General features: G+C 40.8%; 10 protein-coding genes and 1 long non-coding RNA gene across 32 annotated transcripts; 5 read left to right on the top strand and 6 right to left on the bottom strand.

The window, feature by feature from the left end:
- Positions 1 to 936: 936 nt before the first annotated feature.
- Mys (position-specific antigen beta subunit myospheroid) lies at positions 937 to 7,674 on the bottom strand. Its single transcript, XM_077423373.1, has 10 exons — positions 7,524 to 7,674; positions 7,101 to 7,281; positions 6,677 to 6,989; positions 6,369 to 6,597; positions 6,207 to 6,291; positions 5,352 to 5,999; positions 4,876 to 5,184; positions 4,350 to 4,550; positions 3,644 to 4,147; positions 937 to 3,436 (listed from the first exon to the last, which is right to left on the bottom strand). The coding sequence occupies exons 1-10, from the start codon at positions 7,535 to 7,537 to the stop codon at positions 3,371 to 3,373; spliced, it is 2,550 nt and encodes an 849-aa protein (XP_077279499.1). The 5' UTR covers positions 7,538 to 7,674; the 3' UTR covers positions 937 to 3,370.
- On the top strand, positions 7,278 to 40,367 carry Dnalig3 (DNA ligase 3). 7 transcript variants are annotated; one of them, XM_077423364.1, is made up of 20 exons: positions 7,278 to 7,295; positions 9,171 to 9,207; positions 22,905 to 23,309; positions 24,673 to 24,957; positions 32,760 to 32,998; positions 33,466 to 33,545; positions 33,974 to 34,051; positions 34,183 to 34,354; positions 34,655 to 34,810; positions 35,473 to 35,604; positions 35,828 to 35,907; positions 36,016 to 36,103; positions 36,189 to 36,266; positions 36,551 to 36,674; positions 36,848 to 36,918; positions 36,992 to 37,138; positions 37,594 to 38,232; positions 38,732 to 38,823; positions 39,460 to 39,559; positions 39,776 to 40,367. In XM_077423364.1, the coding sequence occupies exons 3-20, from the start codon at positions 22,970 to 22,972 to the stop codon at positions 39,920 to 39,922; spliced, it is 3,048 nt and encodes a 1,015-aa protein (XP_077279490.1). In that variant the 5' UTR covers positions 7,278 to 7,295; positions 9,171 to 9,207; positions 22,905 to 22,969; the 3' UTR covers positions 39,923 to 40,367. The 7 variants fall into 7 exon arrangements, with proteins under 7 accessions (XP_077279490.1, XP_077279486.1, XP_077279487.1 ...); XM_077423360.1 differs by lacking the exon at positions 7,278 to 7,295 and adding an exon at positions 8,710 to 8,946; XM_077423361.1 differs by lacking the exon at positions 7,278 to 7,295 and adding an exon at positions 8,710 to 9,034.
- On the bottom strand, positions 11,346 to 29,551 carry LOC143906989 (uncharacterized). Of its 2 annotated transcripts, none has more exons than XM_077423434.1 (4): positions 29,028 to 29,551; positions 17,481 to 17,692; positions 16,715 to 16,976; positions 11,346 to 14,532 (listed from the first exon to the last, which is right to left on the bottom strand). In XM_077423434.1, exons 2-4 carry the CDS (start codon positions 17,670 to 17,672, stop codon positions 14,474 to 14,476), a joined length of 513 nt encoding a protein of 170 aa, XP_077279560.1. In that variant the 5' UTR covers positions 17,673 to 17,692; positions 29,028 to 29,551; the 3' UTR covers positions 11,346 to 14,473. The 2 variants fall into 2 exon arrangements, with proteins under 2 accessions (XP_077279560.1, XP_077279561.1); XM_077423435.1 differs by lacking the exon at positions 29,028 to 29,551 and adding an exon at positions 19,662 to 19,736.
- Positions 40,368 to 40,455: 88 nt separating the features above from the next.
- On the bottom strand, positions 40,456 to 48,072 carry LOC143906952 (ubiquitin-protein ligase E3C). Of its 2 annotated transcripts, XM_077423355.1 has the most exons (7): positions 47,685 to 48,072; positions 47,285 to 47,434; positions 46,506 to 46,961; positions 45,826 to 46,364; positions 44,772 to 45,580; positions 43,210 to 44,478; positions 40,456 to 43,056 (listed from the first exon to the last, which is right to left on the bottom strand). In XM_077423355.1, exons 3-7 carry the CDS (start codon positions 46,919 to 46,921, stop codon positions 42,889 to 42,891), a joined length of 3,201 nt encoding a protein of 1,066 aa, XP_077279481.1. In that variant the 5' UTR covers positions 46,922 to 46,961; positions 47,285 to 47,434; positions 47,685 to 48,072; the 3' UTR covers positions 40,456 to 42,888. The 2 variants fall into 2 exon arrangements, with proteins under 2 accessions (XP_077279481.1, XP_077279482.1); XM_077423356.1 differs by having other exon boundaries at positions 47,224 to 48,072.
- Positions 48,073 to 48,165: 93 nt separating this feature from the next.
- LOC143906951 (uncharacterized) lies at positions 48,166 to 55,670 on the top strand. 8 transcript variants are annotated; one of them, XM_077423351.1, is made up of 6 exons: positions 48,166 to 48,682; positions 49,546 to 49,696; positions 49,820 to 50,016; positions 52,679 to 52,888; positions 52,979 to 53,961; positions 54,096 to 55,670. In XM_077423351.1, exons 1-6 carry the CDS (start codon positions 48,397 to 48,399, stop codon positions 55,371 to 55,373), a joined length of 3,105 nt encoding a protein of 1,034 aa, XP_077279477.1. In that variant the 5' UTR covers positions 48,166 to 48,396; the 3' UTR covers positions 55,374 to 55,670. The 8 variants fall into 8 exon arrangements, with proteins under 8 accessions (XP_077279477.1, XP_077279476.1, XP_077279475.1 ...); XM_077423350.1 differs by having other exon boundaries at positions 49,513 to 49,696; positions 52,979 to 53,937; positions 54,099 to 55,670; XM_077423349.1 differs by having other exon boundaries at positions 48,167 to 48,682; positions 49,513 to 49,696; positions 52,979 to 53,937.
- On the bottom strand, positions 50,083 to 52,376 carry LOC143906972 (carbohydrate sulfotransferase 11). The gene is made up of 4 exons (XM_077423401.1): positions 51,793 to 52,376; positions 51,335 to 51,663; positions 50,984 to 51,170; positions 50,083 to 50,874 (listed from the first exon to the last, which is right to left on the bottom strand). Exons 1-4 carry the CDS (start codon positions 51,922 to 51,924, stop codon positions 50,365 to 50,367), a joined length of 1,158 nt encoding a protein of 385 aa, XP_077279527.1. The 5' UTR covers positions 51,925 to 52,376; the 3' UTR covers positions 50,083 to 50,364.
- Positions 55,671 to 56,320: 650 nt separating the features above from the next.
- Med1 (Mediator complex subunit 1) lies at positions 56,321 to 66,503 on the top strand. The gene is made up of 8 exons (XM_077423330.1): positions 56,321 to 57,298; positions 57,656 to 57,801; positions 57,874 to 58,007; positions 58,111 to 58,249; positions 58,333 to 58,552; positions 58,868 to 59,093; positions 59,398 to 59,629; positions 59,727 to 66,503. The coding sequence occupies exons 1-8, from the start codon at positions 57,268 to 57,270 to the stop codon at positions 64,614 to 64,616; spliced, it is 6,018 nt and encodes a 2,005-aa protein (XP_077279456.1). The 5' UTR covers positions 56,321 to 57,267; the 3' UTR covers positions 64,617 to 66,503.
- Positions 66,504 to 70,400: 3,897 nt separating this feature from the next.
- LOC143906967 (sterol O-acyltransferase 1) lies at positions 70,401 to 86,394 on the bottom strand. Of its 2 annotated transcripts, none has more exons than XM_077423393.1 (9): positions 86,082 to 86,394; positions 75,381 to 75,451; positions 75,017 to 75,153; positions 74,120 to 74,290; positions 73,490 to 73,638; positions 73,005 to 73,144; positions 72,413 to 72,576; positions 71,868 to 72,141; positions 70,401 to 71,478 (listed from the first exon to the last, which is right to left on the bottom strand). In XM_077423393.1, exons 3-9 carry the CDS (start codon positions 75,103 to 75,105, stop codon positions 71,047 to 71,049), a joined length of 1,419 nt encoding a protein of 472 aa, XP_077279519.1. In that variant the 5' UTR covers positions 75,106 to 75,153; positions 75,381 to 75,451; positions 86,082 to 86,394; the 3' UTR covers positions 70,401 to 71,046. The 2 variants fall into 2 exon arrangements, with proteins under 2 accessions (XP_077279519.1, XP_077279518.1); XM_077423392.1 differs by lacking the exon at positions 86,082 to 86,394 and adding an exon at positions 76,771 to 77,226.
- On the top strand, positions 85,109 to 102,664 carry Kkv (hyaluronan synthase-like protein kkv). Of its 4 annotated transcripts, none has more exons than XM_077423331.1 (20): positions 85,109 to 85,524; positions 88,857 to 88,976; positions 89,393 to 89,643; positions 89,895 to 90,188; positions 90,649 to 90,858; positions 91,150 to 91,494; positions 91,719 to 92,110; positions 92,283 to 92,550; positions 92,668 to 92,930; positions 93,063 to 93,273; positions 93,441 to 93,688; positions 93,866 to 94,058; positions 94,262 to 94,416; positions 94,696 to 95,001; positions 96,513 to 96,760; positions 97,087 to 97,396; positions 98,193 to 98,369; positions 100,527 to 100,688; positions 100,853 to 101,081; positions 101,203 to 102,664. In XM_077423331.1, exons 2-20 carry the CDS (start codon positions 88,858 to 88,860, stop codon positions 101,547 to 101,549), a joined length of 4,728 nt encoding a protein of 1,575 aa, XP_077279457.1. In that variant the 5' UTR covers positions 85,109 to 85,524; position 88,857; the 3' UTR covers positions 101,550 to 102,664. The 4 variants fall into 4 exon arrangements, with proteins under 4 accessions (XP_077279457.1, XP_077279459.1, XP_077279460.1 ...); XM_077423333.1 differs by lacking the exon at positions 98,193 to 98,369 and adding an exon at positions 98,633 to 98,809 and having other exon boundaries at positions 101,203 to 102,663; XM_077423334.1 differs by lacking the exon at positions 94,696 to 95,001.
- On the bottom strand, positions 96,236 to 102,985 carry LOC143906995 (uncharacterized). The gene is made up of 5 exons (XR_013259695.1): positions 102,698 to 102,985; positions 98,569 to 98,917; positions 98,143 to 98,285; positions 97,085 to 97,440; positions 96,236 to 96,584 (listed from the first exon to the last, which is right to left on the bottom strand). It is a non-coding gene; the product is annotated as an uncharacterized LOC143906995 (long non-coding RNA).
- A 3-nt stretch (positions 102,986 to 102,988) lies between these two features.
- Positions 102,989 to 104,767, top strand: LOC143906981 (mitochondrial coenzyme A diphosphatase NUDT8). 3 transcript variants are annotated; one of them, XM_077423412.1, is made up of 3 exons: positions 102,989 to 103,156; positions 103,524 to 103,754; positions 103,873 to 104,767. In XM_077423412.1, the coding sequence occupies exons 1-3, from the start codon at positions 103,109 to 103,111 to the stop codon at positions 104,359 to 104,361; spliced, it is 768 nt and encodes a 255-aa protein (XP_077279538.1). In that variant the 5' UTR covers positions 102,989 to 103,108; the 3' UTR covers positions 104,362 to 104,767. The 3 variants fall into 3 exon arrangements, with proteins under 3 accessions (XP_077279538.1, XP_077279539.1, XP_077279540.1); XM_077423413.1 differs by lacking the exon at positions 102,989 to 103,156 and adding an exon at positions 103,204 to 103,378; XM_077423414.1 differs by lacking the exon at positions 102,989 to 103,156 and adding an exon at positions 103,221 to 103,362.
- The last annotated feature ends 230 nt before the right edge of the window (positions 104,768 to 104,997 follow it).

Genomic DNA, 104,997 nt, shown 5'->3' with positions numbered 1-104,997 from the left:
ATTTCTGCTCGATGTAAATAATTAATTAATTTTCCTAGCTGCGAAGAAAACCGGTCGTCCAACCGTGACATTAATTTACCGCACCGGCGCGGCGGCGTTTATGAAACTGACGTTGACTCTAATTACGTGTACCAAAAGAGATAAAGCGTACAACTTTCGCGCGTCACGCCGAAACACATCGTCCCTGGCTTGTCACTCGCACTCGCGCATTAACGGAGAACGTAGCACGGCTATGGAAGCAAATGTTAAGATGAATCGTCGAATACGCATTAAGCATATCTCTCCGTCAGATAAATAGATTGGATGAGATAACGAGAAAAAACACGTGACGCGGTTCAGCAGCGTGTCTTTCGTCGACGAACACCTATCGTCGGTTTCCGAATTTAAACCTTTCCGAGATTCGTAAACGATTCAAAACGATGTCACGCGCGATTCGAGCGCAATCGTCCCGTTTCGTCGGGACGCTCGCGTGATTCCCCCGGGAAGAAAAACGCTAACGACTCTGATAACGCCCCGGAAGTGATCGTTTCAAAGGGAAGATATCGCGTTCCGTATTACGTCCGTGATATCTTCCCCTGCGCACGGAATTGAGAGATTCTCGCGAGAAGGCTCGGCTGAATAGCCGATCGATGTGAAAGAAAAGAGAGAGAGAGCGCGTACGAGCAGATAATCCAACATGTTTTCTCTCTCTTTCTCTCCTTTCTTCTTCCTCGTTCCCCACGCTCGTGTTTACGCTCGCGTTGCGATACGCACGAATACGCGCGCGGCCGCCGCGGCGCCGGCCGTGATGGAGACATCGGTATTTTTATTAATCTTGCCGTAAATCGATGTTTCACCCTTAGTCCGTGCCTACTATTCTGACCAATTCTGACCCGCAAACATTGTTGGCGGTTCCCCACGGCTCCCGAGCAACTCCCTGCGAATGAGGAAACTTGCTAACTTACTGACGCATCGTCTTTATTAGTCCTCGCACAAGGTTTACATATAGTCTATCGAGTCTGCGAACTACGTCGCACGTGGAGTAACATCGATTATAATTAATTCTCGTTATTGAAGTTATATAATAAGAAAAACGGCGATTAATAATGTCGTGAGGACGCGGTTAGCTGTGCCGTAAAATTAGCCGTTAAAAAATCATAAAAAAGAGAGTGAAACGGTTTAGAGACGAACGACGCGATACGTGGGTACAACGATCGCGCGAGCTCGCAATTTCACGTTCTACCGCGCTATTATTAGTCTCTTTTTCCTCGTGGCACAATGGAGAGAAGGCCACGCTGCACCCCCAAGTCCTTCCGGATCGATCTGGCTCCTCGTGAGATTCGCGAATAGAGAGAAGACTGAAATAAATAATTCAGCTGTCGTGCGCGCAACCGTTTACCTTTGGAATTATTTATACTTGATGTATTCCGGAATCCTCGTTACTTCCACTCCTCCTACGTTAGAAATATCGTAACCGATTGACTACGTGACGTACGGGTCAGCCCTTGGTTGTATGTCAATTTACTTACGGGGGAATTTGCAGCTCGAGACGAGACGAACGTTTCGCGTATAGGTCGTTCAGGCTTTTATTGGCAAATCGAACGAGTCCGCCTTCCGCCGCAATTGTTTCTCTTTCGAAAACAAGAAAGAAAAATGAGATATATTTCGTCGACTTTTCGAGAGAGAGAGAGTGTGGGAAAACTCCAATTCTGCAAAATACTTTCCAACTTCGTTTCTTATTTGTCTTCGAAAAATTGCAGCGAAAATAGGACGCGCGTTTAGAAATTTTTTTTACTTTGTTACGATTCGAAAATTAAAGTTTCATCCGACATCTTTCCTTGCATTGATTCTGAATTCACCCCATAATTGACATTTAATTAAGGAGCATCCTATATATATATATATATATATATATATATATATATTTTAACGAAATATATATAATACGCGAGTCATACGCGTGCAGTTATCATCGTCGAGCTAACGTTATAACACGGAGAGTAAACTTACTTCTACTCGGGTCTCGGACAGTACTTTGTACATTTATACAATTTCCTACATAAACACTTTCGCGTCCTTCTTGGTTGCGTAAAAATACACTTTAACGATTAAAACAATTACGTTACGGGATAAAAAATTCGCAGGTAAATGCAAATTTTCGTCAAATTTCGCTGTGTAAAGTGTAGCTTATAGATTGCACTGGTAAATAGTGCGTAAATAGTAAAATCTTCGATAGTTATTCGTTTCTGAATGAAAAAATTAGAACAATGCTTTTTTTTCATGTATAGCAAATATAACATAGTATGTACGAGATGTGATTTAATGTGTGCGATACACTTCGGATTGAATTCCCCACCCTCCCCTAGCTCTGGAGAATAAATAAAAGATTGACACACACACACACACACACACACACACGCACACGCACACGCACACGCACACGCACACGCACACGCACACGCACGCACACACACACACACACACACACACACACACACACACACACAGTCTATTTCGCTTCGTCCTGGAATTACAGTCGCTTTCGCATTTCAATAAATCTCGAGCTATTATAACTGTGATTGCCTCGAGACGTATATGCTCATATATGCTCAAGTTTCATATGAAAAAACAATACGTAGAATTTGAAATTCCGGTATAACTTGTAATTTTCTAATATTTGTTGAATGATTTTCTTTTATCTTCAAAGTGATAACGTAAACTTATTCTAATACAGAAATAGTAATACTCAGCATATAATGCGTATAGAAAATAGCTGACGTGACAAAGCGAAATAAATCGTATCGACTTGTTTTTCTCCAGATTCTGAATTATCATCTCTGAATTACATATCTCACACATCGAGTAACATCTGGTACGTCATTACGTGTATCGTAAGAAACGTAAAAAAAAAAAAAAAATCAAGAGTTAATGCACGCTTGGTAGTGATATTACCATGATAATGACATTAAAGGCACTTGATTCTCAGAATTAGTCCAACTAGCGTGGTTCTTAAAACGTGATCGCAATAAAATGTAACATTACGACTTCGTAAACAAATAGCGCGTTTTACGCGTGCGCGCGCGCGCGCGCATTCGAAATGCAGTCTATGTTATATGGCAGTATTAAGTCATTCTTTACAAATATTTCAACAAAAAATAGAGTATACGTATATATATATTTAAATATTAGTTCCTTTAAATAATTATATACGCTAAAACGTTAGCTTTATACCTCGTTATGCCGTTGAGGTTTCGAGTAATTCAAACTCTTGCTAAATTCGAGACAAGATACCAAATCGCGCGTGATCGGCACTCGCAATTGTTTGCGAATTATTCGAAAATCTCTTTCTTGAAAATCTCACGCGTTATCTTCTCCTCCGTTTCGAGACACGTTATTTTCCGGCGTAGGTCGGATTTTTAAAGGTGGAAGTCGCCTGTTTATAGATCGGATTTTCTCCCTGTAAAGTGAGCGAAAGGAAAATGTCATTAAAATAATTAGCATATAAATAATAAATTCTACTCAAGATTTCTCAAGGTACTTCTACTTAAGGTACTCAAGATTTCTTTCCGTTTGCAGTAAAAATTCAGAGTAAAGTTTTATTGAAATCAAATTCTTAAAATCTCGATCTGATCACGGTTTGCGATACGAGAAATACAAATCGTACCGTGTCCCACTTCGCCATCATCCTTTCCTTTTCAAATCGGGCGAACTCTCGTCTATCGTGTATAGTCGTCAGTAGTTTCCACAGCAGTAGTAATGCGAGACCGATCAGGACCACCGCCGCGATCACGCCCAACACGATGCCGAGCATGTAGACTTGCGGCGGGCACTCGCGCTCGTTCTGAGCGCGCACCTGCAGGCAGTTTGTCTCGTTGTAGTAGTAGACGAAGTTGTACTTGCAGTCATCTTCGTCCGTGCCAAAGCATGGCACCTCGTCGTTGTCCACATCGACGATCACCGTTTCCACGCCCTCGGGCACGAATTCTTTGCAGTTCCTCGCGCATTCCTCCGGCTCGCTGTAGTTACCAGTGCCGTACATCTGACACTGCACGCAGGGCTTCAGCTCTTCGCAGCGACTCGGGCAGGTCGGGCACTTATTGCAGTGTTTGCCAGAATATCGAATGTTGCCCTCCTCGTGACAGATGCACTCTCCGCAAATACAGTCGCCCTATATATAGCGAAAAATGAGAGACGTCTTGCGTAAAATCTCCTAGCTTTTCTAAATTTGTAACTATACACAATTCTCTTTTTTAATCATTGAAACGTGTGAGCGTGTGTATAACAAATATTATATTTAACGGTACCGTACTAAAATTCTGAATATCAGAAAAGAAAGATTAAATGGTAAGCGTAGTTTTGCTGTTACTTACATGGCCCGAGCAGAGCACACCATTCGTCGTTCCCGGCGCGATGCAGGAATCATTGGAAGACCTACAGTTGCAGGATGGTCCGGTCCAGCCAGAATTACAGACGCATTGACCACACTCGCAAGTGCCATGATCAGAGCAGAGCTTACCCTGATCACGATCGCAAGAGAAATTGTCGCACTCGCAAAAATGTCCCGATATTATCTGCAAGAGTCTAAATTCGTGATGCCGCAAATATTCCTCGCGTAAATATTATTACGACGCAACAATTACATTTATTTATATATCTGTTCCGTTTTTTATTTTCATTTTGTTTCATTCATTTCTAATTTTACCCATCTTCCCCTTTCGTTATATTTTCTTAGGCATTTTTTATATACCTTTCATCAAGTGTAAGTATTGTTGAGATATTGATTAATAAAAAAAAAAAATAAAAAAATTGGATTTGATAATAGATGCGCAGGTTAAACGGAAGATAAATATCCGTCATACGAGAACTTATCGATCTGCTAGAGAATTTAGGAAATACCTCCGGATTCTCTCGCTCCTCGCACTCGCATTGGCCACAGGCGCACGTGCCGCGACCGGAACAGTCCACGAGGGTCGTGTTGTCGGGACGGCACGACTGGAAGTGTTTGTCGAAGCCAGTTAGCTCCTGGTGTGAGCTACATTCGCAGTGTTTGCCGAAGAATCCGTCGTAACACTCGCAGACGCCACACTTGAGCGTACCCATGCCGTTGCACTCGGATGAGTATTCCTCGTACATATGACCTTTACGCTCGCACTCGCAGTCACACAGCATCTCCAGATTCACCGTGAGAGTCTCGTTGATACCGACCTGGAAAACAGTAGCTCGACTGACGTAATGCATTACGCAATCAAAAAATAAAAAAAATATATATATAAATATTGAAGATAAAAAATAAAAATAAAAAAAAATAAAAAAACTAACTGGGGTATATATTTCCGATTGACCGATCATGTTTGCATAATGACGCGATTTACCGGGTAAATGTCAAACTTTTGCTTCCATTCCGATCTGTTGGCCGGACAACTGGTGACCTCGATCTCCGCGATAAATTCCACCTTCGTGCCGACTTTTAGTCCCTCACATTTCGACGTCTCGACAGCCGGTCCGGTACCCAAGCAACTCGAGAAGTACTTGACCTTGACCGCGCTGCTGGCAGTGTCTTTCATCTCCACCGAACTGGAGATAGCGTCGTACTGCTCGCGGATCAGTTCCACGACATTGCTGGAATCGTCCGAGAGTTTGCCGGCGAAGGAACCTTCCACATGCTTCGTCAGTCTCTTGTAAACGTTGATCTGTTCCTCGGTGACCGCCCATATGACGTTTATCGCGTTCTGCTTCACCTTCAGGTTGATCTGCGAGATGCTCGGATAATCTTGCAGAGACGAGTGAGTGTACGTACCACCGATATCCAAGTGGCAGAGGCCGTCGTTCGGTTTGACGATACCACCCAGCTTGCCGTCGCCCGCGTAGTGGAAACCAGCGTCCGTTGAGAATACTAACAGTCGGCGCGCCTTCTCGCGCCAACCGATCTGATTCCGACAAACTATCGCCTGCATGATCGCATCGAAACCACCTTCTGGCGCGTCTAGATTGCCGGACACCGACGCGTTGCGTACTAATCCCTGTAAACAAGATTGTTTCTCTAGAAAAATCAATAGAAGAAGATTTTCGATTACGTTGAATCGAAAATTAATTTAGAAGCTCTTCTGAATTTAGAGAACTAAAATGTAGAATTAATCTCGATTTATATAGAGATCTTGGTTTCAAAATTACGTAGATTTATACTTCATCTGAGCGTTGTTTATATTTATCTATGGATATTTCGGTACCGCAAACTTGCTCGTGTCCTGAGAAAGCCTCATGATGTTCCTGTACCCATAAGGCGCCGCACAACCATCGCACGGCTCGATAAGACTGAGATTAAAGATAAAAAAAATGAGTACCGGTGACAGCGCGATATACTTTGCACGACGAGAAATCTCGAGACTCACGATTTTGGCACTGTATTGACATAGGGCATCACGACTTTGTCGACGAAGCTACCGAAACCCAAACGGAAATTGCTGGTAATCTTACTCATACTCTCGACCAATAATTGGCCCAAATCAGACAGTTTCTTCTTATCGTCCTCCATGGATTTACTCAAGTCCATAAGGTAATAGAGATCGACGGGATAATCTTCCGCTTGGGAATAAGCGAAGGACATTCTGTAAGCTTCGTCTGAAAAAAATTACGTATCAATAAAATAAAACACATTCGCACGTTTAACTTTTTCTTCGAACAAGCAACGATAACTTACTTATTCTGAGCTTCAGATCAACTTCTTGCGGCCACATTTGTACGGCTTCTTGCCTTCTACCTCCACTACCGCCCCAACTCTCCTTGCGAGAATGCGAAGACGACGAGCCGGAAGACGAAAAGTTGGAGTACGAAGTATCGACGGTACCGTGTCCTCCTCCTGCCGCGCCGCCAGCTGCGTAACCACCCTTCGTTAAGTTCCGGTGCCGCAGCATACCGAAGACATTGTCTGGGTTCCACGTGTATTCGGGAGGACACGTCGCAAATATTTTGGTATTGATATTCGGGAGGAAGCACCTCTTCTCTGGAAATTTCTGCAAAAAAGCAAAACCACTTAAAAATTCGTATCGCTCAAACCTCAAATTAAATATATCAAATATCATTATCCGTAAAGGGAAAAAACAAGAACTTTTGATCAAACTTACCGGTGCTGCGCACCAAGCGCAATGCGGAGTCTGTATGCATTCGTGGCACGTCTGTTTACCGATACAAGGATTCATGCCGGTCAGCCTCTCTGGAGGAGGTGGATAGATTTGCGCGAACGAGACCGACAGGCTCGCCGCTACCACCCCCAACACAAGGATCCATTTTGAGCTGCCGAACATTCTGCAAAAACGCGGGTAAGCCTATAAATATCTTTTGACCTAGCAAAAAACATTCGCATAGATAAAAATAATTGAAAAATAATTAAAAAATAGAAGGAGATAAGAAACTTAAACCAAGAACAGTCGATGCAGCGTTAGAATAGGGAAAAGTAGCTGGGGGGACAGACGAAAGAGTTAGGAGAAAAGTCTGCGCGATGAGTTTTCAACGGGCCGATGGAGCGGGACGCGACTCGGATTACGTACGATTTCGTTCCCATTTTCCCTCGGGGAACCGTTTCGCAACGCGAATCGCGATCGGGTCGAACGATCGACCGGGGACTGCCCAGTCGCGCGACGCGCACCCTTCGTGCGAACACCGCCGCTTATTCATACGACGGCGATGCCGTCATCTTTATATTTGCGGAGCATCATCACTCCGATGCCCGTGCGTGCGGACGATAAGCGCGGCGGAGGTTCGTGCCGAGAGAGAGAGATATATAAATAGGGAAAAGCGTGCGACGAACGCTTACTTATTTGCGCAAGACGAAGCGTCTTTCCTCCTTCGTTTTTTTCCTCCCCCCGTGTTATTCTACAGCATCCCAGGCGTGATGTTTGGTTGATGTTTCCCCGTCGTCACTCGGGATCACCATAAATGGCAATCCATCAAACGAACGCACCGACACCGACGCGCACGCACCACTCCGTCCGTACTACAGTTACAGTCCGTATACTCCAGTATACTCCGTAGGGAGTGTCGGAGTGTTCGCACCGTTCGCACTCCCGTCTGTCTCGTTTCTCGCGTCGCGCGTCGCGCGTCGCGCGTCGCGCCGCATTCGTCGGATTCGTCCGCCGCGAGTGCGGCTAAGTTCACGCGCGACGCGGATTGGTCGGCCGTTCGTTATGCGATCAGCGCCGTCGGCTTCGTTGCAAACGCGCCCCGAAGAAAATAAAATCGGATTCTCTCTCTTCGTTCTGACCGTTCTCACGTTGGCAATTATCAATGCGATTAAAGATAAGAGAATCAACGTCACGCTCTTTGTAAAGACGACCTGATTAAGCTCCGATTAATTTAATTAGCGATCAACTATAATGTCGTTTCGTTAACAAATAGAATTGATTATTTAATAATTTAAGTGTTTAACAATATATAATTTATCGCGTCAGCGTTTAATACATATTATATAATTCTGATTTTGCATTTTCGGATCGTCGCGTTTGAATTGGACTCGTCTTTAGTCATGTCGCTCGTGTCGCGCGGCGGCATCGGAGTGAAGTTGTCCGCGCCTCTTTCGAATCGGTCGATCGGTAAAGAAAAAAGAAACGTCGCGAGTACGGAACAGATCGAGCGTCGAGCATCGAGCGGCGCGGGCCGCGGGCCGCGTCACGAGTCACGATACATTTAATCGGTAAATACAGCTATAATTACAGAGCCGGGATTTGTCAATCGCGTGACACAAATTCAGTTTGCGCACATTGACGATCTATCGAGACGATATACGTATCTCGCGACTCCATTGCGCGAGTGACGAGCGAGGGAAAGGGAAAAACGGCCGGCATATTTCGCAGTGCTGCTACGTGCGATCGTAGTTTCGATGACGCCGCGTAAAGTGCCGAATCGAGTCTGACCAGATTTTCGAATACGTGCTCCGTGTGCTGATCGTGCCGTGAAGAAGCGGAGCCAGTGGAGGTGAGAAACAGCCCCGGGGAGGTGTCGTGCAACAACGAAAACAATTTTATTTGTAAAATTTTTACTCATTACTTCTGCACGTATATACGTAAGAATCTGATCTTTATTTATCTTAAAACTTAAACATATAAAAAAAAACCGAGCAGAAATTCAATAAATCGCGCTTTTTGAAAGATATATCATCTTGGGAACTTCACTGTAATCTGAATGTATTTCTGTTTTAGATTGACACAATTTCGCATTTCGCCGCTGCACATATCGGTATGTACGAAATTCTCTTGCGTTTTAATCGATTCTCTACGTAGGATTTTCATTAGAAAGCGTACGGAGCGCGCCGCAGGCCGCAGGGCGACCACTACAAAACGTCTTACGTCTTACGTCGGTAAATTCGTTGTGTAAACAGCACGACCACGACCGTATTATATTCGTTATCATAATCATATCGTATATCGTGGTGTGCGCAGTGAGCGCGGTCACGTCATCCCGATCTTGTCGAAGGACGGCGGAGCGGAGAAACCGTGTTTCATTTCGGTGAGCGTTCGTCGCACGTCATTTACGGATTATTACGGGCAGTACCGCGAAACGGCGAGCATTCGAGAGAAGAGGCGCGACCCGCGGACACGTCGCTCGAAGAGGTTATCTTTCCTGACTAGGGAACAACGTTACCCTCAGGTTTCCCGCGTTTAGTACTCCAGTTTTTTTCTTTTTTTTCCCCAATATTTTTATAACGCGTTGGCAGACAGCAAGCGTTACTGCGAATTTATGTTGCTTTGTGTCGTTCTAGAGATTGTTTTAAATTATTTTATATATATTATTCTACACATTTTTTAGCCCGTGTGTTACATTATTTTATACTCCAAATTACTCCAAAACTCGTCATTTAAGTCCAATGAAAACTTTTAGTAAAGATAGTGATAATTAATATTATTATACTTATTTTATATGTGTATATTTTTCTCTAATATTTCTTATATAATAATGTATAATATTTTTCGCGGATTTCGGAGCAGCGAGCGAAGACCGCAAATACCTCCATCGATGAAGTAGCTACGTATACTTATCATCCGCTTACCTCTTCCGCTCTTCGTTTTGCTTCCAATCGCTATCGTGGCGATGGCGCGACGATGCACTTTCCGATTTATTTTTGCGCGCTTATTCAATTCTCCCGAGTTTAGATGCCCGTTTTCCAAACTACGTTTTCGCCGCGAAACGTCGCGAGTTTGCTGCTACATTTATAATTCCCGAGCTCGCGTTTCCCGCAAAACCGCGGCGTCCAGAGCGAGCGAACTCCCGTTTCGCTGAAATCATTTTTCACGTTTGAATAATGAATATACCGTGAAAAAAGATATTTTGAACGGGTTCCCTAGGGGGGCATGCAAATAAATAGGATAAATAAACGAAGGAGAATTCTGATGATACAGTTTATTATCGTTAGCATTGTTTGCGCGAAGTACATGCGCCGATCCGCGCTATTCGTTAACGGGACGTTTCCTTTCTCTCCTTTTTCCCTTTTTTTGTTTGAGCCCGCAAAAGTGTGCTCAATGGACACGCGCGAAGGCGGGAGGAAAGGAAGCGTCGCGCGGTCGGTCGGCGCGGCGGATTACGAATTAAGCGCAAGAGGGCCGATTAATTCACAGGTGGGAGAAGAGGAGGAGGGAGATAATACCGCAAAGCTCCTACGAGATATTCGTTAGTTAAATAAATAAGAAGCGGCACGTCTCTCTCGAAGAAACGGCCCGGCTCGGCGATTCATAAATTACGAAGGAACGCGGGGTGCCCTCCTTCGTCATCTCCATCGATTTTCGCTTTCGAATTACGCTCGAAATATATTCCACGTTGTATGTACGTCGCTAAGGGGGCAAATTTAAATAACATCGAGTTGTGTGTGTGTGGCAAACTATATTATAACTATATTAAAACTACGTCGCATAAAACGTGGCGCGATAGTCTCGAGGAAGGAGGAGGATTCGGCACGCGCGTCCCTTCGGCTTAGCTCAACTAAGGAATAAGTAACGATAATGGCGATAATGGTAATAACAATAATAATAATAATGATATTAATGATGATGATGATGATGATGATAATAATAATAATAATAATAATAATAAATATAGACGAGGCGCCGTGTCGATATTTCGTATTCTATAACTTGGATCGCGCGCGATCGAGATCGCCTTTCGGTCGCCTGATTCGTGTCGACAATTTCCCATTTCAGATTCCCGCGTGTTACGTTACGAAACGTAAGTCGTATGTCGCGATATTTCGTCCCTTTGTTGTTCAATTTTCTTACGAAATCTTCGCGCGTAGTCCGTTATAGTGCTAGATAAAACTTTTACATACGTCGCAAGAGCGTTCGCGCGACGCAAGCGAGGAGGAGAGGCTTTTTCTCGTAATTAGGTTTCTTCTTCTTTTTTTTTCTTTCTACTCTTGACAGTCCATCTTCCGTTGCTGCTTATCATTTGAATATTATAGGCGCGACCGAGAAAGTGGTGTCGATTAAATAATTGGCGCTTCCTCCTCTTTTCTTTCTTTTCTTTCATTAATTGGTGTATATGTATATATATATATCATCCAGTATAGTAGAAATCTTGTTATTTTCTCTCAACGGTTTTCCAATGGCGCGATTAATGTTCGAAGAACCGAAGGAATTTTGTAGACAATTTTTCCTTCAAAATTTATTTAATTATAAGTTAATTATGAAAATAATTTCTCGCGAAATAACGCCTACCTTTCTGCGCAAAGTAAGATTTGAAAATTCAAGATATTTTTGTTAGGGATTTTGGGACTCGCCACGATTCTAAATCCATTTCCGTTCTCTTCGGATATTATCTCTATTTATTTTCAAATATTACGTGATATATGGCTTGCTATGCTGAACAATTTCTACTAATGATAGAGTTTGAGACAGGGAGCCAGATAGCAGAGTGATGTCAATATTAATAATGTCTTAATGACGTCTCCAACGTCAATAATACGTCGGGGGAAGAGAGTTCGGGACCAACGGCTAATGTATCTATCACATTATCGGGAATATTTCAATATTTGATAAACACACAAACCATTTACTTTCGGCATAAATTGTATTTATTTTCGTACCTCATAAAATTTCTCAAATCTTTCTATTACAACAATATATACTATATCTTTCGCCGAAAAATAATAACTGCTTACTTAATCGCCCAATTATTGAATCAACACCATTTTTTCAAACGGTCGATATAATTTTGAAAAAAAAAAAGATGAAACTCTGATTACTCGCGTTTTGCCATGGACGAGGTAATATTAAGTAGATTATGATTTTAGTGTATCGATCGGTTTGTTTAAACGGTTATTCGTACAAAACCGATGCTCCTTTTTGTATTTTTCCTCTTTTTCCTTCCGTTTTTTAAACAGAAATAACGGAAGTTTCTCTCTCGAAAACCTTCTATTTATATGCTTTTCTCGACCCTCCGTTTTCGCCAGGCATTTCACGTATCCGGTCACGTAATCGAAATATAACGAAGATTAATAAATTATTAGCTCATGTTTGGGTGCTTTTTTCTCGTCTATTTCTCGCAATCCCGTTTAGATTGAAATCAGCGCAATCGAAATCTTCGGAAGACCTCTCACTCTACTTTCTCTACCTTTCTTCCTTTAGAAATGCGAAATTATATTCGATACGCAAGGAATTGAAGACGATATGGAATCCCGTTACATTTTTTATACCCATCAAGCTAACGTATTTAAGAATTGAAAATGCTAGAAAAAATATTATACCGCTTACGTACCGTATTTTTCGGTTTTATACGATAAACGAAATAAAAACCGATTGGTATACCGAACGTATTATATTATTACGTCAATCAGATGTAGCGTATTCTCGATGTACGTCTCACAAAAAGCTAACGAGTATAAGTTCTTTAATTAATTACAATTTTGTGTGTGTCATCATGCACGTTAACTTACATACGTCATTCCTTTCTTGTAATTTCTCTTGTAAAAACGAACATCGAGAAGTACTCTGCACACTCGATCAATTTATATGATGCTATTGACTATTGGAATGCATGCAGGAGAGTCGTGTGAGTTGAATCGTTCAATCGTGATGAAGGTTATTTCCAAAACGGGACGGCATCGTAGTGAATCTTGAAATAAATTATAATAAAGCATACAAGACTGGATGTTATATTAATTTACGGCGTAGTAATTATGTAAATTTTGAATACCTAAAAATATTTAAATATAAATGGATAAAACGTGTTATATATTCTATGTTGCTATAACGTAACTGTTTTAATTAACACTTTTTATCTTGCTTGTTTTATTTATCATCTGGGATTTTGCTTTATCTTTATCTTTATCTCCCTCCATGTGTATATATGTATATACGTATAAATTTATTCTACGATGTTCCGTTCACGTATGTCATCCACGTGGTCGATTTACGTGCCATGGTCGAGCAAACCTGCTTCTTCCGCCTTTCGTTCGCCGAAAATATTTGACTATCAGATTTATATCTTTGTGCGGACTGCTTCGTGTTAATTTGTTTACTGGAATATGCAAATTGTAATCTTGGATTGAAAAATTGAGATGACGCTAAAAATATTTTATAAGAAAATAGAGATACAACCGCGACGGTATACAATCAAAATTATTTTCGGATCGTGCATTTCTCGCGCGTATAATTTTTTCGGAATCGCGCGGTCCTTACTTAACAGTACCTCGTCTCGTTGGGCTTTCAATATCTCTATAGTAGTTTCAGACAACCGTAGTTCGGGCAGCTCGCGCAGCTCTCGTCCGAACCAGTCGGACGTTGTGCCTTCGTCCGGCGGCCGAGGATGGTTTCGACATTTCGAACGAAACGTATTTTATTTATCTCCTTTTTTTTGGTCGAATTTTTTTTTTGCACAACCGCGGCTGTTAATAGAAGCGCTCGTCGAGCGGTCACATTGGCGTATCTCGCGATTCGCGTGATTCACTTTTCGCGCTGTAACTTGTCGCACATAGATTCAACGGCGTGTGTGTGTGTGTGTGTGTGCGTGCGCGCGCGTGTGTAATACTGGTGATAATCATAGTCCCGAAGGGATAGCAAGGAGGAGCGATAACTCTTTTTTTTTACTGCAGACGGATCTCTCAAATTCCACATCTCTTTTTCACCTTTTCTCTACTTTTATATTTTATCGTGCTGTAGAAAAGAATTATTGAATATTTTACTTTATATTTATTGCTATTGAGTTCATACAGGAACGTGTCCAGGACAGCTATTATAGATTTTAGACACGACAAACTTTTGACTTTTTTCATTTCTTTTTTTTTTAATAAAGAGGTATTTCGAAAGAAAGAGTAAGTGTTAAAACAATCAAAAATCGACCGTTCGTCGTTGCTATCTTCCTTACTTCAATTCTCAATCGACCGTGACAAGCTGTGTTTTATTGATCTTCTACTTAATGTTTTCTTAAAGCTCAATGAGGTCTCCTCCTAGCTCCTCAGATCCTCGCCGCGTCCGCCGTCCGTTTCGAACTTCTCGCGACTGCCTTTTACGGAGATTTATTTCGATTGCCTCTTACGTCCCATGTTGCAGATCTTGAAGTGGCACAGGGACATGTCTGAAACATGAATCGCGTCCGTTACTCGCCGCTGCCGCAGCCGCATCGCGGTGAACGTTGCATCGTGACTTTTACGAATTCTTTACATATTAATTATAAATCGATAGCTATTAAAATTATTTCAAGTAAATCACTATCGCCCCGTACGAAATATATTAACGTATTTGTGAAAAAATTGTCGTCGCGTGTTTAAGCAAAGAAACTTAATTTTATTGAACATTACGAGTCTAAATGAGAAGATCGTTCAAAATAATACGAATTATTACCACCCGTTTTAAACACGTTATTTGTGGAAGAGAGCACTCGTGCTTAAAGCAACCAAATTTAATTACCAATCTTCACAAGTTAGTTCATCGCTACTCTTCTTCTGAATTTTTTTATTTGATGCAATTTAACAGAAATAATTTGTCGGGTGACTTGAAGTTGTGTGTTTATTATGGGGAATTTTGATCTAGCAGCTGTTCTAATTTTCAAATTTCTGAGGTTAATCGGGACATGGTCGGTCACTCGAATCAAAATCTCCTTTACGAAATCTTTCGCTTTTTACGTCGTAACTCGTATGAGTAATTTTGCCTTCATTAAAAAAAAATACTTAGATTCAAGGAAATATTTTTTCACATAATACCAATGGCCTTATTTACTTAATATAATCACGATCCTTTTTTTTTATATATTAAGTAAATAAGGCCATTGGTGCTATGTGAAAAAATATTTTCTTGGATCTGGTTTTTTTTTTTTTTTTTTAGTGTAGAACAGAACGCGGATAGTCTCGGCTTTAGCCGCATTTTTTAAATTAAAACGCGAACAGAATCATTATCTAATATGTATTTTATCGGCAGCCAACATGTTTACTACTGTCTTTTGAGATGATATTGCTCTACCATGCCACATGGCATATCGTAGGCGAACTGGCACTTCGAGGTCACAGTGAAGAAAATATTTGAACTTTAAATGTTCTCTAAGATTAAAACTAAAATTAGCGAATTGCGCACCTACTCACTTCAAATAAAAGGACTACTCGGAGCAATACGAATTTTCATCATGCCTATTAATATTTTTAGAGTTGCGTTTATATTTAAACAAACATACTTGATGTTTAGACGCCACGAAGTATCTCCGCGGTAAATGAAAAGACAAGAAAAAATTGCATTTGTATCTAACGAACAAACGTATAATTTTCAAATACCACTTGTTACCTAATAAATTACCTTGTAATCTAAATGAAAAGTCTACGATTGACGATCTCCCTTTCGAGCTCGAGTCGAGGAATCAGTTTCGAAGAATCAATCAAGAAAGATACGCGCGAGAAAGAGAGAAAGAGAAGCGAAAGACACGTAATGCGTCACGCGCCAATTGCTCCAATCAATTGTCATCGATGATCGTCTTCGATCGATCGAACGCGGCGCAGATTGCCATATATACATGTATGCAACACGCACGTTTGTTTCGCCGAGAAGAGTTTATTCGTAAGATTAGTGGTAGCCGAGAAACGCTCTCTCTCTCTCCCTCTCTCTTTCTCTGATTTCTTCGGGGTCTTTCCCCGAACACCCATCTCGAAATAAAGAGAAATTCGACCGCCTTTCCCAAAAATGAAAAAGAATTCTCCGCGAGATTTCCCGAAACGTGCGCGGCATAATCTCCCGATCCTCGGGATCTATTTGTCTAATCCTGGGAGAAGCGATAACGGCCGGGTTTTGTTTAGCGGCTCCGAATTCAAGTCATCCCACGTGACGACGGAAATCCGCGGGAAATACGTTGAAATGATTCCGCGAATGTCCCCTCTGATGCTTTCGCGTAAAATTCTTCTCGGGTCCTACTTTTATTTCTTATATCTTTGCTCAACCATTTCGCGGTACATTACTCTTGATTTTTTGCCTCATTATTATAAAGCTCCATAAAACTTCTTGCAAAGTGTTAATTTAAGCTTAGCTATTTATCATCTCAATCAATTTTAATTTGTACCGAGGCGTCCGTGTGATTTATCATTTCTCTCCTTTTGAAAGAGAGATCGTTATCACAAATATCTCGCTCTACGCTTTAATCTCTTTCACGCGAGGCGCGCTATATCTGAGGGACGTCCCAGCGAGATTCCGCGGGATTTTCTCTCGGGGCTCGCGACTCTCGAGCCTGCATCTGCGCCCTTTGCAGTGACGAAGAACAAAAAGAGGCGGGAAATACTCACAGTTCACGCCGTGTCGTTTGCCCGGGTGTTGTTGATCGTGGATCATGGCCGCGGGTACCGGCAGCGCTTCCGGTTCCGGTTCCCCGGCAGAGTAGTCCGGCGGTTGTTCCATCGACGCGGCGCGGTCCCGCTCCCGCTCCCGTTCCCGCGCCTTCGCCTCCAGGATCGCCTGGATCTCGATCTGCTCGTCGGTGATCTCGTGCTCCTGCTCGACCACCCGGTGCTTCTGCTCCATCAGTTGCTTCAGGCGGTTTACCAGCATCTGCGCACGATCGAGTAGAATAAGAATCGATGAGAGATGCGATTTAAAGAAAATTAAAATAATATGATTTTTATATGTAATTCATTTCATACACCGTAATATTTTTCTCCATCTAATTTCCTGTGTGCCGATTTAATTTAATGTCCAATGTCCGCGAGTCCAATGCTATATGAATAATGTGCAAGAACCGCGATTTTACGTCAAGCGCATTTTGCTTGCTCGCGAATAAGACTCCTTATCGCACGCGTTTAGTATCGGGAAATACTTTCTAGCGGAAAATGTCCACGTGGACACACAGTGTCACGCGATTGGTTATCGAGTAAAAAAGCTTTCGAGATTTCAGGAATTCTCTATTCGATTAGGCAATTCTGTTGAACACAAGTGTTTATCTAAGATTCTGAATCATTTTCTTCGCTCGAAAGCATCCCGAGTATATGAACTCAGCGGAATTGTGCCGGTTGTTGACGAAGAAACGTCGCCGCGCGCAGATTACGCTATGCTTACGATATTTTCTGCCTCGTCCGCGGAATCGCCGTAGAAGAAGCCCGGCGGCAGCGGTTCCGGTTGCGGTTGCGGTTGCGGTTGCGGAAACGCGTGGGCCCTGTTGATGCCACTCGTGGCACAGGACAGCACGAGTGCCGCCAGCAGACACAAGCTTGTCCTAGCGGCGGCTCGTCGACTACCTCTTGTCGTCATTCCCTCGTATCTCGTGCTCTCTGCGAAAACGAGAAGAAAAGCGCGCTCGTACAGAAGATAAGAATAATACAGAGAACCAATATATGGATATCGTAAGACGGGATTATTGTTATAAGAATTACGATCGCGTAATGAGGATTGTTAGAGAAATTATATGAATGAGAACGATGATTTACCTATACATATAAGCATTACGGAAGCATTATAGAATGTTCATTACGAGAAATGTTTGTTACAGGTTGGGAGCGTTTTAATTGAATCACCCGAAAAATATAGGGGAGTATGTTTCAGGAACGAATCTTTGTCCTTTCCAAAATCTCTTTTGTATTTTTAATGACGAAAATATTTCGCGTTTGTAACGTGTTTTTGCAGGAAGATGAACAAGTTTTCTCCCTTTATGGATACACCTGCCAGGTTTTTACTCTACTTTCCCTTTTTCGATATTCTTTCTCGCTTTCCGCGGACACGTGAACTTTGGAAGTTACGACACTTCGTGTCCGAAATATCGGAATCCTCGTGAATTAACGGAATTTATTGCGAAACGGTCATAATACTCGAAAGGAAAGTGAGAAAATATTTTGCCGAGATTCGAGATCGGAAAAGAAATTTTCCCTTTTCGAATAAATTTCATAATGATAATGATAACAACAGCCTTTATGAAAAGCAAATTTCTTAAAACCGTAAAAAAAACTGTAAAAAGAAAAATGGGGAGGCACAAAACGGCACAAGTAAGCGCGGAACAAGCGAATGCAAGGAACCGGAAGGAATAAGTGCGCTTTCTCGCACGCGTAGGCATATGTCGCAGTCGCGTTGGCGTTGGTATATCGCGAACGGCGAAGCTTGAGAAAACGGAGAGAAAGCACACAGTCGTGGTGATCGTATTATATGTATATCGTAACGTTCCTCTCGTCACCGCGAGACCGAGAGATAAAAAAAGGTTCTCGCGGGTTATCCCCGCGTTCGCGCGCGGAGGGCCCAAGATGCGGGGGGCAAAAGATGCTCGTCGGCGATGGTTTTGCGCCGATATAATTGACTTTTCTGCCTCCTCGCGAAGGACGGGGCACCGAATCTCGAAGACGGAGGTGGGAACGGGCGGGCGATTTGTGTGTACGATCCGCGCGATCGAGGGTCTCCCGGGGTCATCGCGGATTATCCTTTTGACCGATACGGCGTTATCGCGTGACGGGCCGAGTGTCACGTGGTAACGAAGAAGGGTAAAATTGAGCGCGAGGGAGCGGAGACTCGCGGCTAAGTTATCGCGAAACTGCGCGATATTACGCGTCACATATACAATAACTATAATGGGAAACGATAGCGACAGATGCGCGGACACGTCTCCGTCGCGCGTCACGGCGCGGCGATAATAAACACTAACGAGGAAAATAATAATAAATATCCAGAAATCGGTATGCGGGCGGCGGACCTGGCGGACGGAGCGATCGCTGTTCGATGACGCGCTGCGTTTAACGATTATTTATAGATTCTAAATCGATTTCGCCGTTATTCTCGCTGCGGCCGCGAGAACAAGCGCACCGCGACGAAGCTTGTCTCTGTCGCAAACAAAACGATTAGAAACCAATTCTCTCGCACGCAGATTTACTCGCGTTCGACGCAGAAGCTCGCCGCTGGGGATCCGATGATTTACTATATAGGAATTGGTGCGGCGATCGATGAATTTTTTAGCTCGGCCGAACAAAGGACGACGGTGAAGGGAGTATTTCGTTCGTCACGTCGGAATTTAATCTATTCGATTGAACTTGATGAAATTGATTAGCAAGAAAAATAAAGAGTAATAGAATTGAATGACCGATACAAACGGATTCACCCGCGATAACTCTTACAACTCTTTAAAAATATTCGATAAGTCGAGGGTTAACTAAATTAAACCCGTTTGATTTAAACGAGCCAAAGAATCGCCGTTGTTACAATGAAATGGCACGCGTAGAAATTCTGTCGGGACGATCGGGGGATCGCGCGAGCGTAACTTACTTTGGTCGAATCTCGCTGAGAACTCGCGATCTATTTCGTCGACGGTACGACACGCGGTGGTAGAATGAGCGACGAAGGGCTCTGTTGCACCCTCTATTATACCCGCGCGCAGGTATCCTCCTCCGCACCCGTGTCATCCCCGCCCTCCCCGATATGTTTCTCGTAACCGCCCTGTTGTAGTAGGTGTCCGACGCGACGCGGGAAAATAAGAAGGGTTGCCCGAACCCCTGCCTCTCGTCATCGTTTCTTCGCCGAAATGCGCGACGTCTACCTTCGCGCGACTCCCACCCCCGCACGTTTGTCGTTGATACGCACGGTTCTCCTTGACCGCGCCGTTTAAGCCATCGTCATTCTTGGATTCTGATTTGGAATCCAAGGAAAACCTGTTATCGGCGCGCGAACGGAACTGTAAGATGACGTTCTTGCGAACCGACAGATTTTCGATTTTCTTTTCGTTGTTGATCGGGGTGAGACTCTCTTGCAGCGAATCACGTAACTTATATGTATACGTAATTCTACTTGTAGCGTAAACAATTTTAAAACACGTGCCGCGTGTTAAAAAAAATGTCTAATAAATATATAAATAAAAAATGAAGAAGGTATAATTAAAGAGAATCTTAGAAATATAAAAGCAATTTTCGGTATAATAATTTGCCTGCTAAAATCGATTTCTCTCGATTATTTCACGTATGACGGAAAGTATTCGGATAAGGTTGTCGAAAAGTAAATATTTTATGAGTGAATAAGACTTTATATTTCATATTTTTTGTTTGAACATATCGAGATAATATATTTATATCGCGGATGTTTATATGACATGTTTCATATACAAAGTATCCATTTTTTTAGAAATGTAGATGATCTTTCTTTAACAGTTTTGTATGCAGAATGAACGTAAGAATTTACGTAAAAAAATCACTTAAGAGTGCAAGAGCGCAAGCAAATCATCTGTATTGTCAAAATCGAAAATTGTTTTTATCTTTGATAACGTTGATAACATTTATTTTCCATTTTATGTTAATTGAGTGTTTCTTATTCCTCTTTTAGTGAGTACACTGACCGGCAGGAATGTCTGGACGTTTCGATATATATATATATATATATATATATATATATATATATATGACATGTATACGTATATGTCGAGGCATTTCTGCCGGCTCACTGCACGTATATTATTAAAGTTTCCAATTCTTTTTTTAAAAGTCTGTGCAAGAATTTTGATATAAAAAATTTTATCATTAAAAGAATCGATCGTCGACTCGAATCGAAGCTTCATAATTTCTTGTTTATGAAAATCAAATTTATTGATATAATACAATTGACTCATCGTCCGCGGAATCCGCGGAAAGTCTACGATACGCGTATCATATTTCTTTATTATTTTGTCGAAGATTGCTCGAGAAGCCGATTCGAATACTCCCGCCTGGTGTCCCGCGATTTAATTGCGACGCGATAATTATTACGACAATGACGAGGAAAATGACGCGCATTATAAAGTTGCCGATAATATCGACGCGTAATGAAAACAAACCAACGTCAGGCAGGCGGGCGGATAGCTCGTCTTCGATGCGCACATTCTCCTCTGAATTCTGTCGAGAAATTTAGACATCTAGGCATTGAGAGGCATTGAGAAATCTACGCGCGGGAAGAGGAGGGTGCGTTTTTGGACCACGCGCGGATCGCGCTCTTGCGGCGTCGGTCGCTAGAACACGCGCGCGTCTCCGGTCATAAATTGTGCGTTGATGAGCGAATATTTATAATTAGACATTTAGCAATGTCCGGTCTTACGTCGCGGGCGGGTGGTCGCGGGTGGTGACACTCGAGATCGCTTCTTATCGCGACACAGAGGGGAAGAGGGTGGGGACACACGCGCGTATACGATACGGAGAGGGAGACCGTTATCGAGATTCGATGTCAAGATTCCTCCCTTCAGCCTCTCTCCTCTTTCTTCTCCTTTTTCTTCCCTCTCTTCCTCTTCGCGCGAGATCCCGCGCGAAATGACGAAATTGTTAGTTCTGTGAGTAAATAAATCCGAGCATCCTCTCGATCTCGATCGACCTCGATGGGTGATCGGGACCGCTCGATATCCGTCGGCATGCAGATAAGACGCAGCGGGATCATCCCACTCGATCTTCGCTTATCGCCAACGAAAGGCAGAGAGAGAGAGAGGAATGCTATTTCGAGGATTATTGTATTCGAATCTCTCACTAATAAGAGCTTAAATAACAGATTATTGATACACGAACGCAAACTACGACGTTGCGAATTGCGTACAGCAACTTTTGTCTATGCAATTCGATATATTTCGCCTACGTCTCGACATTAACGCATTTCAACGAATTTAAATTGTTCGACGGGAGACAAGATAAAGAACGCGGAAGAATCTCATCCTTTCAATTGTGGAGTCCCAAGTGAATCCTAGCTATTTTGAGGGAGATAAATTGTTCCTGGCGTTACATCGATTTCTTTACACGTCGCCAGTTTTGGATAAAAACTGGCGTCTCTTAATTGTAAGTGCAAACTCGATCGTCGTGTACATCCACGCGTATCAACGGGGAATCCCGCGTCGTGCGCCTGTTTGGGGTTAATTATACCTAATACCCATTACACACGTGCACGTCATTTACGAGCGTGTGGCGTAGCGGCTTGCGCAACTGCACGCTCGCTTTGTTCGCTCTACCTTTACGAAAGAGCCGCGCTTAACTTGCACGCGAAATTAATGCAAAGCTAGCTAGGGCGTAATGCGTATAGCATATCCGCGATAGATCCGCAATTGATCCCTGGTTCCTCAGTTAAGCGCGTTCGAACGTGTAACGCTCAAAACAGAGGGAGAGAGGAAGGAAGAGAGAGAGAAAGCCACGCGCGGAAACCTTACGAGAATGCTCGCGAGGTATTTGGTAACGACATGCATATGTATATGGTAATTTACACGAAGGGCGTTCTGTAATTGGCGGTGTGGGGAAAGCAACGATTTTGTGTGAAGAAACAAGAATATATACGTACGACTTTGTTTTCGAAAAGATTAATTTGAAAATTAACAGTTAGTAAAATATCTTATCCCAATTTGGTGTATTTTTCTTTGTATATTGTAAAATAAATTCTTCGCGCCATTAATGAATTCATTGTACGAATTGTATCGACTGAATCAACAATGCTCGAGCCGACTAACGTTATACCATTTGTCGAGTTGAATTCAATTCTATTCGAATGAATGAATTTTCTTCTTTTGTTCGGGAATAGAGTTTTCTCCGTCCGTTATTCGTTATCCCTAAATTCGTTCGAACGCGATAGACGCTTCGAACGTCATGTCCAGCGATGAGGAGGATCAACGGCAGCAACAGCAGGAGGAAGAGAAACCGTTCGCCGTGGAACGCGCGAAAACCGGCCGCGCAAAATGTAAGAAGTGCAAATGTCCGATCGAGAAGGGCGAGATACGGATCGCCAAGTACGTGACGAGCTTCTTCTCGGACGGCAAACTGATGCCGGCCTGGCACCACGTCACCTGTCTGTTCGACGTGTTCGCGAAACAACGTGCCACCACCAAGAAGATCGACGATCCCGCGGAGGACGCGAAGGGTTGGGAGCAATTGTCCGACGACGACAGAAAGGTCATTTTGGACAAGCTGGAGGCATTCGAAAAATCATGTAATTATTTTAAATTTAGACAAATCACTTCCTTCGTGCGATTTATTTGCGCACTATTGTTGCGTCTATATACATATAATGACGGATCTCTTTACATTTTTCCGAAAAGTCTCGTCGAATAGAAAACTTTCTGGAATCATTTTTGTCATTTATTTTTTAGCGACAAATCTTTAGAATTTCAAGTCGATTTTTTGTTAGGAGAAGTCGAAAATGTGGACTATCGTTCATCATAATTTTCCAATTGTTACATCACATCGTTTTTTATTCTTATAACTTTCTATGATCTCAGATTAGTCAGATTATAAGATTCCGTTATAGTAAACCGCAGATAAAATTAGCTGGAGAACATTATCCGTTTGATTCCTTAAAGTTATAGTTTGTGAAAAGTCCTTTCTTGCCAATCGCATGTGACTCGTAAATTATCATTGCATGGCACAGCTTTGTTAAGCTACGTTGAAAAATTAATTTCGAATTGTCCAAGGAATGTACCCCATTAAAAAAACATCTGGTCTCTTTGGGACATGTCTCTTTCTGCATGTTTAAGTTCTGAAACTCGAGTTTCATTAGTCTGTAGATCTGTAAATCCGCCACTGCGTCTTTCCGATTTCTCGAAATGAATTAACGTTCGCACCTAGCCGAGTGTATTATCCGTCGCATGATCTCGAAGCGAAGTTGCGATATCGCCGATGTTACCGAGAGAATCATTGAAAGGCTTTTCAGCTTTTCTCTTTGAAACTTCCGCGATTTCTAATATAGAGTTTCTCCCTTACGACTGGAGCTTTGCAGAAAGTTTCAAAGATGCTCGATGCTTATGAGAGAGATTGCTGTTCTCTCGCATAAGGGGGTGGAAAAGTTCATCGATATTGAGATATAAGATCACAATGTGTTATATTACGTTATTTCTACTACGTAATTTCATCCTGTAATTAGAAATCGTTATGTGGAGGTGGATACTATATTCTCGATGTATACGAACATGAGAAATTTCGTCACTCTGACCCACCAACGGTTATCTCCGAGATAAAAATTTCACTAGCATCTCTTATTAATTTTATTACGATTGATACGATCTTATTTGTTAGAAATAAATAATGCGTGAACTTTTTCAATATTTAAGTTTTAAAATTACATGTCAAAATTTTATTAGAAATATTATAAAACGTGCAGATTATAATATCGTGCTCGTAATGAAAGCTGTTATATGGGGCTTAATCCAAACTTCTTCATATTAAAATTATTAATTATTTCACGTTTTATATAATAAATAAATACTTTATAATAATTAATGTAATAATTACTTCATGTTATAACAAATTAATAACTTTTAATGCTCCGCGTACTAGCTCTTAATTCTCGTTTCTAGTTCCGGCAAAGGGTGCGAAGAAGACCACATCGCCACGTAAAGCGGCCTCCTCTTCTAGTAATCCTTCGGGGAAAACAGTGAAGAAGAATTTAGATCGGAAGAAGGTTGCAACGGATGATAAAGAAAAAGATAAAGAGAAAGACAAGGAGAGAAAGAGCAAAATCCCGTCGAAGGATGATTCCTTTCGCGAATTTCGACGTATATGCAGCAACGTCGCCGACGTCGACGCTTACACCGACAAGACTGCGATTATTAAGAGGATGTTCACAAAAGGATCACTCGGAGGTAAGTATCTGTATCTGTTTTTCTATAAGTATATATGCGATATCTCGCGTAATCGCTCAAGCGATCGATCAAACGACTGCTAGCCAAATTAAGGGAACCTTAATAAAAGGGTCGAATATTTTCGGCGAGGGAGAAATATATATTATTATATTATTAATATACTGACGTCATCTGTTTGTATGCAATGAATATTATGTTCTCCGATATGAAAAGGGATCCGGTAATCTCTCCGCTATTGAAAGTTGAACTGATGTGAGGATTAAATTGGATTAAATTCTAGATTGATGTGAGGATTAATTTTGGATTAAATTTTTTTTGGTCGAGTTGCAGTTTTGTCAGACGGCTTTTTTAAAGACTGAACATTTTAGAAGGTTTTCTGAATATTCTAGATTGAAAATTTTGAATTCTAAGTTTTATTTTAATTTTCGATTTATCATTGCGCGCGAGGAATAATTCTTCCCCCTTCTTTCGGTTATGCCACGGGCCACGTTACTTATGTATATGAACGCTCGATACATATCAACGTTTGTTCGAGAATTGATAGGTAAATAATATATTGCCCCGAGATTGATGGCGCGTGGTAAGAGTAATCGAGGGTGGCGAGGTTATACAATTTAATCGAGTTCATCTGCATGCATTATTCGGCATGCACATGCGGTAATGTGAGAGAGAGAGAGAGAGAGAGAGAGAGAGAGAGAGAGAGAGATAGAGAGAGAGAGAGAAAAGAGAGAGGTTGCGAGATAATTTTCGAGATTAGAGATGTTTCGGTGACCTCGACAAGTCGACAGTACTTAGATTGCAAATAATTGGCAAATCTCGTCTCGTTCTCATAACGTTTCTCTCGAAACTTAATTGCTCTCGCCTTTTACAAAATCGCGGCGCAATCGGTCCATCTCTTTTTCTGTCTCTACATTAATTATGAAAAGAGACACGCTCACTGTGTTGCCTATTTTGCTCTTTTCTTAACATATAGAGAAGAAAATGAATACATCCGAGTCCGAAAGGATGAGTGCCCTATTATATATAATCAGAATCTTTATAATATTTTCACAAGGGTGCCGCGGAGGTGTTTATTAACGATTTCTCTTACCGTTCTCACGTTAAAGACGGATCTTCCGGCAGAGAGTGATGCGATGGATGGATTGTAGTTAGATAAATAAAGTTGTAGCGGGTAAACGAAGTTTGTTTCTCCTGAACTGATTTGAAACACATAAATAAAGAATTGTTGCAAAATTATCGTTGCGAAATGATTTTACACGCATAAAGAATGTATCGTTGCAAAATATGTTTGCGCATCAATACATTGTTTTTATCTGCATTGATATACAGGGGAGTTCAATCTGAATAAAACACTATTCTCAGACACTATTATAGGAATAACTGAAATTCTTTTTAGTCTTTTAAAATCCGTTCGGGTCCTTGTTAGAATACCGCTCACGGTCTCTCTAACCCCCTTGTTCCTTTAAATGAAACTATATGTTTCTTTACGTAAGCAGTCGATTTCTTTCACTAATTCTACACGCATGCAAAAGTATTAAGATGAAGTTAAAAATCATAAAGTTATTTTGATATTTCATGAGACGTTTGATATCTTGGTGATTGTAACATATTTTTATTTAAAAAAAACCTAAAATATTTCGTCTTAAACGAGAAGGATAAATAGGACTCCAAAGAGAATTCCGGTGATTAAATATAAAAAACAAGAATTCCAGGAAAACGAAATGTTCAGCTTTACGTTTTTATTGCACGAAAATTGATAATAATTTCTTCTTAACTAAACTTGAATTGTAATAGTAATAGATGCAAATTTTTCAAGTTCCCGTAAATTAAAAATTCTCCCATGTCCGCAGTACGGGGTTAAATGGGGGCAGTTAACTCTGTTGGCTCGTGTTACTTATCGCGACTTATCGTGAGATATGTAATTTGTGATTTCGACCGGAAATGCGAGTTTACAGTTAGAGTTCGATAGCAGTATCGGATTTATTTTTGGACAAAGAAATCCGGATCTCTTTCAAAACCAGTCACGCGACACGAAATATACGATAGCGCCTTTTCCTCAATCAGGTTACTCGTTACGAAACAAAAGCAACTTGCCGTTTGCTCGTCTCGCGGTCTGTCGAAAATTGTTCCATCGTTTAGTAGAGATCTGAGGAGGTTTCGACATTTTTATAGATTTTTTTTCTTTTGCAACACTGAACTATCTCTTGAGGGGAAAAAATGGAGAAAATATAGTAGGACTTGATATGAATTCTTTCTATTTTACATTGCAATTTAGTTAATTAAAAGTATATTACAAAATCATCTGCCGTGGTTAGTAAAAGTTTTGATCAATTTATCACCAATAAGTCTGCACCGATGAATGTATTATACTGAAAATGTATCTAAAAAAAATGCAATCTTAACTCACACTATAGGATTTGTACCAAATAAAGCTCTTTGTGGCAAAATTTTGTGCAAAATACTTTTGCACGAATACTTTTCCATTCACGTTTATAACTTATTTTCATCTTTTCTTTCCCTCTACCGTGTTTACATCTTCATCGTGCCAAGGGGTTGTTCTCCTCTTTAATGAGAAGATTAAAGATCAAAGCTTAAAAAGAAAGAAACGTTTCGTCAGGACTCGAATCCGATCCGTTACGGCCGTTACGCGATACGTTCTTTCTCCGTTTCCTCTGCTTCCACCTTCAAACCAATGCAACGAGTTGCGCTTCTGCTGCTCCTGCATTAATTAGGTTTGTCTAGGCTGCGCTGCGGTCCGATTCACGCTCACAGCGTTGCAAGCGTCGCTCTATCTTCGTTCGATATTGATTATTGATGTGCAACGAAGACAGAAAGATGCTTACAACGCTGCGAGCGTGAATCGGACCGCAGCCTTAGACAAACGGAAAGAGGCAGTAGAGGCACGGCGGAGGCAGGACGCGACTCGCAAGTCGCGCACGAGACGGAGGAATAAACCGGAATGAATCACGAGGCCTCGTATACGCATAGGTCGCGCGTTACGCGACGCGGCGAAGTTGAAGAAGTAGCAAAACGAGGCCGAAGCGAGCGAGCGAGCGAACCGATGCGGAATTTAACCGATCTCATCAATGGGGATATCGACGAGCGCGGCGCGGCGCGCTTTTCTCTCCTCCTATCCGCGTAAACACCATCGCTTCGAGGTCTATCTCGACTTCCCCCGCTACGCTGCTTTCGGAGCCGCGCGAAGCTCCCCCGCTTTTTGCGCTGCTTTATTTCTCATTCCATTGTGATTCTCTTCCCGCGCTATCGCTCTTCCTCCCGAGAGATCGCCTTCGAGCTTCGTTTCGCGCGGTTTCTCTTTCTCTCTCTTTCCCGCGCACGCTTTTCTCAGAGGCGAAGGGGCGAGACCCGGAGCGGCGCGGCGGTTAATAAAGATGATACCGGAATCGGATACAAGGAAACCATTAATCATCCAAGCGGGCGCGAATGAGACTTGGGCACCGCGAGGGCCGCTAAGTGGAAAATTTTGACGGGGTTATCTGTGGCCGGACGAAAAGAAAGAGAGGTCGCGAAACTTCCCAAAGATCGTCCAAGTTTCGCGAAAAGCTTCATACGAGCCTGTCATCCGCAATAGCTTACGCAGAAGCGGTCTTCTCCCTTTTTTCTCCCTTTTCGAGACACCGTTGTCGCTCGCCGCTCGCGGAGTCGGTGTCCTTCGCGACACGTGCGATTAAATAAATCTATGAGTAACGAATGACGAGAGGCGAGACGGACAAAGTTTTAAACGTGAATAAAAATCACTTTTATTTTAAATAAATACTTGGATTATACAAATATATAATATTAGATATATTGATATAAATATATATGATATTATATTTTTTAAGTAAAAAATCTTATTAAAAGATACGTCACACACACATATTTGCGAAAACTTATTCAATTACCTTGAGTGTTACGAATCTTGGTCCAATAATTAAATTAAATAATCATTGATTTATTCGGCTTGAACACTGTTTGTTTAAGCCGTGTGTTAACGCCGAACGGTGATTAATAATATAGGAAAATAGGAAATATATCTCGTCGATGCAATTTTCAAAGGATATACTCACTGTCGCTGTCGCAAGGGTCGAGCAGATTCTTGAGGTAGCCAATAACGCCTCGCCAAAATTCCTGCTTCCCTCGAACTCTTCCCTGCTCGATGATTCGCTCGAGCTTACCGCAGCCACGCACAGTGGAAAGAAAGATCGGTTTCCTTATATAAATCAATTTTTTTCCTTTTTTTTTTTAATTTATACGTCCGATTCGCAGGTGAGATCGTGATTACTTAAAGTCAACGTCGAGTCCACCGTTCGTTTAAATACTTTCCCGTATATCTCTATCTGTCTATCTCTTTCTCTCTCTCTCTCTCTCCCTCTTTTTCTCTTCGCGTTTCGCCTTTTCGCGCTTCTCGAATGATCTTACTTGCCCCGCGGTTTTGCGAACTATCGATTCTCGGTCTCTTGCGGCGGGACCCTCGTGTCTTATAAGCACTCGGACGCCCCCACCTCTAATCGCGCGGGGAGCCTCTTCCTCTCCGCGAACGCGATCGGTCGCGCTGCGACGGCGACGACGGCGAGCCCCTTCTCGCGTTAGCCAGCTTGGCTCCAGACTATCGTCTCCTCTCTCACCCTCGTGCTCTCTTTTATCTCCTTCTCCTCCTTTTTCTTCCTCCGCCTTACTTTCCGCGAGTTTGTCTCGGGAGCGTGAGCCCGCGGGCTCTTTATCTCGATTCCGCCCCGTCGTTCTTCGCCGCCGCGCACCGTTGCCCGCCGAAGCTGAATGGTCGCGTTTTTCACGCATTCGGCATTCACGATATCCATTCCCTATAGATATTACGACGTTACAGTATCGTGACATGATATTACGACATTTCCTGACACTGATGTGGCTAGACAAGGAGAGAGAGAGAGAGAGAGGGAGGGAGGGAGAACGAGAGGGGGGGCAAGTTTTCGCTATTACACGCATTGGTCAAATTCTTTTATCGAAGGATTTTGATTTACTTCATAACTTTGGAATTGTACACACTCTGCTCGTTACTCTGTCCGTTATATTTTCCTTTGTATATATAATTCTCAGAACTTGAGTATATTTTAAGATGTTGAAGCGAAGAAGTTACGTGTTCTAAGAAATTATAAAAGAATTTATTTACAAATACCTATAAATGATGTCCGGCAAAATCTCGTGCAACTCGCGATGTCGAGGTAATTACCTCGTAAAAGAGGTCAAGAATGCGCGGTAATTTTTTTCGATAGTACGCGAGAAAAAGTAATGTGAGGAAAATCTACGCGTTAAAAAGAAAAGATATTAAACTACGTATATAGAATACTGTCATTACGTAAAAATTTGGGTATTCTTTCTTTTTTGCATATAATATTTTGTCATGAAATAATTACAAACTATAATACTATACGTTTACGCGAGCGTTACTTCTGTAGTAACTTACGATAATTTACCCGTTTACGCGGAGTAAATTATCGTAAGTTACTATATACAGAAGTAACGCTCGCGTAAACGTAGTATAAGATACTTAATTTACGAAATAGAGAAAAATTTTGTAAACGTAGTATAATATTTCTCAAAAGCAAATTATAAAAATTATTTCAGAAACGGTATAACGTGCAATATACAACAATCTTACAGAGAAATAAGCTATGTGATACTCTCGAAGATTTTTTCGACGAACGAAAGTGTCATTTCGCTCTTCACGACACAAGGCATGCGGTTCAGGGTTAATTAAGTACTCGACGGTCGAAACGACGCTGACCAATTTATTCTTCCGCTCTCTTCGGCGTATTCGAGCAACGTCATACGCTGACCTGACGCAATCGTGGAGACAAAAAAATCATCGCGTGACTGCCTGAAAGAGAAAGAAGAGAGAAAAAAGAGAGGGGCTTCCGTATCCCGTATCATGTGAAACGATACGCACGATAATGCGCGCGTTTCGGAGCCGATGATTGCGACAAGCAATAATGACGGGTGTCGGATCGCGGGTGCGGATCGACCGACCCGGCGGCGGGCGGCGCGGCGCCTACGCGATCGTGATTGTCGCGCTTTCTGATTGCGACCTGTCGCGTCGGCGGATATATTTCACGCGAGGATCAAAGGAGATCTGAGGCCGTGGCGAGCGGGATGAAACACGGTCTAGCGGAATTGCCGCGCGTCCGCGAGACCCGAGACGCGGAATTCGACGCTCGGACGCTCTACTGCACCCCCCGGATGGGTCGGCCCCTCTATTCTTAGGTACCATTATTTACGAATTGCATGCCGCTCGATCATCTCGTCCCGATCGGGACCCCTATGTGCGAGAGCGCACGAGGAATTCGCAATCCGCGTCTCAAAGGCGCGAAGCGCGCGGAGGATCCGTGTCGGATCAACATCGATAGGCGCGCGGTAATGGATCTCGGAACCGCGCCGCGTCGTGCTGTGTGACGGCTTAAAAGCCGCCGTTTTACTTTGTGCTCAAATCTCGCTAGCCGACACCGACGGCGGCCGCTCTATTTTCGCCGATGATGAGGAATTCCGCGGACGAGCGCGAATTCTAAACGCGCGCGCGTCACGCGTCACGCGGCGTACTTCTCGCTTTCGCGCTTCGATTTCGCTCGATTTGTCCTCATCGAGGGGAAGGTGGCTACCTGGTGCGAGTTTCACGCGCATTTCAATGGTATCGATTGAGAGTACCGTAGTACAATTGTTACAATCGTACTCGGCACTTGTTGCACTTGTTGCGCGACACAAATGTTGCATCTTTGCTTCGGCGGCAGTCTTACGTCGATGAAACTGACCGAGTTATACACACGAGTGTTGTTTGAAAGAAAAACCAGGGAAAATTTCATATTCTTACATTTCGATAGGAGATTGTTATGCAACCATTATTTTTGTTGAAAAGTTATATTTTCGTTTCATCTCTTATTGATATTAAACGTAAAACATAAGTACGATAAAAGAAAAAAGAAAGAAAAACGTAATCAAATTTTTATTATTATTAAGTATTATTTATAAATCGTTACTGTTACATTATCTTTTATCGAAGATAAGAGAATAATAATAGACGGAATAATTAATAATGTACGATGGATGAGGCGCAAAATTATAAAATGACAAACGGCTAGTCATCTTTATTTCGAAATAATTCTTATCGTCCGCAAATGCGCTTCTTAAAAAAATATTTGAGATAAAGTAGACGTCGATGGAGCGAAACTAATCAAATTCACAATTTTTTACGTCGAATCTTTAATCTTTTTCCATTAAGCAACTTTTATCTTTTTCCTGAATCGTGCAATGTGCATGCGCATTGGAGTAATTGAGCTGTTTTTATTATAGCTTTATCGGATATTTAATAAGTTTGTATTTTTTAATTTATTTTATTCGCATTTTATATATCACTCTTTAAACAAAATTTTTATACGCGCAGATAGAAGTATCGAGTGTACACGAGCGAGACCGTCTTAATCGTGTGATTAATCGTTGAAGACCAATTTCAAATTGGTCGCGATAAAAGGTTCCTGGTGCCTTGATTATGCCTTAAGATTAAAACATTTTTTATCTTAGAAAGATTGCTTCGTATTTTTCTGCTCTTTATTGGAAAATTTTTTCGGGATGTTGAAGAAGAGACTGTCCTTGAAATGTGGAAAATTTTTTTATTCGAGAACTGAACCGTCAGACGTTCCCAATTTTATGGGGGAAAAAAAAAATAAGATAAAAGTATCGACCAGTCGTGGATACTAATTTTGAGGAAAGATGATATTACAACAATAATATTTATGCGCAGATTATTTTCTTTTTTTATTTCGTTCACTCCGTAGACGGTTTTAAGGGCGACATCGTGCTCTGGTGCAAACTGTTGCTGCCCGGCGCGGTGAAGAGAATTTACAATCTGCAGAGCAAGCAGCTGATAAAATTGTTCGCGCGATTGCTGCTCCAGGACGAGGACGCGATGCTGGAACATCTGGAGCAAGGCGACGTGGCCGAGACGATCGGCGTGTTCTTTGAAAATAGCGCTGCCGTGTCGCCTTGCGCCGCGAGCGTGTTGACAATTCAAGACGTAAGTCGGCGTAATTTCGCGAATTTCGAGAACGAAGAGAAATCATGGTGAGAGAAGCCGGAGAACTAAATGAAAAAGTTATTGGTCCAAATTGTTGGACTATAATTATAATCAATTAGTCCGACAATTTATTTAATTCTTTTGATTTGCTTCTTCGATTTTTCTCCGTAATTAATTTTAATTGGTCCAACAATTATCCATGGCGAAATTAATGATCAAGTTAGCTATAGGGTTCAGAAAAATTTGAATTAGGAACGTGAACATAAAGTATTGAAATTTTAATTAAATGGTTTTTTTTTAATTTGTCTATTTAACTATAATTTGTCTGTAATAAAAAATAATTGGATAATTTTGAGGTAAAACATGCAATTTATCCGGAAAAAAAAAACACGCAAATATGCACATCGGAATGACCCATCGAAGTCTCATGCCTTTATTAATAAGATTTATTGGATATATATATGTAGGTCGATCTCTTTTTGGAAAACTTGTCGCGTTTGACCAAGGAAGAGGAGCAGATCCAGCATTTTCGATCTATCCTTGATAAGTAAGTTCGTTGATCGGCCGTTCTTCTCGTTAACCTTTCAGCTGTGGCATGTGAAGAGGTCTTCTCGGAATATTTATCAATGAAAGAAATATCAAACGCACCGCGATTACCGAGGCGATTACGTTGCGTAGCCCCGACTTATCATTTTCATATCCAATTGACATATATAAAATAACGATAAAGCTATATTTTGGCAATTAAAATTGGAGTCTCAATCTCTTGCAGTTTATCACGTATTTATTCCACTTATAATATTGCTCCTTATTTCTCTTTCCAAATTTTATTTGCTTCAATTATGCTCGATATAAAAGACGATACGCGTAAACAACAATTGCAGCTGAATGGTTGAATGCCATCTTTCTTTTGATTTTTTTTATTTTCACGTTTAAGTATTCAAAATCGTTATGAATGCACGATAAAAATTTTAGATGTACCGCCAACGATCTGAAGATGATCGTGCGTCTGATCAAACACGATCTGAGAATCAACGCCGGACCGAAACATATGTGAGTGCGCGCAAGTGTTTCTTTTTCTGTTAGTTTCAAAATCGATTCGAAGACGGTAATTAAAAAAAAAAATATATATATATATATATATATATATGTATATATATATTTGCGCTGTCGTGTGTATCCAGTCTCGAGGGGCTCCATGCGGATGCGTACAAGGCCTTCCAGATGTCCCGAGATCTGGAAGCGGTAGTGCGACGTTTCCTGCCGAATCTGGAGGATAAACCGCATGCCTCGAGCTCGCCCTTAAGCCGGAAAAAAGTGGCCATTTCGCTGATGACGCCCGTTTTACCGATGCTGGTATATATCGACATAAATCCGCGAAAATTATCTAGTCTTTTAATATAATATATATGTCTATAATACACAAAATATATTCTATGTATGATATCAATAATTATTTACGTTGAATTATTTATGTTATTTAGTAGTTAGTAATTGCATTGTTTATTAATTCACTTGTTATTATTATATTATGATACACGCGTTAATAAGTTTGTTATACACTATATTTGGAGAGCTAAATAATCGTGCATTGTATAATTTACTAATCAGCCGGATAGTTAATTAATTAATTGATTGATTGATTGATTGATTAAGGCAGAGGCGTGCACGTCCGTGGAAATGGCGATGCGAAAGTGCCCGAACGGAATGTTGTCGGAGGTCAAGTACGACGGCGAGCGCGTGCAGGTGCACAAATGCGGAAACGACTTTCGATACTTCAGCAGATCCCTCAAGCCGGTCCTGCCGCACAAGGTATAGATGATAATTCCCAGAAATGCGTAAACAATTTGCGAAATGAATTAAATTAATGTTGCTTAATGATTCAGAAGGTTTACGCGACGTTATAGATACCACGTGCGCGCGCAGAAACAGAAAAGATTAAATTAACATAATAAAAATGTGATTATTAATAGTACGCAAAATTTAACGGAATCGGATATGAAGCCAAAAACGTTTTTTTTTTATTTTTTTGTATTTGAATGTTTTACAGTGACATTGCGAAAATAGCGCCACCAAGAAGCGCGAAGAATGTTGTTAAATTTTGTAAATCACACATACGTAACGCTTTCCCAAGATAATCAATTTAAAGAAATTTTTAGGTTTTTAATCAGAAGTTCCGGCAACTGTATCTATAAAATATTTGTTTTTAATTTAAGGTAAAATTGAGCCAAAAACTGTTACGTGAAATACCGTAACTATTTATAAACGATTATTACGTTTTAAGCCGGATTTCTTGAGAAAGGATTTAAATACTTTATTTTCTGATAAATTATTCGAGAGTTGTTGATATTTTTTACGTGACGATCTAATAGAATTGAAAAAATAATGAAATCCGAAACGCACGATAACAAAGTGCGACCGCGCGATTTCCCAGGCTTAAAGAGCCGATGCGATCGAATAATCTATTTTTCCAGGTGAATCTCTTCAAGGATTATATAGTGCAGGCGTTTCCTGATGGCGACGATCTAATCCTCGATTCTGAGGTTCTCATGGTTGACAATGAGACCGGGCAACCTTTGCCTTTCGGCACCTTAGGAATTCATAAAGTAAGAGCGACGAGTTTTTTTCCTTGCTTTAAAAAAAAATATTTTTTACACAATCATCTTTTTTTTGACGATTTTTGGATGGAACATATCTTTGCATCTGTTTCCGTGTCATTTAATTCGTTATTTTTAATTTTGCAATCGACGAGTTTATAATAATGCAGTGATACTTTAAATAATAATACGATAAGGACATTTTAATATACGTGATCGAGTTTGTTTTCAGAAAGCCGAATTCAAAAACGCCAATGTATGTCTTTTTGTCTTCGACTGCTTATATTACAACAGCGAGATACTTATAGACAAGTAAATATCGAGTTTTCGTAAAAATGTACAATAATACACTTTATAATAATTATTCTGATGACGGTACGTTAAATCTCTTTCTCTTCTCTTTCTCTCTCGTTGCGTTAGATCTATGTTGGAGCGCAGGAACATCTTGAAGGACAGGATGACCGAGATACCGAACAGAATAATGTTGTCGGAGGTTCACGAAGTGCATGTAACGAAATAAAATTTAAAAAAGCGCTAATTACTATTTATTTACGGCGGTATCGTGAATTACGAGATTCGCGTCTGATTTCCAGGATCCACGGGATTTAGCGGAGAAGATTGTTCAAGTGTTGAAACTGGGTCTCGAGGGTTTGGTTCTGAAGGACATCGATGTACGTATCTACTCTTGTAGGCACGTGGAGACTTTCCCGTTACGGGAATTCTTACATTATTATTATATTCCTTCGATAACACGATCGATGAATGATTAAATAATCGTAGACATTATTTATTTACATATTATTAATTATTTATTTACTTCATTATCTTTATATTACAAATGTTTCTCTCGTTTTATCTATCCATAATTTCCAGCGATAAAGTTGATAATATTTGAAGATCTACTTCGTAACACTCTTTGGGTTTTATTCTGTTTCGAAATCTTTGGCATTTTCAGAGCAAATACGAGCCGGGCAAGAGGCACTGGTTGAAGGTAAAAAAGGACTATCTGTGTGGTGGTGCGATGGCTGATAGCGCAGATCTCGTCGTACTTGGTGCATGGTACGGCACGGGCAACAAAGGTCCGTATGAACCGCGACGCTTTATCGCGGCGCGGTGCGAAAGATTCGTAAAATTTAACTGTAAACCAGAAATTATCGTAGGAATATAATAGTCAGCGTTGTAATTCAAATGCACCACGTGTGTTCAACGTTTCTAAGTGTTTTTCCTTATTTTTTTTTAATTTGTTTTACAGGCGGCATTCTGTCGGTCTTTTTAATGGGCTGCTACGACGAGAGGCGCGGCAAGTGGTTAACCGTTACCAAAGTAAATAAAATGTTTAATGAGTTTTTCAAATGTCAACTCGAATCAGAATGGGAGATTACGCCTGTCATCGTAGGTACACACTGGACACGACGATGCCACCCTGGCGTTATTACAAGACCAGCTGGACATGGTGAAGATCGGCAAAGACGCGGAGAAGCTACCGAGCTGGTTACTTGCCAAAAAACCCATGATACCGGATTTCGTGGCGAGAGATCCCAAGGTAATTCAGCGAGTCGACCCACCGACCAACAAAACCAGCCTGTTGCTGGGACGGAATTTTTATTATGTCAACAACAAGCAATTTTATATTGAACTTTTTGGTATCTAATTTCTAAATTTCTCTTTATAAATTATTTTATGACACAAAATTGGTGTTGCATATGAGATTTCCTTATAGGATAAAACAGGAGTTAATTTTTTCTTTATCTTTATATTATAATAATTACCGATCTTCAAGGACTTAAAATATCTCATTTTTATGTTTCTTTCTAAATATACTAATCTACTTCTTCCTAATTCCATATTTAGTCGATTAATTAATATTGATAATCTTCCGTTGTTCTCTTTTTATTCGGATCATGCGATTTTCATTTTTAAAACGCAAACTATACGGACCCCCATATAATACCGTAACCGTTAATCGTTATTTTGACGACGGGTGGAAACTCGACGCAGAAACAGCCAGTATGGGAGATAACGGGAGCCGAGTTTACGAATCAAGGAGTGCATACTGCAGACGGGATCAGCATCCGGTTTCCGCGTGTCACGCGGATCCGCCACGACAAGGACTGGTCGACGGCCACCACCCTGAACGAGTTGCGTCGCCTTTTCCAGAAGAAGCCCGAATCCGCCGATTTCGATCGCTTGTTCGGTACGTTAGCGGATGTCAAGGACGTCTCAAGGAGGAAGAAGCTGCCTGATTCTGCGAACACGTCGCCGAGGAAGAACGAGAGCGTGAAAACAGCCTCGTGGGATGTGCCATCAACGAGTTCCAAGGTCAAGGAGGAGCCGATGGATGTCAAGAAGGAAGTTAAGAGGATACCACTTCCGGAAGAAACCCGAAAAAGACAAAAGGGAGATGAATGCGACGATGGATCATCCGACAAAGTCCGGTCAGAGAAGAAGAAAGCGAAAGTGAAACGCGATATTAAGGACGAAATGGAGGATTTCCCGTCAACAAGGTTCAAGAAAGAGGGGAGATTGGAGATAAAACGGCAAAGGGAGGATTGCATTGATCATTTCGCTAGCGGAACAGAAGGATCTTTCGAGTCTTCGTTCGATGCGAGTGTCTTTGATTCGGACACCGAGGATATCGTAAGTAATGACTAACAATAAGTGACCGTTTTTTCTTCGATGTAGCCAAAGAAATTATCTTAATTGATTTCTGTGACCGCAAAATTTTCTATATTTTTACGTTTTTTTTTCATACGATATCGCGAATCTTTTAATAAATGCTTCCGTCTTTTTGTCCCCTTTCGATTTATATGTATTTACTCAATAATTAATTTCATTATTAATCCTGCTGCGCCCGAATGACATTAGCCGCATATTGCTCCGATAATGTAATATGTATAATTATATATTGCAATATTATAAAGAATTTTTTATTTTATACTTACCATAGACACATCTACATTGATTTATATTATTATATGTTATTTTTGTTTTTTTATATAAATTTTTATGTTGCTTTTTACTTTACCTTTTTTCTTCTTTATGTCACACTGCTTTATGTGTTTGTATCATTACTATTTCTCTTGGTTACGTTATCTCACTCTCTTTCTCTTTTGTCTATCGCAAAACTTTTTTTCAGAAATTCAATAATGTACTGCAAGACACGCGAGTGAGTCTCGCGCCTGATTTCGATACAAGCAGGAGGAAGGACGCACGAAGGATGCTTAAAACGTATCCTTTCTTTCATCATATTATTTTGATAATTCGCGCACCACTATATTTACTGTAATTGCGTTATCTTTACACTTACATTCACAATTTCATAAAAGCTCGATGATTTTATGATAATCGCGCTCGCCCTCGGTAATTTCATAAATTTTTACTGCCTCCCATTCTCCAACGGGAAATTATCCCAATATAGGTCTCGTATCGACCACCACGTACTAATTTAATTCAATTACATAATAGTGCAATTCAATTATACAATAATTATGATATAATTAGTTGTATATGTATAGATTTAAAATTACTTTAAAGGATATAGTTTACCGCCGAGACATAAAACACTTGACGGTATACAACGTGGTGCAGTGCGTGTATTTAAATTTTAAATCAGATTCTCGATGCGGGTTACAATGGCCAGAAACCTCGCGCTGGCTCGCGTAGGATCCTTATCCCTGGAGGGACTATCCGATCGCTGTTTACCCCGTCGCCGTCGCTGGAATCGTCCATGCGATGTTTCCGCGTCGTGAACCCAGGTTCACTTTTCTCGTTCTTTACGAAACATATCTTCTTCTGGGGGCGAGTTTAAAACCGAGCCTGCTGATGCCCTCGAACTATGATCTTTCCTTGACAATAAAACGTTAGACTCGGTGCCACCATAGTTATGCCGGCGAACGGACACGATTTGACGGCGACTCATGTCATTCATACACGCGCAGAAATTCCGTCCTCGGCCGTCCTCGGGGTAAGTTTGAATGAACTTGAACTAGGTAAACGATATAATATCGGGGACGAGTGTCCCCGTACTCTCTGTGAGATTGTAATACACGATTACAATTATCATCTCTTGGGTGTGCGTGAAAATCTAAAAATATTTGAGTTGAATAGCATGAAAATCATATTCTATCCGATAATACCCGCGTGAAAAAAGATCGTGAAACATTGCTTTTTCATTCGCAAGGACTTTACGGACTTTCCGCGGACCGCCAAGCACGTGAACGTGTCTTGGGTGGAGGAAACTGCGGCGCGGTCGAGGAGGCAGGATGAGGTCCGGCACGCGGTCCAGCTGACTGGAGATTATTGCGATTGTCCGTGCACGCATCGATAACGCGGCAAATATACTCCCGCACATGCGATTTATGTATATAATGCAACACAACGCACTTTTACTTCGCAAACGTTTTTGATAAGATTTGTAAATGTTAGGAAAATGTGTAAATTTATATATCAAAACCAAGTATTATCGTCTTCTGATGGAAGCAAAAAAGAATACTTTTGCTTGATATACATATAATGAAATTACTTTCTTATAGTTTACTTCTAATTCTTTCTTCCTTATTTCAAGTAAATCCTGTACCCACACGTATAAAGATTAGGCATATACAAATTACACACACAATTGGCTTCGCAATTATATTTATAATAAAAAGAAATATATATGTAAATGTTAATGAAATATGTAAATGTGTAAAACGAAGCAAAATATAGATGTCTTTTCATGAAGTAAAAAACAAAGGCAAAGGAAAAAATAAAGGATACTGTTGACGATAAAATTACCTTCTCAGTTCATCTTTAATTCTTTCCTCCCTGTTATTGAGGATTAACGCACAAGGAAATTGTAAATAACTACCGAGCGCGGAGAACATCCGTACGCTCTTTGTACGGATTAATAAGCGAATTACAAGCAGAAGCAATTAGCTAATTGTAAGTGGCATCTCGACAATTAAATCCGCAAGGTCGCAAACAAGTAACGTCACGATGAATTAAATTCACGTATTGCCATACGCGCGTTTTCGTGTTTTCGACAATCGCGAGATTAATTGGCGGATAATTATGTGGCCAACGGCGTTAGTTGATGGCCGGTTTTAAGATGAAAGAAGAAAATTTTATTCGTGTAGATTGTCTCATATACGCGAGGTTAATCAGTTTTCCCTCAGATGTCTGACCATAAAAGTATTTTTCTACTGACGCCACGCGCGCGTGTCTGCATTGCGATTTCTAAATTTATTTTTCTTTTACGCACTTTCTCTGCAATTCTTTTTTGTCCAATTTACATCAACATAATTCGAGATTTGTATCCGTAAAATCCGATACAATTATTTTTCCTCGTGAAAAAGTCTCGTCGCACGGCATAGAAAGTCGAGGGTCTGAAAGTTGCGCAAAAATTGGAAATCGCGAATTTATACCTCGTATAAACTGGTATTATTACATTCAAGGGAACTTTCTCTGTAAATCCTGCCAAGTTTTATCGAACTTGGTGGAGTTTAGTTCTGACTTTTGTAAGATAAAAAAAAGTCATTGAATTTTTCTACTTCTGTTCAGATAGAAATAGAAAAATTGCATAGTCTGATAGACGAAATGTATAAACTCTGATTGTATAATCTCTGTTCGTATATATAAGAAAAATAATAATTATAAAAATAACTTTTGCGTCTTTTTTTACAAAAAGTAAATTTGCGATTAGATTATACAATATTTTATTTTTATGTGCAACTAAAAATCGTTAAGATCATTGTCGATTTGAAAAGCAAGTTTATATATAAGTTCAGAAGATAAGGAAATTGACTTTTTTAAAAATAATATCTACATATTTTTTTCAACGCTTTAAGGTATTATATTTACATAACTTAGCAATACTTCATAAATACATACATCTATTCTCTCACGTACATTTGAAGTAAAGTAACAGTCGTTGTGACAAAATCACATCACATGGCGAATATAAAACAATAAAAATATACATAATTTATACAATTGTAGGCCAAAGGTGGTGGAGAGTAGAGGAAAAATCGAAAGCGAAAAAATATCCGTATGCGCTTTGACATACGTTGTACATACACAAACGTCTCATGTCTTCCTTTTTTCTTTACAAACGGCGCGTCGAAGTAACATCGATAATAATCTCCACTGGTAGGTACTATTGTTTAGGTATATGTAGTTGGCCCCTCCTGTTAATATTAATATCTTCGCCGCGTTTCCCCCGTGAAAATCCTTGTACAGTTCTAACACTAATTCGCGGAAAATAAGGTAAATGTACCAATGCCGGGATACTTAAGACCTATGTTTGGACACCTTTATGACCTTTATCATTTTAAATCATTCTCTTTACAAATATAATAGTTAAAATATACATCCAAAATCAAAATTAAGAAAGATTGATTCTTGTCAGAAGCAGTTGATCAGCGCATCTAGACTTGTCTATTGTGCCTCTTTATATTCCACCTTTCTCACAGAAGAGAAGCAGGGTCCTCGCGCTCTTCTCGAAATCTCTGAAGTATTTTAGGAACATATTACAATTTGAAAGCAAATCTATCGATTGGTCTCACATTGCGGTCTGCCAAAATTTTGTGAATAAGACACTTAGGTAAAACAAATAGAAGCTTGAAAAGGTGCAAAAAGAGGGGAGTTAGCTAATACCTTGTAAGAGACTGCTTGTACATAGTAAAAAAAGTATTCTTCGAGTTGCGTGTTGCCAACATACGATCCTTTTTCTCTTTATTTGACACAAATCATTACTACTGTGGCGGCCGCGCGCGCGCGTGCGCGCGCCCCTACCAAACAAGCAACACGTTCAGCCACGTTTTCTCGCGAGCGCTCGAACGCGCCGACCAAATATGTAAACAAATTCGACGGCAACATTCATTGCCCCCGACCGACACTCTCGCCGACGTCTCACCCGACGACAAGAGTTAGACGGGCATATAGTGGAGATTAAAGTGCAATAAGCTTATGGTTTACGACGTATCGACGCAAAAACTAGACCAGATTCCATCTCTTCATGGAAGACAGCTCAGTCCGGGTGGTAACGTTATGCCCGATATAATAAAAATATTTTTATCTTCGATTCTTTGATTTTAATTCGCGTTATAACTTATTTAAGGACTAAAATGATAAAATGATAAAAAGTGTCCAGACATAGATACCGTGTCCAGGCATTGGTACACTTACCTTACACTTTACAGCACAAACAAAGTCTCCATGGTATTTTTTCCTCATTACGCCTTACGCAATATACTCGCCAAGTTTTACATTATATTTACACGTTTGGGTCAGTAAAAGTGAAATTAAAAGTTTCTAACTAAGCTCAAAGCCCGCGCCGGCCTGTATCGCGTATAGGAGCTTCTCGCGCAGAGTTTTCTCATCCGGAAACTCGGGAAGTTTCAGTAAGTTCATACAGGTACTCGAGGTCGGCAAACGATCCACAGTACCGGCATGCTGGATACAGAATGGTGGATCGAGTTCCTGTAAACGTGCCAAGTGTTGATAAAATGACGATGAAACAAATATCATAAGCGACATTATTAGGATACTGATTGCTGTTAATTAGATTCTAAGCTGAGTTTGTAATAGCCATTTCATATTACTGTGTACGGTATAAACATATTTACGACGTACCTTGAATCCTAGGAGAGGAGGGCGGCTGCAGCTGGTGACGAATTTCAGTAATTGACCTTTCTGCTGATCGTCGAACTCGTTGACGACCTTCCAGAAGGCAGTGATAGTCGGATGATCGGGCGCGTATCCGCCGGTGTAGTTCGTGTGTAGCATCAAGTCTGTCACGTCAACAGGGATCTGCGCGCCCGATATGAGGACTTGCAGCTCTTTGTTGTTGAACATTTGCAGCCAGTCAAGTGGCACAACACTGCCGATTCCTTGTTTGAACGCGAAACACTGCGCGCGTATCTGTTTGTTCAGTTTATAATCGGCCATCAGATGAATGTACTCAATGCGATTGTGATTTGTTACAGGGATATTGGCGCCGCTCGGTTTCAATTCGTCGACCCGTCTCTCGCCAAGCTCGTCGCTGAGCACGGTGAAGTCCAACCCGAGATCCGCCACGTCGCCCTTATAACTCTTCAGATACAGCAGATTGCGATACATGATGGGATCGAGGGAAGCCAGGTGGTGCACGTCCACATCTGACTGGCGTCCAACGATCTTTGATAAGAAGAACTCGGCGAACGGCAACTCCACTAGCAGATTCTCATACAACGCTTTCCCCAAGATCCTGCCAATGAAGTAATAATGTTTCGGGAAATCGTCAACTAGCAATTGCACCGTGGGATTCGGGTACAGCATGTTGTCTTTGGTGAGTTTGAAGAAGCCGCGGTTAGGGTCGAAGCTGGTCTTCAGCAGCTCGGACAAAAATTCCCTGAATAGACCGCCGCCGTCGACACCGGCTTCCTCCAAACCCGCGGTATTGACCAGCTGTACTCGCATTTTCAATCGCAGTTCCGGTTCGTTTTCCGGCGACAACTTTTCGAAAGCGTCCTCGTAGAGGTAGTTTCGTCTCACAGAGATTTGTATCGACGGACCCTGCATAAAGTGTGCGAGTTCGCCCTGCTGTTCCGCTTTGTCCTTGTAGAGCAATGACTGGAACACTACTACGCGATTGTTGAACGGCACAACGAACGGTATTTCGCGCAGCAACGTCAACGTCCGCACTTCCGTCGCCGACAGTGGTGGCCCCTCCTCAAACTCCTCCCTCGTGAAGGCCCTCAGATTCTGAAAGGGAACGTATCCACGTAGCCGGCGCCTGCGGAACGCGAAATCCTGCGGTTTATCGATGGGTATGACGACGTTGGACGCAATCCAATGATCTTCCGGACAGAATTGCCGTCTGAGATCGCGCGTGTGTAATTGTCGTAGAAGACCCACCGTAACCTGTGATAAATTTATAATATACTTAAGTACGCAGAAGCAAATTTATAATAAACATGATTTTTTATAACAATGTATACTATTACCTAACAGTCTTAACATAACAATAACACTCTTGATGATTAATTGAAATGAAAATAATAAGAACTTGGATGTTGAGAAAAAAATCTGTCATTAAAAATTAATAGGATGTAGAAAGAATGAAACTCCGTATGTAAAAACTTTAGCTAAATCGCACAATCATCGATTAGATTTTAAAGATTTCAAAGTAACATCAAAATAATTAGGTGGGGAACCTTGAACAAGTGCGTCCAGATCTGCGTATCGCGTCGGCCTTGAACGGCGGACGTAGGGCCCAGTACGGCATTTTTATAGTCGTCGCGCACCGTGGGCCGAGTGTCAGGAAACGCGAGCTCCACCAAACCAAGGCAGACACCCTTCAAGTGACCAGATAGTACCGCAAGTTCCGCGATGGTAAACGGCATCGCGTGCCGTTGCCGGTTGTTGGACGTATGTTCCGCGGAGGTCTGATCGAGAAAGAACTCGGTGTCGTGTAACGTCGCGATCAACAGGCTGAATAACGAGCAGAACACCGCCAGTAACGGAACTATCCTGTCGGTGTCCTCGCTCGAGAGAGCGATTCCGCGCGATATAATCTGCAAAAGAGACGTCGCAGTACCACCACCGAACAACGATGTCTGACGAATCGACGCTAAACTGGTCCACAGGTGTTTAAGAAACACTGGCTTGAACGCGAGCATGTAGAGCAGTTTGTATTTTTGAACGGCCAGCTTATTGGTAATGAGTAGATGGTGACACAACCGGCACAGTGGTCGTAACAGCGCGGGGGAGTCTGATCGGCTCTGTTCAATCGCGGACAATATGCCGTTTACGCGCTGCTGCTCGTTTAACATCTCAACGCACTGTCGCAGGATGTCGGCCTGCTCCCGATCGGTTACGCTTCCATTCGATTCGTCGTCCGAATCGTCGTCAGCCTGCTGTCGCTCCGAAACGCTTTGCTCCGCCATCAACGGCACAATGGTCGAGCTTAAGGACGCGAGCACTTGCAGATAGTTCGTCAATGCATCCTCGGATTTACACCACGCTACGAAAAGAAGTGAACGTGCAACGTTACTTCGCCGAAGAATAGAAATTGCAAATCTTTTTGTCATTATAGAATATAAAAAAAGATTACATATATAATTAAAATGAGAGAATAGAGTTAATATGCATTAAGAATATAAAAAAAAATATGTCGCGCTCAATTTAATATTATCAAGAAGATTGAACGACATATTTTGTCTGTCTGCTTCAAGATTAAAACTGATAGAGCTTTTTGTTTATACTTACCCAACTGATTAGATGAATCTAACGACAGTACACAATAGAGCAAGTTTATCGTAGGTTCCAATTGGAGTCGATTGATACAGACAATTAACTCGACGTATGGAAAGTCTTTGAATTCTGCCAATGCTGGCACAACAAACATGCGAATCGGATCGGACAGTCTAGGCGAGAATATGCTTCCGCACAATTCCCGCAGCACAAGCGTGGAGAAGCTCTCCTTGTGATTTACGTAAGAAATCAAGTCCACGGGTCGTTTGATCATGTCCAGTAAACACTTGGAGATCGGTGTAGGCGCAACCGACGTCACTTCCGCCATCGGCGGCACTTTCTCGTCCAGCAGCTTTCTCAGCTGCTCGAAGTAGTTGCGTTGAATCAGGTAGACAAATATACTCTCTAGATGCCGGTAACTGTGCTCACGTAGCACCTTCTCCGTGTCCTCCCGCGTTGCGAATACCTCCAAGACTCGCAACGGTATCGCCAAAGAATATGCTCCATCCGGCAGCATTTCCGCGTTGTATCGCATACACATACGAAGAATCCACCTGTACCAAATAATGCGCCATTTATTACTTAAAATACGATATGTACGAGAAATGATATCGCACAGCGGCCGAGAGAGATACCCTCAGAGATACATATCACAACTATGGTTCTCATAGAAACATTCTTTAAACAATGTTTACCGCAGTCTCCACAGCCATTGCGACGAACTTATCGACTTCAATTTGATCTCTCTCTGGTGCTTCAAGAAATGCTGAAGGACCCATATCAGTCTGTCAGCATCCAAGGCACGGTCGTAAAAGAATAATAGTTTTCGTAGGTACGGCACTAGTTCCTCCAGGCTCAAATTCCTGCGTCCAGCTGCCCGTTGCGCTTCGTCAAACTCTTTCCTCTTTTGCGCGTACACCAGCCTCCTGGCGACAAAGCTGCGTATGCGCGCCTGTATCTTCAACGCTGCGTCGTGCTTCTTGCGCTGCTGTTCTCTTTTCAGCCTCTCCAACTGCACGTGATGCAGAAGATCGGCTCTCTCGTCTCGCCTGCTGGCACCCGACAGATTCTGTTGCGGCTTACGCCTGTACTCTCCCTCAAAGCTATACATGCCGAGTCATGATCGGTTGCCCAATACCTTAAGTTTGTCTCTGAAAAATTTGACAACGATGTCTCATGTACATAAAACAAGTGAAATATGACGTAAATTGAATCTAATAGCAATATTAGCGATACAAATGTTTTTTCACATAAAACAATCATTTACATTTTAAACGGTGTATTTTTTCTAAACGATAATTTTGTCTCCGATACGTAAACGACTCTTTCTGCGTAAATAAATTGTATATCGCTATTATGTTGAACATTTTGCTCGTTACATTAATATCACATCAGAAATATATTTAGCATTACGTTTGAAAGACTCGACAATCCTGCCTAATCACGCTTCCCACTTTACAGCCTTAGAATTTACCTTCGGCGCAAATCCGAGACAATACTCGTATAACGACTATAGAGACGATCGAACAATCTTCATTTCCTCGGGGACATTTTCCGTAATTAATGTTCCCCTAATTAATGTTCATATTCCCCTCTCCTCCGCAAAGTTTCTCCCGGAGCACGTCTGAAAGTTTCGTTAATTTTCAAACTTCGGCTTCGGCTACTCCTCGAAGGTTAAACGCGATCGAAGGTTCTCGACGCAACGTCGGTCGGTCTTAATGAACTCCACGACGGCGAATAGACGATACCACGCGACACTCGGTGGACCGACCACAGTTCATCGCCGGGTCAGCCGGGTGGAGACAATGACTCGCGACAGTCACGGAGGGACAGGATCTCGCCCGACCATACACCACGGACACCACCGTACGTACGCGTCTAGTCATCGAGACTCGCCATGTTTCAGCTTTCAGCTCCTCGGCGAGGCCCAATACCGTCCGCTCGACTGTGGTCGACCACGACCCGCTCGACCGCCTCGATTCCGATGCGCTCGTCTCGTTAACGTGGCGTGTCCGCTCGTAATGCACGTGCGTAACCACAGCTTGAGCCTCGCTTGATCGGTATCCGTATAGTCTGATCCTTATATTTATAAATAAAGGAGTGCAACTCTCTCTCTATGCATTAGTATTTATTTTAATATTTGGTCTCTATTGTAGTCCAGATAAACATGAAACTTTGAGGAAGAAAAGATTACGAGAGAAAATCTCTCTTCCGACTTCTCTTCTGCTTCAACAACGACTCCCCCCTTCGCGGGCATCGCGATTCGCGATGGATGCAGGATGCAGCTACCAGCACCAGCTATACGCTCCTGCGATCCAGTCCTACCAATATAAGAATGGGCCTGGTGCTGGCGAGTCGTTGGACGCGCGGAGGCTAGAGCAGGCTAGAGGAATTGGAGAGCGAGCTGCGAGGGTGTTGCGCGTTGCGCATGTGCGAGGGAGAGGGAGAAGCCGGAAGCCGGTCCGCGGATCACGATTCACGAAACCGCGGCGCGCGCCCGCCGCCCGGCGCGCCGGGCGCGGAGCGGACGGATTCGAGTCATTCGAGGTTCGACTGGTTCGAGTTCGAGGGTGTCAAGGATCGCGAATGGCCGGCGCGACGCCGACGCGCCTTGACTGCCGGGGTGCCGGGACTGCCGGGCGAGGGCGAGGATGCGGGAAGATGGCGGCGGCGGCGACGGCGACGGCGACGGCGACGGCGACGGCGACGGCTGACGTTCCGCGCGACGTCGAGCCCGTTGAGGTTGAGCTTGAGAACGCGACGGCGCGGGCGGACGCGTCGCGCCGGCAGCCCGAGCTTTATCAATTTCGCGCCACCGACCTGCTGTACTACGCGTCCTCGGTCGGTTTCTTTTTCGCGGACGTAGCAACAGGTGAACAAAGAGTGCCACACATACGCACGCGCATACACGCGCGTCAACGCGCGTCTGCGTGCGATACGCGATACACGGGGTGTCCCGCGATGCCCGCGATTCCCGATTGACAGCGACAGGTCCGTTTGCGATACGGTCGAATGGAACGGAGCGGACTTGATTGTTCGATTGCAAAATTCATACTCGATTACTTTCGATTACGAACGTGATGACAATTGCAAAAAATCGCGACGAACGAGATTTCGCAAGTTCGCGAAATCTGACACTAAAATTTGAGATCGCGGAACACCCCGTATATACCTGCGTCAGCTTTGTTTATGTCAATGGTGGTGATAAAAAAAAGTATCGCGATTGCGAATTTGTAGCTTTTTGAACTGAACGTGACTAATTTTTTTTTCTTATTTGGATTGGATTACAATGGAAATAAAATAATAAAATAAATACTAATGTATATATGTAGAGTTATATTTTTTTATTATATTTATATATATAATTTATTTTTTTTATTTTATCATTAATATTTTATTTTTACTATTCCATACTTGCATATTCTTTACCATGTTTAATAGAATAACGTAATTAATAAAATGGCGATAGAAAATTGTGTGTTGAATTGTATTTTATAATTATGATGAAATTTTATAAATAATCATAACGAAAATCGTGATACTTTTCGTTAACACCCTCAATATGCCTTTTGCACTGAAACGTTGTCACATATGACGTATGTGATAAAATTTGTTTTCGCACACTTGCTCAAAGCACGCGCTGGAAAGCTTCTGTCTTCGTAAACCTTCAAACACCTTGTAAGATATTTTTCGCACACACAGACAGCATTGTATGTGTGGAATACCTTTTGCAAGGCCACTCAGCGTGGGGATGCTTTGCAATGGGTTTCACCGTCTTACCCGCTTGTGTTACCCAACTATTTAGTTTGAGATGGCATCGCAGCGACGGTTCCCTGCGGACTGTTCACTGGTTGTTGCACTTCCTGCTACTCGGCTTCTTGCACAGGTACTTTATGTTTATTTTTGCGCAATCTCTTCCGCTAGATTGCGTCGGCGACTCACTAAATTAATATGTACGCTCATAATATATTTTCTATTAATAATGAATCGTTTACTTTTTTTTTTCCAGGTACTTGACTTTGCTTTACACTGCGGCGTACTCTTTGAGAAATAAGTCCAGCTTCGGCAGGGACAAAAACTGGGTATATCGACAAGAAAGCGATATATATATGTTGCACTTGTTTGAGTCGTTCATGGGGGCTGCTCCGCAGTTGATATTGCAGCTGTATATCATTGCGAGATTAAGCCATGCGCCACTTTGGACGAGTAAGTGTTCTCTTCACCATTCGTAAAAATGTCATCTTAATTTATACTTTATATATTACGATGTGTATTTGAATGTAAATATCTAAGTATAATGCGATTACACGGGATTTAAAATCTAAGAAAACGAATATACGTATTTTTTAATTACATATATTTAACGTATATTTTATCAAGCAAAACGTTTTTTCTGAAAAGAATCTGAAAAAATGAAAAGGATTCAAAAAGTTCTTACGTTACGTCACGAAACTTTCATCAAGTTTTAACGTTTTTTCATCTGTCTGTACGTCGTATAAAAATTGAGAGAGCTGCCCGCATATATAAGTATAATCGACAAATACGCCAATAGCATTAGACAACGGACGAATAATTGAACAATTTATAATCGTTCTCGTAAATCTTGTAAACTTGATCGAGAAGCGACTGCGATATTCCTCGGGTGTACTCGGCGAGTATTTTCCTGGTGGTCACTCCCAGGGGATTAATGTTTCGCGGGTAATCTCTCTCGTACAGGTATCCGCTCAGATTGGCATCCTGGATGAGAAAGTTCTGATCCCTGTCCAGAGTCTCAAACTTGAGAATGTAGTCGTAGCGGATCGCGCAGGGTTCGCAGGTACGATAATACGGCGTCCAGTGCTCGTCGAAGTACTTCTCGCTGACTATAAATCGCAGAAATTCGGCAAACGTCGGTTCCAATCTCGTCGTGTTACCGGATCGACGATATTTGAGCACGATGCGCCGACCGAAACGTTTGTAGTAATACTCGCGATTCCGCATGTGCTCCAACTTATCCCTGTACGCGGACAAGAGACGCTCCAGCGGATGTCGCACAACTAGGAACTTCTTCGTTCTGCTCATCTTCTAAAAATTAAATGCAAATTCGTGATTTATCTTGTCTCTTTGCTCATATAAATTCTCCAGAAAATTTAGAGTTATTTGATTTTATTTATAAAACATTGTACAACCATACCTTATAGGTTTTATTAAAATCCGCATCCCGTTGAAATTTTTGTCTCACGATATCGCTGACCTGGGTAAGATTGCGACGCACCAAGTCTATAGTAGCATCTGTCAAAGTGCCCTTTAAAACGGCAAAGTAATTCATCCACGTGGAACTCGCCGCCTTGTATATAGGGCACCATGACACGTTGTGCTCCCTTCGAATTAAAATTATTTATTAAAAATTGTTAAATTTTTTGTACTATTCAGCTTTAAAAATACTTTAATCCTTTTGATTTAAATTTCTGTTTCATATACGATGAGACGTATCATGAATGTATACATAATTTTAAGAGAACTTTTTAGCATCTCCATCGCTTACGTGTCGACGATCATGTTTGTCAGCGAAGCGTTCCGATGCCATCTTTTCGTGTCGATTGTCTCACACACGTGTGCCACCCACCGACTCCTCCTGTCCAATTCACGTCTAACATCCTCCATCTGGTCCCGCGACAGCGGAACTCGCGGCGTTATTCCAGACGTGACGGCACGTGCAACAGACACATATTTTGACGATGCATACCTCAGCGACGCGGCCGGCTCTATGTTTGTCTCCGTGTGTGAGGTTTGCGCTAAATTTGCCAGTATCAGCAACGTAACAATGCAAATCGTCGCTAACGCCGCGATCGATTCTATCACCGTGACCTGTTTCTACAAATTAATCAAATAATTTTTTTTCCTCCGTGTGAACAATTGCAAAGAAAGAAACACGGAAAAATCATTTGATGCTTGATCGAAGGAGGAGAATGCGATTGATACACGCTTGGGATATGTTCCTACCTGCATTAGTAGAAAGAGCTTTTTTGGGAAATAACAAAAGCCGGCTTTCAATAATCCCGGGTAAACCGTTGAATTTTTATTATCACTCGACGTTAACATGTCGATCGTTAATATTTTGTACGACGTATGCATCGTGCCTCCTATCTTGTCACTTGTACAAGTCACTTCGGGTAAAACGCCACTCGATTATGGTTGTATGTTACGGCCGATGTTGAACTCAGGAATATGAATATCTACGAATCTGCGACGAAACGATACAACGAAGTCGGCAAGTCGCATATTGTTATTCTTCCGTTTCCTCTCTCGTGTCCCGCCTCCACAGATAACAGGAAGGAGGAAGGAATATCGCTGACAGTTTATCTGTTTCTCCCGAACAATATGTGGACGCAACGACACAAGTTCCACGAAGCGAGGGACTCTCGTCCTCCTCCACGGTTTTAAATATAAAAGCGACGAAGCGCGAAGCATAGCGAAGCGAAGTCGAAGCGTATTCAAAAATAGCCGAAAAGAAGGCACGGTAGCTCGTCGCGGACAATAGCCACCAATAACCACGGATAAATATATTGGTGCTTTGGTGCCTTTTATTTTTTTACGTTTATTTTAATTTATGTACGTCCTAACTTTATTTAATGAATAATAACGATGATCTATATATCCTCGATACTGTCCAAGAAATACCTATATCCTATATATATTCTCGACATTCCTTTAGCATAGAGAACGTACATTCTAATAATTAAGATAATAATACGTATATACATCCTCGATATTCCAAAATTAATCCAAATGTATCCAAATTTAAAAAATATATTTTTATAATAATTTATATTTACAGGCTTAATATTGTTACTCTAATCGAATTAATGTGTATGAAATTTTTGTACAGGCGCCTCCGCGGTAGCTTCCTTCTGCTCCCTGACGTGGGCCGTGAGTACATACGTGAGGGCCATGCACAATATCAATCGCGAACGCAGCAACGCGACTTGGGTTGCTCTTGTTCTTCAGGCTCTCTGGCGCAGCGGTATGCTGCTGTCCAGAATCGGAGTTTTGGTACTAGCGGCTGTCTTTCTGAAAACGTGGTTCTTCTTGTTTCTGGGTGAGTTTTACCGAGAAATACTTTTGTAACTAGAACACGGAAGTATTATATTCATATGAAATAATTGATAAAAAAATAATTATTTTCCAGGGCTGCATTGGTTATTTATGACGATCTGGGTGATCCTGCAAAAGACAGAGTTCTGTCCTACCATTTGGGAGGAGCGCATCTACAATTGCATCATCGGACTAATCTATTGCTTCGACTTTTTCAACCTGCGCGATGGCAGATCGCGTTATCGCGCGCTCGTCTTTTATTCGGTGATCACGGTGCAGAATCTGGTTTTCCTGATCGTGTACACATTGCGTTTCAAGGACACGAGCGATACGATGATCGCGATCGCGACTCTGATAATCGGCTGTATGCTCGTTGGTCTGGCGAGCATGTCACTGTATTATGGCAAGTTTCATCCATCAAGAACGGTGACGACGGAGCATTGTACAACTACAAAGGTTGACACACCCAGGTCCCTCAAGTTGTTCCATCGCGGCTCCTTGGTGTCGTTGCATCACTCCATTGATATCTCGCCGAGGACCGAGGAGGTACCCACCGACAAGCAATCTTTGCTTACGAATATCGCACAAATTTCCGATTGCGCGGAGGAGGGCATTGTCAACCGCAACTACAGCTCGGAGAACGAATCCAACGCGAGCGCCGTGCGCGTCTCCACCGAGTGCGAGAGGCCGCACAGCCGCGTCGGTGCCAAGCACAAGGAAGAGGTCGCGTTGTCCAACGACAATTCGGACAACGCGCTTACCAGCAGCGCGCCATTGAATTCTCTGTATCCGGGTTTGCCCGACATCGACTCGTCTCGAAAACGCCGCGGCATTTACGAACACGACATCACGCCGCAATTGGACTGGCACGCGCCGGATATATTGAACATCGATTTGGAGCAGTTCGGCAGTATCGACAACTCCGAACGGAGCAATTCTCTCGCGCTAGATTCCTGCAGTAAAGTGATCGGCGCATTGGACGTTATCAAGAACAGAGAAAAGCTGACGACTCCGACGCCATTGGAGAGCAGCAGGATATTCGATATAGAGAAGGTGTCGAAGGACCTGCAGCAGCAGGTCTAAAAATATGTTATTTAAAATCTATAACTTCTCGCTTTATTTGTTACTTTAAACTCATTGCTTTTCGTTATTATTCTTTATGCGATATTACTTACGCTACTTTTCCTTCACGTATATTGTTTTTGTTATAGCAGCGGGACGAGACGATGAGCTGCGTGACGTCGATCCACGACTACGAGAACGTATGCCCGCTGGGAATTGCTCGGCCGCCTTGGTGTATCCGCAGTTGGAAAGGCTACACGGACATCGAGACGTACATCCACGACGATAGCGTGGTGCGCGATCGGCGGCGGGACACTCTGACGAGCACGACCGGCACGACGTACAGCTCGGAATACTCCGACGGCATGATCTCACGAGGGATATTAAAGCAGGACGATTACGCGGATGCTCTGACTTACGATCTGGTGGAATCTAAAGGTGGAATCAATAAATCGTCTTACAGCGATAGCACGTTTTCCGCGTCCACCGTGGACGATCAGAACGCCAGTCTGTACGTAGCCAAGCCGGTGGTGTTCGACGACCGGGGTGGTATGCTCGCGTTGGACACAATATTGGAAGAGCGCGATGATTCTTCATTGTCGGACGAAAAGTTTCAGCACGGGACAGAACCGTCGCGCGACTCCGCGAGTACCCTAGTGAGCACGATAGATCAGATCAGGCGGTACACAGCGGAGAATTCGCCGCGACATATCTACCACACCACCGGGACTCAGTGGGAAGATCTGAATCCCAAGAACTTGATGGCGCGAGCGCACTTTGCCAAAGTGTTGTTCGACAACGATCTCAGAACCGCGCCGGCGACGACTGGTCCAATCGGTCTGACCACACGGGACGTTGAAAAACGCGAGATAGACGCGATCAGGGAGTTCGTCCGGTGTTGTGCGATAGAATCCATCAAGAAAACGCCCCTGATAGATGCTATTTTGTCGGACTCACCGATTCTGGGCAGCAGGGCGAGCAAAGTCGTGCGACAGGTCACGTTTACGGATCGTAAGAGCGACTTCGACGCAAACGAGAGCGACTTGTATGTCGAGATGAGTCCCTTGGTGTCCGGCGAGAACTCGTGCCAGACCAGGCTCGCCGACGCGAAGACCGCCGAGGCGGAGAGCGCCGCCAAGAGCAGTCTTCCCACAATATCGAAAAAATCGCCGGATAAAGAAAATCTGTCGCCGATCTTGTCGAACAATAACAGGCGGATTAATATTAATAATATACATGATAACAGGGACAATAACGATAGGCACGCTTGGACCATAGAAAGAGACGATAAAAATGACAAGTCGTTGTGCAACATGCGTTTCAATCTGAAGGAGAAGCGACATTTATTTCTCGAGCAGGTTCTCTCGCCGGTTCCAAAACTCTGGAACAAACGTATCTCCTTTCATCCGAGCACCAAAAATTTGTAGCGAACGGGCTCTTCAGTTTTCACACTTGTGTTTCGTAGCTAAAAATCGATTCAAAACTCATTTTTTATCGAATATTTTCTAGTATTTATATACAGCGAATTTTGTTACGTATTACAGCGTATTTGATTCACGTTTTACAACTGAACGTGGAACAATTCACTTTTATCGAACCAAAAATTTGTAGCGAAGGACTTTTCGATCTCTTTATACTCGGCACTGTTGTCTTTCACAGATGATAATTGAGTGATAGCTCAGTTTTATCTTGCTCAAGTGTATTTTTCATTTATGTTTTATGTAGGAACTCTTTACAAGTTTTTTTAAGGAATTTTCTTTCGCGTAATAAGTCCGAAAAAAAGTAACCTTAACCCGTCGTGGTATTGGAAGGTAACAATTTTGCTGCGATCGTTATTCGGTTACAAACAAATGAAGAAGATTATTACGGAAAGGGTTAAGAAAAATACACCACAGTACAAATATCGCAATATATATAACATCACTCGTTAATTAGGCACACATCTTAACTTTTATCCATGACTAAGCTGCGCCGCGTTTACCTTGCTATATAAAGGTAAACGCGATGTAAGCGTGTGATACGCGCCGTCCGATTGTTATGAGATAAAACTATAACGACTTAAGTTTAGTGTTTTGCGCTTTTGCGATTTGTGTATATAAAATGACTTATTTTACATCTCTCGTACCGAGATTATTTTTGTACGCAATTTTTATATACAATAAAGATGAGACTCTGTGTAATGAAAAATCCGCAATCAATCATTGGTAATAAATATCATTATGCATTCGTAACTCCATTTTGTAATTTGTAAACACGAAATTTGGAATTGTAAAAGAAAAAGTCGACGGGGGAGGAGCGTTTTCGTAGTTTCGTGTTTGAATAGAATTAAGTATTTCGGAATCGAAGATATCGCGTATAGATATACTCGTTAATAAGGAGCAACATTGTTTTAGAATTGTATCTCGTTCAGTTTAAAAGTTTCAAATGTGAAAGATGAGTCCAAAGAACTTAAAAGTTTCTCGATCTCTCTTTCTCTCTGCGACATGCACACACACAATGTACAATACATAATATATAAATATATATAAAAGAAAAAGCGCCGCCAAACAAAAATTGGGAAAAAAGAATCGTGTGGAAAGAAAGCAGCAAATGGTTGCGCTATAATAAATTTAATGCTAATTGCGCATTTATATCCAAGAGATATTGATTTTTATTATTGATTGAATAAAGTATCCTATAAAAAGTGTAGAGCTTTGACTATAGAAGTAACGGAAATGTAGAGTATTGTAGAATGTAGCATAGCGAATGGGGTGGTGAATGATGCGCGCACGCGCTCACACACACACACATGCAAAACGGAGCAAGTGTCGTGTCGCCAGTGTCGCCGTCTGACGACACCCGAGACTACTGTGCAGCGAGACGCAAGATGAGGCTAGGTTAGGTTAGGTTAGACTGGGTGGAGGAATTTGGCGATCAGTCGCGAGACGCGAGACTCGCGAGTCGCGAGTCGCGAGAGAAGCGGTGGTAGAATATCACGCAGAACGTAGGGGCTAGGAGCGACCGGGCGAGTACGAGCCTACGAGCCTGGCGTCCTGACACGACACACGACCCGGGAGACCGCATTCGCAATTCGCGTTGTTCCCCGTCTACCCTGTACTCATCTGACACCTCTCAAGTCTCAGTTCTCACTTCTCACTTCTCACCAGTCGCCTGTACCGCCTAAACCGTGCTCAACCCGCCTGTATGTACGTCGCCGCTCTGTACTCCGTCATGGTCGATCAAGCTGCCGCGCGTAGCATCGCGACGTCGCGATAGCGGATAGCGCGCTACATATAAGGAGCGCAAACGCCCCGAACGCATCTGTGCCAACCACCGGAGCACATGGACGCGACCAACGGACAGAAGCCCCACGGTGAGCAAGATTTTTTCATTTCCGGCATAATCCCGATTTATTAGTTTTCTAAATCTTGAAAATCATTTTGTAACGCGTGAAATTACGAATCGCTGGTGGATTAATTAATTGACGGAATTTGATATGCCTTATCAATGACGCATCATTAAAGAGGTTTACAGCGTACAGCCGTGCAATTATATGTATTTTACACACCTAATTTCAATCTCTTCTATTTCTGAATAAATTCTTTAAAATTCTTAATTATTATGATTAAGTTATCATTTATTTGTTGTATATCTGTATAAGAGGAATTGATCTGTAGCAAGGTAATTAGTATTGGCACAGCGCCTTCTATATTGGAAACTTTTTTTACAGTGGGGCAACCTTTGACCGGAGGAGGATCTGTCTCCGACAAGGGTAAGGAGTGGCAAATGGAGTTATTGATGGAAAAATTACGCTCCAAGGCTTCTACGTTTAAACCTTTAGTGGAGACCGCGAAAAACATGCGTATGGCCATGTTGGTGAGTGATTTCTACTTATTTTGTCATTTTGACACTTATACCAAGGTATAAATACAGCTTCTTGCTACGTAGGACAAGCGATTTGCAATTGACAGCATAGAGAAGAATCAATTGCAGAAGTGTTTGGACACCCTGCAGCATTCCATCAAGGTTACTTCTTTCCAGTCTATGGTAGAACGTTTGGAAAGTTTAGCAAGGCAGTTAGGGTGAGTAAATGTATAATATTTATTTATTTATTTATTACTTGGTAACTTATATATCATATAAAATAAATTGAGCTTAAATATAAACCATTGTCCCATTACACAGATTAAAGTTCATGATGTCTGGTCCTCCAGGCACGGAAATATTCATATCTTCCGACATGTTCTTCTTGGAAGTTCTACTAGAGCCGTCAGGGCTTGTTAGGGATGTTAAAATTCATCACGAAGGAAAAAGTGAGCAGCAGGTAAGATCCACGGACATGATTGTTGTGATTATGTTTTTCTTGTTACGTGTTCTCATCGTTAATCCTGAAAATCGCTGTTGCAGAGTTGCGAAGCACTCGCATCGGCTTTGTCGCGCGGTGACTTCATCGATTTTACCACGCAGCTGGAAGGATTGGCATCGATATATCAGCTGAACGCTGACAAGAAAGTAAAGTGCAAGGCGTTCAGCGCTCTACAATCCCTCGAGGCTGACCTGGGTGTTCTGGCACAGCTGCAAACGTTCATGAAAGAACCGTTCAATCTGGTTCATAAGAGTCCCGTCGGTTAGTGATTTAACATATATCAGTTTTTACATAATTTGTATTATATTTTAAATTGGATGCACAATGAAAAACATAGGCACCAAAAATAGGAAATAACACGGGCAATAGATTTTCAAAATATTGCCTGTATTATTTCCTATTCCTGTTGCCTGTGTTTTTCGTTGTGCATCCAGTTTTACGCATAAGAGTGCTGTTATATCTATTTTCCACATTATTTATTTATTTATTTACGCACAAGTAGATTTGCATATACATATATGCACTGCTGTTATATATAATAGATATGCGACTCAACTATACGTTATCGTTATGTAGGAATTCTGGAAAGAAGAAGAGGTGGCCACCCGATGAAATTGACGTATTTCGTCTCACCATACGATTTAATCGACGAAGAGAATCGAACCTATGACACTCTTAATCCTGATACAATCGTTAAAAGAAAGATTGGACACTCGGTGACTGTTTGTATGGAAGGTTCGACGGGTCACAAGCTGCCTACTTCTAGTATTATAACTGTAAACCGAAGTCCTACAGGCAAGAGGTGTGTAACGTCAAATTTTAGCTTTTTATTATTTCTTTATACGTTTCTCATATGTAATTGTTAAAAATCAAACAATTACAAATATATTTCTAATCATATTTTCGCTAATTGCGCGTATTTTCTATTGCTTGGTTTTATATATATCTAATCTATAGTTGACCGTTGCTTCCTTTGTCCCCCTTGTACAAAGTTAGCAAAATACATTTTATAGATATAAGAAAGACAGAAAGAGAAAGTTGGTTGATCAAAACAGTTGCGATAAAAAGAGTTTGTGCTTCTTTACTCCATTGCCTCTCTCTTTCAGCACCCCTTCATATGCTCCATTGACCAGTACAAATTCCTCCATGTTGCCTGCCTGCTTCGTGTTGAAGCTCGGCAAGAAGATGCCCATCTGCATGGAGTTGGTGAAGAGGATACAGAAAGTCACGGAGCTCGAGTGTGGCGATATCTCGGCGCCACATCCGCTTCTCAGTCTGATAATACAGCACGCGAGCGATGGACAGCTGGATTGTCGAAACAATAGAGGCTTATATGTGGTAAGTGACAAGATGTTTTTTTTCATGTCTTTTATACTCTGAGACACATCGTGCAACTCTCTCTCTTTCTCTCTCTCTCTCTCTCTCTCTTTTGTAGACCTTGCCGGATCAGCAGCACTGCTACTTTATGACGGAAAACAAGAACATGGAGGGCGTACTGGTGTGCAGTATCCCTTTCACGCATCCCGCGCACGTGCCGCAAATTCTGGTGTACTTGCGGCAGCAAGCGCTGTTCAATTGTCTGATCGCGAGCTGCGTGCGGCCCATGGCACGCCAAGATCCGGAACATACGACCATACTCGAGGTAAGCGCCCTTTCGTGGCAGCACATCAGCGTGAGCGTGGAGCATCCGTACGAAGAGACAATGGCTACCGCGGAACTGGATCTGACAGACATATCGACGCTTAAATGCCGGTTGTACGGCGTGAGTATGACGACGAACGCGGAACAGACGTCGGATCTCAGCGGTAGGGTGCTGCAACGTTGCCTCAGCATCCCGTTGACCATGCGAATGTTACTGAAAATCTGGGAGGGTCGCTCTTTACCCGCAGTGATGAACAATCTGACCAGCGGCAGCGGCAGTAGTAACGGTAGCTACAATCTCAATTTGGGATCCGGCGGTAAGGATCAGACTGGACAAAACGCATCTGGCACCGCGTCCGGTATGCCGGACTTTACGAATGGCGAGACAAAAGTGAAGCAAGAACCCGGTTTGAATAACGGCAGTAACGGGTGTATGGGAGGCAGACAAACGCAGCAATCGGCATCGAATCAATTGCAGCAACAACAGCAACAGCAGTCTTTTTTAGATGCCGGAACGGAAAATAGTATCGGTTTTCCGTCGTATTCCGGCCAATCCGATACGACGACGATGACGATGAGCACTGTTGGGACGAACAACGCCTCTGCCTCTATGCTAAACCCCTTGCAGCTAGGTGCACTGCTAGGACAGGCAAAAAACTCTCTGACGGGCAACTCAAACACAAATGAGCGCGGCAAAAAAACGCGGAAAAGAAAGACTGGCACAGACGGTCTTTGGCGTAGTCCAAAGCGAAAGAGTGACGGCGGAGACAGTAGCACGGCAACAGAGATCTTGCTGGAGAGCTCGAGCTCGGAGAACTCGACACCACTGGGAACGCCCACGGGCGGCCGCGAGAATCTCACATCGGAGACTAGAACATCTACACCGACTTCGGCCACTAGTTTGACAAGCGGCATAGATTTTTCGAATTTGGACGCTACCGATATACTCGATAAGAGCGCCTCGGATTATGATCTCGACAATTCTGAGAGGGACAGCGAGATCATGGAGGTGCAACACAGCGGCGGGGAACAACAGCAACAACAACAGCAGCAAGATGTGGAGGAGTTGATAAAGATACGCGAGTCCTCGTCAACGCGCAAGTCGAAGAAAAATCGAGGTGGCAGTGGTAGCGAAGAGAAAAAGTCGAGCCCAACAAATATATTCGTCGATGAGACGTCGACAACAAGTAGCGGTAACAAAAGTGGTCTACCGGTGCCACCATCGGTAAGCATTACTCCGATTTCATGCGGTAACTTGGATCAAGCGAGCACCACCAACTATAATTCCGTACTAACGGGCATGGGTTTGGAAAGGAGACCTGGCATCGAGATTATACCCATCGCCTCTTCACCATCGCAGACTAATCTACCGAGCTCGATCACCATCACACCGATTGCCGGTCCGGCACCATCGCCAAAGACCAGCGGCTTGACGAGCGCAACGGACGATCGGCAGCGAAGCGAACGGAAGAGTGGCGGTGGAAAGAGCAGTGGTAGCAGTGCTAAAAGCAGCTCCGACGATAATAAGAGCGGCGGGAATAAGCTAGAGAAACGGCGCAAACGTAAACGAGAGGATGGTCCGATGGGTCCACCGGACAAAGTCCCATCAGGCGGTAAGCAACAGCAAGACCCACTCTCGAAGCCGGTATCGGTGAGCATCAAGCCGAGCACCGAGCAATCACCGCCGAGCGGTGGTGGTACTGGCGTCAGTCTGAGTTGCTCATCTTCACGGCCTACTTCCCCTGCGGCTGTGAGGAAGTTCAGTCCGTCGCCCACTCATTCGAGTTCGCTCGCCACACTTGTAGGTAAATCCAGTCCCACCTTGAAGGCCAGTCAAACGGCAGCAGCAACCTGCAAACCAGTGCAAAGCCCGAAGCACTCACCCGTCTACGGCAGCAGCCCGAAGCACAACGCGCCGAACGTTCCGGTCGTTCCTATGTCGGTCCCGATGTCATTATCCGTGTCCACGGTGCCCAACACGGTAGGCAACGTGCCGTCCGTGGCAGTGTCCGTACCGGTCCCAGTACCTGCTAGTGCGAGTCCGAAACATGGCAATACCTCATCTCCGAAACACGGTAGTTCGGCTGCGAGCAGCGGCAAACCCAGTATGTCAGCCCTGAAATCGGCGGCAAACTCGCCGTCTGGTAAGAGCAGCGGCGGCAGCTCTTCCGACACGACAACGACCCCATCCAAAGTTAAGTCCTTCTCTTCGTCCTCCGGGAAGGATTCTTCCGGTCGTGGAGATAAAGAGAGACGAACGTCATCCGTCGGGTCATCCGGCGGTTCGGGCAGCGGCCATCAGAGTCCCAAAACTAAGTCCTCCAGTGGTAAGGTGAAGCAGCTGGAGATGATTTCTCCCGGCGGTGGCGAAGCTTCACAGGTCTCCTCTCTACAGGCTTCTGGTGGAAGCACTCCACCATCTGGCCAGGTTGACGCAGCGAGCAAATCTGCGATTGCGGCGCAACAGGCACGGAATCGTAAGAGTTCTCTCAATGCTGTGATCGATAAATTGAAGAACGCGCAGCACTGTACCGAAACCGATGCCTGCGGGAACGGTAGCGGTTCCGTGAAAGGCAGCGGATCCTCAGCAGGTCTCAGCAGTGGCAACACTGGCGGAATGAGCAGCACTGGACAGAAGGAGAAGAGTATCGGCAGCGGTGGCTCATCGTCGTCGAGCGGAGGGAAGACTATCGTCGAAGGTGGGAAGTCCTCTTGCGTCACTAAAAATGCGTCCGTGGAGACGAAGAATCCCGCCGAATACATGGTGAAGCACAGCTCAGACGGGATCAAGATCACTATCAACAAAACTCGTACCAAGGATTCCAAGCAGTCGGCTGCCAACCTGAAGTTATCGTCGGGAACGATAGCAGCTGCGAGTTCATCTTCGAGCTCCTTGTCGTCCGTCGCTTCTTCGTCATCGTCGTCATCATCCAGCATTGTAATTGCCGGCAGCAATGGCTCGCCAAGGACAAATACGGGTCTCAAACCTGGCGTAAATTCTGGACCGGCATCGAAGAAACCGCAAACGTCGCAGACCGCACAGAAATTGCTTCCCGCGAAGATGGTGTTAGCCACTGCCGGTATAAAGTCCGCCATCTCTTCCTCGGGTGCGACGAATACCGGTGGTGGTGCGAGCATCACTGGCGCGACCGCAACAGGGGGCATCCCCCTATCAAAGGGTGGCTCATCCTCCAAAGCTTCCGGTTCACCCAAGACGAGCTCCGGGGCGACTGATCTTAGTCGAGGCCGAGACAAGCCTAGACTTCCGAAATCTGGTGACAAGGGAATATTCGCGTCGAAGGGTCTCGGCGATGCCAGGAAGTCGAGCCCGTCCGCTCTGCGCGAAGAGAGCGAGAGCGAGCGCGCATTCAAGCTGTTAGCCGCACACGCGTCTATTTCCAGCCTTCCGCCAAGCCTGCCACCTCAATTAGTGATGGAGGGCTTGAGGAAGCAGCTAGACACTAAATTTCAGATACCGAAGCTGTCGGCGCGCGCGAACGTCGCGGACACCGGCGATAAGAACAAATCATCGGATAAGCTGTCGATCCTGTCCGATTCCGCCAAGCAGACTCTCGACGGTTTGAAACAGGAACAGGGTAAGATCACCGGTCTGCCCAACGTCACTGTGTCGGTGTCCAAGTCGTCGCTACCAGACGACCAATCGAGACGGGACCATTCGCAGAATAAACTGGACAATCTGTCAATCGCCACGTCCGCCGCCGGTGCGATATCCTTGAATCTCGTCGGGGAGAACGCTGGGTTGATGCTGCCTCCGCAATCGGCTGCCGATCCAGATGTACCTACGAATCTGTGCATTCAACCGATGGTGGACGAGCCTTCTCGCGAGTCTTGCAAGGATTTAGGAATGAGACAAACGTCGACAGGTCAGCAGTTCCTCGGCAAGATCGACGACACAACCGCCGGCGGGATCCTCCCCAAGGGCAACGTTCCCGATCAGTTGGCGTCGTCAGGTGCCAAGTCCTACGCAACGATGACGGGTTCCAGCGCTTCGACCGCGCCGAGCGGCGCCGCCATCGTTGCCGAGAGCCTGAATCTGAGTACGAAGCCCGCCGATCAGGCAGCTTTGCAAACCAAATACAATAAGATCACCGTCGAGGAGAAGAAACAGCAGCAGACGTCTTCGTCATCGTCGTCGTCGTCGTCTTCCTCCACATCGTCATCTTCCTCGTCATCATCGTCGTCGATTTTCTCGTCGTTGGGCGGCGTCGCGACTACGTCTGATGGTAATCCGAGCGTCATGACATCCGACAGCGTCGGCGGTGGCGGCAGTGGCAATAGTGGTAGCGGAGAACAGGAGGTAGCGGCAGTCGCGGCGGCGGCAGAGATGCTGCTGGACTTCTCCGCGGCGAATAAAGATCCAATGACGAAGGGAAGTCACGGTCTGCCGGCCTCCTTGACGCAGCATCACTTGACAACGATCCCGGAGCGGGCGATGACCCAGGCCGCGTCAACGGTGCGTCGCAATACCCCACCTCCACCCCCGCCCCCGCCGCCGCTTCCGGCTCCATTCCCGCCTGCCGCGAGTCCGTCCGTCAGCGTGCACATCGTCAAGAGCCCGGCACCGAGCCCCCGGGTGATTCCACCTTCCCCCCATTCATCCGCGTCACCCTGTATCACCGACGACGAGCTCATGGACGAGGCGCTGGTCGGTATGGGCAAATGAAGATTACTCAAACTGTAAAACAAAGAGAGAATACTCGTTCTAGACCGGGGAAGAGGTTCCACTGGAAACGGAAACACTCCGAACTTTTCTCTTAAAATTGTACAAATTGTACCCATCTTTTTCTCTTTCTCATTCTCTCCTTCTCTCTACTCTGATGGACCACTCTATATGTGTTATTGGCTAGATTTTTTATTGTAGTCTCCGTATTGATCTCATCAATGATCGTATTTCGATAAATCCATTATGTTCGTTATGACCGACTCAGAAAGACTAAAATACCAAGATGTATTTCGTATTCCTGGGACGGTCAAGTCGATGTACTTGAAGCTTAAATGCGAGAAGAATGCTAGAGTGTATTTTGGTTCTGCTTTCCGTTCGAAGAGATGAATGAAAATGCGTAAATATGTGTGCGTGTTACAGAAAAAAAAGCGAGAGAGAAACTGCGAAATTGGCGAGCGTGGAAATCAATTTCTATCAAGCAGAACCATAGAACTTCAACCGTGTGACGATGATCGATGCAAAATGGATCGATGCAGACTAAACTAAAGGACAAACGAACAAACATGAACGACTGCAGTGAAAGCTTTCTTTTTGAAAAGATCTAGATCTATCTTAAAGTATCGTACGTCCTTTCTCGGTCTTTCTGGCGTCGTATTACGAGTTGATTCACGTTAAAGATCACAGTGGGGCGGTCCCGTTGCTCTTTGATATTCTTTAATAGAATTTGAATAGGTGTGCTCACATTGTTGTTCATGCTTAGCACGAAAAGAATATTACAGCGAAACTGGACCTTTCTTCATCGATGATGTGAATACTCACTGCTAAAAGCAGATAGTTGGTTTGGATATTTTAAAGATACGTTGGTACGCGTATTTACTTTAACTCGAGTTTATTACGAGGACTGCATTTTCCAATTTTAAAATAAACAGCGCATTTCTCAAGAATTGGACATCTATTAGGATGTTTTAAAAGATGGATATATAACAACTAACGATTTTGCAACTTTCTTAAAAAATAACAGCTTAAGGATACGTCAGGCAAAATGTGTATATATTTCTTAATTGAATTAATGTATTTTGAGAAAGCTGAGACAAGCGTAATTGGAGTAAAGTCTAAGTGAATCAGGGTCGGTTGCGCCGAGGCGTTCTAGATTTTCAGTCTACGTCTACAAAGATTGTCCATCGTCGTCGTAAATCTTCCTTTCCTTTACCGGCAACAGTATCCTTCCATCGTTTCGGTATCCTGTTTCCTGTTCCGTCTTCAGGGGAGATATCGCGCTTCCGGGATACTCGAACGATCACATTCGAAGTCAGCCGGTTTCTTGACTCGGCGATGATGCGACAGCTCGTGTCAAGCCGTATTAACTATTCTCCAACACTGCCAAGTGTATATCGATCGTTTTTTTTTTTTTTTTTTTTTTTAATTCTCCCAAGAAAGATTTCCATTTTCCTTCTTGCGTGATCACTTCACGAGAGATGTTACGTTCTGCCAGCGTCTTTCGCGACGGCCCTTTCCTCGGACAATTCTTTAGGAAGGAATTTCGTTTCGTTGTCAATGATCCGAGTGAGAATACTGGTTGCGCGATATGCGCTTCTGATGTCAGTGCGAGCGAGAGTTTTAAAAAAGGCTGTGTATAAAAACAAAGAAAGAATGCGGAGGAGCGTATTGCGACATCTTTTCCTCCTCGTGCCTTCTACGTCTGTTTTTCCCTGAAATTCGGGTGTAAGCGTGGAGTGATTTGTAGGAGCAGCGCGTTTCTCGATTCAATCGAATCTACAGAGTGTATGACAAAAAGTTGTATAGTATAAACTAATAAAATATTCCCCTGCGACAGAAATAAAAACAAATTCCAAGGTATTAGGATAAAGTACTGCATCCTTTGAAAAACCAGAACAAAAAAAATATACATTGTGACCCAGACGATCGGAAATTCAATGATAAAAAAAAAGAAGAAACGTACTATGTCCTTATGGCAAGGTGAATGTCTAAGAAGAGGAAAAGATCGTCAGAATGGCTGATGGAAAATGAAATAAATTGCTAATTCAAACGAGAGTGAGGAAGGATACCAAGTCTAGTATACATTTAATAAGTGTACAAAGACGTGAATTAATTTCGCTATTTTCCTGGATTTAGAAGTAATATTATGGAAAGCGGTTGAAAGATCAGCGATCTCGTTGATCTCGAAGAAAAAAACTGAGAGAAAATGAAGAGATAATTCTCTATTTATTATTAGGTGCTCTTGAATAAGTGCTGCGAGAGAAAGAGAGAGAAATAAGCGTTTTTCTATATATTTTGGGTACAAAATTAATTCTTCCAGACAATCGTTCGCACGCTCGCATCGACGTGGTATCTCGTACGTTGCGAACGACATCGTCCAGCAAATGGATTCTTTCTATATAGCTGCTTACCTTATCCTAAGGTAAAACGTCGGAAACCAGGAGCTCATTGTTCCAGTTAGTCGTTAATGAATTTTAGAGCAGTGCTGTTGATAAACGTTGCGCTTCCGCGTTTGTTTTCGTCGCACATCTACATATTTCCCGTAATAAACGAAGGTCACGTTAATCGTACGTACGTACACGTATGTATATGTGCGATTTCTTTTACTTTAACATCAGTGAGAAGAACATTTCTTCTATTTCAATATTTCCCTTGAGTCCTCATCCTTGTTCTAATAGTAGGGGAAGGGAGGTAGCCCCGGACATTATTAAAATTCAATTATACCGTATATCTATGCGGCCATTGTTTAAACATTCTGCATATGTCGAGATACGCAGAAGGGCATATTAGAATGTTTAAACAATGGCCATAGATACGCGGTATACTTGAAATTCAATAATGTCCTGGGCTATCCCTCGTTCCCCTCTATGTATGAATGAAAATGTCTTCACCCTCTATCTCTGTCACGAGATTTAAATTTAGGAAGAGACAGCTCAGTTAGGAAAGCCTGGAATGGAGGATTGACTTTAGAGAACAAAGGAGATCTGATCTGTAGCTTTCAAGATCGTTAATCGTATTGCATCGCGAGCGACGTACCATGTAGTACTATGCGACTGCCTGAGCGCGGACGAGCGCAAATTTAGGTACAAATGTTTATAAATAAGATATGTACAACTCTATAAATATAAGATACGGTCACCTTCTCTATTTTTCGATCTAGTAGAAATTGGAGAGGAAGAGAGAATGACAGAGATAAAGAGAGACGGTGAGAGAAAGAGCCGAATGTGTCGGCAAAAGAGCGATTCTCGTTGTATAGATTATTTTTGCGGAGAAACTTGACGAAGAAGTAGCTTCGTCGCAGTATCGAGAACGGGACTCAAAAGTCGTGTGGTAAAATTAGGAGAAATCAATGAACTGTGTATATGTACGCGTGGACGTGTATGTACTTGTCTCCTATTTTTTCTCATTGAATTTTGTTCTTTGTAAGCGCGAGATAGAGAAGGAAAGGAAGAAAAAGGGAGGAAGCACGAGTTATGTAAATATATACATATATATCATATAAAGTGAAAAGAAAATAATTATATAAATTATGAAGAGGATTGTATATGCGTATCGACTGTATGAAATAAATTAATTTGTATAGGGCGGAAGATATACGTACGTCTTCTTCGTTGCCATGCGGAAATCGAGAGGCGTATGTAAAACTTTAATTATAAAAATTATCCCTTTTTATATAAACTTGCGTTTATTTTTAATGACTCTTGCACATTCCTTTTTATACAAAACTAATTACAATTAATTCGAAATTCAAGATATCGAGCGTCATCATTAAGTCTAAGAGGACTTCCGAACCCTCTCGATATATCACGTGTTTTCTATATACAGATTTTATTTTTATTGATTAAAATATGAGGAGCGTTTAAGGAGGCTCTTACCTCGATCATAATATGACAGATCTTTATGAAATTAATATATGTTGTAAAGTGAACCACAACGGACCGATGCCCAAAACTTGAGCATAGGTTGACGATAAAAACTGTAAAAATATCAGTATTGAAATTCGCATTTTTAACACAGGGCATATGGTAAACACTAAAATTTTTACCGGAAGTGATGTATTTTCTAGCAAGTTTGCGAGCCAGGTAAACAAAAAACTAAGGAATTGTAGTTAAAATAATAATCTTTCTAATGATAAAAAGAAAACTTGGTGTTGACGATTAGTTATAAAAGATATTGTAGTTTTAATATGACGTACGAGAGGTTAGGACGAATGATCTTCCGAGTGTCAAAATCGCGCGAAGTTTCAAATGTTGTATTACACGTAAATAAGTAAAATGCGTTTTTTAAACATCTTTTTATTCATTTTATTAATTAAGTAAACAAGTAAATATATATATATATATTTATTTATTTATAAATATATATAGTTATACATAAACACATCAACTATACTTATCATAATTTCTTAGAAAAATATTATTTTTCACAGCTTTCTTGCAGAGTAAATATATCACATATTTTGTCAATTACTCTCTTATTATTGGTAATTCTTGGTTTTCCAAGAATGCAATGTTGCAGCAAGGCACTACAGTTGTTGTCCAAATACTTTTAAATTCACTATCCGTCGAGACCCTAATGAATCCTCTGCATGCAAACATTCCGGAGAATTGTTTTGTACCTATATAAACAATAAGTTTCAATTATTTGCCAATCAAACCTTGAAAATCAAAAAGTAAACAATGTTAATTATTCTTTCTAACCTCACTTGCACATGTCTTTTCTCTGCGCTGTATGGTAGCGGCATAATTATTCTCTCGCGCATTGACAACCTTTATTTTCGCGAATTTTCCTTTCATTTTCCCTCTCAGCATTCTCACGTTATATCTTTCTTTTGATTCCATCTCTTCATCGCATCATTCGCTACAACGCTACACGGCTACACCTCACTTAGCTGCAGACTGCTACAGACGACGTTGTGACACGTGACACGCGCATGTTCTGCTCTTTAGCACTGACGTAGTCAACTGACTTATTGTATAAATTTTAATATTTACACTAATAGAACATATAACTTACTCTTACACTATGTAAAAATCATTATTTATTTTTTTATTTAATTTTCCGATAATTTTATAACCAATTATTAATGATAATTTTTCGGTTGCTACATTGATTAGAGCAGCCGGGTAAGAGCCTCCTTAAATATAAATGGTAATTTGATCATTAAAAAAAAAAAAAAAAAAAAAAAAAAAAAACACAGGTCAGTTGCCACCTTCAAGATAGTTTTTCTCTGCTCTGCAGTGCAACTGCGCCATCGGTCCGATAACTTCCGTATTCCGCGTTAAGAAAAAAGTTTTTGACTGCAGACCCACTCTCGAACAGCTACTTCTGTCCTTTGGCTGTTACGGATGGCTGTCAAAATAGCCTAAAAACTCTTTCAGTGGTCCAAAGAGATAGTAAACCGAGTATTTAGAAGGATCGAAGTTCACCTGTAAGTTGAGGAAGTCATCGCAGCTGTTCGAGAGTGCGTCTGCAGCTAAAAAATGTTTTTTTTACGCGATTACGGAAGTTACCGGACCGATGGCGCAATCGCAGTGCATGCAAAAGAGGAAAACTACCCTGAAAAGTGAGGTAACTGAAACCTGTACGTTGTTTTTGGTTTTTTTATAATAATCAAATCATTATTATATTTATATTTGGACGTCCCTCGTAGTTGGAAATTACATAACGATTTGCACACAATGATACCGCTTCACCTTCGATAAGTTTTATATATCTTTTTTTATTTTATATTATGCCGTTTATTTTTTACAACAGCACATTGTTTTCCTTTCTAGTTTCTCTGTGAATAATTCACGAATCCAGTTGTAATTTTAAATTTAATGAAATTTAAAATAAAAAAAAGAAGGAGCAACTAGAAACGAAGCTTGGAAGACTTCTTAGGAGGAGAGACACGGAATTTGAAATAATAAATAAATAAACGATCACAGTCTAGCATCTTCGAAAAATAAGTTAGATTGAGTTTTTTTCCGTACCTTACATCTTCGACTGTAAAGTTAATAATTTTCACTGAGAAACATGAAAGAGCAATATATTATCACTTCGCTTATTGTTAGTGCAATACAGTTTGAAAATCATGCGAGTCAAGAAGGTCATCAGTTATGACAACCAGGTGAGTTCCAGCAAAAGTGCAAAAAATACTTTCGTCCATTTTGAATTTGAATTAATGTTTCGGCGAAAAAGTTGCAGTTACCTTCGCAATCCAAAAATAATTCAAAATTTAAGACCGTGCAATTTCATAGATGAATTACTGTTCATTGACAATTGCGTATGGACCTCCATTGGTCCTCTTATTACGACTTTACGTCAACGAACTATTCTTCGCTCTAATCAGTTTAAACTAATTACGCAAACTCGTATATAACAGTCTTCACAAACAGTGTCTGATAGCAGATAGCACGGGGAATAATTTCACCACTGCGAATAGGACGATCTACGTGTCAACGTGCCCTTGACAGTTCCAGCTTCGCGGTATAAACAGGTCCAAGTAGTAATTGGAATGAGGTGGACAGTTGAAGCGGGCGTAAGACTCCATCGGATATAGACTGAACATGATGCCGTTGCCGAGACTCCAGGATAACCACATGAAAACGTTGCTGGTGATGATTTTGCGGACGAAGAACATGGCGAAACCTATGCCGGCGAATAAAATAAACATCACCGGATAGAAGAAGCGGAATGCGAACGCGAGTATGTACTCGTGGACGATGGCGGAGACGAGGAATACGGTGGTTGCTGACAGCGTACGATTGCGTGGTACCACGATCTCATACATATCTTTATAGATATACGTGTATAGCCAGTCGTGCACTACCACGTTCCACGTGCGGTAGTACCTGTGGTAAGTCGTGCAGTTCCACCAATCCTGTAACAAACGACACAATAATTCATAAAGTTGCATTTTACAAAAGTCGACGGTCTATAATAGTTTCTGAAAAATTATCGGATTTTTGGTACAATATCGCAAATTCTCTCGCGTGAGGGAAACATTTATCTCGAATATGCGTCTTTCATGAAATTATGTAAACAAGTTTCGGGAGTCATTTTAAAGCTTCAAAATGTAACCTGAGATGCTTCTGTTTATGATGGTTCGTGTTTCACGCGGGAACTTCTTACTATTACCTATTACCTATTACGTATATTGAAGCTATCGCTTATATTAAAACTATACAGTGCGTAAAAGATGTTTGCATATCTCTCACATATAATTTTTGCGAGGCAGATTAAGTACTAAAGGGGGGTGAGTATATTCACCTTGTAAAACAAACGGTCGGCGAACCGCAGCATTTCCGCCCAAGCGTTCATCCACGCGTGCAGCAGGAGGTATTGTCCGGTAATGAAGTAGAGAGTGCCGGGTAGACTAGACTCGATGATAGTCTTGACGAGCCACTTCTGTTCCAGATGTTGTGTGCCGAACGTGACATAGACCGGGTCTATGTACCGCTCAAAGATGAAGGCGAGATAGAAGATTGCTAGGCCGACTTCGGCAAAATTCCAAATCACTACCATCCACCTGATTCTTTTCGTCCTAAGAAAAATCATTCGTGTTTAAATATACGCTTTCTTAAGTCTCTTAATATTAATTTATTATCGCCAATTGTATTTTTTTTTTGCTTGTACATTTCGCGGACGATCTTAGAAGTTTTCCCTAAAGTTTCTTAAGTCGTTTGGACCCAATACTGCTAAATAACAAATTAAATCTGACAATTATGCAACTAGAGTTATCTCTTTTATCGCACAGTTAAAAGATCAGATTGCTATGTCCCCGAAAAAATCATGAAATATCAAGCTATCTTTACCTGGGATATTCGTCGCGGTATACAAGAGTTGGTGCAAACAGGAAGTACAAATATTGTGAGAACCTCGGGCCGCTCGGTCGTGGAGTTTCGTTATGGGGTTTATACGACAAAAACCTAGGTGCCGCACTCCTGACGAAAGCGTGACTCTTCATCATCATGCGTATCTAAAGAAAGGAAATATCGTTTCGAATAGAAAGAATGCTCCAACATCGACTGTGGTCAATATTGAAATAATATCCAAGATATGAAATTCTTCTATACAATATTATATGCGAATTATTAAATACGAATTACGTTAATATCTCTTCTACCGAAAACTCTTTCTTTATTCTCACTAAACGCACGTACAATTTAATTTCCATACGTTCCACATTTCTAGCAAGAGTAAATCTCGTGATTCATCGCACAGTTGTTATTAATTCGCGAATCGGAAAGAAAGTCTTCGACGCGTTACCAATTTGTATTATTAAATATAAATGATGCGAGAAAATTGATATTTTTTTACTTGAACTTTGCAAGAAAAATTCACACTTTTCGCTTCTAACGTCATCATTCAACGCAGCTATAAGTGTAGGTTTTTAAAGATGCATACTTGTTCTAAAAGAACAATGAAACTGCAACCTATGGACAAATCCTTGTCGAGCAGCACTTTGACGGGAAAAACGATGAAGAGAACTTGATACGATATAAATGTTGATAGCCAGCCGTAATCCCAAAATTTCCGGATGGAGGCTGCAAAAAGAAAAAATCGTTACAATTAAATTTGATCATTTAAATTAAATCAATCAATATTGTCTAATATAAATTGTTTTAATCAATTAAATCTAACAATCTTTACAAAGTTATTCTGGTCAATTATTTTTGCACTATGTTGTTGCGCGCTATATCTCAGGTCAATTGATCAATCATTATTTTATAATTATTTTTTGACAAAAAATTTGAGATTTCATTTTATATGCATGCTTATATTTGAATCAAATTACTCTAATCTTACTTCAAATTTTTCTCAATAGATTTAACTTTCTTAATGATTAAATTAAGTACATTCATCTAAGTTTGAATAGAAGAGATCGTTACATTTTGGCAAGAATCGGAGTCGCTGGTGCGCCCAGAGAGTGAAGGCCACGTAGACACTGAATGTCGAAGCCTGCATGAACGACCAAGTATAGAGGCACGTTGAGAACTTTGCGAAACCAATCCGTAACGTTTTGGTACCAACGTGGACCCTTAAACAATTATATTATGAATTAAAAAAGGGAAATTAGACGGTAAGAACTAAAGCATAGTTGACATATGTCATTGGAAACATACACAATCTACGTGAACAACAAATATCTTAAATCCGACCAAGTTACCCATAATTAATGCATAGATATTTTAATTATCGTCTCTTGTCGCGAGTAATTTTCCAGACGCAATAATGAAATGACTGTGCCATTTACTTCAACCCCGATAACTCGTCATACTTCAGATAAAAAGTGCACAGTTTGATTGATGAGACATTATAAATATAAAATTACGATAGAGTGTAAAATCCACTGCGTAACATCAAAAAATATTTTTTAAAATTGTCGTTAAACTAAAAATATTTAAAAATTTTTAAGACTAAATTTAGAAACGTTTTGACTAAAAATATTTATTTAATTGGCATTATAAATAATAAAAATATATTTTAAATATGTTATGTTCCCCACGTTGCGAACTTACGTTCCCGTTTCCATGATATCAGACGCGACATTGTTGAAAAACATAAGTATGAGGGTCACCATAAACAGATTATAAACCGTGCGAATGTGCGGGATCTCGAAGAGATCGGTGAGCAATGAATTCCTCTCAAGGAACTCCTTAACCGGCAGCGCATCTTTTTTGCTGGATTCCCTGCAAGAATAATATCAGAGATGTAAACATGATCCCCATATTGCAAATACACAATCATATATTTTATCGATACGTCTAATTGTAAGTGCAAGTTTGTTAAGTTCACATTCTTGCTTTAACGGAAAAAATGTGCTTTTAACGTAATGTTAATCCACAATGATTGTGAAATACTGCGGCAACTGTTAAATATGCATATTCAGGAATTTATTTTTTAATTCCTTCATCTTCATTCGCAATTTGACTATTTATATAACTTCATTTGCCGCGATTGATGACTATTAATGATAAGAAGAGGCTAGATAAGGCTGATTAGTTTTTTAGATATATAGATGCGAACTTACACACCTTTGAAACTTTACAGAGCCTAAATATAATGAGAGAAAATACGATGCAAGAGAATTCCAATTATATTATCTATCTCTTGTTTATTCTAATATCTACTGCATTATATATTTTCACGTAGATACATTACAAAATATACAAAATATACATTCACAATCATGTTATACTTTATTAGATATAACATTTTTAATATCAAAACATGTGGCAAAATTCCAAAGCATGGAAAGAATTATATATATATAGTGTGTATAAATTTTATTATATTCTTTTAAATATTTTTATCTATTTACTGTACTCTATATTTCGTAGATACCTTGCATTTTTTTTGCTCTCTCTCTTTTCTGATGATTCCGATTTGAACGTAACGAGAATATAATTCCTCACCTTTTGTCACGATATTTGTCCGTGCTGTATGAAAATTCCCCATTCTTCCCCGATGGTACATCTATTTTCTGCAAAACCTCGGACATCATGTCGTTAATACGGTTATTAACGTGTCCCAAAACATCCTCTTTTATTTCCTGTAAAGAAATGCATCTTACAACGAAAAACAATAAGCCGGAGAGAGGCACGTTATCTCTTACAAAATCCATATCTTATCGGTTAAAATTTTCGAGTGACGGCTCTCTGACACCGTCACGTTTTTTCAACGATCGTTAGCTCGATAAACTTAACGCGAAACTACTTAATTCACATTCCATTAAGTCCAATCACGGATTAAGTCAAGGTCAGTGATATTCTTTCGCACCTGTATTCTTTTTCGTAATACATCGGTGGTCGCCTCACGTAAAACACCCGTGGACGCATTTCCGTTGGCCGCTGAAAAGAGAATAGTACACTGTGCAGATATGTATATCTAATACATATACAGATAAAGAAAACACAGATAATAAATATCGGATTGACGCGAGAGTATGTTTATATTTATCAAGAATCTGGAGTTCACGCGCACTAACTGCGCCGAATAACTTTTATGAATCGACATGCTCATGACTTCATTGACTTTTTCTAAAATTAACTCTCTCTTTCTCAATTTCCTGATTAAAAAATACCACGATAATAATTCTTTTTGAAATAGGCTCAACCGTTCGACGTTATTTTCAAGTTAACTGTGTTTCGTTCTCATTTGTTGATTATCGACTTTTAAGTTATAACATGAGAACTCATTTTATGTATTATGATAAATACAATAGTAATAATAATCAAATGTAAATATATGTATATATAAGAATTCATTTGCTGCTGTTACAATTATTTTGTAACTTTATTGCTGTTTTGTAGTTAAGAATTTCTATAAAAGCACAATGTGTTATTTATTTTGTTCAACTCGTTTTTTCAAATCAGGGGCTCGAGAATTCTTTGAAAATTAATTCAAGTAACAGCGGCGGTTAGTGAAAAAGCGGCGAAATGTTTGTTGAGTTATTAAACATTTTCAAGCAAAAAGTGAATATACGCAATTAAATCATAACAGCGCGATATATATTAGTATCAACGTTCATTATCAACTTTGAAAAGTTATCACAGTTGTAAGGAGGTCTCCAACCAATACAGACGGCTTAGTATATGTATAAATACACAAAACCTTAGCTAGTCGAACACTCGGTCGTAAATACATTCATAAGTATGTTTATAATACATAAAACATGAGACATAAGATTGCGAATAATAAGCTCATTAAAATTCGATGTAAACTTCGCATAGGAGAAATTAATTAAACACTGTTTCCTAACAAAAGTATTTAATTAAAAAAAAAAACTGGGATAAGTAAAGAAAATGTTTTCGATAAATTTCAATCAAAAAAGATAATTTCTCCGAAATTTATAATAATAAATATATATTAATCTAATATTAGAAATTAATAAAGGTGTATTAGTAAATATAATTAATAATTAACTCTTAATAAATATGCATTAACAAAATTTAAAAAGTATATTGATTTATATCTGTCTGTTTTAAATAAAAAAATTAGAAAAACTAAAGACCAAAAATACTAGAAATTATTTTTAAAATTTCTTAAGTCTCTTGCGGCATTTAACTATCTTAATCAAGACAGTTATAACAATCAAGATAATCAAGAATTTAATTATCTTGAAAATTCAGATTTTCATGCGTCTTACGATTAATTGTCATTTACTTACCATCTTTATTTTTCTCGTGAAGATCGCTCGTGACACCGGAACTTTTAACGCTTAAATTTTCTATAACAGAATTCATGACTGAATAAGGACGGTCCGAGGATCCGAATTTGAGCGATTTGCGATCCTATTGCAAAAAGTCAACGGGGTTCCGTACCGGTTTATAAGGACAAATCGGAACCGTGCGTGATCGGAGCAATCCGAACATAATACACTCGTAATCCAGCTATCGCGCGCGATACGTTACTATCAATTTTTAATTAGCAATCGTCGATTTTCTTTCAGGATTTCCAACAGTATACAACACGGTTTCGACGATATTTGACGGGCGAGGCACGATCTGCTCAATCCCGGTCTCGACTATGCACGCTCCGCTTCGTGCACGCGGACTATCTAAATCTAAATGGATTCGATCACGTTTATCACCCCGCCATGAGTACAGTACGCACTGATCTAGCTCGAGGGGACATGTGTACTTCGACTGATAGATTCTCGTCATTCTCGAGATGACTGTGTGACGTCGCGCCGTACACATGTACTTACGTCGATTGTTTTTCGTGCGTCTCCGCGTACCGAGATTAATCTTTCCGAATCAATATTATTCGAATTTAAGAGAAACACGCGCTTTCAAACACGCGCTAATAAAAGACATTGTCACTCGATAGATATTTTTCCTCAAAAGTAACAAATTTTGTTATATATTTCTTTCGTTTAAAACATGTCTTTAATATTTTATATTATAATGTTCCGACGTTGTGTAAGAACATGTTTAAAAGTACGCGTGTCAAACATACGCTGGACATATAACATAATACATGTATAGGATATTTAATTTTTTATATTCGGCGATACATATGTTATGTCCGCATTATATTCTATTTGTTAATGTAATTTCTAGATAAAATTTTAACAATAATAATTATATTTATAACAGTTGTTCTTTCGTGTGATATTTTGAAAAATAAATTGTATTTTTAAATTTAATAAATTTTGTAATTTTAGAATCTATATGTTGGAAAAGGTAAAATTAAAAATAGAAAATATTTTTAAAAGTAAAATTGAAACATATTTTGTGCACACTTATTAATTAAAATGCTATTATAATTGTAAGCGTCAATTCAGAAATGTTCTGTTTTATTTTCGAATTGCTTTTGAACCTTACATAGAATTTTATGAAACAAAGGCCTGGTTGCAAAATTATACTCTTCGGTTAATCTCAAGCGGACTTTACCTCAACGGAATCTTAATTTGTTGCTTAATTGCAGAGACATACGATAATATAATGAAAGTGAGTGATTGACGTAGAAACAGGACAATCTAATAACGTTTTATCACGCGTATTTCCCGTATCTTTGTATTTCTTGACCTTTTTGGCGATAGTCGATTTTTTTGCTACTTTGTGTTTAAATTATTATAATTTGCCGTCTGAGATATCGGCCTCGCGCGCGATTATCTCATACTATGTCGGATAGTTTATCGCAAAATGGCTTTATATAAAATATATGTAATTTTATATATATACATATATCATAAATACTATATATAGTACGATTTGCGACACGACAGCTTTGCCTGTTACTACTTACAATTAGATGATCCGCGCACTAATCCTTATGATTTTCCTGACCTTTAAACCTTCCCCGCGATGCGAGCGTGTGTGATATGATAAGGAACACACGTGATATAAATCTCTCAAGTTTTTTTCTACCGTTTTTTTTTCTGTTCTTCTTCTCATAATTCTGCCAATCACTGACAAGAGGGACGTAAACAAGTTTCCGCTTTGAAAATTTTATTTATCGCACGTTGTGTATCTATGATTATAACACATACAATTTTACATTTATACGAGGGTCGGTACGAGATTAATGCCTTCTAGTTTTTTTCTTTCAAATCTGTCGCCATAGAAAATTTTGTGTTGAGTTGTGTTACTTTAAAGCCTCCATGTTGAACGGTGTTGTGATCATTTACGTGAATGTGTCACACAAATAGTTCGAAGTTCGAACTGGTGTGTGTTTCAGATATGCATATATCAGATAAGGGCAGTGGTTGAATTTCTTATAATTACTGTGGAAGAAGTGAGTTCTAGTAGCTGCGTTCAGCGGGGAAAGCAGTTCAATGAACGCTCAATGATTTTTTATAACGATTAATTTCTACACTTGATTCCAAGGAAGAACTAAAGACAAGGTCCAATTATTAAAAATAAAAAAATAAAAAAAAACACTGATCGCTCGCTGAGTTGCTTTTTTTACTGAATGACATTGAAATTTATTCGCGTCTCAGAAATGTTTATGATAACACAATTCAGAAATGCGAATGGATTTCAATAGGACTCACTTCTTCCACGGTAAGAAGTTCAATCACTACCCTTGTCTGTTACGGATATTTGAAACACATACCAGTTCGAACTGCTCGTGCTTTCTATGACAGCAGATTCGAAAGAAAAAAATTGGGAGGCATTTATACTTTGGTACTGACTATCGTATATTATAAGATATATCGATATAAGATATACAGAATTTTTGCAATTGTAAACGTTTACGTAAAAATAAATATTTTAAAATGTTTCTATTCACAAGACAGATGATACTTGAAGTAGGAATATTTTTGATACGTGTATGAGATGCACACAATAGAGATTATTTCTTAAAATAAGATTATCGTGCGAAGTTATTAAATGTAAAAATACCGCTCTTGAGAAAAAATTAAGTGCTTTCTCAAAACGATATATTAATATCATCGATGCAATTATCACCTAATGCGATATTATCTCGTACGCATATTTACGTACGCTTGAATTTTTTGTACGGAACTAAAAAATGCGTTAATAGAAAATGTATTAACGCATGTGTGCGTGAAATATAATGTGCACTGTTGTTGTTTACGCCAAACTAATTTTTTTGTTTGTTTTATTATCAAAATCACAGCCGCAATTCTTGTTTAGGTCGGAAGTCAGGAGAGTTCGAACGACCAACGTGCATATCAACATTTACTCGATTAACCGCAAAAAATTTGCCAATCCGTAATTTCCTGAAAGAACGCGTTAACGTCTTGACAATCTCGACATGCAGGCATGAATTTAATTATACCGTTACATTTAATATCGAATGAAAATATTGTCGGGTCACGCGATCCCTTATAATCGCTCGCAATATTGAGATAATTTAAAACAATTAAAGCAATTGAAACGCGTTCGCCGTAGTCGAGCTTTTGCATCGAGCGATACACGCTGTTATTATTATTCAACGTTTCTGCCACTAAGCCATTTTATGCCGCGTTAATATCTTAACAGCGCGAAGAGTGATCTGTGATTCTGATGATGTAAATGCATATACGTACACGTACACGTATATGTAAGCAAGACATATTACGTATAGGGTGCCCCAGATCCGAGGGCAAATCAATTTTTATACATACGTGTGTATATGAACGCATACTAATGTATATGTATTTGGATGATTCGTATTATACATATAAATTCATCGATTAACGTGTTGACTCTAATGAAAATCTTATCTCAACGGAACGCGACTTTCCTGCACCGAGATAAATTTTCAAAAGATTCAAAGCAATTTCCGGATCGTTATCGTGTTTGTCTTTGTCGAATAAACCCTTATTGTTTATCTTAAATTTCGGAGCGACAATCAAAGTAATTTGTAAACTTCGATTAATCAATAAAATTACAAATTACAATAAATAATAATATACGAGATATTTGACGAATATAATAAAAAAACAAATAAAATGAAATTCGTTTATTATTGTAAATAAAATTACTTGATTATGATAATAAGTGAGAGAAGTAAATAAAACTGTAAAATAAATTAAAATTGAGATCACTTTTTATTTTAAATAAAATTACTTATTGCAAGTTATTGATAGTAAGTGAAGTAAATAAAGCGGAATTTAAACGAGATAAAGTTTAATACTGAAAAAAAGTAATCACTGTTGGGAAAAAATAAACACACGTAGAACATTGAAAAACGTATGTTGTTTGTTTTTCACGATGACATTATTTGCATGTGAAATTGCCTTTTTTATACCTTTACAATTTAAAAAAAAATACAAGATGCATTTTAGAGAAAATGCCAATAATAAGATGAAACATTTTGTATTCAAAGTAAAATGATTAATCAATAATACACCTTGAGGTCATGAAAACAAGTTCTCATTCAACATGACGTATCTTATCTTCTTCGCATAGATATTTTTGAAGCAAACGCGCAATATAAACATTTTTCTAATGCTGTGAGCTTATCAGATAAAACATAAATTCTGACTAAAATTTAGGAGAAAGAAGAAGAGAGATTATAAGATAATTTGAAAAAAGAATTAAATATCAAACTTTTGAGATTTATATGTGTACTACGTGTATATTTGTAATACGCGTTTTTATAAAAAAAAATAATCAAGAAACAACAACGACATTCGGGAAGATAAAGCGGACACGAAATTATTTAGACACCACATCTTTTGCCAACGAAAGAAGCTTGAGAACCATTCATCTATAATAATGAATAATAATTGAGTATCAATAGATGCTTAATGAGCTACGTAATTATATGATAAAAATGTAAATCACCGTAATCAGATTTCTAAGCAGTTTTGTCTAAGCAGAATGTTATTTCTTGTGCGTATAGCTGAAAGTTATTGAAAATGTTTTGCATTTATGAATACTGAATAGTGTAATGACTTCGAAGTGCATCATAGATAATTATACATTATTAGATAATTTAACAATTATACTCTATAATTAGATAATACTATATCATATAATTATATATTTATATTAGATATTATATCATTATGTTATTTAATATTATTATTAATTATAATTAAAAATTATTATGACGAACCGATGGGAAACGTAAACTGGACAAATCTCAAGTTAAAAGTTTACATTGTCATGCACTAAATAAGAAAAATAAAGTGCAAAGGAGTTTCAGCAAATTACACCGGACCGCTTAAATATGATTTTTAAGAAAATTCAATTTTAGGAAACCTTTGTTTCATAAATTGACACCTTTCATCGCCGTCATTCGTCCGTCATCGCGCAAATATAGCTTCGGTTCAAGGGAACCGGCTTGAAGGCGACATTTACGAACAATTATAACATTCCACATTTCTCAAGAATGAAGCGCATTTCCGGAAACTTTCTGCAGTTATGCGTACCTATCGCTACCGTTCGCCTTGCGGATCGGCAAAATGTTTTGCGCGATCGCAATGCGCGTTGCCAATCCGTAGGCAACATCCTACTTCGACATTCCAAGAGAGAGCTCGCACACACACACACAGAAGAAGAAAGCGCGGACATTCGACCCGGTCTACCTGTCGTCTCGAAGAAAAATTTCTAGCGGCTCGAAAAATGAAGAAAACAAGTTGTCAATTTTTCTATGACAGCTCCAAAATCGCGATTGCGCGTTCTAGGATGGCGGATGACGCGCGACGGTGGTCCGCGAGTCTGCGTCCCTCGCGTTGAAATCTCTCACTTTTGCTTCGCCTCGGCTGCTCGGCTCTTGCTTCTCGCTCTCTACCTACTCTCTCGTGAAAGTACTCCACCGATCGGCAGGCGGGGGGAGGCCCTCCTCGGGAACTGCCTCCGGTACCTTGGTAGACGATGCCACGGCAGTCGTCGTTCGGCCGACGTTCACCTCGACTCCGCTTTCACCTGACCGATTCCGGCGATCTTGCGCGATTTCGTCGCCGTCGTCGACGACGTCGCGACAATTTTCTCGTCATCCGAGGTACCAGGTGACACCCACCGCTTCACATTGTTCGCGATCGACGTAAACGGATATAGCATAAGTGAGAGAAGAGAGAGGAGAGAGGGAGAGAGCGTGCGAAACTACGGTGGAACGACCAGCCTGGCAGCCTCGTCGATCGACTCGAGCATCCTGGAGAAGTGGATCCAGGAAGCGGATGCGACCCTTCGGTTTCACGCGACGACTATGATCGCCTGCGACGCGAGAATATCGAGGATAAGGATTCAATAGAATCGTCCGATCAGCAAGTAAGAAATCATTTATTGCCCTTCTTCTATTCTTTTCAGCAATTACCGCATCAGCGAGCGCCAACTTTGTGTTTACCAACACTTAAACGTTATCGACAATTAGCAGCTGTTGTTTATTAATCACTAGCGACCAACATTTCCTTTTCAGAAAGAACATTTTATTCCACGCGATTCTAGTCTATTTTAAATCTTGTTGCTTAATAGTATTATCATATTAAATATTATTATTATTATTATTATTATTATTATTATCATCGTCATCGCTTTGATATTATTTGATTGTCTTATTTATCTTATATTGGACATAAAATAATTTTAATAACAAATCATCATTCATTAAACTTATCATCAGAATTCAATAATGCCTGATAATAATAATAGTGTTTTTCAAGAAAATAATTGCATTCAATTAAAAACATTTTTTTATGTAATTAAAATTCTGTAAATCGTGATTTTAATTCTTTTCAACGCTCAACAGTTTTTCAAAGATTTCTTAAAGTTCCGACTATCCAAAATTTAAATTATCAACTACTTGATGCTTCAACAGATTAATCCAAAAATTTTTTAGAAAGTAGAAACAGTTGCGATTTAATTAAAATCGCTTATATTATAATTACGGCTCTCTATTCTGGTGGATCGAAAGTCTTACAAGGATTCTACACGCCTTCAAGTTTCTAAAATTATTGACGACTTAATTTTAGGATTTAAACCGTGAACTTTCGAAAATATAGAATTATGATTTAATCAAGATCCTTTATGCTATAATCACGGCTTTACTGGGTTAACTTCCTACTTATTAATCGCCGCGAGCAGAAATGAAAGTAGTTTTGTTGCGTGCCCCGTTTACGCTGCTGTTACGCGAGAACTATGCGCCTGAAGTTTCCATACGGGAAGCTTCGGATTCCGAGATTTCGGGATTTCACGCAAACTCGAATATTTATGACATACTAAAATAGCACGAATGACGTTCGTGTAGGTCAACTAGAATCTAAAATTTTAGATCTTTGCGCGCTCAAATGTACCTTTGTGTTCAATGTACATAATGAAAAATTTACATTCATTACAATTAAAATTTCGAGATTTTCAAGATTTTGTATCACAACATCGAGATATATGAGAAGAAATAAGAATTTAACAAACAGTATATAAGAAAATAGTAGCTGAAAGGATTTGAGAGTAATGGAATTTAAAATAATTATCATTATAATTATTAATATTAGAATAATGTTAACAAAATTTGTTTATTACAATCAAAATTTCAAGATTTTAAGACCTTACAATGCAACGACGGAATGAGAAGAGATGAGAGTTTGATAAATAATATTTAAAAAAATAATAAAGCTAAAAGAAACCGAATAAGATAATGTAAAACGTAAAGTAAGAATTATTATTGCAGTTATTAATATTAAGCCGAGCAAAATGTATATACATGCAGATTCGGAGATTTCAAACTCTCTATCGAATCTACACGAAGGGTTAAGGAATCTAGCGAACGGTCCAGAAAGTGATAATGACGAAAGGAGTCGGGGGGGACGGTATACCGTAACGGGAACGTACAGCGCGAACGCGCCGCGGCCGTGACGAAACGGTCTCGCATTTACTCCCAGAGCTTCATTGATCGTCTTGGGAGATGAGTAAGGGGGCGGCGTCGCTGCGTGCGAATCCCCCCGTGACGAGACGGTGCATTGCGAGAGATCGCGGCCCCGGGGAGACGATAATTGCATATTTATGCATGGAACGGCGTGACCTTGCGCCCGTTACTTTCACTATCGCCGATCCGCGTACGTGTAATTGCGCGTGGTGATCCATCGATCCCGCCCGCGTTAGATCCTTGGGTCGTGGCCGATCGTCGCCGATCCGATCTCGCGGTCAATAGTCGCGTGTATCGGCGACAAAGACGCGCGATAACGTAACCAGGAAGTGCGTCTTCAACCGTCTTGCAAAATTTTTCAACTTGTCCGCGATTGTCATCAAGCGCGCAAGCTCTTTATCGGATGGCCGAGTTCGGTCATCTCGTGAGTCATTGTCAACAATCCGCCGTTTTATTGTCACTTTAATTGTCTAAAAATTGATTGTAAGAGGAAATCGGCGAAAGAGATTATCGATATTAACGCGAGGTGAATCCCTAGCGATAAGTCTCTCTTCCGATTTTTCCCACCGTGCATCGAAAGATATATTATCGCGATTTCAAGGCATTAGACAATTAATCGCGCGCGCGACGATAGGGGTTCCTCATTGTCAATATCGCCGACATCAGTTACCGGAATCGCGCGGCCGATTCACTGTACGGAAATCCAACATGCGTTGCAAATCCAAAGGTGTGACATAGATAAAATAGTGGATATAATAGATAAAATCGGAGCGGGATTCTCGCGTGCGCGAGGAGAGCGTCGCGCGGGTAAATCTTTCCTGCGTTTTCACTTTCTGCGTCCTCGCGAATCCGAAACGATCGCATTGCGCCGGGCCAACGTATGGATCGCAGGAGCTGTCTCCGGTCTCGCAGAAATAGATTTCGTTACCGTTACCGCGGGCGGCGTGACACGCAGGGAAGAAGAGAAAGTAAGCGCGTTATGAGGCGGGATACACGCCACCGTCGAGAGTTTCGCGCGACTTGCACGCAGTGTACACGGAGTTGCGAATGAGCTGCGATTGCGATAGCGAGGGGAATTTAGAAAATAGCGCAACGGAGCTACGTTTTGGCGGAAAATTCATTCGAGAGTTCGATCGCGAATCTTTCGAGAGATTGCGAGGTAAGCCACCCCCTCCGACGCTCGAACCAAATTCAATAATGCTAATTATTAAAACGTAACGCATATGAAAGTAAAACTTGGATAAATTAATCAATACAATTATATACTAATCTGTATCGTTAAATTATTAAATATGGTAATATCTACGAACAATTTAATGAAACATATATTACATTTACGCAAAAATCTTTTCGCTGCAAGAAAAGTATCATAATTATATCAAATTTGGATTTTAAATGTAATCTAATCCAAAACTGCAGACAACCTAAGTAAAGTACAACAGGACAAACGAAGAAGTGCGATTGCACCATTAGAGAATTTTAGCCACGAGAGATGTAAGTACAAATCACTCGAGCGATCGACGTTCGATACCGATACCGATCTATGCTTTACGGTGCATCCTGTGTATACGCACGTAATCGGCGAGAAATCGTGGGTAAGTACTCGCTAGGATCCTGCTTCCTCGGTGAAGAAGCAAGCGATGTACAATGTGCGATGAGGCAGACGGTTAGGAATGATCGGAAAAAACGTTGATGATTCACATACATACTACATACCCACACGATCGAGCGATCGGGGACGATGAACTGGATCCGGCTGCCGATCGTCGTAGCATTAAAATCCATTCTCGAAATATATTCTCCGTGGCAAGGTCGTTCCTTTCCTCGTGACCTCGCGTTCCTCTGAGAACTCTGGCTCTTTTCTGCACATGTGACTCACACTCACACTCGCGGAGCGAAATTCTTTGGCGATCCTCGTCCCGGAGTCCGCTGCATATCCTGTCTCGTCGAAAGTTTGATGAAAGATCGACGAGAGATAAATAAGCCTTTTAACCCGTTGGGTTAATCCTTTTCGACGAACGAACTTTTCCAGCACTTATCCTTTTCTAATCTCATCTCTATTCTCACCCTGCAATAAATAGATTTTTATTAGATAATCTTCGTTCTCTTTACAAAGTTGTTAGATCCTCTATTGTCCTCAACAAATTAAACTTTGATTTAAGTCTTTCGCTGTCTTTGATAAATGGATCTTTTGTTAAACAAACGTTTCATCAGTTTTAACAAAGGAATGCTTACGTCATTCTTGACCAGTCATCCGTCTCTTATCGGATGAATCTTTTGCTACATCTCTCGACGAATAAGACGCAAGATCACGACGCTTGTGTCGTAATTCATGCAGGGTGCAATAATCAGTATAATTAATCTAACTGATTATTAGAAATTTAGCTCTCCACTGCCGGCTGTCTCCGATCAACCGCATTCCCTTTCGCAAGCAATAACAGTTCGTCGCACCCGATCGCGTGCATCGTCCCAGAAACTTATTATTCCGAATTGGTAGCTAACGGTACGCGACTTCCTCAGTTTCGACGTGACTCTGAGAGAATTCTAAAAGAAAAATTTAAAAAATCGGTCAAAAATTGAAGCTTTCAAAATTAAAAAAGTGTCTTTCCTTTATACTTTTTATTGATTGAGAAAAAAATCTAATATACGCGAAGAATTGTCTTGACCTCTGGGTATCATTGTATAAATTAAATAAATAATTGTACCAAGTAAATGTTTCTTCGTCATTCTGTGAATACAATTTTAAAAAATTGGATATTGTCTATTTATGCTATTATTTATAAACTACTTTCCATAATTTTGTAATGCGTGTACAATCTTCATTATATATATATATATATATATATATATATATATATATGTATGTATAAAATATAATTCATAAAATACGAATTTGAAATAATTTTGTAGTAAACTTTCAGATACGCTTCTCTCACAATTTAAGAAAAAGCATAAAAGAAAAATTTTTTACAAAAAATTCACATTTAAACGATATTTATTAAATTAATCGATAATTAATCAGCAATTAAAACTCTTGTCAATTGATTAATATAAAAGATTTCATCGATAAATAGTACAATAATTATTATATGTAATGTATAATCAATTTAATTAATTATCGGTCAATATAGCTGCGAATTGAAACGAGCATCTCTCGCTTCATGGATCTCTTCTCTTCTGCCTCGCGAAAACGCATTCCGCGGTTACATCGCGGCGACGAGACGCGTCGTCTCCTTATCGAGAAACGTAAACGAAAAAACGCGAGGACGAAGAGGAAAAGGAGAGAGAAGGAGATGAAAGAGCGCGAAAAAGAAAAGGCCAAGAGGGATGCGCGCGTAGGAACTAGCTAACATAAGCGGCGCCGACGGATTTTTAGGAACGACGCCGACGGGCGGGTCCGGGTCCGGGGGATGCGCGGAGGAGTGTCCGAGAGATACCGTGGACCGTGGCACGGCCTCGAGGGCGGCAACGGCCGCGGAACGGCACGGCGGCGGAGCCGTCGAGTTACAGTGGACGTCCTTGCTACGTTATCTGCCACGTCGTTCGTTTCGTTTCCCTTTCACTTTCAACCGTAGTCCAGGAACCAGAAACCCCGGATCTCTCTCTCCCGCGGCCCGCGACCCGCGGCTCGCGGGCCCGCACCGAACAAAGATACGCGCGCCGTACCCGGGCCCCGGGCCCCGGGCCCCGGGCCGGGACCCTGTGCGGGGGGACGTGTGCCAGATGCTGAGGAGAAATAATTGCGCGAACGCGCACGATGACGCCGTGATAAACGCCAAGTTCGTTAGGTCACCGTACGTTGAAAATTACGAGGTCGGGCCCGCGGACCACAGCGACCTGGATTGATTAATGATAGATTAGCGATTAATTAGCGTTCGCTGGATTACGGTCACGGCTAATAACGCGTAAACGAGGGAAAGAAAAATACTGTTGATTGTTAAAGTGAAATAATAAACTTGTCGTTAAGCAACAAAGCAATAAATAATCTCGCTGATCGTAAACTCAAGGATGAAAGAAGTTAAAGGCCGTACAAGACAAATGGAGGAGCCGCGATAAAAATAAAAAATTTTGTCAACGTCAGAAGAAATATTTTCAATTGATTTTCATTATCAGTTTGCTCTTTATTGTTAATTTGTTTTTGCACCCCTGTAGATCATTATTTATCGAATTTTTTAGTCATATACTTTGGATTTTATAATACCATTTCTGGAAGGAATGTAATGAAAATTTGATTAATAATTAATAATTTTTGTCCAAAAGAGGAAAAAATATATCGGCTTTAGATCACATATTAAATCTCAATATATATTTTAATACACTCGAGATGTTGATGATATGGTTCCTTCGATTTTCAATTTTTACACTCCCTGAAGGCTCGCAACATAAAAAATATTTTTCATTATTCCTAACAGTCTCAATCATAACAATTGCATTAATTGTTTAAAAATAAAAGAATTGGAAATTTAATTGAGATAAATTATCAATTTGCAGAATGGCAAAGAACCAACATCAGAATGGCGTAATACCGGGAGGTATTGGATGGCGTATTACCGACCCGGATGATTTTTCAGATGGTGAAAGCACTCCTCTGACTCAGGACTATGCCGGCAGGTATGACTATTTCATCATTATTAATAATTTCTTCTCTCTAAGAACCAAGATTTCAAAGACGAAAAAAATTAAATAAAATTAAAAATTAAAATTAAGAAATTAGAGTTGAGAAAAATTGAAAACTAAAGAGAATAAATAATATACATTGAATTATTGGAAATTAGATTAAATTCTAATTAAAAGCGAGTTATTAAAATTAATTAGATGAAGATATATAATATTATTACAATTAAAACCGAGGTGAGATAATTTAGTTTAGATTACTTTCGGTTATTTAAAATAAAAAAATTGAAATCTCTTTCTCTCTTTCTCTCGAGAAGATTTGAATACAAAAAATTGCTGCTTAATGCCAACTAAATTTTTATTTGCTAATCAATAATGTTTCGATTAATAAGCGATTAATTATTGTAACGTAGTCAACGTACGATCGTTGAGACAAAAGGATGGGATGTGTTCCGGAACCCGCCAATGAAGTCCGACTCGAACTCGAGTTCCATGGCAAACCAGAAATGCCTGGAGAGGATGGTGCAGGTGATCAAGGTCTTCGTTTACCTGCTTGTTTTCGTCATAGTGTTGGGAAGCGGCGTGGTCGCCAAGGGCACGATTCTCTTCATGACGTCGCAGCTCCGACAGGACAGAAAAATACTCTACTGCAACAGACAATTGGGTAAGACTTAAATATGAATTTTACCCTGGTGAAAAGTTTACTTGACCCAATCCAATCAAATAAATTCAATTCTGATTAATTTGAACAGCAAAGATTGTATATTATAAATGAAATAATTGTATTTTTAAATAAACGGTTACAAAGAAATAGAAGAAAAGAGTACAAAATAATAAATATACATTCATATAAATATCCGACAATATTTTCCAAGTCTCAGTCCTCGATAATTATTATCACGCGTCCTTTTATAGACCGAGAGAACCAATACCTGGTGACGCTGCCCGAGGAGGAAAGAATCGCGTGGATATGGTGCATAATAATCGCGTTCGCGGTGCCGGAGTTCGGCACCCTGGTGCGTAGCATTCGCATGTGCATCTTCAAGTCATGGAAGAAGCCGCAGTTGGCGCACTTTCTCGTAGTTTCCATCATGGAGACGTTTCACGTGGTGGGCTTGGCCTTGATGTTCCTGGCGGTGCTTCCGGAACTGGACGTCGTCAAGGGGGCGATGTTGACTAACTGCGTGTGTTTCGTTCCTGGATTGCTGGGTAATTTGATTCTAATTCAATTCAATTAGGTTTAATTTAATTTTATCTTATAATATAGAATAAAATGAGAAACGTAAAAAATATATTTGAAAAGAAATCATAAAAAGGTTTATCCAAAAAAACAAGAAAGTTTTCTTAAAATACTTATCAAATACAATAAAAATAAATAATTAAATAACGAAATTACCCATGTGTTAATAAATCTAATTTATTATTTGCAATATTAATTATATATAGTGCGTTAATATAATCGCATTTGCCAAACGGTGCAATATATGATCTAGGATCAATATTTTACATTAAGTGAAAGAAATGCAAATGGATCCGCTTGCTTTCAACCGCGATTGCCCGACTTTCGCGTTCGATTTTTCCATGGTTCCGTATTGCCGAGCGAATAATCATGAAAGTAGTGATCGCGCGAGAATAGGCAAAGTAAGACACACGCTGCGCACATTCGCAGGCCTACTTTCCCGCAACAAAAGTAAAGGCGAGTCCAAACGATTCGTCCTCGTTCTCGTCGATATCGCCGCCCTAGCCGCCCAGGCGACCAGCTTCGTCCTTTGGCCCTTCTTAGACAGCTCGAGGCGATCCTTATGGCTGATTCCTGTTGCACTACTTCTCGTCTCCTGCGGCTGGTGGGAAAATTACGTCTCCACGCAGAGCCGGATTAGTGAGTTTCTGCTCCTTTCAGGATCCAAATATTTCAAATTAAAATTGAATAGTAGAAGAAATAAAACAAGCTTCTTCATCTTTTTCTATTTTTCAGAATACTTAGCTTGTTTAATGGATTAAATAATTAATTACATATTTTCCTATGTGTTTCGATGGTAATTTTATTCATGTTTGAATTAATTACAATTTTGAATTAATTCATTAATTCATTAAACTCACGTTATCGTGGTTGGCTCAAAACAATTTTACATATATTCCTTTTTATTTTTTTTCCATTTTCTTCCCTCAGGTTTAATCAGATCTCTCGGCAGAGTGAAGAAGGAGATGCGACTGACGCGTTATTTCACCTATATGCTGGTGTCTGTCTGGAAGATTGTGGCGTTCTTCATCAGCTCGATATTGATACTATATATCAAAGGGGAAAATGTCGGGCATCTCTTTACCATGTATAGCAGCGCCTTCGGTGACCATAAAATTACAGTCACGTCTATCAAGTCGATAACTAGCGGGAGTTTGCCCGATCTCTCGGAGATTCTGACGGGCGACATCACCGAGGTCGTCAACGCCGACTTCAACACGCCCATCTACGTTCTCCTGCTGCAGATCGCCGGCGCTTACTTCGCCTACGTGTTTGGTAAGCGAATCGCGCGTATTGAAACTAACTTGGAGAATGATTTAATAATACTCATGAAAATAAATAACAATCAAACTTGCGGTATATTATTAATCATAGCTCTTGTAAAATAACATATGTTGACTATCGTGCACTGTTTTTTAACTAAGAGATTCTCAGTTGAATTCTCAATTTAAGGATACCTTCTAATTAATTAATTTTTAACATTATTTTCTCATTCGTAGGCAAATTCGCATGCAAGATCCTGATTCAAGGCTTTAGCTACGCGTTCCCGGTGAATCTCACGATACCGGTGTCGATCTCGCTGCTGATCGCCGCGTGCGGTCTCCGCAACAGTGACCCGTGCTTCTTTCACGGTACCATACCGGATTACTTGTTTTACGAGTCGCCGCTGCCTAATTTCCTCAACGAATTCGTGTCGAAGCAGTATGCCTGGGTATGGTTGCTGTGGTTGTTGTCGCAAACCTGGATCACCCTACACATTTGGACGCCGAAATGCGAGCGTCTTGCGGCCACGGAGAAGCTCTTCGTCGTGCCGATGTACAACTCTCTGCTGATCGACCAGTCGATGGGCCTTAACCGGAGAAGGGACGATCAGCCGGAAGTCAAAGTCGAAGTAAGTATCTTCAAAGTCAGACTAATAATGCAAAATAAAATAATGTTAATATTAACTTGTTAACTTCTCAAATCCTAAAATAATTGATTACCTTAAATAAAAATATGAAAACATTATTACTCTGAGAGAATGTATTGGTTCTTAAATTAATCGACATCGGATCGATCAATAGGATCTGGCGGAAATAGAAAAGGAGAAGGGTGATGGCGACTATGAGACAATCTACGAACAGACGGACGGATCGACCACACCTCCGTCCGCGGTGAAAAGCAGCGATCATGTAACCAGGATTTACGCTTGCGCTACTATGTGGCATGAGAACAAGGAAGAAATGATGGAATTCCTGAAGAGTATTCTGCGCTTGGACGAGGACCAAAGCGCGCGGCGTGTCGCTCAGAAATATCTTAAGGTCGTCGATCCCGACTATTACGAATTCGAAAGTGAGTAACGTTGTTATTAGCAGCCTATAGTAAACAAATATATATATATATATATATATATATATATATATATATATATTTGTTCGTTGCTTTGTACACGAGAATGTATTCCTCCAGCTCACATATTCTTCGACGACGCGTTTGAATTGGCCGATCACGACGAAAACGAGTCGCAAGTGAACAGATTCGTGAAATTGCTGGTCGGCACGCTGGACGAGGCCGCATCGGATGTGCACAAAACGAGGATGCACGTAAGAGCGCCTAAGAAGTATCCGACTCCGTATGGTGGACGATTGGTTTGGACTCTTCCCGGAAAGACGAAGATGATCGCCCATCTAAAAGACAAGAGCAAGATCCGACATAGGAAGCGATGGAGTCAGGTATCGTCCGTTCAGAATAAAAATTTAACTTCAGAAGAAGGAATCTAATCTTTTAACGAAATCAATTACGTAAGTCGTTTTATTAAAGGTGTTAGAGATTGTCCCGTAAACGGATATTCAATTCTTGACTAGGTAATGTACATGTATTATCTGCTGGGACATCGGCTAATGGAATTACCGATCAGCGTCGATCGCAAGGAGGTCATCGCCGAGAATACGTTTTTGTTAACGCTCGACGGCGATATCGACTTTCAACCAGCGGCAGTGAAGCTTCTCGTGGATCTGATGAAGAAGAATAAGAACCTAGGCGCCGCCTGCGGTCGTATTCATCCAGTTGGTTCTGGTAAGTTGTGCCAGCGATTTAACGTTGCTGGCACAACGGTCGCGATCGTAATCAAATCGCACCAAATAACGATAGATGCGATTATATACATTTAAACAAGTAAAAAAAGATTGTATTGTATTTATATAAATATTGCACCGATTACAAACGTTTCGCAAATGTTCCAGGACCCATGGTGTGGTATCAGATGTTCGAGTACGCGATCGGTCACTGGCTGCAGAAGGCCACCGAGCACATGATCGGCTGCGTACTCTGCAGTCCCGGATGTTTCTCGCTGTTTCGCGGCAAAGCACTGATGGATGACAACGTGATGAAGAAGTACACGACCAAGTCCGACGAAGCAAGGCACTACGTGCAGTACGATCAGGGAGAGGACCGTTGGCTGTGCACGTTGCTATTGCAACGAGGATACAGGGTATGCACCGATTTCTCTATCACTAATGACCGTTTTATTCTAGCTGATATTATTACATTTGATTTATTGCATTATAATTGATTTATTATTAATACTTTGTTTTTACGAAAAAAAATTTATATATTGATGTAATTGTTTTATTTAAAATTATTTTTAATTTTTTACGTTGCACCGTAGGTGGAATATTCCGCAGCGAGCGACGCTTATACCCACGCACCGGAAGGATTTAACGAGTTTTATAACCAACGGCGCCGTTGGGTACCCTCCACCATTGCCAATATTATGGATCTGCTAATGGACGCGAAACGCACGATTAAAATCAACGACAATATCTCGCTGCCTTACATCTCGTATCAAATCCTACTGATGGGCAAGTGCTTCTCTCAATCCACTCAGAAAATTGATTGAATTATAACATCTTAGATTTGATTTCATAATTAAATAACAAGATTAGATTATAATTAAATTAGCATAAAATAAAATTATATATATACATATATATATAATAATTTAACGTATCAAATTATTGGAATATTTCAATTTTTATATATCTTTTTACTTTGATCAAAACAGGTGGTACGATTCTGGGACCCGGCACGATCTTTCTCATGTTGGTGGGTGCCTTTGTGGCGGCTTTCAAAATTGACAACTGGACTAGCTTCTACTACAACATCATTCCCATTTTGCTCTTCATGATCATCTGTTTCACGTGCAAATCGAACATACAGGTAAGTATCTCTCTTTTGATTCGTCGCGTCTGTGTTTGATTCGTGCGTATCCGCTTTTTTCGCGCATTGTGATCGTCTTTCGCTCGCGGAATTCACTTTCATCAGAACCAGAATTCTTAATTATAATATTGTGTGATAATATCGCAATAATATGTATCGTCACGCGACGTCGATTCATTTTTCGCACAATGTTCGCGACTTCCGATGTAGTACTCGAATCCGTCCTGATGATCTCTTGAAACGTGGGCCAGGAAGAAATTAAGAATGGATGGTTTTCAGCTTTTATGCGCTCAGATCCTGTCGACGGCGTATGCGATGATCATGATGGCGGTGATCGTAGGTACTGCCCTACAGCTCGGCGAGGACGGCATAGGCTCGCCCTCGGCGATCTTTCTAATATCATTGTCGAGCTCATTCTTCATAGCAGCCTGTCTACATCCTCAAGAATTCTGGTGTATCGTGCCCGGCATCATATACTTGTTGTCCATTCCGTCCATGTACTTGCTCCTCATATTGTACTCCATCATCAATCTTAATGTCGTGTCCTGGGGCACCAGAGAGGTCCAAACGAAAAAAACTAAGAAGGTTCGTCAGGGTCGATCATTCTTTAAAATTTATTTTCCATTTTTAGCACTGGTGTAATTAAATGCAAGTGTATCTCAGGTAAACAGGGCTTTGAAAAGGTGAAGGTTTAGGCTGTTGGATCCCGCTTTATCATTTCGATATTTTTTCCTTAGATGTAACAACGGCGCCGTTACAAAAGATATTTAATATCTCATATCTCGAAGTCTTTTTTTACTAAAATCATAATTTACTGTGCAAAGTAACTTTTTTGTAAATAAAAGTAACATTTTTATTTCTTTGCCAAATAAATTGAACGTATTATCTCGTGTATTTAATCGCGTGTATTGAAACAACTTGAACGTTCTCCAGTGTACGAACCGGATAAGGCTGCGCTTCGGAGATAGGGGGAATAATCCTGTCGAAATTCCTTCGATCAAACAATCTCACAATCATTCGGTTTATCGTAAGAGTCCATCGCACTTCAGCTTCAGCTTTGTTTAACTCAGAACAGAAGGCGACTTAACGTACACGAAGGTTGGCGGTTCTTGACGACAGATGATAGTAGCTGCCGTGATCAGCACCATGTACGCGATCATGATGACCGCGGTGATCGTCGCGTTCGCGATAAACATCGTGAAAGATACCGTAATGTCGCCGAGCGCGTGGTTCGTGTTCCTCGTGGTGGGCGAGTTCGTGATAGCGGGTCTCCTGCATCCCTACGAGGTCAATTGCCTACTGCACGGTCTGATCTATTATCTAGCGGTGCCCTCGATGTATGTGCTACTAATCATATACTCACTCTGCAATCTCAATAACATCTCATGGGGCACGCGGGAAATTAAGATGAAGAAGAGCTGCGCGGTAATTAATCTCACTTACTTTACTAACTCCAAATAAAATCTGATCGAGATACTCCGACAAATGCTCGGCTTTCGCAACTTTGTTAACATATACAAGAATATTTTATGCTTTTCAATTAACCCATTGAACACGTCGAGAATTAAGAATCTTTAGAAATTTATTTAATCGGTCTCCAAAGAGAATTAAGAAATAAAAAAAATCAAAAGCTTTTATATATATATAAAATTTTGTTAATGTGAATAAATTAATTTTAATAATTTGTAATTGGTTTTATTTCAATTTGAATTAATAATAGTAAATTATAAAAATATCAGATAAATCTATATGTTACATAGATTAAATTAGAAATAAAATTTAATATTTTTATTAATTTAATTGTTAGATATGTAATATTGAAATATAATTAAATGTATAGATGTAAAGTTAAATGTATAATATTGTATATTTATAAGTTGTAAAAAAAATTATTTATTACTAAAATCATTCCGTTCATAAAATAAAAGTTTTTTCATAAAAGCTGTTAGAAGGTCGTCGCTTTGGTCTATTAATATTCTGTCTGTATCATATGACTTATTTAATTAACTTAAACTCACATTATATTCAATGAGGAACACAATGGCAAATGAGGATCGTGTTTTCGCGTGTTCATCACAATCGTTGATACGATTCAGGAACTCGAGCAAGAGAAGCGGGAGGCGGAAGAGGCGAAGCGCAAGGCCAAACAGAAATCCCTGCTGGGCTTTCTGCAAAACGGCGCCGGCACCAATGACGATGATCAGGGATCTATCGAGATATCGCTGGCCGGTTTGTTCAAATGCTTGCTGTGCACCCATGGCAAGCCGTCTTCCGAGAAGCAACAGCTCGTGGCGATCGCCGAGTCGCTCGAGCAGCTCGGTAAAAGGCTTGAGACCATCGAAAGGTAGGAAAGAAACGTGTAATAATATCCGGAGTGACGAAAGATTATTGCGAACTGTTATTAGATCAAGAGTAAGAATTCCTTACAATTAAAGAGATCTCACAAAAATGTGAAACACTCCGATTTTTGAAGCGAAAAAGTTTCGGAATTATGCGATTAACGTTATGGAAAATTAGATCGCTAGAAAACGTCAGTTTTCTGTGAAAAGTAGATGACAGATATTTTCTTCTGTTATTTATATAAAGGAAGCGCAGTGTTATTATATATTTTAACTTAAGCTCAATCAGATCAATTCTAAAAAAAAAAAAATTAATTTCTCTTACTTACAGAGCGGTGGATCCTCACAGTCACACTTCCGGACGAAGAAGAGCCTCTTCCGTGGGTTCGCGCACCGCCGATCACCTGGGTGCCATCGGCGAGGATCCCGAGAGCGACGAAGGCAGCGAGACGGAGACGGTGACTAGTCAGAATACCGAAGGTCATCGCGACGGCAGTAACTTCCTCACGCGACCGTACTGGTTGAACGACGACGGTCTGAAGAAGGGAGAGGTGGACGTGTTATCGATGCAGGAGGAGCAATTCTGGAAGGACCTGCTGGAGAAGTATCTCTACCCGATCGACGAGGACAAAGCGGAGAAGGTAACATGTCGAAACGTTGAAACTTTATTCAATCCTCTCTGGAACTTGTAAGAAAAAGAAGAAAAATTTATTACAGTTTATTTTATAAGATTCGGTTTTTTCTTTTTATTTCGGAGATTCTCAATCAATTTTTACCAGTCACGTTTTTTTACGTGATCGTTAAGCGTCACAAGATTTTTTACTTTGTACTTCAACTTAAAATTCTATACATTTTTACAAAGAAATATTAACTAATTATTAACATAATTAATGTAAATTAATTTGATACAATGGAATAAAATGTCGGAATCAGAACATTTTGCACGACACAATCCGCACAATACGTCTTTGTCGCTGCAAGTGTCGATCAAGGATGAAGAAACAAAAATTACTTTTGTCAAGTATTTATATTTGTACTTCAATCAACTTGTTTCAACATTACTTCCTGTTAGATGAAAGAAATGATCATTAAGAAATTATCATTATTGTTGAGAAATCAAAAGCTGAAAAAATCTATCCTCCGCTTTTGATCGCGCAGCCAAATAATAAACAATTAAATTAAAGATTGAAGAAAATCGTTCTTTGACTAAGAATGATTAAATTAAAAAAGAGAGAATTCTTGATACAATAAAAAATAATTTTATATAAATAAAAATTGGGATGAATTACCGATGGCTAAAATTTAAATAAAATTGGATCAAAGATTGAAGGCTTGTTCCTCGAAGCAAAGTAATTTTTATGTTTTACAGAAAGTATATATTACTTACGCGCATTTTTCATATATTCCAATTAATATACCCCATGCTGCCCCAATCAGGCACGAGTCGCCAAAGATTTAAAGGACCTACGCGACCAGAGCGTCTTTGCGTTTTTTATGATGAATGCCCTCTTCGTCCTGATCGTCTTTCTGCTGCAATTGAACAAAGACTTGTTGCACATCAAGTGGCCATTCGGCATCAAGACGAACGTCACGTATGACCATACTACCATGGAGGTAAAACTAGCTCCGTCGGCGCCTCGCATCCTCGATCATGGATTTATCTCGAGCAAAACGTTGACGATAAACTTGTACTCCAATTTGTGCGCGTTAAATTTACGAGAATAAACGCGCAATAAAATTGACGGATCGTTAACCGAGATAACGAAAGATCGACGGATCGATGGACCGATCGACGGAGCTTTCTTATACTTACTATTCTAATCTTGTGTCGTCTCTTTTTTTCTGTTTCTCTCGCATTTACCACGCGCACGCAACAGGCCCGCATCGCCGCCGATCTGATCGAGCTACGCAACAAAAGCGTGTTCGCGTTTCTAATGTTCAATGCGTTGTTCGTTCTGATCGTATTCTTGCTACAGCTGAACAAGGATCAGCTGCACGTTGTCTGGCCGCTCGGTGTCAAGACCAACATCACCTACGTCGAGGAGACCTCGGAGGTATCCGATGATCAAGCATCAGGGGGAAAGGATTAAGTCGGTGCCATGGTGGTGTCCTACACACGGTGTCTCGTTAAAATCGCTCTCGATGCGTCTGGATGCTCATCTCTAGAAGTTTTCATTTATTATTATTATTATTATCACTTACAAATCTTTCAAATAAGACTTGGCAAAATTATCAAGTACTTGATAAAGGAATTAACAAAAATTAATAAAAAAAGGAATAATGATAATCAAAGTTTGTTAAAAATTGCAACGCTAAAGTTTCCTCGAATCTTTAACGATTCTTTACTTTGAATTTTCAACTTTTAGATATTTGAATTCTCAGACTTTTAATATTCTACAAAATTTCGAAACCAGTTTATCAAATTATCCGAGCACCCGAATGCGTCGGGGGCGAGCAGCACTTCGGTGATGACTGATGACATTGTAACCGATTCAATATGTACATATGTTTTTATGTCATTAACCCAACTGGTTCGTTCGACAGCACGTGGATGGTATCTGATTAATATTCTCACGCACAGGTACCTCACCCTCACCCTGGGTCAAATGGAATGAAATGAAATGGCGTGGGAGATGATTTTTAGTGACCCTGACTGTACATAGGAATAACCAGAGATTAATGTCACAATAACATTCTCCCATTTGCTCCTTAATTTTTACCAAAATTAAACAAGATCGATTTATGAAATAAAATTAAGCCTTATTAATTTGATTAGATAATCGATGTAAAAGTAGAGACGAATGTCGAGAGACCTCTGTTTCTCGAAAGACTTGAAGCTAATAATTTTTGGGCAAGAAAAACAATTTTTTAATTTTAATTTTCTTATTCTACGTGACACCTAAAAATTATTAGTATTATTATAAAAACTATTATCACGTGAAAATTGTTACTATTATTAAAATTAGTATTTTTCTAATCAAAATTAAAATTTTTTAATGATTAAAACTATTATTCTATAATTAAACGTGCTATTAAAAAATAAACTGAATAGTACCGAAGAGAATATATCTGTCTCTCGACATGAGAATCTTGGGATCGCGAACTCTCAGATCTGAGGCTGTACAGATTCCTGGAGATCCGTGGATCCTCGGATCTGCGTCTCTTCTCTCTTTCGTTGTGTCTAACTTTGACCATGCACCATTATTGCCAGCTGTGGCAACGGACGAGCACCGCTAACGTACATAACGCGATAATTGCTTTCAGTGTCTTCTCATCGGGAGTTCAACCGAACTCGTATCGAACTCGTTATCTCATAAGCGTGTGTAAATATCTTATGTATGTTTGTCATAAGTGTGTTAATCTTAACACGCACGAAAGTCACCGAATCTTAACATCTAATGACCTATCCTTTTATACTCAATTGTTTTTAATCGATGCACATACTCACGAAGGAATGATTATCGATGGCGATCGATTAATTCTTTATCGAATGTAACTTGAAATAAAATTTCTATGAACGCGAGAAAATAATTCGAAATATCAAATCTAGGAATAACTTAAAAAATTTAACTTATTATATACTTTAACGATTCAATGATTCAATAAAAATTTACATTAACTGATTTTGATCATTTCTATCATTTTTTAAATTAAATTAAGTAGACAGAGGTCCAATCTCTTTAGATTTCGGTCGCTATCGCGAGCGTTGCTTCCTAAAATAACATTATGTCGCGTATCGCAACGCATTCTACAAACGTCGCGATTTTGCAGGTGCACATCACGAAGGAGTACTTGCAACTCGAGCCGATCGGTCTTGTGTTCGTCTTCTTCTTCGCGCTGATATTGGTCATACAATTCACCGCGATGCTGTTCCACCGATTCGGCACCCTGGCCCACATTCTGGCCAGCACCAGTTTAGACTGTTGCAAGAAGGTGCGCGCATACACGTCTCTCTTATAGAATTATACCTATCTTATCGAATCGTCGTGCAAAATGTTGGTCGTATTAATCACTTGGACAAATACACGACGGACTTTTTGCTACAACAACTTGATCCGTCCGAGCTGTTTCACGTCAACGCTCAATGATCTTCGCAGACGAAGGATCTCTCCGAGGAAGCCCTGCTGTCGAAACACGCGGTCGACATAGTGAGAGATCTTCAGAGACTAGACGGGATAGAAGGTGACTACGAGGAGGGCAGCGGTAGCGGGCCCGGTAGACGAAAAACGATCAGAAATCTGGAAAAGAGTCGCAGGAAGACCCAGGCGATCAACACGCTCGACGTCGCCTTCAGGCAACGTTTCTTCAGCATGAACGAGGGCGCAGGTAAGGGAGAGACGCAAAGCGTAGCCACGTAAGGTCTGCAAAACGAAGATAAAAAAATAGGGCAGAAACTAAGTTCGTTATAAGTGATCGCTTTTCGTAATATCGAATGGAAAATCCCCAGGCCTGTCGAGGAACATGTCGACGCGACGCGAGGCGTTTAAGGCGTTCGAGGGTAGGCGCAACAGCATAATGGCGATGCGCCGGAAGTCGCAGATGCAGACCCTGGGCGCGAACAACATCTACGGCGTGGCGGGCAACGCCCTTGGGATCCAGGGCCGGCCGTCCCGCAGCAGTCAGATATCTGTCAAGGACGTGTTCGAGGGACACCCGGCTGCAACGTCGGCACTGTCGGCAGCGGGGCACGCGAACGCCGGCTACGAGGGCGACGACAGCCCCAGAAACAGTCTGCGGTTGCAGAATCTCGGTGGCAATCAGGTCACGCGGCGAGAAGCAAACTCCAACGTGTGACCGTGACGTGCGTTCCTCCCAACTCTTTGTTGCGCTTTGCGCTAGATTAACGAAGAATTTATTTATCGAAGAGCTCATTTTCGAATCGAATCTTTGTAACAGGCCTGAGGGCTGTTTCATCGAGATTACTCGAATCACCGACGCTTCTCGGTAAGTGCGCTGAAAACACAAATCGAGGTGGTCAAGGTACAAGTTTTTTATTCCAATGGGTTTAAAACTATTCGGGAACGAGTTCTTCAAATCAACAGCCGATCGAGAAAATCCGTGCGGTTTTTAATATACAAGCACCGTTACAATATGTTTTAATATTTAGGACGCTCTGTTAATTGTATTTATCACGAAAGAATTTTTATAAACAGAAAAGAGAAAGAGCCGCACGCGAATTTAGCCAACGAAGCACGATCGCATTCTCTTTCACGTTTTCTCGCACACATTTTTCGCACACTTTTTTCCTACTTTTATCTTAACTTTCCGCTCATCATTATTATTCGCGCGCACATTTTTGATTGCTCGAGATCCATAAAAAAAATACATCTTATATCGTAAACAATTTTAACTGCGCTTTCAGCATACTTTTCTGCATTTTTCTTCCTTGTTATTCTTCCAAATCTCGGAAATACAGATTAAAATAGATCTCTTTTTTTATATTTTATATTATATAGATATAAATGCAGAAAATATAAGATAACGCAGTTAAAAGAAACGTACCTAATTTTCGTATTGTCACCGCTGGCGCTAGATAAATCGGCGGTGACCGCGATGATTACGCTTACTCGCTCCGTTCTTTTTGCGTATGTGATAAGGCCGATATTTAAAGTAGAAACTCATGTATGGATGCGCAAATGCTTATGTATGTATGTGTAAATTGCACGTGCGCATATTTGAGGATTGTATGAAAATTGTATAAGTCTATAATGTAAGAGTATATATAATAGTAAAAAAAACAGTAATAAAATAAATAGTGACGATAATGCTCCAGAATTGCGAAAGACTTTGAATAAACTTTATTCAAACAAAATATTGTATCTTATTGTATATATATATGTATATATTACCTTTGTAATTATATATTCTTCATATTTATTATATTATTATAAATTCATACATCATTTATTTACCATAATTTTATATATACATACGAGACTTACCGCATGATACGATGACGTTATCACGACAATCAGGATGATGTAAATGGCCCCAATTATCTATACGAGCGAGGTTCGTACGGCCAACACGGTCTTCTCAAGGTGTAGGGTGTCCGCGGTGTGTTGCACTAGTGTGTGTGTAGTAAACGGTAGGAAATGTAAAATGATGTAAAATGTAAATTCGTCGATTCTCCTTTGTTCATCCACAAGATAAAAAAGACTATAGGGGTGACATCTGTACACCGTTTTCGGAACTTTAGTCGACAAGCGAGTAAAGAGCAAGCGGTGGCAATTGCGGATTGCGGCAGTTGGCAAAGTACGTGGTCCGTCGTCCGTCAACGGTCGAAGTGCGCGCTCTGCGGTCTCGTCGTGGTTACGTTTTACTGGATTTATGTCACGACAATCTGCCGATTAATGAAGTTACCCGCGGCGTCGATGCGCCCTTTTCTACGTGCCGCCTTCGTAAGTGTCTCGGTCTCACGAAGCCGTCGTCAACATTTCGAGGGAACCTCTCGGATCATGCATTATTACGCTTACGCGTCGCATCTCGCATCGCGTTTACGTCAGACCGCCACCATATGCGCTACTGATCTTATAATTGTCGTAAAATAAGCTCGTAGGATAGGTCAGAGTGCCAATGGTGGGAAATTTGAAATGAAAGATCGCTTGTATGTATTAACGTATGTACGTTATGTGTTATGTTTATATATTTTATATTAATTTACAATCTCTCTTATCTGTTAACTTACAAGATTAAACCCAATAAAATGTACTAATCCTATATGAAAATTATATGCTGAAAATATACTTTTGTTTTAATTATTTCAAGTCCATAGCGCCCGAACATCGCGTTGACATGATCGATTCCACCCTGAAGCCCGAATTCGTGCTTTCGGAGAGCAATCGTAAGGCTTGCGTCGAAAAATTCAAGTCCATCCGGGTGCCAAAGGCGCGCAACGTGGCAGAAGCAGCCGTTTTGGTCCCGTTATGTTTGTACAAAGGAGAACTCGGTTTATTATACATGCTGCGGTCCACGAGGGTCACGTCCAATCCGGGACAAGTCAGTTATTTATATTCTTACGATTAGTATCTGTAAATATGTTTAAAAAAGTTATGCGAACAAACGTATATTTTAAGTTAATAAATTTTGGCTCTCTTCTCAAGGATATCTGTTCTAGGTATCTTTCCCGGGTGGCATGCGCGACGAGACTGACGTCGATCTACGGGAAACCGCGTTGCGAGAAACCTGGGAGGAGCTCAATATCCCTAAGGAGAAGGTCGACGTGTGGACCACGGGAAATCTCATCGGCAAGGGCAACGTTAACGTAATGCCGGTTCTAGCTTATATCGGCGAGGTAGTGCCGGAAAAGCTGGAGATCAATCGTGACGAGGTGGAAGAAGCGTTCGTAGTTAGTTTGCAGAAATTGTGCGATCCTGAGCTAATTCATTTTACGAGTTTCCGCCATCCAGTTATGACCCTGCCGTGTTATCTGGGTGGAAAGCACCGTGTCTGGGGATTTACCGGCGCTATCACTCACTTGGCGCTCGAATGCTTGGTGCCGCGGGTCTACAAATACAAGTTCTTTTCGATACGACCGATAACGAATGATTCTAGCGAGACGGAATCGAATTACTCTGATTATAACGCGACGCATTCGAAGATATAAAGGGTAGATTAGAGTAAAAAAAGAGAGCAGCAGAATTTTAATGAATTCAAATTTCGATGCCGATAGGTTTCCATGTTCGTATACGCAATGGTCTAAATTATCGGTAACCGGGAGAGAAATCAGAAATATTTTTTTATTATATTGAAAATTGAATTTATTAAAATTTCGCTCGATTTTAAATCTTGTGTATAAATTTTTGAATGTCAAAATTTAGTTTGAAATTGATCATTCAATTCTAATTCCATAACTTTGGAATGGAATTGAATTTAGATATTTTCTAGGACATACTCCAAACTTGTTGCAGGTTATGGTTATTTAGCGTAATATATATTAATATTGGTATTTAAAAAACATCGTGTTTATAACTTTGTACAAAATTAAATTGAATAAAACTTAATAAACTTTATATTTTAGTATATTCATAGCTCAGAGCATATAAAGAAGAATTGTCAGCTGATTGCGTGGAATTATATTTAGTCATTTGTTTTTCTTTGACAAAAAATTATTTTCTATTTTAATGAATATTTAATATCATCATATATAGAAAAGAAACGATCGATAATCATTGGAGTAACTTCGGCAATTCTTCAAGACTTATACAAATTCCAAATCTAATGTGCGATATCTAATAGGAGA

This window comes from Temnothorax americanus, unplaced genomic scaffold (genome assembly GCF_048541705.1).
Source record: "Temnothorax americanus isolate GAGA-0224 unplaced genomic scaffold, ASM4854170v1 Scaffold78, whole genome shotgun sequence".
NCBI classification, from domain to species: Eukaryota; Metazoa; Arthropoda; class Insecta; order Hymenoptera; family Formicidae; genus Temnothorax; species Temnothorax americanus.
Note: the sequence above shows the minus strand (reverse complement) of the source record. Positions and strands in the feature narration are given on the sequence as shown.

What these genes read in the sequence shown, in the direction of transcription:
- Kkv (XM_077423331.1), top strand. Translation starts at nt 88,858, where the DNA reads ATGGCAAAGAACCAACATCAGAATGGCGTAATACCGGGAGGTATTGGA. An exon ending in CTACTGCAACAGACAATTGG is followed by an intron (nt 89,644 to 89,894) that starts GTAAGACTTAAA and finishes GTCCTTTTATAG; the next exon opens with ACCGAGAGAACCAATACCTG. An exon ending in CGTGCAAATCGAACATACAG is followed by an intron (nt 94,417 to 94,695) that starts GTAAGTATCTCT and finishes GATGGTTTTCAG; the next exon opens with CTTTTATGCGCTCAGATCCT.
- LOC143906951 (XM_077423346.1), top strand. Translation starts at nt 48,397, where the DNA reads ATGGCCGGCGCGACGCCGACGCGCCTTGACTGCCGGGGTGCCGGGACT. An exon ending in GTGGTTCTTCTTGTTTCTGG is followed by an intron (nt 52,889 to 52,978) that starts GTGAGTTTTACC and finishes ATTATTTTCCAG; the next exon opens with GGCTGCATTGGTTATTTATG. An exon ending in CGAAGGACCTGCAGCAGCAG is followed by an intron (nt 53,962 to 54,095) that starts GTCTAAAAATAT and finishes TTTTTGTTATAG; the next exon opens with CAGCGGGACGAGACGATGAG.
- LOC143906989 (XM_077423434.1), bottom strand. Translation starts at nt 17,672, where the DNA reads ATGACGACAAGAGGTAGTCGACGAGCCGCCGCTAGGACAAGCTTGTGT. An exon ending in CGGACGAGGCAGAAAATATC is followed by an intron (nt 16,977 to 17,480) that starts GTAAGCATAGCG and finishes GATCGTGCGCAG; the next exon opens with ATGCTGGTAAACCGCCTGAA. An exon ending in CAAACGACACGGCGTGAACT is followed by an intron (nt 14,533 to 16,714) that starts GTGAGTATTTCC and finishes TTCATGTTTCAG; the next exon opens with ACATGTCCCTGTGCCACTTC.
- Mys (XM_077423373.1), bottom strand. An exon ending in GTCAATACAGTGCCAAAATC is followed by an intron (nt 6,292 to 6,368) that starts GTGAGTCTCGAG and finishes CTTTAATCTCAG; the next exon opens with TCTTATCGAGCCGTGCGATG. An exon ending in TGATGGCGAAGTGGGACACG is followed by an intron (nt 3,437 to 3,643) that starts GTACGATTTGTA and finishes CTCACTTTACAG; the next exon opens with GGAGAAAATCCGATCTATAA.
- Med1 (XM_077423330.1), top strand. Translation starts at nt 57,268, where the DNA reads ATGGACGCGACCAACGGACAGAAGCCCCACG. An exon ending in CAACGGACAGAAGCCCCACG is followed by an intron (nt 57,299 to 57,655) that starts GTGAGCAAGATT and finishes CTTTTTTTACAG; the next exon opens with TGGGGCAACCTTTGACCGGA. An exon ending in AAGGAAAAAGTGAGCAGCAG is followed by an intron (nt 58,250 to 58,332) that starts GTAAGATCCACG and finishes TCGCTGTTGCAG; the next exon opens with AGTTGCGAAGCACTCGCATC.
- LOC143906981 (XM_077423412.1), top strand. Translation starts at nt 103,109, where the DNA reads ATGAAGTTACCCGCGGCGTCGATGCGCCCTTTTCTACGTGCCGCCTTC. An exon ending in CTTTTCTACGTGCCGCCTTC is followed by an intron (nt 103,157 to 103,523) that starts GTAAGTGTCTCG and finishes AATTATTTCAAG; the next exon opens with TCCATAGCGCCCGAACATCG. An exon ending in TCACGTCCAATCCGGGACAA is followed by an intron (nt 103,755 to 103,872) that starts GTCAGTTATTTA and finishes TATCTGTTCTAG; the next exon opens with GTATCTTTCCCGGGTGGCAT.
- LOC143906972 (XM_077423401.1), bottom strand. Translation starts at nt 51,924, where the DNA reads ATGCATACGTCGTACAAAATATTAACGATCGACATGTTAACGTCGAGT. An exon ending in AGCTCTTTCTACTAATGCAG is followed by an intron (nt 51,664 to 51,792) that starts GTAGGAACATAT and finishes ATTAATTTGTAG; the next exon opens with AAACAGGTCACGGTGATAGA. An exon ending in ATTTTAATAAAACCTATAAG is followed by an intron (nt 50,875 to 50,983) that starts GTATGGTTGTAC and finishes TTTAATTTTTAG; the next exon opens with AAGATGAGCAGAACGAAGAA.
- Dnalig3 (XM_077423364.1), top strand. Translation starts at nt 22,970, where the DNA reads ATGTCCAGCGATGAGGAGGATCAACGGCAGCAACAGCAGGAGGAAGAG. An exon ending in CACAAAAGGATCACTCGGAG is followed by an intron (nt 24,958 to 32,759) that starts GTAAGTATCTGT and finishes TTCACTCCGTAG; the next exon opens with ACGGTTTTAAGGGCGACATC. An exon ending in AGTGGTTAACCGTTACCAAA is followed by an intron (nt 36,919 to 36,991) that starts GTAAATAAAATG and finishes CTGTCATCGTAG; the next exon opens with GTACACACTGGACACGACGA.
- LOC143906967 (XM_077423392.1), bottom strand. Translation starts at nt 76,846, where the DNA reads ATGAATTCTGTTATAGAAAATTTAAGCGTTAAAAGTTCCGGTGTCACG. An exon ending in TCACGAGAAAAATAAAGATG is followed by an intron (nt 75,452 to 76,770) that starts GTAAGTAAATGA and finishes TTCTCTTTTCAG; the next exon opens with CGGCCAACGGAAATGCGTCC. An exon ending in TCATTGTTCTTTTAGAACAA is followed by an intron (nt 72,577 to 73,004) that starts GTATGCATCTTT and finishes TCCTTTCTTTAG; the next exon opens with ATACGCATGATGATGAAGAG.
- LOC143906952 (XM_077423356.1), bottom strand. Translation starts at nt 46,921, where the DNA reads ATGTATAGCTTTGAGGGAGAGTACAGGCGTAAGCCGCAACAGAATCTG. An exon ending in CAATGGCTGTGGAGACTGCG is followed by an intron (nt 46,365 to 46,505) that starts GTAAACATTGTT and finishes TATTTGGTACAG; the next exon opens with GTGGATTCTTCGTATGTGTA. An exon ending in TCTGGACGCACTTGTTCAAG is followed by an intron (nt 44,479 to 44,771) that starts GTTCCCCACCTA and finishes AATTTATCACAG; the next exon opens with GTTACGGTGGGTCTTCTACG.